The following is a 144,179-nucleotide window of genomic DNA, read 5'->3' on the forward strand; positions in this document are numbered from 1 at the left end:
CAATAAGGTAAAACTCGCTGCCCTTGAGTGATATGATCCAAACTAGCTCCAACTTTCTCCATGATTTGATCTCACCATGGATGATTTTCATTACTGTTTCTAAGGGAGTTTTTCTTAACCCTATCTTATATTATATTATTTATATATATTGTTTTATCATAAGAATGCAGTCATATGTTAATATAAATTATCATTTCAGTCATACCATCCTATGCTTAGTTTATCATGCCTTTCTTATCATTCAAATATATGCTATGATTACATACCATTTCTTAGGATATTTGACACAAACACGTTTTCAACTATAAAGGGAGTACTCTTGAACATCTTTTTAATGCATTTACTTTATAATAGCCTTATAATATATACTATTATATTACATATCATGCTAAGGATATTAGTTATGAAGTTAAATAATAACTTAGTATGAATACATCTTACACATTGTTTATTTTAATATGTTAAGCATGTTAGGATAGCTATATAATTATATTATGCATGATTATAACATATACATCAAGGCAGCTTACTTATAATGCATTTTATTAGTTCATTTGCATTCATATTAGCTCTTAGGCTTTATACCTTACCTTACACATATTAGGAGATGATATAATTAGCTCATGACATTCAAACTTAGCTCACATTACCATAATCAAACATGGCAACAAGGTAATTAGTTCATATTAACTCAATACCATGGAATTACCTTGTTTCCTTTCATATGTAGGTACATTGGAGCATAATGAATGTTGAGGTAGATTGGTGAATGATTTGGACGTCGTATGCAGCTCACAAACAGCTTACAAAGTACAAGGCATCTCATGGAACACTAAAGGAAGCTCGATTCAGCTGGAGGAGCTTAAGGCTAGCTAAACTTAGCTAGTTAGACTATTTGGAGCTGAGTTGCCAAAAGTGATGTTAAAGGTAGCTAAATGTAGCTGAATATGCTCTTATGGAGCTTATAAGGACTTATCTAGGAAGCTTGTTCACAAACAGTCCATGATTGCTAGCTAGCTCCACAACTCAAGCTAGCTTGGAGGAGACACATGCTCGCCCAAGTGAGAGAACATGACCAGCCATCATTCCATGCACAAGGATGCACCACAAGCATCCTAGATAATCCATGTGCACGCCTTGTGACTAGCCCACCATGTGATAGGCGTGTGACTTCATTTAGGTGCCGAGATGAAGAGTCCTCTCACCATTCAGCCAAGCACTCCTTTCTCTCCAATTTGGCGCCAACTTGAGGGGACACAAGAGCTATTCGGCCAAGGGTTATTTCCCTCCATCTAAGGCCAAAACATCATGTCATTTAGCATTAAAATTATGTCATTTTATAGAGAAACAAGGGCTGGCCGAATCCTTTTGTAACCATTCGGCCATGTCTCCCCATTTCCTATAAATAGGAAAGCAATCATCATTTGTAAGCAGACCATTTTTTATCAATATAAGTGAGATTATTCTCTATCTTAAGTCCTGGTGACTTTTTATCGACTTATCAAGTATAATTTATACTTGTGTCATCAACCCTCTTCTTTTATCTTGATACTTCTGGTTCCTAGTTCATATAACTAGTGGGTCAAAGTACTTAACACCACCCCTTGAAGAAATAAAATAAAGATTGGGTCTTTGCTCTCTATAGCATTGGTTCTTCTTTGATCATTCTTTAAGATACTATCCTCACAACCATCCTTTTTGTTTCATCGCCATAACCATAACCATTTTAATCATCTTCCGCTTGCATCTCTCATTTATTAAATAGCCTACCTATTAAACCATACGTTTACCACCCTTATCCATTCTGTTTTGAGCCATTCACTTGTGCATGTTGTTTTGCTTCCTTCCTAGATCCACAATCAAACAAGAAGGTCAAATTACCTTGCATCAAGCGGTAATAAGAGCTTTGGTGGAAGAAAGTAACGTGCAACAACAACAAAAAGAAAATACAAAAAAAAAAGAAGTGCAAGTGAAGTGCAAAGTCAAAGAAATCAAGAAAAATCAGAAAACAAATTTCCAGCACTCAAAACGAAGAAAATCAAAGAAAAAAAAGAAAGAAAGTTAAAGCACTCATCAATAATTCTCATCACCAAGCCATTCAAGTAAGCCTTTAAATTGATTGTGGTGATAGAAGGTTGTAAAGTGACTTGTGTAAGTAACCCTTTTATTCTTTTCTTTCTATTTCTAAGCCACCCTTTCATTATATTTGTTTTTTTTTCCATTCCTACTAACCCTTTTGCAGCCGACGCCAAACAAGTAAAAATTTACTTGATACGGTCTTGAGTAAAGTTCTCTAGAACTTGGGACAAGAGAATTGAGAGGAAAAAGGCTGGAGAGTGTGTGAGATCATAAGAGGACAAGTAAAAGCCATTAAAGTCCTAGAGTGCAAACACGTGTGGATTGAGTGACATCAAGTTTTCTTGGAGTGACTCGTGAGGCTTTGTGAGAGTATATTCTGGTAAGGTCTTACACACATTTCGTTTTTTCCTTATTTGCTAACACGTATCTTCCATCCAACATCTTTATAGTCAAAAGGACTTTCAACATCCAAAGTCAAGAAGATGAACAGAGAGAGAACATCTTCCATACAAAATGTCACGTGGGAAATAAAGTTTGTGTGGTTATCATTGATGGAGGAAGTTGCACAAACGTAGCAAGTACTCACATGGTGGAAAAGTTGGGTCTCAAGACTTCCAAGCATCCTCATCCTTACAAACTTTAGTGGATCAACGATGTGGGAGAAGCCAAGGTAACCAAACAAGTTGTTGTACCTTTTTCAATTGGAATATACAATGATGAAGTCCTTTGTGACGTAGTGCCCATTAGTACAAGCCACCTTATACTAGGACATCCTTGATAGTTTGACAAGAAGGCTACACATGATAGATTTTCTAATAAGTACTCTTTCCAGCATCAAGGGAAGAAAATCATATTGGCACCTTTGCTTCCCAATCAAGTTCATGAATGTCAAGTGACCCTTATGTCACGAATAGAGGAATGGGAGAAAACTAAAGCCATAAAGAAAGTTGAAGAAGAAGTCTTCCAAGAGCAACAAGTTGAACAAATGGAAAAGCAGATTGATATGACAAAAGTTGGAATTGATGAGTGTAGAGAAGAAAAGGAGAATGGAGAGCAAGACTCACCTAACAACTCTTTCCCACCAATTTTTTCTTTTGTTTTGCAGGATAATCCAAGAGACATGACACTCAAGTTAAAGATTCAAGAAACATGTCCTTTGAAGAACCAATAGTCATGACCTTTGGTGACCCACAACACATATCCTTTGACATTTCAAAGGATGTACGTCTTGAAATTCAAAAAGAAGTGTCACTTGAAGTGCCACAAGTTATGATCATTGAGGCTCCAAGTACATTAATACTATTGAAGATATTTCAGCAACTAATGGAGTTTTCCATCATCAAGCAACCAATGCCTATTAAACATCCACCTTGGTTTGCTATTTCCATTTATCTTGTTTATTCATTTTCTAACTTTGATTTGTTTTACAGCAATTTGTTTCATCCTTATAGTTAAATACTACCAACCTTAAAGGCAATCATTTGGAGAGGCACATTGGTGAAAGGACATGATCATTTAAATCAGCACCAAAGAGTCATTCAAAGGACATGTGATGGTTCTTAAACATTGTGTCCTCACATCAAAGGACGTGAAGTTATCAGATTTGAAGCCAAGAGGTTGAACATTTCATGTAAATCAACTATTGGAGGAAAGCATAAGGATTCAATCCTTCATATATCAAGAAGATCTTCAATGAGAAACTACTTCGATTTGAGGACAAATCGCCTAAAAGAAGGGGAGGATGATACGATCCAAAATAGCTCCAACTTTCTCCATGATTTGATCTCACCATGGATGATTTTCATTGGTGTTTCTAAGGGAGTTTTTCCTTACCCTATCTTATAGTATATTATTTATATATATTGTTTTATCATAAGCCTGCAGTCATATGTTAATATAAATTATCATTTCAGTTATACCATCCTATGCTTAGTTTATCATGCCTTTCTTATCATTCAAATATATGCTATGATTACATATCATTTCTTAGGATATTTGATACAAGTACGTTTTCAACTATAAAGGGAGTACTCTTGAACATCTTTTTAATGCATTTACTTTATAATAGCCTTATAATATATACTATTATATTACATATCATGCTAAGGATATTAGTTATTAAGTTAAAGAATAACTTAGTATGAATACATCTTACACATTGTTATTTTAATATATTATGCATGTTAGGATAGCTATATAATTATATTATGCATGATTATGACATATACATCAAGGCAACATACTTATAATGCATTTCATTAGTTCATTTGCATTCATATTAGCTCTTAGGCTTTATACCTTACCTTACAAAAATTAAGAGATGATATAATTAGCTCATGACATTCAAACTTAGCTCACATTACCATAATCAAACATGGCAACAAGGTAATTAGCTCATATTAGCTCAATACCATGGAATTACCTTGTTTCATTTGACATGTAGATACATTGGAGCATAATGAATGTTGAGGTAGCTTGGTGAATGATTTGGACGTCATATGTAGCTCACAAACATCTTACAAAGTACAAGGTAGCTCATGGAACACTAAAGGAAGCTCGATTCAGCTGGATGAGCTAAGGCTAGCTAAACTTAGCTAGTTGGACTATTTGGAGCTGAGTTGCCAAAAATGATGTCAAAGGTAGATGAATGTAGCTGAATATGGTATTATGGAGCTTTTAAGGACTTGGCTAGGAAGCTTGTTCACAAACAGCCCATGATTGCTAGCTAGCTCCACAACTCAACCTAGCTTGAAGGAGACACATGCACGCCCAAGAGAGAGCACATGACCAGCCATCATTCCATGCACAAGGATGCACCACAAGCATCCTAGAGAAGCCATGTGCACGCCTTGTGACCAGCCCACCATGTGATAGGCGTATGACTTCATTTAGGCGCCAAGATGAAGAGTCCTCTCACCATTCGGCCAAGCACTCCTTTCTCTCCAATTTGGCGCCAACTTGAGGGGACACAAGAGCTATTCGACCAAGGGTTATTTCCCTCCATCTAAGGTCGAAACATTATGTCATTTAGCATTAAAATTATGTCATTTTATAGAGACACAAGGGCTGGCCGAATCCTTTTGTAACCATTCGGCCATGTCTCCCCATTTCCTATAAATAGTAAATCAATCATCATTTGTAAGCAGACCTTTTTTTATCAATATAAGTGAGATTATTCTCTTTCTTAAGTCTTGGTGACTTTTTATTGACTTATCAAGTATAATTTATACTTGTGGCATCAACCCTCTTCTTTTGTCTTAATACTTTTGGTTCCTAGTTCATATAACTAGTGGGTCAAAGTACTTACAACCACCCCTTGAAGAAATAATATAAAGATTGGGTCTTTGCTCTCTATAGCATTGGTTCTTCTTTGTGCATTCTTCAAGATACTATCCTCACAACCATCCTTTTTGTTTCATCGCCATAACCATAACCATTTCAATCATCTTCCGCTTGCATCTCTCATTTATTAAATAGCCTACCTATTAAACCATACGTTTACCACCCTTATCCATTCTGTTTTGAGCCATTCACTTGTGCAGGTTGTTTTGCTTCCTTCCTAGATCCACAATCAAACGAGAAGGTAGAATCACCTTACATCATTGAGTTAATGGATTATGCACTAATATGGTGGGATTAATTGACATCAAGTAGGAGACGCAATGGAGAGCATCGTATCACTACATGGGATGAAATGAAAGCAGTGATACAAAGGCGATTCATTCTAATCCACTACTATCGAGAGTTATTCAACCGTCTTCAAAGCCTTTCACAAGTAATCAAAGTGCTGAAGATTATCACAATGAGATGGAGGTGGCCATGATTCGAGCTAACATCGATGAGGATCGAGAAGCAACAATGGAAAGATTCCTAGCGGGACTTAATCTAGACATTGCAAATGTGGTTGAGTTGCAACATTATGTGGAGATGGAAGACATGGTGCCTATAGCCATAAAAGTGGAAAAAACAACTCAAAAGGAAGGGTGACACACGATCTTATGGGAGTGCAACTTTAAAATAGGGGCAAAGCTCATACAAGAAGACTCCTCCATTGTCATCCCACGAAAGAGGAGGACCACCCAAAGGAAGTAAGCCTATTACTGAAACCAGCAAGGATAAGACTGCCGCCACTCCAAATCGTTCCTGTGACATACAATGTTTTAAGTTTTTGGGGCGTGGACACATTGAAAGCCAATGTCCAAATCGCAACACCATGCTTCTTCGAGATGATGGAGAAGTTGAATCGGAATAAGAAGAGAATGGGACTGAAGATGCTACCATTGATGAAGAAGAATTAGAGCATGCCATGGAATGAGAGGTTCTTGTTGTCAAAAGGAGCCTATTCGTGCAATCCAATGGAGGAGATGAACAGCATGAAAATATCTTATATACTCATTGCCACGTTGGAGGAAAGGTATGTTTTTTATTATTGATGGTGGTAGTTGCACTAATGTTGCTAGTACATTAATGGTAGATACACTTGGGTTGGAAATAAAAAAACATCCATAACGTTATAAAACTTGTTGAGTTAATCGATTGACAAATATGGCCAAGAGGGGGAGTGAATTGGCAATTAAAATTTTGATGGAAGCTTACTTTCTCAACCAAAGTCTACGTCCACTACCTTAGCTATCCACACTAAGGATTTTCCACAAATTCACTAATTTTTCTTTCATTTGAGGACAAAGAGTAACCTTACAAACCCTCAAGAATTATACCCCAAATTCTTGAGAACACTCTCTCCCAAAGAGAACAATACAAATTTGCAAACTTACAAGGAAATCCTCACAAGGTAGATTATTTGCACAATTCTAGAACAAAGAAAAAAACACTCAAGAATGAAAACAATTCAGCACAATAAGTATTCTTGAAAGCAAAATGATTATTGAATGAAAATTATGCTTGAAATGCTCAAACTTGAGGTTTGATGCTTTCTCTTTGATTCTCTCTTGATTCTAGTTGCTTGATGTTTCTTGTTATTGATCAATGGCTTCTAAGCTTGCTTAAATACACCTTGAATCACTTCTGAACGTTGGGGGATCATTAATGAAGTTTTTGGAATCGTTTAAGTGTGAAAAAAATTAATATTTCTGCTTGGAGCGTGGGGGGAATCGGTTCCCTAAGTGTAAAATTCAAATATTTTGACCGTCGAATAGTGGGGTGAATCGGTACCCCCTAGGGGGAATCGGTTCCCTCCGAGCATACTGGAATTCTAGGAGCCAAACCATTCAGGGGGAATCGGTACCCCTTAGGGAGGGGAATCGGATCCCTTTGAGCAATCTGGAATTTTTGGTTTTGAAATGGTTCGAAATATTTTGTAAAATCGTTTTGAAATTATTTTTAAGATTAAAACTTAATTATACACTTGAGTAAGGATTTAAAATAAACTTTGAAATACTGAGTAATATTTTGATATTCGATTTAATATATCAAATATGCTTAGAAAAATTATTTTCAAAATTAAAATTCTTTTAATTTAATTTGTTATATCGAAACATCAAAATGTTTTCAACAATCTCCCCCTTTTTGATATAGCAAAACATTTTAAGATTTTCTAATTTCAAAATAAATTTTTATTTTGAAAATACTACTCCCCCTTACTTTAACACTATTCCTCTTAAAAATGCTTTTAACATTTCTCCCCCTTTTTGTTAAATCAAAAAGGTTCGGAAAATATTTTAAACAAGGATTTAAAATCATTTAGCCAATTGATTATATATAGTTTAAGCTGTTAAGATCACAATCAAGAGAAACGTTAGCCATTAGTTTCATAATCAATATTCATAAACAATGTGACATGGTAAAATTCGTCATATATCTAACATGATGTAAATGATGCAATAATGAAGAAATTTAACCACACCAAATATATAAGTTAAAACATCCATAATCCATCAAATAAGTTCAAATATCCAACAACAAAAAGAAAACAATCCAAAAACATTCAAAATGTTTAAACAATAAGCTTTAAGTTCAAAGTACTAAAGCAAAACACAGAGTCAAGCATCCGTAGGAGGATCGGGATGAGGAAAATGAGCTCACATAGCGGCCATCTCATGAGTGAGTTCATTAATACAAGCGTTGGTTGCTTCATTGTTTACACGCATTTCCTGAAGAATTTCAAATTGTTGAGCTCCCATTGTGGATAAATGGGACTCTATAGAAGTGAAGCGTGAATCTATAGTAGCATATCGGAAATCGAATGTCTCCATAAAAGATTAAAAATATGGAGGCATTTGATTCGTTTGTTGTGCTTGCTCCTCGGGCTGCTCAGGCTCATCTTCGGCTTCATCGATGTCTCGCATTAATTGTTCAAGCTCGGGATCGTCGTCACCTTCTGGTGGAGCTCGTGAAGAACTAGATCCCGGAGTATTTTCAGAATATCGAACCCATTCACCGATTTCCTTATCCTTTATCCATCCCGCTCTCATTAAGGAAATAATATTAATTTGTTTCTTTAAAGGAAAGACGGCATCTAGACCTACTATAAGCTCGGCTTTAGAAAAGAGATTACTTAGAATGCAACCATAAACTAGAGAAGAACAAAGTTTCTTATTTGGCACTAAGTTTACGGTTTCAACGATTTCAGCAAAAATAATCTCAGGAAGATTTATTTTAATACTGTTTTGGAAACAATGTAACCACCAAAGATCTAAAGCACAAAGAGTAGAGTAACAACCTCCGGATGGTCGAAACCTCCAAGAAATCATTAGATGAAGAAAACGATCATGAAGGTCTAAGACACTCACACTATCGCTTCTTTTATAACGAGAACCTAAAACTTGTTTTTCATTTGATATACCATCATTATCTAATTCTAATGTTTTAGCTATATAAGCCGAGTTAATATCTAAGAATTGTCCTAGGAGGTAGGAACGAACTCCTATGGTCTCAATTTGAGCTCATTTTTTGACACAAACGGTATTAGAATAAAAGATGCGAACAAGTTGATGGTAAACTATAGGTTCAAGGTCACAAAGTTTATCAAATTTCCACTCTTGTAAAAGAGAAAGATATTTAAAATCGATATCTATCATAGCTTGACGAGAAGGGATACGTTCTTCTCTAATTTTGTATGAGTCAAAATATTGATAATACCAAAAACGATGATTTCTAGGACCAGGATGATTGAAGCACGAGTTTTGGATAGTCATATTAGGATCAATGGGATTAGGATTAGGAATTGGAATTTCAGGAATAGGAGGAGGATTTGGAGGTGGGTTGGATTGACGGTTTGAGAGACTAGATGATGACCTAACACGTTTAGGATTGGACATAGTTTAGGAAATCTGAATATAATGGATAACCTACAATTTAGAAAACACATGTACGCAATTTAATCAATCCCAAAACTCAATTGAGTCCTCAATATTTCAAGGTTCCCTAAACCAATCCTAATGGGCAAAGTTTTTGAAAACTATTGAAAAATAAGGTTTTAAAAAACAATATATGTATAGTTTTCATAACAACAACATAATTCAATTAAAACACAATAATTTGAAAAACAATTTTTTTTCGAAAATTTCAAAATTTTTGGAAAATTCTTGTGTTTTTTATGAAATTAGTTGTAATATCTAGTTTCTAATCACTAAACAATCAATGCCCGATCACTATTTCTATCTAGAACTAATTAAAACTAGTCATATGTTCAAAATCAATGAAATAGAGATTTTAGAAAATTTTACCTTAAAAGATGAGATTGAGTCGATTTTGATGTTGTTTGCACGATTTTAATTATGATAGCAAGTTTAGAAGATGATATTTGAAGAGAATTCCGATTAAAAATGTTTTTTTGAGATAAAGTGGAGATATGGAGAGAGTATAAGAGGAGAATGGCAGAAATGAGAGAAGAAGAGGGTTTGAGATTTTTAGGAGTTCTGCCCGCGTTAAAATCCAGAACCCCAGGGGGGGAATCGGTTCCGCTTCAAAGGGGGAATTGGTTCCCTCATGAGGGTATCGATTCCCTCTGCACCAAAATGCTAAAATTCGATTTTAAACACACAAAATGCTAAATTAACTTTCTCTAGTGGTATTGGCAACTCATATATTGAAAATTAATCATGTTCAAACAATCAAATTAATCTTTAAACTATATTTGAACATAAAGTTAATTTTCATCAAGAATCATAAACTCCCCCTAACTAATATCAATGAATGCAATAAAAAATTACTATTCTAAGCATTTTTTTATTTAGTCTTAAAAATGCTAAAATTATTTTAAACACTAAGTGAAGATAGGTTGGTCAAACCTAATTTTCTCCTAAGTGTCCAAAATCTTTCATTGTCTAAAGGTTTTTGTAAATATATCCGTTAATTGGTGCAAAGTATCAACAAATTCTAGAGCTACATTTTCCTTAGTGACATGGTCTCTAATGAAGTGATGTCTTATTTCAATGTGCTTAGTTCTAGAGTGTTGGATGGGATTTTTAGTGAGACAAATAGAACTAGTATTGTCACACTTGATAGGAATGGTACCAACTTCAATTCCATAATCAAAAAGTTATTGTTTCATCCATAAAACTTGTGCACAACAACTACCAGCTCAAATGTATTCTGCTTCAGTGGTAGATAATGCAACACAATTTTGTTTCTTTTAAAACCAAGAAATCAACATATTTCCAAGGAATTGGCAAGTACCGGAGGTGCTTTTCCTATCTAATTTGCATCCTCCATAATCCGCATCAGAAAAGGCATGAAAGCTAAAGCTAGAATCTCTAGGATACCAAAGTCCTAAAATAAGAGAGTCCTTAAGGTATCTAAAGATTCTCTTAACAGCTAGTAAATGTGATTCCTTAGGACATGATTGGAATCTAGCACATAAGCAAACACTAAACATAATGTCCGGTCTACTTGCAGTTAGATAAAGCAAAGAGCCAATCATTGACCTATATAATTTAACATCTACACATTTACCTCCTTCATCTAAGTCAAGCTTTGTTGAAAAGCTCATTGGAGTGTCGTGAGGTTTGCCATTTTCCAGTCCAAACTTTTTTAGCATATCTTTGACGTACTTAGCTTGATTGATGAAGATGCCATATTTTCTTTGCTTGATTTGGAGTCCCAAGAAAAATGAGAGCTCCCCTATCATGCTCATCTCAAACTCACTTTGCATTAGCTTAGAAAATTATTGGCAAAGAACATTATTAGTAGAACCAAATATCATATCATCAACATAAATTTGAACTACTAATAAATATTTACCTTTATGCTTTAAAAACAATGTAGTTTCAACCTTCCCTTTTGAAAAACCTTTTTCAATTAAAAAGTTTGACAATCTTTCATACCAAGCTCTAGGAGCTTGTTTTAAACCGTAAAGCGCTTCTGTCAATTTAAGAACATGATCCGAAAATTTTGAATCTTCAAAACCTGGAGGTTGTTCCACATACACTTATTCCTTTATAAAACCATTTAAAAATTCACTTTTAACATCCATTTGATATAATTTAAATTCATGAAAACATGCAAATGCTAATAACATTCTAATTGCTTCCATCCTAGCTACGGGAGCTTATGTTTCATCATAGTCCATGCCCTCTTCTTTAGTATACCCTTGAGCAACAAGTATAGCCTTGTTTCTCACTATATTACCACTCTCATCAAGCTTATTCCTAAATACCCATCTAGAACCTACAGTAGATTTATTACTAGGCCTTTCAACTAATGTCCATACTTTGCTTCTCTCAAATTGATTTAATTCTTCTTGCATAGCCATAATCCAATGTTCATATTTTAATGATTCTTTAATATTCTTAGGCTCTATGCATGAAATAAATGCAACATAATTACAAATATTTCTAAGAGAATATCGAGTTGTTACCCCTTTGGATGGATCACCTATAATCTCACAATCCTTGACATAGTTGTACTCTCTTGGATAAGAAACTTCCCTTTCTTCAGTGGTTGGATTCTCAAGAGGATCATGTGTTACCTCATCTTTTGTTTCTTTCTTTGATGATGATTCTTCAACGTCATGTCTAACTTCATTTGTATTTATAATACCTACATCATCATTCACACAAGAATCCTTCCTCAGAAGGGGATTATCATCGAAAACAACATGTATAGACTCTTCTACAACTAAAGTTCTTTTTATTAAAACTCGATAAGCTTTAGAATTTAAGGAATAACCCAGAAAATTTCCTTCATCACTTTTAGCTTCAAATTTGCCAAGGTTTTCTTTACTGTTATTTAAAACAAAACATTTACATCCAAAAGGATGAAAATAGCTAATGTTAGACTTTTTATTTTTGAAAATTTCATATGGAGTTTTCTTTAAAATTGGCCTAATCATTACTTGATTTACAATATAACAAGCGGCATTTATGGCTTCCGCCCAAAAATATTTTGGCAAATTATTTTTCCAAAGCATGGTTCTAGCCATTTCTTCTACAGTTTGATTTTTCCTCTCAACAACTCCATTTTGTTGAGGGGTTCTAGGTGCTGAAAAATTATGGCTAATACCATTAGAATTACAAAACTCATTAAATCCAAGATTTTCAAATTCAGTGCCATGATCACTTCTAACACTAGTGATAGAGTAACCTTTTTTGCTTTGGATTACTTTTGAAAATGTGATGAAGTTTTCTAATGCTTCATCTTTAGTACATAAGAATAGAACCCAAGTATATCTAGAATAGTCATCTACCAAGACAAATGCATATTGTTTTCCATCCAAGCTAGTAGTCCTAGTTTACCCAAAATGGTCCATATGGATCAATTGTAATACTCTACTAGTTGACACATCATTAATGGATTTAAAAGAAACTCGCTTTTGTTTTCCTTTAGCACAAGCATCACAGATTTTATCATTATCAAATTTTAGTTTAGCCAGCCCTAGAACCAATTCTCCTTGAACTAACCATTGCAAAACACTCATGCTAGCATGTCCTAGTCTCCTATGCCATAATCAACTATCATGCTCATCCTTTGCAACTAGGCATAAATTAGTGATTTCTATAGAGTCTAAATGCACCATGTATATGTTTCCTATTCTATAACCAACAAGCATAATCCTATTAGATGTAATGTCAATGACTTTATAACCATTAGTTTCAAATATGACATTGAATCCCTTATCACATAATTGACTAATACTCAAGAGATTATGCTTTAATCCATTCACATATAACACATTTTTAATTTGTATGGAAGAGGTATTACCTATTGTACCTATAAGTTCAATGTGACCTTTTGAATCATCACCAAAAGTCACTTCTCCTCCATTTTTGGCGTTAAGCTAAATGAACCGGCTTTTGTCTCCGGTCATGTGTCTTGAGCATCCACTATCAAGGTACCATGAATTTGGATTTGTTTCCCGTGCCTTGTAGCAATGCTCCTTTTCCTACAAATATAAATTAATTTCTAATTTTTGGTACCCAAATTCTTTTGGGTTCATATCCATTAGTTTCCAAAATCCTAGTCCCCTTAGGTATCCATTTGTGTAGGATATCCTTATCTTTAGTAGTAATGAGCTCTTTAGGAACACATATACTTCTAACGATTTTTCTATTAGAGGTTCTTTGGGGACCTCTATGATTGTAGTTTTTAAAACTTTTTCTAACAAAGTTGGAATTTTCTCCATTTTCAAAATGTTTTGTTCCAACTTTATCAAAAGAAGCTTTAAGATCATCAATTTTCTTTTGATGATCATTATTGACCTTTGAAAGTAAATTTTGCAAGTCCATTTTTTTTTTCAAACTCTTCTAGTTTGATTTGCAAATCTTTGATTTTACTTTCAAGATCATTGTTGGTTTTAGATATGAGTTTATTTTCATTTTTCAATTATAAAACATCATTTTTTATATTTTAAAAACAATTTCTCATAATCCGAAGCCAACCCATTATATTTCTCTAATAGCTCATCATATGATATATCATCAAAATCAGATGAGTTAGAGGTTACCTTAGAATCTTCCCCGAATGCCATCAAGCACAAGTTTTCTGCTTCTTGTTCCTCTTCATCGCTCCATGTAGCCACATGACCCTTGTGCTTAATTTTTTATTGACCCTTTCTCTTCAATTTTGGGCAATCATATTTGACATGCCCTGACTTTTTGCATTCATAGCAAATGATTGTGTCATTCTCTTTTGGTTCATTTTTTAGGCCTTCATTTCGTTTGAATTTTCTTCCTCGGTAAGGTCTCGTCATTTTTCTGAACCGTTTGGCAAACAATGCCATTTCCTCGTCATCGTCATCTTCATCCGAATCACTCTAATCTTTTGTGGATTTGAGAGCAACTCCAATGTTTTTCTTCTTCTCCTTCTCCTTTGGTGTCTCTTCAATCTTGTCGAGGTCTACCTCATCTTCAAGCATCATTTCATGAGTGAGCAGTGAACTGATTAGCTCTTCAAGAGTTAAGGACATTAGATCCTTAGACTCGATGATTGTCGTCTTCTTTGATTGCCATGATTTTGGAAGGGAGTAAACTAACTTCCTCACAAGCTTTTCATTTTAAAAGATCTCTCCATATGATTTGAGACCATTGACAATCATTGAGAATCTATCCGTCAGAGCTTTGATATCTTTATTTGGTTTCATCCTAAAATTTTCATAGCTATGCGTTAGAATACTAAATTTTAGATTTCTTTACCTCATCGGTACCTTCATGAGTGACTTGAAGTTTGTCCCATATTTCTTTGGCGGTTGGACAAGATTAAACTATTCCGTATTCATCTGGTCCAAGAGCACAAAATATAATATGGATGGCTTTGGAGTTGAGCTGGAACATTTTTGTCTATCATTCACTCCATAATCTGGGATGAGTGAGAGGCTTGAAGTATCCTTCTTCTATGACATTCCATGCTCCCATGTCAATTGCTTGAATGAAGTGCATCATTCTATTTTTCCAATAGGCATAGTTAGCCCCATTGAAGAAATGAGGCTTGTTGAGAGGCATCGAATCGAGACCAGAGTCGAAGTTTGAAGTAGAGGCCATTGATGACTTTGATTATCGATGTAACTTTTCCCGAATTGACTCAAGAGGCGATTAAACCTTCAAATGAGTTAGGCTCTGATGCCAATTGTTGAGTTAATCGATTGATGAATATGGCCAAGAAGGGGGTGAATTGGCAATTAAAATTTTGACGGAAGCTTTTGCAGAAAATTGAAAGAAATTTACACAGCGATTTAGAGTGATTCGACTTTCTCAACCAAAGTCTACGTCAACTACCTTAGCTATCCACACTAAGGATTTTCCACAAATTCACTAATTTGTCTTTCTTTTGAGGATAAAGAGTAACTTTACAAACCCTCAAGAATTATACCCCAAATTCTTGAGAACACTCTCTCCCAAAGAGAACAATACAAATTTGCAAACTTACAAGGAAATCATCACAAGGTAGATTGTTTGCACAATTCTATAAACAAAGAAAAGAACACTCAAGAATGAATACAATTGAGCACAATAAGTGTTCTTGAAAGAAAAATGAATATTGAATGAAAAATAGGCTTGAAATGCTAAAACTTGAGGTTTGATGCTTTCTCTTTGATTCTCTCTTGATTCTAGTTGCTTGATGTTTCTTGTTGTTGATCAATGGCTTCTAAGCTTGCTTAAATACACCTTGAATCACTTTTGAATGTTGGGGATCATTAATGAAGTTTTTGGAGCTGTTTAAGTGTAAAAACAATTAATATTTTTGCTTGGAGTGTGGGGGGAATCGGTACCCCTAATGGGGAATTGGTTCCCAAAGTGTAAAATTCAAATATTTCGACCGTTGAACAGTGGGGGAATCGGTACCCCCTGGGGGGAATCGGTTCCCTCAAAGCATACTTGAATTCTCGGAGCCAAACCATTCAGGGGGAATCGGTACCCCCTTGGGGGGAATCAGTTCCCTCTGAGCAATCTGGAATTTTTGGCTTTAAAATGGTTTGAAATATTTTGTAAAATCGTTTTGAAATTATTTTTAAGATTAAAACATAATTTTACACTTGAGTAAGGATTTAAAATGAACTTTGAAATACTTTGAGTAATATTTTGATATTCGATTTAATATATCGAATATGCTTAGAAAAATTATTTTCAAAATTAAAATTCTTTTAATTTAATTTGTTATATCGAGACATCAAAATGTTTTCAACAGAACTGCAATATTCAACGATGGAGGAGAACTCAAGATGACCAAGCATGTTCGAATTGCTTTCTCCATTGGGAAGTACAAAGACAAGGTGTTATGTGATGTCATTCCAATGCACGCAAGCCATTTACTACTTGGAAGGCCTTGCCAATTTGATAGGCAAGTGATCCATGACGGTTATACCAACTGGTATACATTCACCCATGGGGCAAGGAAGATCACTTTAGCTCCACTTTCACCAAAGCAAATACATGAAGACCAAATTCAATTGAGAGGAAAATTTGAAAGAGCCAAAGAGTGTGATCAAAATGAAGGAAGGAAAATCATTATTCCTTCTAAAGAGAGAGAGTTGAAAAAGTGTTTAATGATGGCAAATGAAGCACTTGTGCTCATGTACAAGGAAAATTTTTTGAACACTAACTACCTTGATCAAAATTTACTTGCTTTTGTTGTGTCTTTATTGCAGGAGTTTGATGACCTATTTCCGGTAGAAATACCAAGCAGGTTGCCACCAATTCGTGGCATAGAACATCAAATAGACTTTGTTCTTGGAGTTGTCATTCCAAACTGACCAGCATACAAAAGTAACCCTGAAGAAACTAAGAAACTACAAAGGCAAGTGTTTGAGTTGATGGCAAACGGCTACGTGAGGGAAAGCCTTAGCCCATGTGTCGTATCGGTTCTACTTGTGCCAAAGAGGGATGGATCTTAGCGTATGTGTGTGGATTGTCGAGCGGTAAACAAAATTACTGTAAGATATTATCACCATATTCCTCGCTTAGATGACATGTTAGATGAGCTTAGCGGTTCTAACCTCTTTTTCAAGATTGATCTTAAGAGTGGTTACCACCAAATACGAATGCGAGAAGGTGATGAGTGGAAAACAACATTCAAAACGAAGCAAGGTCTTTATGAGTGGTTGGTTATGCTTTTTGGCTTAACTAATGCACCAAGCACATTTATGAGGTTAATAAATCATGTTCTTAGGCGATTCTTGGGTAAGTTTTGTGTAGTTTATTTTGATGACATTCTAATATACAGTAAAACCATGGAAGAACATGTTCAACATTTGATGTAAGTTTTACTTGTTTTGAGGAACGAAAAATTATTTCCTAATTTACAAAAAATGTACATTTTATGCTGACAGGGTTGTTTTCCTAGGTTTTGTTGTGAGTTCTGAAGGTTTAGAGGTTGACAAAGAGAAGGTTAAAGCCATTAAAGAGTGTCCATAACCAGAAAGTATTTCTCAAGTTAGGAGCTTCCATGGACTTGCAAGTTTTTATCGGAGATTCATCCCAAACTTCAGCACCATAGCTGCCCCACTAACAAATGTTATTAAGAAGAATTCTAAATTCTTTTGGGGGAAGATAAAGAGAAGTCCTTTAATAGAATTAAAGATTGTTTAATACATGCCCCTTTACTTGCTCTAACTGATTTTAATTTAACTTTTGAAATTGAATGTGATGCATCAGGTGTAGGAATTTGAGCAGTCTTGTCTCAAGGTGGACATCCTATAGCCTATTTTAGTGAGAAAGTAAGTGGAGCTACGCTTAACTATCCTACATACGACAAAGAGATGTATACTCTTGTGAGGACTATGGAAACATGGCAACACTACCTTTGGCCTAAGGAGTTCATCATTCACACCAATCATGAGGCGTTGAAACATATTCGGGGGAAGCATAAACTCAACAAAAGGTATGCCAACTGGGTAGAGTTTTTTGAAACTTTTCATATGTTATGAAGTACAAGAAAGGTAAGGAGAATATAGTTACCGATGCATTGTCACGACGGTATGTTCTTTTAAACACTTTGGAATCTAAGTTGTTAGGTTTTACTTTTATTAAAGACTTATATGTTTCTGACTCTGATTTTGGGGAAATTTACAAAGCTTGTGAGAAAGGGACGATTGATAAATACTTTAAGCATGATGGTTTTCTATTCAAGGAAGGGAGACTATGCGTCCCACAAGGTTCCATGCGAGAATTGCTCACTAAGGAAGCCCATAGAGGATGATTAACGAGACATTTTATGATAGCAAAGTCTTTGGATATACTTCAAGAACATCTATATTGGCCCAAAATGAAACGAGATGTGGAAAGGTTATGTGAGCATTTCATTACTTGCAAGAAGGCCAAATCTAAAGTCATGCCACATGGACTTTACACACCACTACCATACCGGAAGCACCATGGATGGATATTTCAATGGATTTTGTGCTAGGCCTTCCACAAACAAAGAACGACAAAGACTACATCTTTGTAGTTATTGACTGATTTTCTAAAATGGCTCATTTTATTCCCTGTGACAAAACTAATGATGTCTCACATATTGCTACTTTGTTTTTTAGGGAAATTTTAAGGCTACATGGTATACCATGAACTATTGTGTCTGATCGGGATGTAAAGTTCTTAAGCCATTTTTGGAGAGCCCTATGGAGTAAGATTGGTACTAAGCTACTATTCTCCACCACTTTCCACCCTCAAACGGATGGTCAAACTGAAGTGGTGAATCAAGTACTTTCCATGTTACTTCGATCTATCATTCGAAAGAATTTGAGATCATGGGAGGAGAGTTTGCCACATGTGGAGTTTGCATACAACCGTTCAATCCATACTACTACGAGGCATACACCTTTTAAAGTGGTGTATGGGTTCAATCCATTAACACCGATAGACTTGTTACCATTACCTGCTGATCAAATTGTGAATAAAGATTGACTTAACAAAGTTGAGTTTGTTAAGAAGCTTCATCAAGAAATGAGGGAGAACATTGAAAAGCGAACTAAGCAATATGAGCAGCAAGCAAATAAGGGTCGTAATTGAGCCAGGGGATTGGGTGTGGCTTCACATGAGGAAAGAAAGGTTTCCGACACAATGAAAGTCCAAATTAATGCCTCGGGGAGATGGACCATTCGAAATAATCAAGAAGATCAATGACAATGCCTACCAATTAGATCTTCCAGGTGAGTTTAATGTCAGTGCAACCTTCAAAGTTGCTGACTTGTCTTCATATGATATAGGTGACGATTTGGGGACAAATCACTGTAAAGAGGGAGGGACTGATATGATCGCCAATAACAATGACCCGGAGAAATACCTAAGTGGCTCCATCACACGAGCAAGGGCTAAGGAATTTCAAGCAGCCATGGAGAGTATATTTACATCACATTTAGAACGTGATGAAGAAGGAATAATAAGGGAAGACCACTTTACTTTACTTATGCATGAATTTGCATGAGAATTTAAAGTTTGCATAACATTCATTGCATTTAATATGTGTGATGTTCATTCAAGCATGCATTGCATTTAAATCATCTAGTTCATTTAGGGAAGTAGTTCATTCAACTACTTCGTTTATTAAATTAACTCTGGATTGTTTCATGCATGTTTTCAATTAAATATTGAATAAAGTTCACCTTTGAGTTTAGGTGCATGAGAGAAGTTGAATGGTTTCATCATATGCAAGAATGTCAGAATGTCTGACAATTCTGGATGTAATACATATGTGTTTAGTTCTAGAAATCAACTGGAACATTATTCCTCTATCTCTTAGATTTGCAACCCCTTTTGAACCACCTTAATATGATATCTGGAGCTTGAGATATGATCGATTTATTGAAGACAGTGCAGGCTGGAATTTTGTTACGAGAATTTTATGCATGGATGATTTGGATGAGTTTGAGCCAAGGGAGAATCTTTTCAACTTCAGCCAACTGACAAGCCATTGAAGGACTCTTAATTCACCCATTAAAGGCGTTCAAAGCTGATTGTTATCATGTAAGTTCAGGGGTTGTTCATATTCTTCAAGGGAGCATGCAATGAACGGTGATTTAATTCACTTATCAAGACAATTTTCAGCATGAATAGCAAGAGTCTTCCACCTCTTGGATAAAATTAAGGCCAAATTCAGCTTCAATTTGTCTAGATTCATCTCCAAAATGATCTAGATTCATCTACAAAATGATCTAGAATATTCATCCAACTTTGAAGATAAGAAGACAAAGCATTCAAGTGCATATTATTGCTAAATTGATGATAATGTTTTCATCTTTTGAGTCTTTTCATATGCTTCTTAGAAATACTATAAATAGGCACCTTTGGGATCATTTGTAGACACATATTTGAATATATAAAACATCTTTAAGAGATTTCTTTCATTCTTGTTCTCTTGTAGAACTTTATCGACTTCAAGATAGTCTAGTAGTCATCATCCATTTCCTTTTGTTATAGCGTTGGATCCTAGCTCATCTATGGCTAGTGGGTCACGTTCCATTCCCTACCATTTCGATTCCATCTTTTTATATTGTTGGTTATTAGCTCGAAATATCTAACGGGTCACAATCCACTTTAACCTTAAAACACTTACCACGATAATACCATTTGCCACGACAACGCCATTCACATTTCACCATCTTTTTTCATTATCATTAAACCACAACAACCATCACTCTTCCATCACCTTCAAACAACTTCCTCATTATTTTCATTCCATCATTTCAATTGTTATTTCATTTCATATCATATCATTTTTATGTTTATATTTATGCAATTTTAGAGTTAAAACTATCTTTATGGGGTTTCTTACTAGAATCAGGATCGAGCAGTCACATATATGAATCGAAACATATAATCGAGATCGTATCACATGTCCTTTGAATGGGGGAGACATATCCCTTCCCGAACCAACTTGATCCTTTTTCTTTATTCTTTGAATCTTCACAATGCTTGGAAATGACTTTTATCTCTTCAATTCCTCCTTTTAATTCGTCATGCTTATTGCTGAAAAGGTTTGTCTCTTGGTTGGAGTCATCACGTTTCTTGGTGAAGATAATTGTTCTTTGAATGACTCATTGGTGCTGATTTCAATGATAATGTCTTTTCACCTTCGTGCCTCCCCAAATGATTGCCTTTATGGTTGGTAGGATTTCGCCATAAAGATAAAACAAGTTGCTATAAAACAAATCAAACTTAGTAAATGAAAAAACTATTAACAACTCGATGATAACGCCTTGTTAATAATGAAGACATCAACAACTCGATTGTTGGATCTAGGAAGGAAGTATGAAACCTGTAATGCAAGATAGACTCAAAAAGAGGGTTACAAGGTAAGTAGATGTAATAGTGATTAGGTGGGCTAAAAATATGAAAGTAGAAAAACAGAATGGAAGTATGGATGGGATGTTTTTTTTATGAAGATGATGGTTGTTGTTAAATCCCTCAAAGAAATGGCGATGGTAGTATCTTAAAGAAGGTTCAAAGAAGAACCTATATTAAATAACATAGACCCAAACTTCATATTCTTCTTTAAAGGATGGTAGAATCGAACTTGGACCCACTATCTATGATGGAGATAGGAACCACAAGTATATATGAAAAGAAATAAGGTGATGCCACAAGCAAAGCTTGATAAGTCGATAAAGTTCAATCAAGAACTTGAGGAGATATAAACTCACAAAGTTTTGATTAATGTATGAAATAAGATGCTTACAAATGCCAAATAACTTGGTTATATATAGGAAACCAAGGGGCATGGTCGAACTATCACATGTCTATTCGACTAATGCATGCACCCTTATAAAGATACATGACTCTTTAAATGAAAGTACATAATAAATTGAATTGAATAAAGATGACTTCTCATGTTTGTTGCTAAATCCATGCATATGCCATCCATGCTCTTGTGTGGATGAATGGTTAGGTTGCTTGCCTCATGTCTCTTCATGATTTAGGTACCTTTTGGCTGAAAGAACATCACTAATACACACCTCTCTTCAATGGTAACCTTTCATGGCAACACTTTTCATGAAAGGTCATTATGTTTGGATGGAACCTCTTTGTGAAAAGGTAGATTACAAGGTGAGTGGGCTGATGATGAGCTGGTTATTGATGCTCCTTAACGTGTTGGTTCATTTGGTAGCTCCTCGTGAAAAGGCATGACCCGAAAAGGCACCTCGTCGCAAAAAGGCACGATTTGAGAAAAATCACTTTTCACAAATGAAATAGGACTAGCCGATTTATAGTTTTTGAAAGGACTTGGTCGAATGGGTACATGGTGGTTCAACCAACCCTTGTGTCTCTCTATAATGACATAATTTAATTATTAAACAACATGAAAAATTAGGTGCTGGTTCGGTAGTAATAGAGGGACATGTCTCATGGCCGAATAACACTTGAAGCGCTTTAAGTTAGCATTAAATTGGAGGAGGAATGATGCTTGACCGAATGGATAGGTGGCCAGTCATCTTGGCGCCCAAATGGAGTAAAAAATATAGCACATGGCCTGGCTGGTCACAAGACGTGCACATGGCTCTCTAGGATTCTTGTGGTGCAACCTTATGCATAGGATAAAGACCAAGCATGATGTGATCCTGTTTAGCTCCAACTTTCTCCATGACTTGATCACACCATGGACGTTTTTCAATACTATTTTTAGGAGAGTTCTTCCTTACCCTATATCATATTATATCATTTATATATTTTATTTTCTCATAAGCATGCATTCATATGCTAGTATAAATTATTATATTAGTATTTCCATCCTATGCATAGTTGATCATGTTTTTCATATCATTCAAATCTATGCTATGAATACATATCATTTCTTAGGATAATATTATTACATGTTTCCATTTATCACTTATTATGAACAACATGTTAAATGATATTTAGTGCAAATTGTAAGCATGTTATAATAGTTTGCATTAATATTCAGAATGATTCATATCATTTACATATCATGTCAGCATGTATTCATTCATTCATGACACATCTTTAATTAGCTTGTTTCAGGCATATGTTACATATTCCTTATGTTATCATTACATTATTATATTAACCATGGAATCATGTGTTACATTATAATGGTACTTGTTATTTATCCTTGAATTTGAGCATTGTAACTGATATACATTTTATATTAAACTGCAAGGTACATTCCAGGTAGTCCACTAGACAATTCACGTCACTCATATTGATAGCCATTTTTTAACATGTTACAAGCATATTTGGATGATGAAGTCATCTTAACATTTAATATCCTATCTCTTATCTTTCCAACACACTTTGAATCGTATCAATACGGTAATGGTATCTCAAGATTTGTCCAGATTAATGAAGATAGTGCAGGCTGGAAATAAGTACGGGATTTACAACTAAATGAAGAACCATGTTCATACCTGTTGCATTTCAACTTCCATGAATCCATTAATGGCGTGTACAATCATACAATGAGTCTAAAGAAGCAATTAGAAAACATATACCTCTTAGTGGAGCACTTGGAAGACATATCAAGTACATAGTGGAGCATATACATCTTAGTGGAGCACTTGAAAAACATATCAAGTACATAGTGGAGCATATACATCTTAGTGGAGCACTTTTAAGACACGCACAACTCACAAACACAACAGAAAGGTTTATTGGAGTATGACACATGATTGGCAGCTTGTTGGAGCATTAAAAAGACATGAACAACTCACCAACAACTCATCAAGGATATGGCAGATCGTGGGGCACCAAGGAGTATTCAATTTGGTTGGAATTGCACAAAGCCAACTAATCACCATCAGCCCTTGTTTTCTAAATAATTATCCACTCAAATAAACTTAGATGAAGAACTCAAACAAGCCCATACTGCTGTACATGGACATCATTTTCTTTTGCACAAAAAAACACTACAACAACACTCCATGTGCGTGCCAACAAAGCCATGTACAAGATGCTTGTCTCCACTTAGCCACAACTTGAAGGATTCAGCCAAAGAGACATGTTCCTACACTTGTCCGAACCTACACCTAAAATATGCATGATAATTATGTTTAAATTATGCCTTTAAAGAAGGTGCCAAGGATGGCCACATCACCATGCACCATTCGACCAAGTCCTATAACTAGGCCTTCATATTTCATTTGTAAGATAGAATATTTTGATCAATTAAATTGAGAGTTTTCTCTTGCTTAAGTCCTTATGACTTTTATCGACTTATTAAGTAACTTGTTACTTGTGGCGTCAACAATTTTACTTTGGTACTTGTGGTTCCTATCTCTATATAGATAGTGGGTCAAAGTCCTTATTACCACCCCTTAGAACTGATTTGTAGGGCTATGCCTATGTTCTTTAACATTTGTTCTTCCTTGGTTGTTTCTAAGATATTATCCTCATCAACTTTCATCGTTTCATCATCCATACCATAACCACAACAATCATCTTCCGCTACCATCTCTAATATCATAAATTAGCCTACCATTTTCATATATTCATCTACTATCAAACCATCTATTTGAGCCATTTACTTATTCAGGTTATTTTGCTTCATTCCTAGATCCACAATCAATCAATAAGGTCACCCCTATCGCATCATATGGTATCAGAGCTTTGGTGGAAAAACAATGTGCAAAAACAACAACAAAAACACAAAAAGAATTGCAAGTGCAAGAAATACAAAAATCAGAAAAGAAAAGTTGAAAAGCATTCATCAACAAGTCTTATTACCAAGCCATTCATGTAAGCATTAAAATTGATTGTGGTGATAGAAGGTTGTGAAGTGACTTTGTCTAAGTATTCCCTTTATTCTATTCTTTCTATTTCTAATCCACCCTTTTCATTATATTTTGTTTTCCATTCATACTAACCTTTTTTGCAACCGACGTACAACAAGTAAAATTTTCTTGACACGATTTTGAGTAAAGTCATTTAGAACTTGGGATAAAGAGAACATGTGCATGAGTTTTGAGTGACATTTTTATTTTCTTTGGAGTGTATTGGTTAGAGTTTTTTATATTGGTGGGGTTATTTTCATCTTTATTAATTTTTTCTTTTCATTATGTTTCAAAAGTATACCAGATCAAATGATTACACAAGAGACAACATACGAGATTTTTCGTCAAATTCTTAATTTCAAGGATTCAGCCAAGAAATAAGGAGTTTGCTCAAAAAGTATCTCAACCCAATTTCAAAGTTGGATCGTATTATCGAAAAAGGTTATTGTTCATAAACACCTCAACCGAAGATAAAAAGCCAAGTAAAGGGGAGAGACGACACTCGCCACGTTTATAATTCTACATTCAAGTGGAGTGAAAGAACTTGCAAAGAGGATCCAAATTTTTGAATAAGAAGCAATGTCAATAGTTCAACGCAGTGTGTGCCAAGAAGATTTGCATCTTTCAGTCTAGATTGTCTTCAAGAGTGTGTTGAAAATAACGTCAAAGAAACACAATTGCAAGAACAACTAAACAAAGGAAATTGAGAACGGAGAAAAGGAAATTGTTTTTGCAAATGAGATAGTCAAATTTCAGTTTACACTAACAACCTTAACCATTCTTCTATTCTTGAATTTTCATTGTTGAAGGATGACGAGAGGAGTACTTCAAGAGCTATCATTTGGAAATCAGCGTCAAGCATAGAGGATGATTCAAAAGACACAGCTTGTCAAAGGGAGGAACCAAGAGACATGATCCATGGAAGCTTAAGAGAATTATTTTTTCAAATTCCAAAAGCCATAACTTTTCATGATTCAATGGACATGACTTTTGAAGAACCAAACAACATGTCTGTTGAGGTACCAGTAGATATGGTCATTCAAGACAATATGTCTTCAAAAAACTTGATTATCGACCATCCATCAAACATAGACAGGAAATACCTCTTTCACTTATTTATAATTAATCATTCTCTTACTTATGAATTTTTTTTCTTTTTGAGGTCATGGACATTCAAAGAAATTATTCAAAGGATATGACTTTTGATAAGAATTATTTTATAAGGATGACCTATGGAGGTAAACCAGCAATGATTGAATGGGCCTACAATTTGGAGAAATCACCATTCGATTTGAGGAAAATCGCCCAAGAGAAGGGGATGATGATGTGGTCATGTCTAGCTCCAACTTTCTCCATGACTTGATCACACCATAGACGTTTTTCACTACTATATTTATGAGAGTTCTTCCTTACCATATATTATATTATATCATTTATATATTTTATTTTCTCATAATCATGCATTAATATGTTAGTATAAATTATTATGTTAGTTTTTCCATCACATGCTTAGTTAATCATGTTTTTCATATCATTCAAATCAATGCTATGAATACATATCATTTCTTAGGATATTATTATTACATGTTTCCATTATCATTTATCATGAACACCATGCTAAATGATATTCGGTGTAATTTTTAAGCATGTTAGAATAGTTTACATTCATATTCAGCATGATTCATATCATTTACATATCATGGCAGCATGTATTCATTTATTCATGTCACATCTTTAATTAGCTTGTTTCAGGCATGTGTTACACATTCCTTCTGTTATCATTGCATTATTATATTAGCCATGGAATCATGTGTTACATTAGAATGGTACTTGTTATTTATTATTGAATTTGAGCATTGCAACTGATAGACATTTTATATTAAACTGTAAGGTACATTATAGGTAGTCCACTCGACAGTTCACGTCACTCATATTGATAGCCATTTTTGAACATGTTACAAGCATATTTGGATGATAAAGTCTTCTTAACATTTAATATCCTATCTCTTATCTTTCTAACACACTTTGAATTGTATCAATACAGTATTGGTATCTTAAGATATGTCCAGATTAATGAAGACAGTGCAGGCTGGAAATAAGTACGGGATTTACAACTAAATGAAGAACCATGTTCATACCTGTTGCATTTTCACTTCCATGAATCCATTAATGGCCTGTACAATTATACAAAGAGTCTAAAAGAGCAATTATAAAACATATACATCTTAGTGGAGTACTTGGAAGACATATCAAGTACATAGTGGAGCATATACAACATAGTGGAGCACTTAAAAAACATATCAAGTACATAATAGAACATATACATCTTAGTGGAGCACTTAGAAGACGCACACAGCTCAAAAACACGACAGAAAGGTTTATTGGAGTATGACACATTATTGACAGCTTGTTGGAGCATTAAGAAGGCATGAACAAATCACCAACAACTCATCAAGGATATGGAAGATCGTGGGGCACTAAAGAGTATTCAATTAGGCTAGAATTGCACAAATCCAACTAATCACCATCGGCCCTTGTTTGCTAATTAATTATCCACTCAAATAAACTTGGATGAAGACCCCATACATGCCCATACTTATGCACATGAATAACATTTCCTTTTGCACAAAAAAAAAACACTATAACAACACCCCATGTGCGTGCCAACAAAGCCATGTACAAGATGCTTGTCTCCACTTAGCCACAACTTGAAGTATTCAGCGAAAGAGACATGTTCTGATGTAAGGTTATCTACATGCTTTGATGGAAGATATGTAGATAACCTTATTGTGTCTCGATTTAGGATTGACAAGTACTGATGTCCTTGATTTATAAGCTTGTCTGCAACACAAATAAGAAAGGAAAATGATTAAATAAAGGAAGATTAAATGAAATGATAAAGTTAAGAAATGAAATGAAATGAAATAAGGATGGGATAGAGATGGCTGCGGAAATTGATGGTCCTGATGGATGAAGATGATGGTTTTGATGATGAAATGGAGAAGGTGGTGATGTTGTACTCAAACACGCCAAAGAAGAAACTATGCTATAAAGCACAATCTCGGTATTCACAAATTTGCATGAGGGGTGGTGTTAGTGTGTTCAACCCACTAGATATTAATCTAGGAATTTAGTAATCAAGATGGGAGGAATGACGCCACAAGTATAGGAACTATACTTGTTTAATCGATAAAGTTCACAAAGAACTTTGAAGAGAAATAACTCACAAGAGTATATTTTATATAAGAAATTAGATGACTACAAATGATGGCAAGCCACTCTATTTATAGTAAATGAGAGGGCTTGGCCGACTGGTTACATGGCTGTTCGGTTGATACATGGCTTTTGATGAAAGTACATAATGCTCAAAATGAATGATTAAGTCCTTTGGGCTTGTGATGGTTCGGTTAACCCATCATGAAGGGGCTTAATGATTCGACAATGATGAGGAAACATCTCCCTTGGCCGAATGGTGTTGTGTCTTCTCATGTTGGTGCCAAAAGCTCTCATGTGCATGGCATGTGTGTGGCCAAATAGGCATTGAGCTTTGTATCATGTTCCTTGGTGACTTAAACCTCTAATGATTACAGTGTCATCATCAACGTGCTCTTGGATGTAAAGGCATCTGCATGGGCAACATCATTCATGAAAGGTCACAATGTTTGAGAAAGGTGTCCCTTCATGTTTGAGCTACTTATGGTGTGAATGAGCTAAAGGTGAGCTGGCCATAGGTGACTTGTAGCATGGTGAACATTATTGCAGCTCCTTGTGAAAAGGTACATCTTGAGTTGACAACTATTCGTGAAAAGGTACGATTTCACAAATTTTGACTTAGGACATATTTGAAGTGTCCTAAGTGATGTTGATGATGGTGCAACTCCCCAACTGAAATGAGGTCATCTTGTAGCTCAAATATTTAGCTCAATCCTGCTATGATCTCACAACCTCAAAACAACTTTTCACCAATTTGCTCCTTATGCTCTCCTAATCGTTCCCATGTAAGTATCCTCGCTTTTGCATGCTCCATTTAGCTCCAATGTAGCTCCCAAATGTTGGTCGAATGTGCCTACATGCATAACATAAAGAAATACCTAAGTATATATAAACTTATATAATATATAATATAAGTATGTGAACTATAGTATATTATGATAACTTATATCTCGTATATTAATTGATAAGTTATCATCATAATAACTATAGATATAATATATGTAGATAAAAATAACTATATTAAAATATTTGAAATAAGCACATACACGTGTAAAGTTAGAAAGTCTCTCCCCTTGTAAGGGTGGAATATCCATGATGCTGAATTGGATCACATCATCCTCCCCTTCTTTTAATCGATTTGTCCTTAAATCAAAATATCTTCTTTTCCTTGAGTCATTCCATTCGATAAGTACCTTTATGAAAAGATTTATATCTCTTGAAAGAATGCCTTATAAGTTCTTGATCTGAAAAGAAAGAAAACTTTCATTAGTATGAATGTGATCAAACAAAATTAAAGTTAAGAAATACTTCCTGAAAAATGTAGGTTCAAAGTTCATGTCTATTGAAGACATTTGGCTTTGAACGTTGGTGGCCTTTTGTATTCCAAAAATCAAGCCCCTTTCCATAGATAGATGCATTGATTTATGAAAGGTGATGACTCTTGGAATGGTGATGTACTCATAAGTCACGCCCTTTGGATGAAAAATCATTTCTCTTTGGTTTTCAATAGGCATGACTCTTGATTCCTGATGGATCACGTCCTTTGGATGAAAAGTTACCATTCTTTGCTCTTCAATAGTCGCACCTCTTGGCTCTTGAAAAGTCATATCCTTTAGTTCACCAAATTGATGGATTGTGTTGCTTGGTTCATCCTGCAAATCAAAGGAAACTCTTTTATTGTTAAGGTTAGAAAAATCATCATCAACTTTGCGTATTGTCAATAGACATCTTTGTAACAAGCACTTTGATGTACAAGACCTTTTTTTTACTGATTTGTTCCTCTATTAACTTTGATTTTCCTTTCCTCATGGCCTGAACACTTTGTTTCATCTTGATTTGATCAATTTGGACTTATTTAGGCGTCAAGGGTGTTAGAATGATCTTCTTCCCTCCATGGTGGAATGAATACTGATTGGTAAAACAATCATGAATGGTCCTCCTATCATATTGCCATAGTCTTTCAAGGAGTAAATGGCTAGTATGGATAGGAACAACATCGCACATAACCTCATCCTTGTACTTACCAATGGAGAAAAGGAACCATCACCTATTTGTTGACATTAAGTTCTCCTCGTTCATTTAATCATTGTAATTTGTAGGGACTTGGATGCTTCAACGTTTTTAATCCTAATTTTTCCACCATAATGGTACTTGCCACATTGGTACAACTTCTACTACCTATGATCATGAAACACACCTTTTCATTCACATGGCAGCGTGTATGAAAGATGTTTTTAGATTGTGCATTGTCCTCTACCACTTGAGAACTTAGACTTCTTTTGTCCACTAGGACTTAACCTTCCCCCGGAGCACCAATTTCGGTTTCTTCCTCAACTTCTGTTGGTGGTGGTGGTGCTTCTTCTTCTTCCTAGTCAGATTCAATATCACCATTTCCAAGTAGTAGCATGGTGTTTCGGTTAGGACATTCTGTGGATACATGCCCCCTCCCAATACATTTAAAGTAACATATGTCTCTTGATCATTCAGGGATCTCTTTTCCTCGATTATCCTTGCTGAGTTGGGAAGAATTTGAGGATTTAGCCTTTTCCTTGATAAGAGTAGGAGTAGACTTCTTTAAATTGTTATGACTCCATCTCGAAGGCATGATAGTACGAGATCTTCTTCGTAGTTGCCTCTCTATTTTCATAGCCATTTGTACCATTTCATCAAGTTATATGTAATGGTACAACTCTAGTGTGTTGGAAATATCGGGATTAAGTCCAGTAAGAAATCGAGTCATGATTGCTTCACGATCCTCCTCAATATTGACTCGAATCATTGCAACTTCAATTTCCTTATAGTAATCCTCTACACTCATTTGGCCTTGCTTTAGGTTCTTTATTTTCTTAAACATATCCCTGTGATAATGAGTAGTAATGAAATGTTTACGCATGATACCTTTCATTTCGAGCCATATTGAAATTTGTCTCTCTCCATTCCTCCACCGAGTAATGGTAAGTTGGTCCCACCATATCAAAACAAAATCGATAAACTCCATGGCTTCCAATCTTACTTTCTTGAGTTCGGAATAGTTATGGTAACTGAAAACATGTTCCACCTTGCTTTCCCATTCAAGATATGCTTTTGGATCAATTTTTCCTTGAAATTAAGGAATCTTGATTTTTATGTTGCTCATGTTATCATCAACATTGGCACGCCTGGGTCCTTGTATCAATGCTGGTTCTTCTTCATCATAAGGATTTGGGACATCATCTTCTGGAATGGGTTGTTGCCTCCGAGGAGTATCATTGTTTCTAATTTGTGGTTGATCTTATCTTTGGTCTAGTTTCTCATGGAGAGCATCAAATTCTGTTCGAAACATTCTCATCATTTCTCCAATCAATACATGTATTTGAAAATTGGGTTGACCTGCATTTCTTTTAGGACTCTGAGACATGGTTAGTAAATAAAACAAAAATAAACCTTACCAACACACTCACAAAGTCTCACAAGTTCACTCCAAAGAAAAGATAAGATCACACCACTCAACACTCGTGTTTACTCTAGGGAATATAATTATGGCTTTTAACAATTCCCCTTCCGATCTTACTCTCTCAATAGCTTTTTTCCACTCAAAGTTGTCTTGCTAAGTCCTTTGAGGAACTTACTCAAGATTATAACAAGTTAATTTCTTCCTTGTGTGCATCGGCTGCAAATAAGTTAGGGTAGAAAGAATAAAAGAAATGGAAATGTAGAATAAAGGATTTAAAGGTATTAAAAGAAATATATGGTTGAAGAAAAGGAAAAATGAAAGGATAGAAAAGGAAGAGGTGACCTGCAATTCAAGAAACAACATTTACTGCGACCTTTCTCAAGAACCAATAAGGTTATCTTCTCTTAGTATAGATGGCCTCTTTGATGTTCTTGTAATGGTAGAGAACTTTTCCTTGGCTTGCTTTCTCTTTTGAATTTCTTCTTTTCTGATTTTTTTTCTTCTTTTTGTCTTTTTCTTTTCCTTTTGCACTCCAATTTTGTTGTAGGATTCTTTTATTCTGATTTTCTTTTTGCTTTGCACTCCAATGAAACTTTTGCTCTCAATCCAAATATGCTTTGATTGCCACTTGATGTAAGGTGATCTACACGCTTTGATGGAAGAGATGTAAATAGCCTTATTGTGTCCCGATCTAGGATTGACAAGTACTGATGTCATTGAATTATAAGCTTGACTGCAACATAGATAAGAAAGGAAGAATAAATGAAATGATAAGTAATGAAATGAAATACAGATGGGATAGAGATGGCTGCGGCAATTGATGGTCCTGATGGATGAAGATGATGGTTTTGATGATGAAATGGAGATGGTGGTGATGTTGTATCTCAAACACACCAAAGAGGAAACTATGCTATAAAGAACAATCCCGGTCTTCACAAACTTGCTTGAGGGGTGGTGTTAGTGTCTTCCACCCACTAGATATTAATCTAGGAATTTAGGAATCAAGATAGGAGGAATGACGCCACAAGTATAGGAACTATACTTGTTTAATCGATAAATTTCACAAAGAACTTTGAAGAGAAATAACTCACAAGAGTATATTTTATATAAGAAATGAGATGAGTATAAATGATGACAAGCCACTCTATTTATAGGAAATGAGAGGGCTTGGCCGAATGGTTACATGGTTGTTCGGTTGATATATGGCTTTTGATGAAAGTACATAATGCTTAAAAAAATGATTAAGTCCTTTGGGCTTGTGATGGTTCAGCTAACCCTTCATGAAGGGGCTTAATGATTCAGAAATGATGAGAAAACATCTCCCTTGGTCGAATGGTGTTGTGTCTTCTCATGTTGGCGCCAGAAGCTCTCATGTGCATGGCATGTGTGTGGCCGAATAGGCATGGAGCTTTATAACATGTTCCTTGGTGATTTAAGCCTCCAATGATTACAATGTCTTCATCAGCATGCTCTTGGATGTAAAGGCATGTTCATGGGCAGCATCATTCATGAAAGGTCACAATATTTGAGAAAGGTGTCCCTTCATGTTTGAGCTACTTATGGTGTGAATGAGATAAAGGTGAGCTGGCCATAGGTGACTTGTAGCATGGTGAACATTATGGCATCTCCTTATGCTCTCCTAATCGTTCCTATGTAAGTATCCTTGCTTTTGCATGCTCCATTTAGCTCCAATGTAGCTCCCAAGTATTGGTCGATAATGCCTATATGCATAACATAAAGAAATAACTAAGTATATATAAACTTATATAATATAGAATATAATTATTTGAACTATAGTATATTATGATAACTTATATCTCACATATTAATGGATAAGTTATCATCATAATGACTATAGATATAATATATGTAGATGAAAATAACTATATTAAAATATTTGAAATAAGCATATATATGTGTAAAGTTAGAAAGTCTCTCCCCTTGTACGGGTGGAATATCCATGATGTTGAATTGGATCACATCATATTCTTACACTTGGCCGAACCTACACCCAAAATATGCATGATAATTATGTTTAAATTATGTCTTTAAAGAATGTGCCAAGGCTGGCCACATCACCATGCACCATTCGGCCAAGCCCTATAACTAGGCCTTCATATTTCATTTGTAAAATAGAATATTTTGATCAATTAAATTGAGAGTTTTCTCTTGCATAAGTCATTGTGACTTTTATATACTTATCAAGTAACTTGTTACTTGTGGCGTCAACACTTTCACTTTGATACTCGTGGTTCCTAACTCCATATAGATAGTGGGTCAAAGTCCTTATTACTAGCCCTTAGAACTGATTTGTAAGGTTGGGTCTTTCTTCTTTAACATTGGTTCTTCCTTGGATTTTTCTAAGATACTATCCTCATCAACATTTCATTGTTTCATCATCCATACCATAACCACCACAATCATCTTCCGCTACCATCTGAAATATCATAAATTAGCCTACCATTTTCATCCATTCATCTACTACCAAACCATCTATTTGAGCCATTTACTTATGTAGGTTGTTTTGCTTCCTTCCTAGATCCACAATCAATCGATAAGGTCACCCCTATCGCATCATATGGTATCAGAGCTTTGGTGGAAGAAGTAATGTGCAACAACATCAACAACAAAAAAACACAAAAAGAAGTGCAAGTGCAAGAAATACGAAAATCATAAAAGAAAAGTTGAAAAGCATTCATCAACAACTCTTATCACTAAGCCATTCAAGTAAGCATTAAAATTGATTGTGGTGATAGGAGGTTGTGTAGTGACTTTGTGTATGTAACCCCTTTATTATTTTCTTTCTATTTATAATCCACCCTTTTCATTTTATTTTGTTTTCCATTCTTACTAACCTTTTCTGCAGCCGACGCACAACAAGTAAAATTTTCTTCACACAGTTTTGAGTAAGGTCATTTAGAACTTGGGATAAAGAGAACGGGTGCATGAGTGTTGAGTAATATTTTTATTTTCTTTAGAGTGTATTGGTGAGATTTTTTTTATATTTGTGGGGTTTATTTTCATCTTTATTAATTTTTTCTTTTCATTATGTCTCTAAAGTATACCAGATCAAATGATTATACAGGAGACAACGTACGAGATTTTTCGTCAAATTCTTAATTTTAAGGATTCAGTCAAGAAATAAAGAGTTTGCTCAAAAGGTATCTCAACCCAATCTCAAAGAAGTTAGATTGTATAATCGAAAAAGGTTATTATTCACAAACACCTCCACCGAAGATAAAAATCCAAGTAAATGGGAGAGAAGACACTCTACTCGTTTATAATTCTACATCCTAGTGGAGTGAAAGAACTTGCAAAGAGGATCCAAATTTTTGAATAAGAAGCAATGTCAATAGTTCAACGCAGAGTGTGACAAGAAGATTTGCATCTTTCAGTCTAGATCATCTTCAAGAGTGTGTTGACAATTTCGTCAGAAACACAATTCCAAGAACAACTAGACAAAGGAAATATCTGCAACAAAGAAAGAGAAATAAGAGTTAAAAAAGACATTGAGAACGAAGAAAAGGAAATTGTTTGTGCAAAAGAGAGAGATAGTCAAATTTCAGTTAACACTAACAACCTTAACCACTCTTCTATTCTTGAATTTTCATTGTTGAAGGATGACGAGAGGAGTACTTCAAGAGCTATCATTTGGAAATCAGCGTCAAGCATAGAGGATGATTCAAAAGACACAGCTTGTCAAAGGGAGGAACCAAGAGACATGATCCATGGAAGCTTAAGAGAATTATTTTTTCAAATTCCAAAAGCCATAACTTTTCATGATTCAATGGACATGACTTTTGAAGAACCAAACAACATGTCTGTTGAGGTACCAGTAGATATGGTAATTCAAGATAATATGTCTTCAAAAGACTTGATTCTCGACCATCCAGCAAACATAGACTAGTAATACCTCTTTCACTTATTTCTAATTAATCATTCTCTTACTTATGAAATTTTTTTCCTTTTGAGGTCATGGACATTCAAAGAACTTATTCAAAGGATATGACTTTTGATAAGAATTATTTCATAAGGATGACTTATGGAGGCAAACCAGCAATGATTGACTGGGCCTAGAATTTGGAGAAATCACCATTCGATTTGAGGAAAAATCGCCCAAGATAAGGGGAGGATGATGTGATCCTGTCTAGCTCCAACTTTCTCCATGACTTTATCACACCATAGACGTTTTTCACTACTATTTTTATGGGAGTTCTTCCTTACCATATATTATATTATATCATTTATATATTTACTTTCTCATAATCATGCATTCATATGTTAGTATAAATTATTATGTTAGTTTTTCCATCCTATGCTTAGTTGATCATGTTTTTCATATCATTCAAATCTATGCTATGAATACATATCATTTCTTAGGATATTATTATTACATGTTTCCATTATAATTTATTATGAACACCATGTTAAATGATATTCGTTGCAAATTGTAAGCATGTTAGGATACTTTGCATTCATATTCAGCATGATTCATATCATTTACATATCATGGAAGCATGTATTCATTCATTCATGTCACATCTTTAATTAGCTTGTTTCAGGCATATGTTACACATTCCTTCTGTTATCATTACATTATTATATTAGCCATGGAATCATGTGTTAGATTAGAATGGAACTTGTTATTTATTCTTGAATTTGAGCATTGTAACTGATATATATTTTATATTAATGTGCAAGGTACATTCTAGGCAGTCCACACGACAGTTCACGTCACTCATATTGATCGTCGGTTTTGAACGTGTTACAAGCATATTTGGATGATTAAGTCTTCTTAACATTTAATCATCTATCTCTTAGCTTTCAAACTCACTTTTAATCGTAGCAATCCAGTATTGGTAGCTCACGATATGTCCAGATTAATGAAGATAGTACAGGCTGGAAATAAGTACGCGATTTATAACTAAATGAAGAACCATGTTGATACATGTTGCATTTCCACTTTCAAGAATCCATTAATGGTGTCTACAATCATACAAGGAGGATAAAGGAGCAATTAGAAAACATATACATCTTAGTGGAGCGCTTGGAAGACATATCAAGTACATAGTGGAGCATATACATCTTAGTGGAGCACTTGAAAGACATATCAAGTACATAGTGTAGCATATACATCATAGTGGTGAACTTAGAAGACCTACACAGCTCACAAACATGGCAGCAAGGTTTATTGTAGTATGACACATGATTGCAAGCTTATTGGAGCATTAAGAAGATTTGAAAAGCTCACCAAAAAGTTATCAAGGATATGGCAGATCGTGGGTCACTAAGGAATATTCAATTCGATTGGAATTGCACAAAGCCAACTAATCACCACCTGCCCTTGTTTGCTAATTATTTATCCACTCAAATAAACTTGGATGAAGACCCCATACACACCCATACTGCTACACGTGGACAACATTTCGTTTTGCACAAAGAATCACTACAACAACACCCCATGTGCGTGCCAACAAAGGCATATACAAGATGCTTATCTCCACATAGCCACAACTTGAAGGATTCAGCCACAGAGACATTTTCCTACACTTGGTCGAACCTACACCTAAAATATTCATGATAATTATGTTTAAATTATGTCTTTAAAGACGGTGCCAAGGTTAGCCACATCACCATGCACCATTCAGCTAAGTCCTATAACTAGGCTTTCATATTTCATTTGTACGATAAAATTTTTTGATCAATTAAATTGAGAGTTTTCTCTTGCTTATGTCCTTGTGACTTTTATCAACTTATAAAGTAACTTGTTACCTGAGGCGTTAGCACTTTCACTTTGATACTTGTGGTTCTTATCTCCATATAGATAGTGGGTCAAAGTCCTTATTACCACCCCTTAGAACTGATTTGTACGGTTGGGTCTTTGTTCTTTAACATTGGTTCTTCCTTGGTTATTTCTAAGATACTATCCCCATCCACATTCCATCGTTTCATCTTCCATACCATAACCACAATAATCATCTTCCGCTACCATCTCTAATATCGTAAATTAGCCTATCATTTTTGTTCATTCATCTACTACCAAACCATCTATTTGATCCATTTGCTTATGCAGGTTGTTTTGCTTCATTCCTAGATCCATAATCAACCGATAAGGTCACCCCTATCGCATTAAAGCATGGACAACAACCTTGGCCGTGAGTTGAGCTACCTTAAAGCTTGCATGTGCTTAGCTAGCTAACAATGTAAAGGTTGGTGGTGAATGAACTACTTAGCCATGACCTCCCAAGCTTCATAACAGTAATTTCAGCTACATTCAACTATAATTGATGTCACCTTTAGCAACTTATCTTCAAATAGTGCAACTAGCTAAGATTAGGTAGCCTTGAGATCATCTAGCTGAGTTGAGCTTTCCTTAGTGTTCCACGAGCTGCCATGATGTTTGTGAGCTGATTATGAGCTGCATATGGCTTCCAAATACTCCACCAAGCTGTCCTAATGTGTGACATACATCAATGTACCTACATATGTGAAGAAAAAATGTAATTCAATTGTATTTAACTTGTATGAGCTAATTACCTTGTTGTCTTGCATGATCATGGTCTTGTGAGCTATTAATGCATGACACGAGCTAAGTATATCATCATATGATACATGTAAGCTAATGTATAAGGTCTAAGACCTAAAATGAATGCACATGAACTAGTAACCTTAACATGAGATGTATTATAATAGCATATATGATCAAACTATTATAAATTAAATACAACATAGAAAGGTATATAAATTAAATATAACATAGAAAGGTTCAAGAATACTCCCTTTGTAGGTGAAAATGTGCTTGCATCACTTACAAGTTGGACTTACCTGGTGAATTCAATGTAAGTGCTATATTTAACGCTTCTGATTTATCCCCTTACGATATTTATGCAGATTTGAGGTCAAATCTTTTTCAAGAAGGGGGGATGATGTGAGCACATCAACACTGGCAAAGGAAGTTGATCCAGAGGTCCTACCAATAAGACCTATCACACGTTCTAAGGTAAATCATTTCAGGCAAGCTCTTTCTCTTAAGTGTTTACAAGTTTCTGAATCATGCCATAATGTTTATGCCTTAGAAACTTAGCTTTTCAATGTGTTACATACTGATGTGTAACATCACCTTAGTTATACTAAGTAATTATATGCATTTGCATTAGTTCCATTAGATATATAAGTGTGTGCATTATATATATTAATTACTTTATGTTTTTAATGAGTTTTATAGCTCATAAGTGTGTTTGCATGGTATTTTTAGCTTATTAGTAAGTTTACAATAAGTTTGCCTTACTTTGATGGATGTTATTATGTTTTTCATACATGATCAATAATGGGTAACAACTAGCTGAATTCAGCTCACTTTAGCTCTGTTCAACTCCATTTTAGCTCCACTAGCTCAATTCAAGCTAACAAGTGCAGACGTAGCTCGAAGGTGTCCTACGTGTGGGAGAGTGTCCTACAAGTATGTGAAAAGCATGTGGGACATTATATACCTATCCAAGAGTGCATGGCAAGTGTGACATTGTGAACATGTGTGGAAATTCAACATTAGGTAGATTTAAATTCAAACTAAAAGCACATGTGAAATTTTTTGAATTTTCAACCCTTCCCTCTATGCATGGACATTTTAATCTCCATTTCCACTTATTTAACACATGCAAGATGTGTTAAATACATTCAAAATCAGCCACACAAATGGGCAACAACACAAGGGAGTTACATGGAGTTTTTTCAATTGAGTTTCAAATTCAAAACCTGATTAATTTGTAGCCACAAGTGATGGCCAACCATATCTCTCTTTTACCAATATATTTTTTTAATTTTGTAAGTGCAAAAGTTAGACATTTTGATGAATTAAAATTATTGTGAGGTTTTCTCTCAATGTTGGTTCTTCTTAGAACATTTTCTTGACATTTCAAGGTCGATCTTGTTGTGTCAAACTTGTGATACTTTGGGTTCTTAGATTGCTATCTAACAGGTCCAATTCCTTTGAACATTGAACGTATAAGGTTCGGGTTTATACTTTTTAGTATATGTTCCTCCTTGTTCTTTGTTTGTTAATCAAAATTTCTAGATTTGTTATTTCACCATTGTCATCTTCTCCGAGCATTTATCTTCAACCTTTCACCAATTTAAAATTTATAGCAGCCTTATTCATCCGTTCTTCATCATTTCTTAGCTATTTTTGTTCGTAGCCTTAACCATATAACAAACAACATCATTCTTAGTTTTAGTAAGTTTGCTATAAATAAATTACTTACTTCTACCACACTGTATATATTTTCCTTTACCCATTCCTGATTGTCCTTGGCTGGATATCTCAATGGATTTTATGTTGAGATTGCCTAGAACTAGGACATGTAGAGATAATATCTTTGTTGTGGTTGACAGGTTTTCAAAGATGGCACATTTCATTGCGTGTCATAAGACTGGTGATGCTACTAATGTTGCCAACTTATTTTTCAAGGAAATTGTTCGTTTACATGGAATTCCTAGGTATATTGTTTCTGACAATGATGTTTAGTTTTTGAGTCATTTTTTGTGGACTCTTTGGTGCAAATTGGGGACTAAATTTATGATTTTCACTACTTTTCATCCTCAAATTGATGGACAACCTGAGGTTGTAAATCGTGTTTTATCTATGTTATTATGTTTCATCATTAAAAAGAACATTAAGACATGGGAAGATTGTTTGTCGTATGTTGAGCTTGCCTATAACCATTATGTTCATTCCACTACTAAATTTTCACCATTTGAGATTGTTTATGGCTTTAATCCTTTAACTCCTATGGATTTGTTGCTATTGCCTCAAGAATAGGTTATGAACATGGACGAAAAGTCTAAAGCATACTATGTGAAAAAGTTGCATCAATAGGTTAAGGAAAATCTTGAGCGAAGGACTCAGTAGTACGAGGAGCAAGCAAATAAAAGTCCTAAGTGAGTTACCTTCAATGTTGGAGATTGGGTTTCAGTTCATTTCTAAAAGGAACGTTTTCCAGCCTAACAACGTTATAAGTTGTTACCATGAGGAGATGGTCCATTTCAAGTGTTGGAGAAAGTGAACGATAAAGCTTACAAGTTGGACTTACCGATATAATTCAATGTAAGTGCTATATTTACGTTTTTGATTTATCCCCTTATGATGTTTCTACATATTTGAGGTCAAATCTTTTTCAAGAAGGGGGATTATGTGAGGACATATACACCAACAATGAAAGTTGATCCGGAGGTCTTACCAACAAGACTTATCACACGTTATAAGGTAAAGCATTTCAGGGAAGTTCTTTCTCTTAATTGTTTACAAGTTTCTGAATCATTCCATAATGTTTATGTCTTAAAAATAAGCTTTTCAATGTATTACATACTGATGTGTAAGGTCACCTTAATTATACTAAGTAATTATATGCATTTTCATTAGTTTCATTAGGTGTATAAGTGTGTGCATTAAATATATTACTTACTTTATGTTTTTAATAAGTTTTATAGCTCATAAGTGTATTTGCATGGTATTTTCAGCTTATTAGTAAGTATATAATAAGTTTACCTTATTTTGATGGATGTTATTATATTTTTCATATAGGAACAATAAAGCACAACAACTTAAGGTCATATTTTTAGCTCGGTTGAAGCTCTAAGGAGTATATGCAACTCATCTCAGCTCAACTCGACTCACTACACTTTCATTTAGCTGAATTCAGCTTACCTTAGCTCCGTTCAGCTCCACTAGCTCAATTCCAGCTAACAAGTCCAGAAGTAGCTCAAAGGTGTCCTACGTGTGGGAGAGTGTGATGTAAGGTACTCGTACCTTGATTGATTATGGATCTAGGAAGGAAGCAAAACAACCTGCAATAAGTGAATGGCTTGAAAAAAATGGCTTGGTAGTTGATGTAAGGGTGAAATAGTAGGCTTTGATAATGATTCAGAGTTCTGGAAGATAGTGAAGGTATTTGGCTATGGTGTAGGTTTATGAAGGAAAGGATGGTGAAGATAGTATCTTAGAAAGACCAAGGAAGAACTAGTGCTTTAATGAGCAAAGACCTAGCCTTACAAATCTCTTTAAGGGGTGGTATTAAAGGACTTGGACTCTCTATCTATAACAGAGATAGGAACCAAAAGTATCAAGAAAAGGGGTTGATGCCAGAAATATAAATATACTTGATAAGTCGATAAAAGTCACCAAGGACTTGAGAAAAAAGAGAGAAATTTCACTTGATTAAAATATATGAAAGGTATGCTTACAAATGAATAGGACTAGCCTATTTATAGAAATAAATGGGCATGGCCGAATGGATACATGATGATTCGGCCAGCCATTGTGTCTCTTTAAAATGACCCAATTAATTACATGCACAAATAAAAGGTTGGGATGATTTGGCTGGATGGTGGAGACATAATCCTTGGCTGATTGATGGTTGAACCTCTTCAAGTTAGCGCCAAAGTGAAGTAACATGTGCTTTTATCGAATGGTGAGATTGGCTTTCATCTTAGCGCCTAAAAGAGATCACATGCAAGGCATATGGTTGTTCGTCATATTCCATGCACATGGGGGTTCTAGGGAGCCATGTGGTGTAACCTTATACATGGAATGAAGGCTGGTCATGTGCCTTATCTTGGGCATGCATGGGTTCTCCTCCTAGATTTCTTGAGTTTGTAGCTAGCTAGCAATGCAAGGGCTTGATGTGAATAAGCTTCCTAGCCGAGACCTCCTTGGCTCCTTAGCACCTCTCCGAGCTACCTTCAGCTGCCCAGTTGATCACTTATTCACTTATAGAGACTTGACTTCAAATGGTTCATCCAGCTAGGTTCAGCTACATGGTAGCTCCTCCAGCTGAGTTGAGCTTTCCATAAGTCTCCATGAGCTGACATAACCTTTGTGAGCTAAATGTGAGCTGTATATTTATTCCAAATACTCCCACAAGCTGACTTAATGTGTGGCGTGCATCCATGTACCTATATGTTCAAAGAAAACATGGTAAATCAAAGGAAATACGTTAAAATGAATGAAATACCTTGTTGTTGTTCATTTTTATGACCTTATGAGCTATGAATGCATGTCATGAGCTAAAAACTATATGATATAACATATGTGAGCTTATTTATATGACTTAGGAGCTGATTTAAATGAAAATGAGCAAATAAATTAATGAATGAATAAATGAACATACTGTCATTTCATGAATGAATAGAAACTTATCTAAATGAATACAAGATTAATATAAATCAATAAAATTCTTGAAATAACATCATACATCAAGTAATATAAAGATGTGGATAATTATGCATGTTTCTTTACTTAATAAATTTCATAACTAACAACCTTAGCATGATATATGTTATTAGTTCATATATGATCATAATGACGTAAAGTAAAGTATGATAAGGTTGAAGAGTACTCCCTTCAAGGCTAAGTAAACAATGTTTTCATATTGTAAGAATGTGCTTGTATCACCCCATTCTTTAGAGTGATTTATCCTCAAATCGAAGCCTTTGGTATGCTCGAATTATCTATCATTGTGTCCTTCCAATTACTTAGCTATGTGTTCTCTCAGTAAAGGATTGAATCCTTTAGATGAATGTGTACTTCCAATAGGAACCTTATCATAAGATTTCCTAATAGGACTTTCTTTAGAGTATAATCTACCTACAGATACCTTTTCAGAATGATCTTCTTCTATGGATATCCTTGTTGAAAGTGACCTTTCATTTGGCTTCTCCTGAAAAGTGCAAAGGCATGATGAAGGGGTACATAGCTTTTAAAGACATGAATTGTGACTCTGGATGAGAAATTGTATCTTTAGAACCCAACTGACACCATTATTCACTGAAATCCTTTCAAATTCTAGCAACGAATCATCACATTTCTTCATAAAAAAATTCGATTTCATGTCTTGCTCATCTTTAATTTTCAATGGTGGCTTGTCCTTTCGCAAGGTCTGTACACTCCTTCTCATATGAATCTGATCTTGTTGGACTTCTTTAGGCGTCAGTGGCACCAAAGTGACCTTGCGTCCTTCATGCTTAAATGAGTATTGGTTGTGATAACAATCTTGAATGGCCCTTTTTCCATACTGCCATGGCCTCCCAAGTATAATGTGACTAGCATGCATAGGGACTACATCACAAAGTACCTTATCCTTGTACCTACCAATTGAAAAGGGAATTAAGACTTGTTTTGTAATATTCAACTCGCCTCCTTCATTGAGCCAATTGAGTTTGTATGGAGTTGGATGCTTTAAAGTTGTCAAATTTAGTTTATCCACCATAATAGTGTTGGTTACATTTGTGCAACTTCCTCTGTCAATAATCATGGTACAAACCTTTTTCTTAACATGACACCTTGTGCGAAAAATATTGTTCCTTTGTAGTTCCTCCTTAATTGGTTGGTATTATAGGCATCTTTTCGAAAAAAGTATCTCCACACCAACAACAACCTCCCATTCATCTGGTTCCTCTTTATAGACTGTTTCTTATTACTCATCATGAATAGGTTCTTCAGAATTTAAAATAACCTCTCCATGTCTAATAATATCATAGTGTTTTAATTGGGACATTGGCTAGCAACATGTAATTTTCCAAAGTACTTGATGTCTCTGGACCTCTCGAAACTGTTTGCTTGTTCTTTTTTTACCTTTGATGGACTCCCCTACTTGTTTCATTATGGATCCTTCAAACGTATCCTTCACCTGGACTGGGGTTAGCTTTCAAAAATTATTAGGCTCTTGTTTCCATTTTGTGGTCGAATGGTTGTTAATCCTGATGAATACCTTCCTTTTTAGTTGTCGCTCAATCTTCATAGCCATGTGTACCAACACCTCAATCTCTACATAATGCTGTAATTCAACAAGGTTAGCAATTTCAAGATTTAAGCCAGATAAAAACATTGCCATAGTTATTTCTCTGTCTTTATCAACATTGGCTCGAATCATGGCTATCTCTATTTCCTTCAAATAATCTTCAATGCACTTGCTTCCTGTTTGAGATTTTGAAGCTTGTGATAGAGATCACGATGATAGTGAGTAGGTACGAACCTCTCTCTCATAATGGCCTTCATTTCTTCCAATGTGTTGATTAGGCGTTCATCATTTCTTTTTCGTGAACTTACTAATTGATCCCACCAAACGAGAGCGTAGTCCACAAATTACATAGCAACAAGTCATACTTTCTTTTGCTCTGTATAATTTTGGCATTCAAAGATATGCTCAATTTTGATTACCCAGTCAATATAGGCTTCTGGATTAGTTCGTCCTTGAAATAGAGGAATTCTTACCTTGATGTTGTTGAAGTTATCTTTTTGATACCTTCCCCCTTGATTCCTATGAAATTCTCTCCTGGATCCTTGGAAGACTTGATCTTCCTCAACCAATTCTCCCCTTTCAAGTTATTCTTTAATTCTAGGGCGTGTTGTCCTTCTGTTTTCCAAAGAAGCTTCAACTTGATCAATTCTATCATGTAAGGGCTACAATTCCAATTTTAGCAATCTTGCCATCTCATGCATAATTGCTTGAGTTTGCAAATTTGGGTATTCTCTAAGGAAAAACATGAACGACACTCAATTTACTCGTGTTTGCACTATAGTCTCACACACTCAATCCTTTTTCCTCTTAGTCTCTTTGTCTCAAGTTCTAAGTAGACTTTACTCAAATTATTTTCAAGTAATTCTTACTTGTTGTACGTCGGCTGCAAATGGTTAGTATGTATGGAAAATAAAATAAAATGTAATAGGGTGGCTTAGAAATAAGAAAGAAAATAAGAAAGGGTTCTTAACAGCAAAGTCACTTTACAACCTTTATATCACCACAATCAATTTAAAATGCTTAATTGACTTGCTTGGTGATGAAAACTTGTTCTTATGCTTTCAACTACTTTTTCTTTTTCTTTTGTTTTTCTCTTGAGTTCTTGCAATTTTCTTTGCTGATTTTTTAACTTTATTCACTACTACTTCCTTTTGAATTTTTATTTTTTGTTTTGCATGTTGTTTCTTCCAACAAAGCTCTGATAGTACTTGATGGAAGGTAATTGTACCTTAATTGATAGTAGATATAGGGAGGAAGCAAAATAACCTACAATAACTTAATGACTCAAAAAATAATGGCTTGGTAGTTGATGTAAGGGTGAAATGGTAGGCTTTGATAATGATTAAGAGTTGCGGGAGATTGTGAAGGTATTTGATGTAAGGATCTTTTGATGCCTTAACAAATTGATTGTGGATCTAGGAAGGAAGCAAAACAACCTGCAAAGTGAATGGCTCAAAACATAATGGTTAAGGGTGGTAAACGTATGAGTGAATAGGTGGGCTGTTTAAATGAGAGATGGAATCGGAAGATGGTTGATATGGCTATGGTTATGGTTTATGAAACAAAGGAATGGTTGTGAGGATAATATCTTAAAAAAGACTCAAAGAAGAACCAATGCTATACAGAGCAAAAACCCAGACTTTATATTGCTTCTTTAAGGGGTGGTATGAAGTACTTTGACCCACTAGTTATAAAGAACTAGGAACTATAAGTATCAAGATGAAAGGAAAGGGGTTGACGCCACAAGTATTAAATATACTTGATAAGTCGATAAAAGTCACCAGGACTTAAGGAAGAGAATAATCTCACTTTGATTAATAAAAATGGTCTCCTTACAAATGATGAATGTTTTTCTATTTATATGAAATGGAGAGACATGGCCGAATAATTACAAGGAGATTTGGCCAGCCTTGTGCCTTCCTAAAATAACATAATGTAATTCATAAATAACTTGAATAAATAGGTACTGGTTCGGTTGAAGTGTAGGGGTATGTCTCATGGCCGAATAGTACTTGAAATACTTCAGGTTGGCGCCAAATTGGATTAGTAATGGTGTTTGGCCGAATGGATAGATGGCCATTCATCTTGGCGCCTAAATGGAGTCGTATGCAAGGCACATGGGGGCTGATCACATGCAAAACATATGGTTTGGCCGAATAGGGAGAGAACTCTTCATCTTGGTGCCTAAATGATCCATATGCAAGGCACATGGGGGCTGGTCATGTGCAAGGCACATGGGTGTTCTAGGAAGCCTTGTGGTACAGCCTTGTGCATTGAATGATGGATGATCATGCTCTCTCTCTCTTGGGCGTGCATGTGTCTCCTTCAAGCTAGCTTGAGTTGTGGAGCTAGCTAGCAAACATGGGTTGTTCATGAACAAGCTTCCTAGCTAAGTCCTTGTGAGCTCCTCAACATTATGTTCAGCTACATTTAGCTACCTTAGACATCACTTTTGGCAACTCAGCTCCAAATAGTCCAACTAGCTAAGTTTAACTAGCCTTAAGCTCCTCCAGCTGAATGGAGCTTCCCTTAGTGTTCCATGAGCTGCCTTGTACTTTGTAAGCTATTTGTGAGCTGCATATGACGTCCAAATCATTCACCAAGCTACCTCAACGTGCATCTTGCTCCAATGTACCTACATGTGCAAGGAAACAAGGTAAGTCCATAATATTGAGCTAAGACGAGCTAAATACCTTGCTGCCATATTTGATTATGCTAATGTGAGCTAAGTTTGAAGGCCATGAGCTAATTATATCATCTCATAATATGTGTAGGATTATGAATGAGGCTTAAGAGTTAATATGAATGCATATGAACTAACGAAATGCATTATAAGTATGTTACCTTGATCTATAAATAATAATCATGCTTAATATATTTATAAAGCTATTCTAACATGCTTAACTTATTAAAATAACAATGTGCAAGATATATTCATACTAAGTTATTCTTTAGCTTCATAACTAATATCCTTAGCATGATATGTATTATAATAGTATATATTATAAGGCTAGTATAAGGTGAATGCATTAAAGATATATTCACCAACTTTATACTTCCGCATCCATCTCCTTTCTATCTCTATTTCATTTTTTTTATAATTCTATTACTTTATTATTATCCATTTCTTAAATCCATCATGAATATTATTTATTTCTTACTTTTATTTCAACGCAAACTTATATTTCAAGGACATTAGTACTTGTCAATCCTAGATCGTGACACAATAAGGCTATCTACTCACTTCCATCAAAGCGTGTAGATTTAACCTACATCAAGCGGTAATCAGAGCATAGTTGGATTGACAATAAAAGTGTCATTGGCGTGCAAAGCAAAAAGAAAAAGAAATTAAAATAAAAGACTCCTACAACAATCAAAGGAGATCAAGGACAAAAAGAAGAAAAAAAATCAGAAAAGAAGAAAAAGAGAAGAGGAATTTCAAAAAGAAAACAAAGCCAAGGAAAGTTCTCTACCATTACAATTACATCAAAGAGGCCTATCTACGCTAAGAGACGATAACCTTATTGTTTATTGAGAAAGGTTGCAGTAAGTGTTGTTTCTTGAATTGTAAGTCACCTCTTCTTTTTCTATCCTTTCATTTTTCTTGTCTTTAACCATTTCCTTCTTTTAAATACCTTGAATACATTCTTCTACCTTTCCATTTCTATTTTCTTCTCTACCCTAACCTATTTTAAATAATGAAAGGTTACCTAACACACAATGTGACCTTTCATGACAAGTTGTTGTACATTGGATGCCATGACAACTAGGTGCACGTTGGTGAGTTTGTTGTAGCTAAATGGAGCCTAACTTGTGAGGAGACATGAGGCAACCCTTACAACCATTCGACCACACCATTAGTATACGCCTAACACATGCACGGGCTTGGCGCCAAAGTGAAGAAGCACATAACCATTCGGCCAAGGGAGATGAACATTCATTTCAGCCGAATAGTCATGCTCTTACATGAAGAAGTAGCCGAAACAAAACAAGGCCAAGGGACATCTCCATTCATCCAAGCATCTTGCATCTTGATTTAAAGTTATGTACTTAGCCAAATAGGCATATAATTATTCAGCCAACCCTTCCAAAATCTATAAATAGGAATGCTTATTTCATTTGTAAACACACTCTTTGAATATATAAAACTCTTTGTGAGAATTCTCTCTTCCATGTTCTTTAAGAAATTTATCTACTAAGAAAACTTTTCTAAGTTTGTGGCGTCATTGCTTCCTTTGATACATTAAGATCCTAGTTTCCATAACTACAGGGTTCAAGTCCTAGCATACAATCCCTTACTTAAGTTTATAGAGAATGGGGATAAGTTTTCTATAGTTTTTCTTCTTCTTTGGCTTATTTAAGTTACTACCTTCATTTATTTTCATTATCCATCTTCTTGACGCCTAAACCATCACCATTCCATTATCATTTCATCACCATAGAAACATCTTTCATTCATCATCAAGGTTTTCATCCTTCATCACCATTTGGAGGCTGAACCATCTTCCATTTGAATAATAATTCTATATCACTTTCGTAACCTACTTTGATAACAACTTTATCCCATTATTTCTTTAATCGATGCATTTTTTTTCTTAATTGTTTATCCCATTTAATAATTTCTTTCATTACATTGTGTAGATTACTTTAAAATTCAAGTGTAGCATTTGGTGTCTCTCCTAGATCAGGAAACAACAAGTCTTCTATCTTCTCCATCATTGAAGAAGCTTGGATAGCCTTACATCACCTATCGACCACCACATATATTGAATATTTTCTACTCTTGGTCTTTGGTAGTTCCAAAACAAAATCCTTAGAGATATATATTCATGCCATAGTTGGAATTGGCAAAGGCATGTATAATCCATAGGGCATAACTCTTGATTTTGTCCTTTTACACACTAAGCTCCACTTACATACCCTTTCAACGTCCTTTTTCATCTTTGGCCAAAAGAGATGTTCTTTCAAGATGCTAAGTTTCTTTTCAATGCCAAAGTGTCCCATGATTCCCCCTTTGTGTGCTTTTTTGGTAAGTATTTCTCGTATGGAGCCTTGTGGAATGTAAAGTCTCCCTTCTTTGAAAAGATAGCCATCGTGCAGGTAGTATTTGTCATGAGCCCTTGTTTCACATAATTGATACTTTTCTCCAAAGTCCAAGTCAGTAGCATATTGCTCTTTGATGAATGAAAATCCAAGGAGTTTAAATTTCAAAATATTAAGTAAAATATTCCTGCATGAAAGAGCATCAGCCATAATGTTATATTTTCATTTATTATAGTGTATAACATAGGGAAAAGAATCAGGAATTCAACCCATTTGGCGTGCCTCTTGTTAAGCTTGTGTTGTCCCTTGATGTGCTTTAATGCCTCATGATCAGTGTGGATGAAAAATTCCTTTAGTAACAGATAGTGATGCGAACATGTTTTTAACTACAAAGGGAGTACTCTTGAACACTTTTATGTTGCATTTACTTCATACTAGTTTAATGATATGTGTTGTTACAATCCATCTCATGTTAAGGTTACTAGTTATGTAGTTAGTGTAAACATATCGTTCACATTGGTATTTAAGTATGTTCAGTATGTCAGAATAGTTTTACATATCATGGCATGATGTTTTCATTCATTCATCAGCTCATGTTACGTTATTTTAAGCATGTTTTTATTTCATATTAGTTTTGCATTCATCTAAGTATGTTTCAATGATAGCATACTTATCATTCTATCATGCACATTGTTATTTAAATATGTTAAGCTTGTAATTTAAACAAACTTGGATGAAGACCCATACTCAACCACGATGTTGCACATGGCCAGCTTTCATCCTATGCACAAAACAACACTACAAGGTTCTCTAGAACACCCTTGTGCGTGCCTTATAACCAGCAACCCATGTGCAAGTTATGTGAACCCACTTAAGCACCAACTTGAAGAGATACAAGTGTTATTCAGCCAAGAGACATGTTCCTACACCTTGATCCGAACTAACACCTATTATGCATGTTAATTATTTTTTAATTTATGTCCTTAGGGAGATACAAAGGTTGGCCAAATCACCATGCACCATTCGACCAAACACCTTCAATTCTCTTTAAATAGGTTTTCCTATTTCATTTTGTAACAAGACTTTTATCATCAATTAAGTGAGATTATTCTGTTATTTAAGTTTTTGTGACTTTTATCGACTTATCAAGTAATTCAATTACTTGTGGCGTCAACCCCAATTTTCCCTTGATACTTGAGGTTCCTATCTCTATATAGATAGTGGGTCCAAGTCCTTATTACCACCCCTTAAAAAAGCAATATAAAGTCTGTGATGTGATCCTATCTAGCGCCAACTTTTTCAACATTACTCACATCATTGAAATTCCATCAAGCTCAATATAAGAGAGTTATACCTTACTTTATATTATATTTACTCATTTATGCACTATATATTATTATGAGCATACATTTTCATATTAGACTATGCTTGAATTATCATAACATGTGCATTCATTCATTATGACCTATGGTTTGCATCATTGATTGATATTCATGCATATAATCTATAGTTGTAATAATAATATACATTCATTATCATATGATGCATGAATTATTATTATAACCTATAGTTCACATCTTTATAATATGCACATTCTTATAATAATTCATATACTTAGCTGATATTATGCTTTCTTTTATAGATGCATGTTCGACCACATGATGGGAGCTCACTTAAAGCTATCATTAGAGTCCAAGAGCTATGGAACTTAACTAGGATAACTCCAAGACAACTAAAGAACATTTTGGGACAAAGTTTCCAGCTGACCCCCGAGCTCATAGCTGACTTGAGCTGGACTTTTGAGCTAGCTAGATGTTTCATTTCAGCTGGAGAGTTGCACCATCATCACCACCACACAGAGTACTTCAAATATGGTCTATGTCAATTTTTGTGGATTCGTACCTTTTCGCGAATAGTTGCCATTCCAAGAGGTGCCTTTTCACAAGGAGTTGTCCTATGACTCATCTTCATGTAATTCATCTATGGCCAGCTCGTCTTCAGCTCAAATAAATGGAAAGTGGCTCAAATGATGAAAGGTTGCCTTCCACAAATGTGACCTTTCATGACAAGTTGCTGCCCATTGAAGACCATGACACCTAGATGCACGTTGGGAGCTACGTCACGCATAGTTGCTACCTATCTTCATTCCATGGACTTCAAGACATCATCCTATGGTTGCAACCTCAACAAAGCCTTGTAAGAAGACCCATGTGCGTTCAAGTAGGCTGCCATGTGCATCATTCAAGCATGTGCACTCCATGTGACATCAAATTGGCGCCAAAACACCAAGGGATGCTTCTTATTCGGCCAAAGACTCTTTCCTCTTCATTTTGGCGCCCAAATAACTTTCAAAGGCATTCAAAACATCCTTAGGCCGAACCAACACCTTATCATTCGGCCAATAGCATGTATCTTCATTAAAATCATGTATTTTCATTTAAAAATCATGTATTTTCAAAGGGGTTTCATCCATAGCCGAACCATCATGTGTCTATTCGGCCTAAACCCTTTGAAAAACTATAAATAGGCTAGTGCATTTCATTTGTAATGATCTCATCTCATAAATAAAATTACTCTTGTGAGTTATTTATCTTCAAAGTTCTTTGTGAACTTTATCGATTAAACAAGTGTAGTTCCTATACTTGTGGCGTCATTCCTTCCATTTTGATTCCTAAATTCCTAGATTATTATCTAGTGAGTTGAAGACACTATCACCACCCCTCAAGCAAGTTGTGTAAGACCGGGATTGTGCTCCTTAGCACTATTTCATCTTTGGAATGTTTAAGATACAACATCACCACCATTTCCATTTCATCTTCAACATCATCCATCGCTTCCATCAATTCCGTAGCCATCTCTATCTTTTATTTATTTCATTTCATTCTTATTATTTATTTTCATTACTTATATTATTAACCTTTATTAAATCCATTATTAAATATATTTTATTATCTTATTTTGCTGCCCAAACTTATAAATTCGAGGACATCAGTACTTGTCAATCCTAGATCGGGACATAATAAGGCTATCTACTCTTCTCACCAAAGTGTGTAGATTCTCCTTACATCAAGCGGTAATCAGAGCATAGTTGGATTGACAATAAAAGTGTCATTGGCGTGCAAAGCAAAAAGAAATTCAAAAGAGGAAAAGACTCCTTCAACAAATTGGAGTGCAAAAAGAAGAGAAAAAGAAGAAAAGAAGAAAAGAAAAGAAAAATAGAAGTTCAAAAAGAGAAAGCAAGCCAGAGAAAGTGCTCTACCATTGCAAAGTACATCAAAGAGGCCTATATACACTAAGAGAATATAACCTTATTGTTTCTTGAGAAAGGTTGCAGTAAGTGTTCAACCATTTTTATCTTTTAATACCTTTAAATCTTTTCCTCTACCTTTACATTTCTTCTATTTCTTCTACTCTAACCTATTTGCAGCCGACACACACAAGGAAAGAATTAACTTGTTATAATCTTGAGTAAGTTCCTCAAAGGACTTAGCAAGAGAAATTTAAGTGGAAAAAAGGCTAATTGAGAGAGTGAGATCAGAAGGGGAATTGTTAAAAGTCAAGTTATATTCCCGAGAGTGAACACGAGTGTTGAGTGGAGTGATCTCTTAATTTTTTTGGAGTATAGATTGTGATGCTTTGAGAGCGTGCTGGTAAGGTTTTAATTTTTTTTTCTTTCTACTAACAATGTCTTATGATCTTTCATCTTTCCAAACATTGGAGAATGAATAGCAAAGAACAAACACATTTCACACTCATTGCCATGTAAATGGTAAAGTGTGTCTTGTAGCTATTGATGGAGGAAGTTGTACAAACATTGCAAGTACATACATGGTGAACAAATTAGGGCTTATAACGATTAAACATTCCAGCCCATATGAATTGCAATGGTTGAACAACGAAGAAGAGATGAAGGTCACTGAACAAGTACTTGTGCCATTCTCAATCGGAAGATACAAAGATGAGATTCTATATGATGTGGTGCCTATGAGTACGAGTCATTTACTTTGGGGGAGGCCATGGCAACTTGACAAACGGGCTGTCCATGATGGATTCACAAATCGGTACTCAATCATCCATAATGAAAGAAAATTCATTTTGACTCCATTATCTCCTAGCTGAGTGAGTGAAGATCAAACTCATTTGAAAATGAGAATTGAAGCAATGAAAAGGCAACTTAAAAACAATGCAACTGAAGGAGAACATTTGGAGGAAGATTCAAATGAAGAAAAAAATTTTGAAGTTGAACAAAAGAGAATGGCTGTAGAAAATGTTGGAGTTGAAAATGAGAAGAATGAATTGGGAGAAAAAGAGGAGAGTGAAGAACAAATTTCATCTAACCTTTCTTCTCCTATCATTCCTTTTATTTTGCAGGACCATTCAAGGGACATATCCTTTCAAGGAGATAAATCAAGAATCATGGCTTTTGGAGGACTAAAAGATGTGAGTTTTGGTGATCCACAAAACATGTCTCTTGATATTTCAAAGGAAGTGTCACTTGAAATGCCAAGAGTAGCAGCCGTTGACATTCCAAATACACTGCACATATTGAAGGGATTTCAACAACCAATGGAGTTCTCCATCATTAAGCAACCAACTCCCATTAAACATCCACCTTGGTTTGATATTTCCATTCATTTTGTTTATAATTTCTCATATTCTAACTTAGATTTAATTTGCAGGAAATCAATTCATATACATGGGATTATCCTACCAAATGTTGATGCATCAAGCATGAAGGATGATTCAAAGGACACAACTTGTCATATAGAGGAACCAAGAGGAATGACCCATGGAAGCTTAAGAGAATTATCTTTTCAAGTGCCAAAAGCTATAAATTTTCACTCAATGGACATGGCTTTTGAAGAACCAAACAATATGTCTTTTGGGGTACCAAGAGATATGATCATTAAAGACAATATGTCTTCAAAAGACATGACTCTTGACCATCCATCAAACATAGAGAGGGAGTACTTCTTTCACTTATTTATCATTAATCATTCTCTTACTTATGAGATTCCTTTCCTTTTTCAGGTCATGGACACTCAAGGATCTTATTCAAAGGATGTGATTTTTGATAAAGATCATTCCATAAAGATGACCGATGAATGGGCGAACGATTTGGAGAAGTAACCTTTCGATTTGAGGACAAATCGCCCAAAAGAAGGGGAGGATGATGTGATCCTATCTAGTACCAACTTTTTCATCACTACTCACATCATTGAAATTCCATCAAGCTCAATATAAGGGAGTTCTACCTTACTTTATATTATATTTACTCATTTATGCACTATATATTATTATGAGCATACATTTTCATATTATACTATGCTTGAACTATCATAACATGTGCATTCATTCATTATGTCCTATGGTTTGCATCATTGATTGATATTCATGCATATAATCTATAGTTGTAATAATAATATTCATTCATTATCATATGATGCATGAATTATTATTATAACCTATAGTTCACATCTTTATAATATGCACATTCTTATAACAATTCATATACTTAGCTGATATTATGCTTTCTTTTGTAGATGCATGTCCGACCACATGATGGGAGCTCACTTAAAGCTGGCATTAGAGTCCAAGAGCTATGGAACTTAACTATGATAACTACGAGACAACTAAAGAACATTTTGGGACAAAGTTTCCAGCTGACCCCCGAGCTCATAGCTGACTTGAGCTGGACTTTTGAGCTAGCTAGATATTTCATTTCAGCTGGAGAGTTGCACCATCATCACCACCACACAGAGTACTTCAAATATGGTCTATGTCAATTTTTGTGGATTCGTACCTTTTCGCGAAAAGTTGCCATTCCAAGAGGTGCATTTTCACAAGGAGTTGTCCTATGACTCATCTTCATGTAATTCATCTATGGCCAGCTCACCTTCAGCTCAAACACATGGAAAGTGGCTCAAATGATGAAAGGTTACCTTCCACAAATGTGACCTTTCATGACAAGTTGCTACCCATTGAAGACCATGACACCTAGATGCACGTTGGGAGCTACGTCACACCTAGTTGCTACCTATCTTCATTCCATGGACTTCAAGACATCATCCTATGGTTGTAACCTCAACAAATCCTTGTAAGAAGACCCATGTGCGTTCAAGTAGGCTGCCATGTGCATCATTCAAGCATGTGCACGCCATGTGACATCAAATTGGCGCCAAAACACCAAGGGATGCTTCCTATTCGGCCAAAGACTCTTTCCTCTTCATTTTGGCGCCCAAATAACTTCCAAAGGCATTCAAAACATCCTTAGGCCGAACCAACACCTTATCATTCGGCCAAGAGCATGTATCATCATTAAAATCATGTATTTTCATTTAAAAATCATGTATTTTCAAAGGGTTTCATCCATAGCTGAACCATCATGTGTCTATTCGGCCTAAACCCTTTGAAAAACTATAAATAGGCTAGTGCATTTCATTTGTAATGATCTAATCTCATATATAAAATTACTCTTGTGAGTTATTTCTCTTCAAAGTTCTTTGTGAACTTTATCGATTAAACAAGTGTAGTTCCTATACTTGTGGCGTCATTCCTTCCATTTTGATTCCTAAATTCCTAGATTGTTATCTAGTAGGTTGAAGACACTATCGCCACCCCCTCAAGCAAGTTTTTGAAGACTGGGATTGTGCTCCTTAGCACTATTTCATCTTTGGCGTGTTTGAGATACAACATCACCACCATTGCCATTTCATCTTCAACATCATCCATCGCTTTCATCAATTCCGCAACCATCTCTATCTTTTATTTATTTCATTTCATTCTTATTATTTATTTTCATTACTTATATTATTACCCTTTATTAAATCCATTATTAAACATATTTTCTTATCTTATTTTGCAGCCCAAACTTATAAATTCGAGGACATCAGTACTTGTCAATCCTAGATCGGGACACAATAAGGCTATCTACTCTTCTCACCAAAGTGTGTAGATTCGCCTTACATTAGTCTGGGTCTTTGTTCTTTAACATTGGTTCTTTTTTTAGTCTTCTTTGATATACTATCCTCACAATCTATCAATTGTTTCAACAACAGCCCATTATTTCATTATCCAAATCATAACCACAATAATCATCTTCCGCTACCATCTCTTATAATGAAAATAACCTATCATTTCACCATTACATCAACCACCTAAACCCATCTATTTGAGTCATTCACTTATGCAGGTTGTTTTTCTTCATTCCTAGATCCACAATTAATCGATAAGGTAGATTCGCCTTACATCAAGTGGTAATCAGAGTTTTGGTGGAAGAAGCAACGTGTAACAACAACAAAAACAAAAAATTACAAAAAAAAAGAAGTTCAAGTGTAAGAAATACGAAAATCAACAAAGAAAAGTTAAAACATTCATCAACAAGTCTTATCACCAAACCATTAAAGCAATCCGTAAAATTGATTGTGGTGATAGTAGGTAGTAAAGTGACTTTGTGTAAATAACCCCTTATTCTCTTCTTTTTATTTCTATTCCATCCTTTTTTATATTTTGTTTTCTATTCCCACTAACTAGTTTGCGTCGACACACAACAAGTAAAATTTACTTGATACAGTTTGAGTAAAGTCATTTAGAACTTGGAGTAACGAAGAATTTAGAGGAAAAAGGCTTGAGCGTGTGGGACCAGAAGAGGGCTATTAAAAGCCTTGAATTCCTATAGTGCAAACACGAGCCGATTGAGTGATATTCAAATTTCCTTGGACTGAACTCGAGAGGCTTTGTGAGAGTATTATCTAGTAAGGTCTTTTACACATTTTTTTCTTATTTCACTAATCATGTATCAGAGTCCATGATGAACCCCTGAAAGAAAAGCCCCTAACTTGCAAACTAAAGCAATTATGCATGAAATGATAAGATTGCTGAAATTAGAATTAGAGCCCTTGCATGACCGTATGGATCAATTTGAAACATCTTTAGGCAACCAGAGAACAAATCATCCTAGAATAGAAGAAGAATTTGAGAAAGAGGATGCTGAAGTGACATCAGAAGCAATAAGAGATGTTCATCAAAATAAGAATGATAACTTCAACAACATTAAGGTAACCATTCCTCCATTTCAAGGAAGAACTGATCCTGAAGTTTATCTTAACTGGGTAATCAAGATCGAGTATATTTTTTAATGTCAAAACTATACGGAGTAAAAGAAAGTCAGGCTTGTTGCCATGGAATTGGTGGACTATGCCCTAGTTTAGTGGGATCAATTGGTGAGTTCGAGAAGATGAAATGGTGAATGTCCCATCACTACGTGGCACGAAATGAAGGTCATTATGAGGAAAAGGTTCGTGCCTACTGATGTAAGGTACTTCTACCTTCTCTATTGATTGTGGATCTAGAAATAAAGCAAAATAACCTGCATAAGTGAATGGCTCAAATAGATGGTTTGGTGGTAGATGTAAAGATGAATAGGTAGGCTATTTATGAAATGAGATATGGTAGCGGAAGGATGTTATGGCTATGGTTAGGTTGATGAAACATTGGAATGGTTGTGAAGGTAGTATTTTAAAAAAGACTCAAAGAAGAACCAATGCTATAGACAGAAGAGACCTAGACTTTATATTGCTTCTTTAAGGGGCGGTATTAAGGACTTGGACCAGCTATCTATATGAAGATAGGAACCACAAGTATCAAGGGAAGGGGTTGACGCCACAAGTATTAAAATACATGATGAGTCGATAAAAGTCACCATGACTTAAGAAAAGAGAATAATCTCACTTTAATTAATTAGAAGGTCTGCTTACAAATGAATTATGATAACCTATTTATAGGAAATGGAAGGGCATGGCCGAATAGATACATGGTGGTTTGGCCAACCCTTGTGTCTCCCTACAAGGTCATAATTTTAATACAAAAAGAGATGATGGTTTGGTTTAAATAAAGGGTAATAAGCCTTAGCCTAATAGTACTTGTGTCCCTTCAAGTTGGCATCAAATGGGAGAGGAAATGATGCTTGGCCGCCGAATGGTTAGATGGCTCTTCATGTGGGTGCATAAATGATACCACATGCAAGGCACATGGTGGCTGGTCATATGGCACGCACATGGGTGTTATAGGGAGCCTTGTGGTGCAGAGTTGTGCATGGGATGATGGCTGGTCATGTGCACCATCTTGGGCTTACATGTGTCTTCCTCCAAGCTTGCTTGAGTGTATAGCTAGCTAGCAAGCAAGGGCTCGTTGTGAATGAGATTTATAGCTGAGACCTTACAAGCTTCATAACAGAACATTTAGCTATATTCAGCTACCATTGATATCACTTTTGGCAACTCAGCTTCAAATAGTCCAACTAGTTGAGTTTAGCTAGCCTTGAGCTCCTCCAGCTAAGTTGAGCTTTCCTTTGTGTTTCACGAGCTCCCATGTACTTTCTGAGCTATTTGTGAGCTGCATATGATGTATAAATAATCCATCAAGCTACTCTAACATGTGTCATGCTCCAATGTACTTACATGTGCAAGGAAACAAGGTAATTTCATGGCATTGCCCTGATATGTGCTAAATACCTTACTGTCATGCATGATTATGGTATTATGAGCTATGTTTGCATGTCATGAGCTAAATATATCATCTCATAATATGTGTGAGATAATGTATAAAGTCAATGAGCTAACATGAATGCATATGAGCTAATAAAATGAATGGTAGGTATGTTGTCATGATGTATATGTGATAATCATGCTTAATATGACTGTAAAACTATTCTAACATGCTTAATATGTTAACATAACAATGTGAATGATGTGTTCATACTAAGTTATTCTTTAACTACTAAAACATTATATAACATAACATAGGAGGGTGTTAAGTTATCAAATAAATCAAAAGCTTCAAGACACTTAGTTAGAAGTACTTCCCTGAATTGTTTGGCCCTTAACCTAGTAATGGGACCTTGTGGCATTACTTCTAGATCTGGAGTGGGCGTGATCACATCACCTACTCATTATCATCAAGATCTTTATTATAAGCTACAAAATCTTAAACAAGGAAGTAGAAGCATTGAATATTATTTCAAGGAGATGGAGATAGCCATGATTCGAGCCAATGTTGATGAAAAAAGAGAAGCAAACATGGAAAGGTTTATATCTGGCCTAAATTTTGATATTGCTAACCTTGTTGAACTGCAACATTATTTAGAGATTGAGGAAATGGTACATATGACCATGAAGATTGAACGACAGATTCAAAGGAAAGCTTTTAACCGGAGTAGTCCAAATTCAGCCACCAAATGGAAACAAGAGCCTAATACCATTTGGAAGCCAACTTCAGTTCAAACGAAGGATCGTGTAGAGGTAACCAAAACTATACAACTAGGTGAATCTGACAAGGGAAAAGAAAAGAAAACTGATTATTTCGAAAGGACCAGAGACATCAAATGCTTTAAGTGTTTTGGAAAAGGACATCTGGCCAGTCAATGTCCCAACCGAAATACTATGATAGTACTTGATAATTGAGATGTTGTCTCAGATTCTGAAGAACCCATATATGATGTGGACCCTGAAGCAATCCAAGGTGAAGAATCAAAAAAAAATACAGACCATAGAGAAATGCTTGTTATAAAAAAGTGCCTACAATTACAAACATCTTAATAGGATTTTCAAAGAAACAACATTTTCCATACTAGGTGCCATGTTAAGGACAAAGTTTGCACGATGATTATAAATGGAGGGTGTTAGGTTATCAAATGAATCAAAAGCTTCAAGACACTTAGTTATGAGTACTTCTCTTAATTGTTTCACCCTTGACCTATTAATGGGACCTTGTGGCATTACTTCCGGATATGGAGTGGGCATGATCACATCATCCCCCCTCCTTTTAAGCAATTTGTCCCCCAAATCATTTCCATCCTCAGAGGTTGATAAGTCTGAAATGTTGAATGAAGTAGTAACGCCACCAAACTCACTAGGCAACTATAGTTTATATGCATTGTTGTTGATCTTTTCCATAATCTGAAATGGACCATCTCTTCGAGGTAATAGTTTGGATTTCCTTTGATTTGGGAACCTTTCCTTTCTGAAGTGTACCCAACCCCAATCTCCTACTTCAAAAGTTACATTCTTCATTCTCTTGTTTGTTTGTTGTTCATATTGTATAGTTCTCCTTTCAATAATGTCCTTGACTTGTTAATGGAGTCTTTTAACAAATTCTGCCTTGTCCTTTCTATCTTTTTTTACTATTTGATCACAAGGTAAAGGAAGTAAGTCCAAAGGAGTTAAAGGATTGAAACCATACACTACCTTAAATGGAGAATATTTGGTTGTTGAATGAATTGTTCAATTGTATGCAAACTCAACGTGTTGTAGGCATTCTTCCCAAGTCTTGATGTTTTTCTTGATGATGGATCTTAGTAATGTTGATAAAACTCTATTGACTACTTCAGTTTGTCCATCTGTTTGAGGATGACATGTAGTAGATAATAGTAGTTTTGTGCCAAATTTACTCCACAAAGTCCTCCAAAAGTGGCTTAAAATTTTAACATTTCTATCTGACACAATGGTTCGAGGAAGTCCATGTAACCTTACCACTTCTCGGAAGAATAAGTTAGCAACATGATTAACATCATCGCTCTTGTAACATTGTATAAAATGAGCCATCTTAGAGAATCGATCGACCACCATGAATATTGAGTTCTTTCCACTATTTGACTTTGGTAATCCCAAAACAAAGTCCATTGAGATATCTACCCATGGCATGGTTGGTATCGGTAAAGGCATGTACAATCCATGAGGCATGACTCTTGATTTTTCCTTTTTACACACCAATCACCTTTCTCGTACCCTTTCAACATACCTTTTCATATTTGGCCAAAAGAGGTGTTCTTTCAAAATGCTAAGTGTCTTCTCAACGCCAAAGTGTCCCATAAGTCCTCCTTTATGTGCTTCTTTGGTTAACACTTCTCTCATTGAACCTTGTGGAATTTATAATCTCCCTTCATTGAAAAGATATCCATCATGCCTATAATATTTGTCATGAGCACCTATTTCACATAACTTGTACCTTTCTCCAAAGTCCAAATCAGTAGCATAATGTTCCTTAATGAATGATAAACCAATGAGTTTGGAATTCAAAGTGTTAAGTAAAACATACCTGCATGAAAGAGCATCTGCCACAATATTATCATTTTTTTCTTATAGTGGATGACATAGGGAAAATACTCAAGGAATTCAACCCATTTGGCACATCTTTTGTTGAGTTTGTGTTGTCCATTGATATGTTTTAATGCCTCATGGTCAATGTGTATCACAAATTATTTTGGTAATAAGTAGTGCTACCAAGTCTCCAATGCTTGAATGAGTGCGTACATCTCTTTGTCATATGTTGAATAGTTCAAAGTTGCACCATTTAATTTTTCACTAAAAGAGGCGATGGGTTTTCCTTCTTGACTTAAAACAACACCAATCCTAATTCCGGAGGCATCACATTCAACTTTAAAAGTTTTCTAAAAGTTTGGCAAGGCTAATAGTGGAGCCTTTGTCAAACAACCCATGAGTTCATTGAATACTTCATCTTGTTCTTTTCCCCAAAAGAAGTTTGAATTCTTCTTAATAATCCATGTTCAGGGGACGACAATAAAACTAGAGTTTGGTACAAACCTCTTGTAAAAAATGGCTAATCCACGAAAACTCTGAACTTGACTGACATTGGCAGGCTTTGGCCATTCTTGTATTACCTTAATATTTTCTGGATCCACTGATAATCCCTGTGAACTTAAAATAAAGCCTAAAAAAGTAACTTGGTTAGTACATAAAGAACACTTCTTGAGATTAGCGTATAAGTGCTCTTCTCTCAAAGTGCTAAGAATGGACCGTAAATGTTTAACATGCTCGTTCAAAGACTTACTGTATATTAAGATATCATCAAAATAAACAACATAAAACTTACCATTGTAAGGCCAAATGACATGGTTCATCAGATGCATAAAGGTACTAGGGGCATTACTCAAGCCAAAAGGCATGGCTAACCATTCATACACACCTTGTTTAGTCTTGAATGTGGGTTTCCACTCGTCACCTTCCTTCATTCTAATCTGATGATAGCCACTTTTCAAGCCACTTTTCAAGTCAATTTTGGAGAAGATGCTTACTCCACTAAGTCCATCAAGCATGTCATCCAACTGAGGTATAGGGTGCCTATATTTGATAGTGATATGGTTCACAGCCCTACAATCTATGCAAATTCTCCAAGTTCCATCTTTCTTTGGCACAAACAAAACTGGTACAACATAAGGACTTAAACTTTCCTGAATGTAACCTTTGTCTAGGAGTTCTTTGACTTGTCTTTGTAATCCTTCATTTTTTTGGGATTGTTCCTATATGATGGTTTATTAGGAATGGTGGCTCCAGGAATGAAATCAATTTGATGTTCAATTCCACTAATTAGTGGTAATCCATCTGGAATTTCTTCAGGGAACATATCTTCAAATTCCTGTAAAATATTAGAAATAAAAGAAGGCAAGCCTTCAGGAGGGTTAGTAAGTAGAAAACTTTCCTTATACATAAGTATAAGTATAGCCTTCTTGGTTCATAAATGTTTCGGACCATCTCCTCTACTTGCGTATATATTCATCTTCTGAGTATAACTTTCTTTGGCTTTCTTTTCCTTCTCCCATTCTTCTATGCGTGACTTAATGGTCATTTGACATTCATGAACTTGACTAGGAAGCAAGGACGCCAATATGATTTTCTTTCCTTGATGTTGGAAAAAGTACTTGTTAGAAAATCCATCATGGGTACCCTTCTCGTTAAACTGCCATGAACATCCTCGTACAAGGTAGCTTGCACTCATGGGCACCACGTCACAAAGGACTTCATCATTGTATCTTCGAATTGAGAAAGGTACAACAACTTGTTTGGTTACCTTGGGTTCACCCACATCGTTGAGCCACTGAAATTTGTAAGGATAAGGATGCATGGAAGTCTTGAGACCCAACTTTTCCACCATGTGAGTACTTGTTACGTTTGTACAACTTCCTCGATCAATGATCACCACAAACTTTATTTCCCACATGACATTTTGTATGGAAGATATTCTCTGTCTGTTCATCTTCTTAACTTTGAATGTTCAAAGTCCTTTTGACTACAAAGATGTTGGATGGAAGAGTCATGTTAGCAAATAAGGAAAAAAGAAATGTGTTTAGGACCTTACAAATAATACTCTCACAAAGCCTCATGAGTCACTCCAAGAAAACTTGAATGTCACTCAATCTGCTCTTGTTTTCACTATAGGGCTTTTAAGGCTTCTACTTGTCCTCTTCTGATCTCACACACGCTCAAGCTTTTTTCCTCTCTATTCTTTTTATCCCTAGTTCTAGAGGACTTTACTCAAAACCGTATCAAGTAGATTTTACTTGTTGGGCGTCGGATGCAAAAAGGGTTAGTAGGAATGGAAAACAAAAATATAATGAAAGGGTGGCTTAGAAATAGAAATAAGAGAATAAAGGGGTTACTTACACAAAGTCACTTTACAACCTTCTATCACCACAATCAATTTAAAGGCTTACTTGAAATGCTTGGTGATGAGAATTGTTCTAGAGTACTTCAACTTTTCTTTCTTTCTTTTATTTTTCTTCCTTTTTTTTTGAGTGCTTCAATTTCTTTGTTGGTTTTCTTGATTTCTTTCACTTTGCACTTCACTTGCACTTCTTTTTGTATTTTATTTTTGTTGTTGTTACACGTTGCTTTCTTCCACCAAAGCTCTGATTACCGCTTGATGTAAGGTACTTCTACCTTCTCGATTGATTGTGGGTATAGGAAAGAAGAAAAATAACCTGCATAAGTGAATGGCTCAAATAGATGGTTTGGTGATAGATGTAAAGGTGAATAGGTAGGCTATTTATGAAATGAAAGATGGAAACGGAATGATGTTATGGCTATGGTTAGGTTTATGAAACAATGGAATGGTTGTGAAGGTAGTATCTTAAAGAAGACTCAAAGAATAACCAATGCCATAGAGAGCAAAGACCCATACTTTATATTGCTTCTTTGAGGGGTGGTATTAAGGACTTGGACCAACTATCTTTATGGAGAGAGGAACCACAAGTATCAAGGGAAAGGGTTGATTCCACAAGTATTAAAATACTTTATAAGTTGATAAAAGTCACTAGGAATTAAGAAAATTTAATAATCTCACTTTAATTAATCACAAGGTCTTATTACAAATGAATTATGATAGCCTATTTATAGGAAATAGAGGGGCATGGTTGAATAGATACATGGCGGTCCGGCTAACCCTTGTTTTTCCTATAAGGTCATAATTTTAATTCAAAAAGAGATGATGGCTCGGTTTAAATGAAGGGTAATAACCCTTGGCTAAATAGCTCTTGTGTCCCTTCAAGTTGGCTCCAAGTGGGGGAGGAAATGATGCTTGGCTGAATGGTTAGATGACTCTTCATCTTGGTGCCTAAATGATACCACATGTAAGTGATATGATCTCAGTTATGTGTTCCGAGTCATATACAATGTTGCTCAGTCGTGATTCTAGTAAGAACTTCGTAATGGTTTGAAGGTGATGGAAGAGTGATAATTGTTGTAGTTTAATGAAATGAAGAAAAGTGGGGAAAGTGTAGTGGTAATAATAATTTATAGTATGGAAATAATGGAAGTATGGTGAAGGTAAAATATGTTATGGCATGGGAGATGAATGATGAAATAAAAAGTATGGATTGTGACCCGCTAGCTATATGGAGCTAGGAACCAACAATATACAAAGATGGAATCGAAGTGATAGAGGGTGGAACGTGACCCACTAGCTATACATGATCTAGGAACCAACGTTATAAAAAAATGAAATGGAGGAAGGCTTCAAGTTTGACAAGAAACCGATAGAGTTCTAATCCAAGAACTAAAATGAAAGCAACCTTTCAAATAGTTTATTATACAAAAAGTTCTCAAGCTCCATTTTATCTTTTGAAGGCTGATCATATTCTACAAGGGAACAAGCAATAAAGTTTGATTCAGTAAGCGTATCATTTTTTCTCTCTCGAGTTAGTGAAAAAAAGAAAAAAAAAATTTAAAGAGGGCGGGAGCAATTCTTTTCATCTTTGAAAAATAATTAATAAGGTTTCGTATTTGCTTCATCGTTTCTTTCATTATCTTCAAGATTTCATTGCATGCATATTCTCGTATTCGTTCTTTCTTGTAGCCAATTTTTTTTTAGTCACATCATTTTTCCAACCAAGCCCTAATTGTTTCAGCTGAAGTCTACGAGACGCCTTGTAAACCTCGAGGGAGTTCCACAAGAACTTTAAATGAAAGCAAGAGCGGTAAAATGCAAGAGTGAACATCAAGGGTAAAAGCCATCCCTAGTGAAACACGAGTGGAGTGACATTAATTTTTTATTTGGAGTGTATTGATGAGGTTTTGTGTTGGTGAGGTTTATTTTCATTTTTTATTACTAATAATGTCTCGTACTTCTAGAGACAACTCTCATATTTCAGGAGGTGATGACCAAAATGATGGTGGTGCACGAAACTTGCAAATGCAAGCCATGACACGAGAGATAAGGAGTTTGTTTCAAAATCATATCAACCCAATCTCAAATAAATTGGAGAAAATGATAGAACGACCTTCTTGTTCACAAACACGTCCAACGAAGATCAAAACACAACTAAATAGGAGAGATGATATTCGATCCTTTTCTTGTTCTACACCAATTATACCAGAATATCTTACAAGGAGGATCCCAATTTTATAACAAGAATCAATGTCAAAAGTTCAACGCAAAGTGAGCCAAGGAATTTTCCATCTTTCAATCCAGAAATTCTAGCTTGACTTCAAGTTTGTTTTGATAATTTTGTCAAAGAAACATAATTTTATGAACAACTACAAAAAAAAAGTGTTTACAAAAAAGAAGAATAAATGAGAGTTGAAAAAGACATTGAGAGCATTGAAAAGAGAATTTAGAGTGAAAATGAGCACACTAAAAACCAAGAGTGTGGTATTGAAAAGATAGTTCAAAAGAAGCATGAAAGTGAGAGAAAATAAAGCGAAGAGTTGGAAAATTTGTTTTCTACTAACCAATCTTTTCTTCCTACTCATCCTCTTGATTTACAATATATTCCAAGAGTCATACATTTACAAAATCATGATTCAAGAAACATGTCCATTGAAGTTCCAAAAGGAGTGACACTTGAAGTTTCAAAGGTTGAATCGCTTGAAATTCCAAGGGATGTGTTCATTGACATTCCAAGTTTACTCCATCCATTCAAAGAACATCATAAAAGGGAAGTTTCAATGAATCTGATTCTTGAGAATGTCAAGGGCCAAATTTCATTCATGAATTTCATGAATTTTCTATGTTCATTAATTTTATTAATGGTGTTCCATGTTCTAACTTAAATTTATTTTTTAGAACATTGATTCATGTAATTTTTCTTCCTTGTGATGATCGATTCAAGGAGATGAAATGGACATTATTGATCTATTCAAGGTTCATAATGTGTAAGGCGATAAAGATTAAAGGAGATGGTGTAACCTACCTACTTGAAGGAGTTCAAATGTCAAAACTTTTCACCCACCCTCATGATGATTCAAAGGAACACAAAGAAGGAGTGCAAAGAATATACACCTATTTGGATGAACAACATGGAAATGAAGTGCACATGCAATGAAGTAGCTTACTAAATGATCTAAATATGCATAAATGAACTACTTCCCTAAATAAACTAGATGCTTTGAATGCAATGCATGCTTAATGAACAACACACTTATTAAATGCAATGAATGTCATGCAACTAATAAAACTCATACAAATTCATGCAATGAATGATATCATATGACAAGCATATCCTAAGAGGTAAATACAAACATATAATAAATATAGTGCATAAATGAGCAGGTATAGGATGAAGTAAGGTAGAACTCCCTTTGAATCAGCCTTGGTGAACTTCAATGATTTAATCAGATCAATAAGAAAGTTAGGGCTAATTGGGATCACATCAGCAAGGCACATGGTGGTTGGTCATTTGGCACATACATGGGTGTTCTATGGAGCCTTGTGGTGCAGCCTTGTGCATGGAATAAAGATTGGTCATGTGCACCATCTTGGGAACCAAAATTAAGGATCGTGTAGAGGTAACCAAAACTATACAAGTGGGTGAATCCAGTAAGGGAAAAGAAAAGCAAATTGATTCTTTCTAATGAACCAGAGACATCAAATGCTTTAAGTGTTTTGGAAAAGGACATCTGGCCAGTCAATGTCCCAACCGAAATACTATGATAGTACATGATAATGGAGATGTTGTCTCAGATTCTTAAGAACCCATATATGATGAGGAACCTGAAGCAATCCAATGAGAAGAGTCAGAAGAAAATACATACCATAGAGAAATGCTTGTTTTAAAAAGGTGTCTATAATTACAAATATCTCAATAGTATTTACAAAGAAACAACATTTTCCAGACCATGTGCCATGTCAAGGACAAATTTTGCACGATGATTATAGATGGAGTAAGTTGTACAAACGTAACCAACACTCTTATGGTTGAAAAACTTGGTTTGACAACATCAAAGCATCCCACTCCACATAAACTCCAATGGCTCAATGAAGGAGGTGAGTTAAACGTTAGTAAACAAGTTCTAATTTCTTTTTCAGTTGGTAGGTACACGGATGAGGTACTTTGTAACATTGTCCCTATGCGTGCTAGCCACGTCTACTTGGTATGCCATGTCAATATGACAAAAGGGCCATTCATGACTGTTATCACAATCAATACTCCTTTGATCATGAAGGACACAAGGTAACCTTGGTTTCTTTGATGCCTAACAAAGTACAGCAAGATCAGTTGCATATGCAAAAAAGTGTACAAGTTAGGCCCAAAAACAAACTACCAATAAAGGAAGAAGATGGACGAAACATGAAATCAAACTTCTTCATGAAGAAACTTGGTGGTTCATTATTGAAAAATGAAAGGTCTCCTATGAACACTGGTGATGGTTGGGATTCAAAGTCACAACTCTTCATCAAGGATCTTAATTTTCAAAGGGAACGTAAAGCTATGCAAGGAGTCGATTTGAGGACAAATCGCCCTAAAGAAGAGGGGATGATACGAGCACGTTTTTAACTACAAAGGGCATACTCTTGAACATTTTTATGTTGTATTTACTTCATACTAGTTTAATGATATGTGCTACTACAATCCATCTCATGTTAAGGTTACTAGTTATGGAGTTAGTATGAACATATCGTGCACATTGGTATTAAAGTATGTTCAGCATGTTAGAATACTTTTGCATATCATTTACATATCATGGAAGCATGTTTTCAATCATTCATCAGCTCATGTCACGTTATTTCAAGCATGTTATTATTTCATATTAGTTTTCCATTCATCTAAGTATGTTTCAATGATAGCATACTTATCATTCCATTATGCACATTGCTATTAAAAAATGTTAAGAATGTCAAGATAGTCTTGCACTCACATTCATCATGGCAGCATACATATCATTCATTTAGCTTTTATGCATTCATCTTAGCTCTTAGTTTTTTAAATAAACCCACACATGTTATTTAATGGTATTTGTAGTTAATAAACATGAAACAATAGCTCACAAGGACATTAACATACATGGAAGTAGGGTAATCAGATTATAAAGGTTTAATTCCATTAAATTACTTTGTTTTCCTTGCACATGTAGCTTATCGGAACATGAGAACATGTGGGACAGATTGGTAGAGCATTTAGGGAACATATACAGATCACCAACAACTCATCAAGGATATAGCAGATCGTGGGGCACTAAGGAGTGTACAATTCGGCTGGAAATTGCACAATTCCAACTAATCACCACTAGCCCTTGTTTGCTAACTAGATTTCCACTTAAACAAGCTTGGATGAAGACCTATACTTAACCAAGATATTGCAAATGGCCAACTTTCATCTTATGCACAAAACAACACTACAAGGTTCTCTAGAACATCCATGTGCATGCCATATAACCATGTGAACCCACTTAAGCTCCAACTTGAAGAGATACAAGTGCTATTCGGCCAAGAGACATGTTCCTACACCTTGAACCGAACTAACACCTATTATTCATGTTAATTATGTGTTAATTTATGTTTTTAGGGAGATACAAAGGTTAGCCAACTCACCATGCACCATTCGGCCAAACACCTTCAATTCTCTATAAATAGGTTTTCCTATTTCATTTTGTAACAAGACTTTTATCATCAATTAAGAGAGATTATTCTCTTGTTTAAGTCCATGTGACTTTTATCGACTTATCAAGTAATTCAATTATTTGTGGCGTCAACCCCTATTTTCCCTTGATACTTGAGGTTCCTATCTCTATATAGATAGCGGGTCCAAGTCCTTAATACTACCCCTTAAAGAAGCAATATAAAGTCTGGGTGTTTGTTCTTTAACATTGGTTCTTCTTTTAGTCTTCTTTGAGATACTATCCTCACAATCTATCCATTGTTTCAACAACTTTCCATTATTTCATTATCCAAATCATAACCACAACAATCATCTTTCGCTACCATCTCTTATAATTAAAATAACCTACCATTTCACCATTACATCAACCTTAACCCATCTATTTAAGCCATTCACTTATGCAGGTTGTTTTGCTTCCTTCCTAGATCCACAATCAATCGATAAGGTATATTCACCTTACATCAGATATTGTTGCGAAGTTTCTAGCTCTCGAATGAGTGCATGCATCTCTTGGTCATAAGTTGGATAATTCATAATTGCACCATTCAGTTTCTCACTAAAATAAGCAATTGGCTTTCCTTCTTGACTCAAGACAACACCTAAATCCAATTCCAGAGGCGTCACATTCAACTTCAAAAGTTTTATTAAAATTTGTCAAATATAGTAAATGGGAATTTGTTAAGCATTCTTTGAGTTCGTTGAAGGCCACTTCTTGTTCTTTTCCCAAGAGAATGTGAATTCTTCTTAATAATCCCTGTTAAGGGATCCGCAATAGAACTAAAGTTTGGTACAAACCTTCGGTAAAAACTAGCCAAACCATGGAAACTCTGACTTGACTGACGTTAGTAGGTCTTGGCCACTCCTGAATTGCTTTGATCTTCTCTGGATCAACCTCTAAACCCTCTAAACTTCCGATGAAGACTAAGAACGTAATTTTTTTAGTACGAAAAGAACACTTCTTGAGATTAGCATATAAGTTCTCTCCTCTCAAAGTGCCAATAATAGACCTTAAATGATCAGTATGTTCATTTAGGGACTTACTGTATATCAAAATGCCATCAAAGTAAACAACATAAAACTTACCTATATAAGGCCGAATGACATGATTCATCAAACGCATAAAAGTGTTAGGTGCGTTAGTTAGGCCAAAAGGAATGACTAACCATTCATACAAACCTTGCTTGGTCTTAAAAGCAGTTTTCCACTCGTCACCTTTCTTCATTCTAATATGATAGTAGCCACTTTTCAAATCAAATTTGGAGAAGATGCTGGCACCACTGATTTGATCAAGCATATCATCCAACTAAGGTATAGGAAGTCTATACTTGATGGTGATTTGATTCAAAGCTCTACAATCCACACACATTCTCCAAGTCCCATCTTTGTTTGGTACTAACAAAACTGGAACATCGCAAGGACTTAAACTATCATGAATGTATCCTTTATATAGTAGTTCTTTGAGTTATTTTTGTAATTCCTTGGTTTCTTCAGGATTGCTTTTGTAAGCTAATCTATCAGGAATGGTGGCTCCGGGAATGAAATCAATTTGATGTTCAATTCCCCTAATTGGTGGTAAACCATTTGGGATTTCTTCAGGGAATATGTCTTCAAATTCCTGTAAAAGAGTGGATATGGAAGAAGAAAAGCATTCAAGAGGATTAGTAAGTAGAAAATTTTCCTTTTATATAAGTACAAGTATTGCTTTCTTTGTGGATGAATGCTTCCGAACATCTCCTTTGTTTGCATATATGTTCATCTTTTGAGTATTACTTTCTCCGTCCTTCTTCGCTTTCTTCTATTCTTCTATACGTGCTTTAAAGGTCAATTGGCATTCATGGACTTGACTTGGAAGCATAGGTGCCAACGTGATCTTCCTCCCTTGGTGTTGGAATGAATACTCATTGGAGAATCCATCATTAGTAGCCTTCTTATCAAATTGCCAAGGACATCCTAGGATAATGTGGCTTGCACTCATTGGCACCACATCATAAAGAACTTCATCCTTGTATCTTCTAATGGTGAAAGAAATAACTACTTGTTTTATAAACTTGGCTTCTCCCACATCATTGAGCCACTACAATTTGTAGAAGTGAGGATGCTTTAAAGTCTTTAGGCCCAACTTCTCCACCATGTGAGTGCTCGTTACATTTGTACAACTTCCTTCATTTATGGTCATTATGCAAACTTTTTCTTCCACATAAGATTTGGTATTGAATATGTTCTCTCGTTGTTCATCGTCTTGACTTTGAATGTTCAAAGTCCTTTTAACTACAAACATGTTAGATAGAATAGACATATTACCAATTTAAGAAAAGTAAATGTGTAAAAGACTTTACCAAATATTGTTCTCACAAATCCTCACGAGTACACTCCAAGAAAACTTGAATGACACTCAATCCAATCCTTTTAACTACAAACATGTTAGATAGAATAGACATATTACGTGTACATACGTTTTAGATTCATTTATTATGTTTTCATATCATTTACATATCATGACAGCATGTATTCATTCATTCATTAACTCATGTCATGTTATTCTAGCTCATGTTATGTTTACATTAGCTCACTAGCTTTAAATCCATGTTTCTTTAGCTCATTTTCATGCATGCATCTCTTTTCTAGCTTATATATGTTTTCTTAAAACTCATGAACGTCCTGTGCCTTTTATCTAGCTTATATACAAGTTATCTTAGCTTATAGATGATAATTCATAGCTTATATCACTCAAACACCTCACGACAGCATGCATTTTACCTTAAATGAGCTCACACATTGCTTACATGGTTTGTTTGTTAATTCCTATAGGTGAAACACAAAGCAAGGCATATTATGGTAGCTTGGTTAGCTAAAAGGATAAGCATAGCAGCTCACACTAGCTCTTGAACGTTATGGCAGCTCATTTCATCACTTAAGGAGCTTCAACTTAGCTGGAGGAGCTAGCATGTAGCTGAACCTAGTTGGAGGAGAGCTTTGGACCAAATTATTGAAAAGTGGACTAAAGGTAGCTGGAAGTAGCTGGGAGAGTAGCTGAGGAGCTAAGAAGACCAAAGCTAACTAGCTTGAGTTCATAAAGCTATAACTCACCTAGTTAGCTACCAAGACACTCACCTAACTTACCTTGAAGCTAGTTCATCTCTAGGCTACCCATGGACTTGAAGACATCATCCTATGGTTGCAACCTCACTAAAGCCTTGCTAGAAGACCCATGTGCATTCAAGTAGGATGCCATGTCCATCATTCAAGCATGTGCACTCCATGTGACATCAAATTGGCGCCAAAACACCAAGGGATGCTTCCTATTCGGCCAAAGACTCCTTCCTCTCCATTTTGGCGCCCAAATAACTTCCGAATGTATTCAAAACATCCTTAAGGCCGAACCAACACATAACCATTCGGCCAAGAGCATTTATCTTCATTAAAATTATGTATTTTCATTAAAAATCATGTGTTTTCAAAGGGGTTTCAACCTTGGCCGAACCATCATGTGTCTATTCGGCCTAAACCCTTTGAAAAACTATAAATAGGCTATTGCAATTCATTTGTACTCATCTCATCTCTTATATAAAACATACTCTTGTGAGTTATTTCTCTTCAAAGTTCTTTGCGAACTTTATCGATTAAATAAGTATAGTTCCAATACTTGTGGCGTCATTCCTTCCATATTTGATTCCAAAATTCCTAGATTAATATCTAGTGGGTTGAAGACACTATCACCACCCCTCAAGAAAGTTTGTGAAGACCGAGATTGTGCTTCATAGCATAGTTTCCTCCTTGGCGTGTTTGAGATACAACATCACCACCATTTCCATTTCATCATCATCCATCTCTTCCATCAATTTCGCAGACATCTCTATATTTTCTTTATTTTATTTCATTCTTATTATTTATTTTCATTACTTATATTATTATTCCCTTTATTAAGTCCATTATTAATCATATTTCCTATCTTATTTTGCAGCCCAAACTTATAAATTTAAGGATATTTGTACTTGTTAATCCTAGATCGGGACACAATAAGGCTATCTACTCTTCTCACCAAAGTGTGTAGATACGCCTTACATCACTAATCCTCTTATAATCTATCATGCTTAAGCCTTTTTACTCTCAGTCTCTTTGTATCGAGTTCTAAGTAGACTTTAGTCAAAACTTTTTCAAGTAATTCTTACATGCTGTGCGTCGGCTGTAAATTGTTAGTACATATGAAAAATCAAATATAATGTAACAGGGTGGCTTATAAATAAGAAAGAAAAGAATAAAAGGTTACTTACAACAAGATCACTTTACAATCTTTCTATCACCACAATCAATTTTAAATGCTTACTTGACTTGCTTGTTTTTTGTGCTTTCAACTTCTTTTTCTTTGCAATTTTCTTTTTTCTTTTCCTTTTGTTTTCTTCTTGAGTGCTTCCAATTTCTTTGCTGATTTTTAAACTTTATTTACTTGCACTTCTTTTTTGTATTTTGATTTGTTGTTGTTGTTGCACGTTTCTTCTTCCACCAAAGCTCTGAATACCACTTATGTAAGGTACTCGTACCTTAATTGATTGTGGATCTAGGAAGAAAGCAAAATAACTTACAATAACTAAATGGCTCAAATAGAGGGCTTGGTAGTTTATGTAAGTGTGAAATGGAGGTATATTTATAATGAATCAAAGATGCAGAAGATGGTTAAAGTTTTTGGCTATGGTTAGGCTTATGAAACAAAATAATAATGAAGGTAGTATCTTAGACAGACCAAGGAAGTACTAGTGCTATATTGACCAAAGACCAAACCTTACAAATATCTCTAAGGGGTGGTATTAAAGGACTTGGACCCTCTATCTATAAAGAGATAAGAACCATAAGTATCAAGGAAAGGGATTGATGCCGCAAGTAAAGAGATATTTCATAAGTTGATAAAGTCACCAAGGACTTGAGAAAAAAAGAGAGAATAATCTCACTTGATTTAATTATCTGAAATATGTGTCTTACAATGGAAATAGCCTAGCCTATTTATAGGAAATGAAAATTAAATATAATGTAAGGAAATTCTACCTTCTCGATTGATTATTGGATTGAGGAAGGAAGCAAATCAAATTGTATAAGTGAATGGCTCAAAAAGATGGTTTGGTGGTAGATGAAATGGTGAAAAGGTAGGCTATTTATGAAATGAGAGATGGTAGCATAAGGATGTTATGGCTATGGTTAGGTTGATGAAACAATGGAATGGTTGTGAAGGTACTATCTTAAAGAAGACTCAAAGAAGAACCAATGCTATAAAGAGCAGAGACCCATACTTTATATTGCTTCTTTATGAGGTGAGGTGGTATTAAGGACTTGGACCTGCTATCTATATGGAGATAGGAACCATAAATATTAAGGGAAGGGGTTGATGCCACAATATTAAAATACTTGACAAGTCGATAAAAGTCACAAGGACTTAAGAAAAGAAATTATCTCACTTTATTTAATCAAAAAGGTCTCCTTACAGATGAATTATGATAACCTATTTATAGGAAATATAGGGCATGGCTGAATAGATACATGGTGGTTTGACCAACCCTTGTGTCTCCCTATAAGGTTATAATTTTAATACAAAATGATATGATGGCTCGATTTAAATGAAGGGTAATAACCCTTGGCCGAATAGCTCTTGTGTCCCTTCAAGTTGGTGCCAAATGGGAGAGGAAATGATGCTTGGCCGAATGGTTAGATGATTCTTCATCTTGGTTCCTAAACGATGCCACATCCAAGGCACATGGTGGCTGGTCATATGGCACACACATGGGTGTTCTAGGGAGCCTTGTGGTGTAGCCTTGTGCATGGGATGTAGGCTGGTCATGTGCACAATCTTGGGTGTGCCTGTTTCCTCCTCCAAGCTTTCTTGAGTGTGTAGCTAGCTAGCAAGCAATAGGTTGGTTGTGAATTAGCTTCCTAGATGAGACCTTGCAAGCTTCATAAGAGAACATTCAGCTACATTCAGCTACCATTGATATCACTTTTGGCAACTCAGCTTCAAATAGTCCAACTAGCCGAGTTTAGCTAGCCTTGAGCTCCTCCAGCTGAGTTGAGCTTTCCTTAGTGTTCCACGACTTGCCATGTACTTTGTTAGCTGCATATGATATCCAAATAATCCACCAAGCTACCCCAACGTGTGTCATGCTCCAATGTACCTACATGTGCAAGGAAACTAGGTAATTCCATGGCATTGAGCTGATATGAGCTAAATACCTAGCTGTCATGCATGATTATGGTATTGTGAGCTATGTTTGCATGTCATAAGCTAAATATATCATATCATAATATGTGTGAGCTAATGTATAAAGTCTAGGAGCTAATATGAATGCATGTGAGCTAATAAAATGAATGATAGGTATGTTGTCATGATGTATAAGTTATAATCATGGTTAATATGATTGTATGAATATTCTAACATGCTTAACATATTAAAATAACAATGTGCATGATGTGTTCATACTAAGTTATTTATTAACTAAATAACTTGTATTCTTAACATGAGATGTATCATAATAGCATATATTATTAAACTAGTATAAAGTAAATTCAATATAAAAATGTTCAAGAGTACTCCCTTTGTAGATGAAAACGTGCTTGCATTATCCCCCTTCTTTAGGGTGATTTCTCCTCAAATTGAAATCATTATGTCCTTGCATGGCTTCACGTTTCTTTTCTAAAAGAAAGCATCCCTTGAATGTTTATGTTCTTCCAATAGGTTCCCTTTCATAAGATCTCCTTTTAGGCCTTTCTTTGGAATATAATTTACCAACAGGTACCTTTTGGCAATGATCTTCTTTTAGGGATATCCCTTTTGGAAGTGACCTTTGGCATGGTTGGTCCTAAAAAGTGAGGAGAAAAGAGGTTTCAAATGAAAGGGTACTTACCTTTTGAAGATTAAGACCCTTGGTAAAGAGTTTGTCTTTAAATCCCAACCATCGCCATTTTTCGTAGGAGACCCTTCATTTTCCAACAATGAATTGTCATGTTTCTTCATAAAGAAGTTTGATTTCATGTTTTGTCCTTCTTTATCTTTATTGGTGTTTTGTCTTCGCGCCATGCTTGTACACTCTTTCCCATATGCAATTGATCTTGTTATACTTTTTTAGGCGTCAAAGACACCAAGGTTACCTTACGTCCTTCATGATTAAAGGTGTATTGATTGTGATAACAATCATTAATGACCCTTTTGTCATACTGCCATGGTCTACCAAGTAGAATATGGCTAGCATGTATAGGGACAATGTCACAAAGCACATCATCCTTGTACCTACCAACTGAAAAAGGAATTAGAATCTGTTAGGCAATGATTAACTCACCTCTTTCATTGAGCCATTGAAGTTTATATGGAGTGGGGTGCTTTGATGTTGTCAAACCAAGTTTTTCAACCATAAGAGTGCTGGCTACATTTTTGCAATGCCCTCAATCGATAATCATGGTGCAAACCTTGTCCTTGACATGGCACCTTGTATGGAAAATGTTGTTTCTTTGAAGATCCTCTTGAGATGTTTGTGATTGTAGGCACCTTTTCAAAACAAGCATTTCTCCATGGTTTGTATTCTCTTCAGATTCTTTGTCTTGGATTGCTTTGGTTCCTTATCATAAATAGGTTCTTCAGAATCCGAGACAACATCTCCATTGTTAAGTATCATCATGACATTTCGGTTGGGATATTGACTGACAACATGTCCTTTCCCAAAACACTTGAAATATTTGATATCTATAGACCTCTCGAAAGCACTGGTTTGCTTCTCTTTACCCTTACTAGATTCGCAAACTTGTTTAGTCTTTGTTACTTCTATAAGATCCTTTGCTTGGACTGACGTTAGCTTTCGAAAGGTATTAGGCTCTTACTTCCATTTGGTGGCCAAATTTGGACTACTCCGATTGTAAGCTTTCCTTTTAATTTGTCGTTCAATCTTCATGGGCATATGAACCATCTCTTCAATCTCTACATATTGCTATAGTTCAACAAGGTTAGTAATATCCGGATTTAGGCCAGATAAAAACCTTACCATTGTTGATTCTTTGTCTTCATCAACATTGGCTCGAATCATGGTTATTTCCACCTCTTTGAAATAATCTTCAACGCTCTTGCTTCCTTGTTTAAGATTTTGTAGCTTATGCTAAAGATCTCGATAATAATGAGTAGGCCTAAACCTTTTCCTCATAATGGCCTTCATTTCTTCCCACATAGTGATGGGGCGTTCACCATTTCGTCTTCTTGAACTCACCAATTTATCCCACCAAACTAAGGAATAGTCCATGAATTCCATAGCAGCAAGCCTTACCTTCTTTTGCTCTGTATAGTTTTGACATTCAAAAATGTGTTTGATATTGATTACCCAGTTAAGATAGGCTTCAGGATCAGTTCGTTCTTGAAATAGAGGAATGATTACCTTGATGTTACTGAAGTTATCATTCTGATTTCGATAAATGTCTCTTCTTGCTACTGATGTTACTTTAACCTCTTCTTCCTCAAATTCTTCTTCCATTATAGGGAGATTTAATCTCTGGTTGCCCAAAGATGCTTCAAATTGATCCATACGATCATGCAAAGGATCCAATTCTAATTTCAGCAATCCTGCCATTTCATGCATAATGGCTTGGGTTTGTAAGTTAGGGGCTTCTCTTTTTGGGGTTTGTCCTGGACTTTGAGACATTATTAGTTAAATAAGAAAAGAAAAAGATGTTTAAAAGACCTTACCAGATAATACTATCACAAATCCTGACAAGTGACTCCAAGAAAATTTGAATGTCACTCAATCTTTTCGTGTTTGCACTCTAAGACTTTTAAGGCTTTTACTTTTCCTCTTCTGATCTCACACACGCACAAGCCTTTTTTCTCTCAATTCTCTTTATCCCAAGTTCTAGGGGACTTTACTCAAAACCATGTCAAGTAGATTTTACATGTTGTACATCGGCTACAAAAGGGTTAGTAGGAATGGAAACAAAATATAATGAAAAAGTGGCTTAGAAATCGAAAGAAGAGAACAAAAGGGTTACCTACACAATGTCACTTCACAACCTTCTATCACCACAATCAATTTAAAGTCTTACTTGAATGACTTGGTGATGAGAATTATTGATAAGTGCTTCAACTTTTCTTTCTTTCTTTTCCTTTCTTTTCTTTTTTGAGTGCTTTCAATTTCTTCTTTTGAGTGGTTCAATTTCTTTGTTGATTTTCATGATTTCTTTCACTTTGCACTTAATTGCACTTCTTTTTGTATTTTTTTGTTGTTATTGCACGTTGCTTTCTTCCACCAAAGCTCTGATTATCAATTGATGCAAGGCAATTCTACCTTCTCGACTGATTGTGGATCTAGGAAGGAAAAAAAATAACATGTATAAGTGAATGGCTCAAATATATGGTTTGGTGGTAGATGTAAAGGTGAATAGGTAGGCTATTTATGAAATGAGAGATGGAAGCGGAAGGATGTTATGGTTATGGTTAGGTTGATGAAGCAATGGAATGGTTGTGAAGGTAGTATCTTAAAGAAGACTCAAAGAAGAACCAATGCTATAGAGAGAAGAGCCCAGACTTTATATTACTTCTTTAAGGGGTGGTATAAAGGTTGGACCCGCTATCTATATGGAGATAGGAACCACAAGTATCAAGGAAAGAGGTTGACACCACAAGCATTAAAATACTTGATAAGTCGATAAAAGTCTCCAAGACTTAAGAAAATAGAATAATCTCATTTTAATTAATAAAAAAGGTCTCTTTACAAATGAATTATGATAGCCTATTTATAGGAAATGGAGGGGCATGGCCGAATATATACATGGTGGTTCGGCTAACCCTTGTGTCTCCCTATAAGGTCAATACAAAAAGAGATGATGGTTCGGTTTAAATGAAGGGTAATAACCCTTGGCCGAATAGCTCTTGTGTCCCTTCAAGTTTGACCCAAATGGGAGAGGAAATGATGCTTGGCCGAATGGTTAGATGGCTCTTCATCTTGGTGCCTAAATGATACCACAGACAAGGCACATGGTGGCTGGTCATATGGCAGACACATTGGTGTTCTAGGGAGCCTTGTGGAGTAGCCTTGTGCTTGGGATGAAGGCTGGTCATGTGCACCATCTTGGGCGTGCATGTGTCTTCCTCTAAGCATGCTTAAGTGTGTTGCTAGCTAGCAAGCAAGGGGCTGTTTTTGAATGAGCTTCCTAATTGAGACCTTGCAAGCTTCATAACAACACATTCAGCTACATTCAGCTACCATTGATATCACTTTTGGTAAATCAGCTTCAAATAGTCCAACTAGCTGAGTTTAGCTAGCCTTTAGCTCCTCTAGTTGAGTTGAGCTTTCCTTAGTGTTCCACAAATTGCCATTTATTTTGTGAGCTATTTGTGAGCTATATATGATCTCCAAATAATCAACCAAGCTACCCCAGTGTGTGTCATGCTCCAATGTACCTACATGTGCAAGGAAACAAGGTAATTCCATGGCATTGAGCTGATATGAGCTAAATACCTTGTTGTCATGCATGATTATGGTATTGTGAGCTATGTTTGCATGTCATAAGCTAAATATATCATCTCATAATATGTGTGAGCTAATGTATAAAGTCTAGGAGCTAATATGAATACATATGAGCTAATAAAATGAATGATAGGTATGTTGCCATGATGTATATGTGATAATCATGCTTAATATGATTGTATGAATATTCTAACATGCTTAACCTATTAAAATAACAATGTGCATGATGTATTCATACTGAGTTATTTATTAACTACATAACTTGTATTCTTAACATGATATGTATCATAATAGTATATATTATTAAACTAGTAAATTCAATATAAAAATGTTCAAGAGTACTTCCTTTGTAGATGAAAACGTGCTTGAATCAAAATAGCCAAGAGATAGGTGGTTATTCGGCTGGGTAGATTCCTTTTAATTAAAAGACATAATTTAATTAAGCAAATGTAGATGAATGGACTTAATTATTCGGCCAAAATGAATGAATATGCCCCTTGGACAAATAGTCTTCTTGATGCTTCATCTTGGTGCCATTTTGAAGAATTAAGTTGCTTTGGTCGAATGGTTGTGTAGCCTTCCATTTTGGTGCCTAAAAGAGACCACATGCAAGGAATATGGTTACTGGTCGTATGGCTTGACATGGGAGTTCTAGGGAGCCTTGTGTTGTAGCCTTGTGCACGGGATGAAGTCTGGTCATGTGTATCTCCTTGGGTGTGTATTAGTTCTCCTCCAAGCTCGCTTTAGTATGCAGCTAGCTAGGAATGCAAGGGCTGGTGGTGAATGAGCTTCCAATATGAGACCTCCTAGGTTCTTTAGAAAATCTCTAGATACCTTCAGCAACCCACTTAGTCACTTTCAGCAACTTAGCTTCAAGTAGTCCACCTAGCTGAGTTTAACTAGCCTTTAGCTCCTCCAGCTGAATTAAGCTTTCCATTGTCTTCTATGAGCTTCCTTGAAGCTTGTGATCTAATTGTGAGCTGCCATAGAGTGCAAAATACTCCCTCAACCTACCCTAATGTATGCCTTGCTTTCATGTACGTATATGTGCAAAGACAACAACAACGACAAAACCCTATTCCCATATGCAATGGGGGTAAGGGGAGGTAGGGTAGTATGTTGCCCCCAACGCCAGGATTGTGAGCAGCTTTCGTGGAATACCTCCGACAACCAAAAAATTAAAAATAAAGATAAAATGCAAAATGTATGTATAAATAAATATATAGTTGAACAGTCTTCATATGCAGTCTTCATATGCACGTCTGTAATAGGTAGTAATCCTTGCAAATAAATCCTTGCGTAAAAATCTCTGCATATAGACAGAAACATAAGACCCAACTAAATTTAAAAATAGAAACATGAAGAGAATGATATGCACAAGTCAATGATAGCAAGCTACGAGAATGAATAAAGTCAAATGGGTTAAAACCTAAACTAAGGCAACACTACTCTGTTACCATAGTTCTAAGCCTTCATAAATTCTAATGAAATAAACGTATATAAAGTATAAGTCATGGAAATTATTACAAAGGTATTAAAAGGAAGACAGAGATGTTACACCGTATGTCTGTGAGTCGCACTACTCGGCTACCCTGGTCTTAAGTCTCTATAATTTCCTATCAGAGGTCATGTACTTGGTAAGGTCTAAATCCTTCAAATCATATCTCAAGCAGTCTTCCCACTTCCGCATTGGTCATCCTCTCCTTCTGGAATCGTCGATTGTAATCGACTCTACCCTCCTGACCACATCCGACGGTTGTCGCCTAAATACATGCCCAAACCCCGTAGTTTTCCCTCCCTCAATTTTTTGGATACATGAACCACCCCCAAGGACATCTTAATAGAAAGTTTGGTGTCATGTCCCATATATTCCTACCACATGCCCATCAAAGCATTCTTATTTCTACGACCTCCATCATCCTTACGTGATTCTTCTTGATTGCCCAACATTCTGATCCATATAGCAGCGCTGGTCTTATTGCCATTCTATAAAATTTTCCCTTAAGTTTTAAGGGAACCTTCTTGTCACACAAAACTCCAGTAGCAGCCCTCCACTTTAGCTATCACGCCTTTACATGGTAAATCAAAGGAAATGAGCTGGAATAAATCAAATACCTTGTTGCCATGCATGTTTATGACCTTATGAGCTATGAATGCATGTCATGAGCTAAGAACTATATAATATAACATATGTGAGCTAATCTATATGACTAAGGAGCTGATTTGAAAGAGAATGAGATAAGAAATGAATGATTAAGCATGATGTCATTTAATGAATGAATTGAAACATAATTAAATGAATGAAAGACTAATATGAAATAAGAACATGCTTGAAATAAGATTATACAACAAGTAATATAAAGATGTTGATGTAAGGTAATCTACACTCTTCAATGGAAGTGAATAGATAGCCTTATTGTTTTCCCGATCTAGGAATGGCAAGTAGTAATGCCCTTGAATTATATGTATGGCTGCAACAAAGAAGATAAGGAAATAGTATTAGTAATGGTATAAAAATGGATAAGTAAATAAGTAATGGAACAAAATTAGAAAAGAGATGGCCGTGGAATTATATATAATAATGTTGGTGGCCTTCAAAGGTATATGGTTGATGGTGTTGATGTTGAATGGTTGATGGAGATGACAATGTATCTCAAACACGCCAAAGAATAAGATATGCTAGAGAGCATAACCCCAGTCTTCACAAACTTGTTTGACGGATGGTAATGGTGTCGTCAACCCACTAGTTATAAAATCTAGGAATTTAAGAATCAAGGTGAAGGAATGGCGCCACAAGTATAGAAATATACTTGGTTAATCGATAAAGTTCTCAAAGAACTTTGAAAAAAGATTTAACTCACTAAAGGTTGTTTATATGAAATGAGATGAGAATAAATAAAAGCAATCCTCTCAATTTATAGGAAATGAGAGGGCTTGGCCGAATAGACATCTTATGTTTCGGCTAGGTACATGACTCTAATGAAAGTACATAATTAATTAAGTGAATGAATATGTCCTTAGGCTTGGTGATGGTTCAACTAATCCTTCATAAAGGAGCATGATGTTTCGGCCATGCATGAATCAACCTTCCCTTGGCCAAATGGTGATGTGCTTGTTTATCTTGGAGCCAAAGTCATCATGTGTCACTGGCCGAATAGGTATGGTTTTTGCCTCATGTCTCTTCATTATTTAGACCTCCATTTGACGTAATCTCTTCACCAACATGCACCTTGATGAAAGGGCATCTTCATGGGCAGCAAAATTCATGAAAGATCACAATTATTGGAAGGTAACCTTTCATGTTTAAGCTAGTTCTAGGGTGAATGTGATTGAGGTGAGCTAGCCATAGGTGAATGGCAACATGATGAACATTATGGCAGCTCCTTGAGGAAAGGTACCTTTTAGAATGTCAACTATTCACAAAAGGTACGATTTCACAAAATTTGACTTAGGATATATTTGAACTGTCTTGAGTGGTGATGATGGTGGTATAACTCCCCAGCTGAATTGAAGTGATCTTGTAGCTCAAATATTCAGCTCAATCCAGCTACGAGCTCAATGGTCTCCGGATAACTTTTCACCAAAAGTTCTTTATCTCTCCTAAACGCCCCCATGTAAGTTTCCTCACTTTTGCTTTCACCATTTAGCTCCAAAATAACTCCCAAGTTGTGGCCGAATGTACCTATACTCAAAAGCATAAAGATTAAGTACATGAACTATATTAATGTGTATATGATAAAGATGTGTACTATAGTATATACTAATAACTTATGCCTCACATAGTAATGAATAAGTTATTATCATTATAGCTATAGACGTAGTATATATATATATATGAATATAACTATGTTATAGCAAACGAAATAAGCATCATTATGTAGAAAAATAGAAAATTTATCCCCTTGAAAGGTTGGAAATGCAAAGTTAAACCTGATGATGAATCGTATCACATCAGATGTGGATATGTTATGTTACATTTCAACTAGTAAAACATTATATAACTTAATATTGGATGGTGTTAACTTGTGACATGAATTAAATGCATCAAGACACTTAGTTAACAGTACTTTCCTGAATTATTTGGCTTTTGATCAAGTAATAGGACCCTAAGGCATCACTTCTAGATCTAATGTAGGCTTGACCACATCATGCTAGCTCCTCCAGCTGAGTTGAGCTTTCCATAAGTCTCCATGAGTTGACATAAGCTTTGTGAGCTAATTGTGAGTTGCATATGAATTCCAAATACTCCCACAAGCTACCTTAATGTGTGTCGTGCATCCATGTACCTATATGTGCAAATAAAACAAGGTAAATCAAAGGAAATAAGATGAAATGAATGAAATACATTGCTAATGTGCATGTTTATGGCCTTATGAGCTATGAATGCATGTCATGAGCTAAGAACTATATGATATAACATATGTGAGCTAATGCATATGACTTAGGAGCCTATTTGAATGAAAATGAGCTAAAAAATGAATGAATGTACATACTGCCATTTCATGAATGAATTGAAACTTTTCTAAATGAATGCAAGATTAATATAAATCAATAACATACTTGAAATAACATCATACAATAAGTAATATAAAGATGTGGATAATTATGCATGTTTATTTACTCAATAAATTTCATAACTAACAACCTTAGCAATATATATGTTGTTATTAGTTCATATATGATCAGAATGATGTAAAGTATGATAAGGTTTAAGAGTGCTCTCTTGAAGGCTAAGTAAACAATGCTTTCATATGGTAAGAACGTACTTGCATCAGAGTGTCCTACAAGCATGTGAGCAGCATGTGGACTGTTGTATACCTATCCAAGAGTGCACAACATGAGTGATATTGTGCACATGTGTGGAAATTCAACAATGCGTAGATTTGAATTCAAACTAAAAGAACATGTGTAATTGTTTGAATTCTAAACTATTCCCTCCATGCATGGCCAGTTATAACCTCCTTATCTACTCATTTAACACATGCAAAATGTGTTAAAATCATGCAACTTCAGCCACACAAATGGGAGGCAACACAAGGAAGATATATGGTGCTTTTTCATTTGAGTTTTAAATTCAAACATGATTATTTTGTAGCCACAAGTGATGATTGACCATATCTCTTCTTTCTCCATATATTTTGTAATTTTGTAAGTACAAAGGTTAGACATTTTATGAATAAAAATTATTGTGAGGTTTTTCGGTCAATGTTGGTTTTTCTTAGAACTATTTATTGACATTTCATTTCTATTCTTTTCGTGTCAAACTTGTGATACTTCAGGTTCTTAGATTGCTAACTAACGAGTCCAAGTCTGTTGAATATTGAACGCATATGGTTCGGGTTTATACTTTTTTGTATAGGTTCTTATTTGTTATTTGTTTATTAACCAAACTTTCAGATTTCTTCTTTTTTCACCACTTGCATCTTCACCAAGCATTCATGATGTAAGGCTATCCATCTTCTTTAATGATGGAGAAGATGGAAGACTTGTTGTTTCCCGATCTAAGAGACACACCAAATGCTACACTTAAACTTATAAGCAATCTGCACAAATTAAAGAAATAAATTATTAATGGAATAAGAAACTAAGAAAAGGAAATGAAATAATCGAGAAATGAAGGTATAGAATTGTTATCAAAGTTGGTTGCGGAAGTGATGTAGAAGTATCCTTTAATGGAAAATGAATTTGGCCTCCAATGGTGTTGATGAAAGTTTGCCTTAATGATGAATGAATGAATGCTTCAATGGTGATGAAATGATAATGGAAATGGTAATGGTGTTGGCATGAAAATGATGGAAGATATAAAAGATGAAGGTAGTATCTTAAATAAGTTAAAGAAGAAGAAAAGCTATAGAAAGCTTAATTCGGTTCTCTATAAACTTAAGTAAGGGATAGTATGATAGGACTTGAACCCTCTAGTTATGGAAACTAAGAACTCAAAGTATTAAAGGAAATGAATGACGTCACAAACTTAGAAAAGTTTGTTTAATCGATAAATTTCTTAAAGAACTTGCAAGAGAGAATTCTCACAAAATTTTTTTATATAATCAAAGAGTGTGTTTACAAATGAAATAAGCCTTCCTATTTGTAGATTTAGGATGGTTTGGCCGAATAATCATATGCATATTTGAATAAGTACATAACTTTATTTGAAAATGCATGATGCTTGGATGAATGTAGATGTCCCTTGGCCTTGTGTTGGTTCGGCTACCTCTTCATGTAAATGCATGTCAATTCAGTTTGAATTGAAAATGTATCTCCCTTAGCCGAATGGTTATATGCTTCTTCACTTTTGCACCAAGTCTTATGCATGTGCTAGGCGTGTGCTAAGGGTTTGGCCGAATGGTTACAAAAGCTACTTCATGTCTTCCCATAATTTAAGCTCCATTTAGCTACAATAAGCTCACCAACAAGCATCTAGGTATCATGGCATCCAATGGGCAGCAACTTGTCATGAAAGGTCACGTTGTGTATAAGGTAACCTTTCATTATTTAAGCTACTTCCCATGTGTATGAACTGAAGATAAGTTGGTCATAGGTGAGTTACATTTATATGAGTCATTGAACAATTCCTTGTGTAAAGACACCTCTTGGAATGGCAACTATTCGTAAAAAGGCACGATTTCACAAAAATTGACCTAGGTAATATTTGAAGTACCACTAGTAGAAAAAACCGCTTTAATGACGTGCATTGCGCGTCATCTATGGGTACGCATGACACACATTTGCCTGTCGTTGAAGCCACCGACATGAATTTAAGATGAAGCGCAACTGTGTGTCATAAATTTATGACGCGCATTTATGACACACATTTATGACACACATTTATGACACACATTTATGATGCACATTTATGACACGCATTGCGTGTCATTGAAGCCCCCGTCATAAATGAAGATGACACACATTTGTGTGTCATAAATTTATGACACGCATGTATGACTTACATTGTGTGTCGTTGAAGCCCTCGCCATAAATGAAGATGACACATATTGTGTGTCAGAGAGTATATGCACTCAGTTGCTTTCCCATAATTATCAGTATAAATAAAAGAAATTAAGCACATTTTAGTTAAACAAAATCAACATAACAAAAGAAACATGATAATTGTGGGAACTTACAATGTACAAGGGACAATCAAACCAACTGGTAGTTGCAAATCAAAGAAAGCCATACGACTTCAAATTAGATCGTCATTGTTCGTAGACTTTTGGAACATAGAAACATGGTCCAATATTTTACAATAAGAATATGATGACTAAATAGAACAGAACATGGTACCGTTTAGCTTGAAGGATTTTGTTACTACATTAATTCTCATGTTTATGGGAGTGAAGAAACCTAGAATCTTTCTTATCGTCTCCTCATAGACATATTCTCCAAAGATAACATGTTCTGGTGGATAAACAAGCAAATTTTTTGCAACAAAGAAACAAAAGGAATAGTTAATGTAAAGCAGCAGCAAATACAATAAATTAGAAATAAATATAGCTTCATAGTTTTATTTATCAAAAAGAACATTAAATATCCATTCTTGAGGGGAAAGTTGACGCAATAATTTTAGATATTGATAAATATAACCAATGCTGTCAAATATCTGCAAGGAAAAAGTGAAGCACAATTAACAATTGTGGATAAAAACACAAAATTCGCGAAGCAACCTTAAAAAAATATAAGCACATACAATATAGAAACACAAATATAGAAATAATCACAATAGCAGTAACTGACTAGGTACATTTTATTATAAAATTGAGCTGCCAATTACAGAAACACAATGAGAAACATTGTTATTGTGATCATATTAATTGTAGGGTATTAAAATCTGATATCAGCATAATTGTATTACAAGTAGTAGTTAAGCATACTGAATAAACTTGAGGGGTTAAGCAATGGAAATTGAAGCAAATAAAAAACATTATCTACATTCCACAGACTAATTAAGAATCACTTATCATTTATAAGGCATTAAAACTATACAAGACTGGGATGAAGATTAATGCTTACGAACATGTGTGTTGATGCGTGCCACTTTGTACACATTAAGAAAGCCAACCATATCTTGGTAACCAATGAGGAGTAGTGCCAACTTCTTGTCTTCATCTGAAGGAAGAATCCAAAATATTAACAAGTCGGTACAAACTTGGAACCAATAAGTGAAAATGATGAGCATGAGGTAGACTGACAATAAACCTTGAATTGCTTTGACTGAAAACAACGTGTCTTCCATGTGCTGCCATGTTTTACAGAAGGATGGTGAAAGAAGGGAATGAGGAAAGGTTATTATGGCTACCGAATTCAAAGATTGTACCATGCTTTTGAGAGATCTAATAGTAGTTAAGCATATCCCACTCATGCAATAGTTCATATTACGACCCTTTAAAAATGGAATGCCATCAAAGTGAGTTCCAAAACTACGACTTCTACAACTTCAATGGTCCAAAAACATCTTATATTTAAGCACTCGTAAGGAAAAGAAACAAGAATTTATAATAGCTCAATAAATCTAAAAAAATATTCCACTAACCATGTTGGAATACACACACTGTGGAGCACAAAATGATTGGATAGCGATACGACCAGCACAAGAAATGCTGCCATCATTTCTACAATATTGTCGAAAAAGAGGAATAACCGACAAGTATACTAAATGGAAAGAAGGAAAATAAATGTAATGGCAAGTTAGTCAAATACACTAAAATTAAGATTTTGGAGCTTCATACAGGATTCTTCATGCAGCTATAAGGGATATAACATAAAAAGTAATAATAAAATCAAATAATTTCGCAGGATCTGAAATATACTACCAAATATGCCAGCATGATCAAATAATTCCAACATCGTTAATATATGAACAAGAAGGCAAACAATGATACTGTGGGAACTGAGATAAAAATGTTGCACATCGATCCTGAAGAGTGGAAAGGTCAGAAAAATCTTGAATGCTAACACAATCTATGCGCTGGCCATTGATTAAGTGCCTCTCCAGGGGCTTCCGCAAGTCAAATTCATTAGAGTATTTACGTTTTCCATCTGCACCATGTTTACATAAAGAGACACCACTTGTACTTTGGAAAAGAAAATAGCATGAACACTAATTAAGAACAAGGTATTTTTCAGATAAGTAACTGAAGAGTGATAGCATGGACATTGGTTAAGAACATGGCACTTTCAAACAAACAACATAAAAGTAATGGTAGCTTGAGCATTGGTTAAGAATAGTGCACTTTCAAACAACAACTGAAAAGTGAGGAATGTAATGAGGGATAAACTACGTCTTTGGCCATCAAAAGTGAGCTGATTTTCACTAAAATATTTCTTATACTGCCAAGCAATTCTCAAACCTTTCTCCTTCAATTTTTTTTAATACAACATTCACAATCTGAGCATTTAAATACAATATAATTCAAACAAACTTGAGAAACTAAAGAAAACAAGTGTCAAAGATAAAGGGACCTAAGTTAGATCAAGTTCCCGGGATCTGTCATTTTTGGATACAGCAGGACTGGGCAAAGTACCCAAAAATTCCCTTAGATCTCTGGCTGGACTAGCATAGAGAAGAGGTTGACCCTGAACAAGTCCCTAAGCCATGAAATTCCTCAACAAAAGCATGTGATGTGGTGCTTCTGCATCTTCCATCACCATAACCAGGCTTCCCAAAGGGAACCCACCACCAGTACCTTTGCATAACAAGTAAAAACTATAGAATAAGAGAACACATCACTCAAGTCAGTGATAAGATAATGTTAGGTAATTATGTGTATGAATTACTGTAAAGGTCGTGTATCCCAGAAGATAGAAATACCGTGCCATTAGGCCAACACATAAGTCCAGGGCCTAGAGATGGGGCTGCAGTGGAAAGGTTTCGAGAGAAGCTTCACCTCTGAATCTTGGCCGTAGACATAGCAGTAGAAACAGTCAAAAAACAAAACGCCAAGCAATGCAATGATCTAATACTTTCCCGGTTTTACTCTAGCAAGATTGTTCAGACTTCAGACAATACCCTGTTGCACACATAGTCAAAATAAAATCTAAAAACTAATAGTTATCACTAAGAATATCAAAAGCAGCAATGAAATCATATAAAACAAAAGGCATACTTTCCATAATGACGTGATTAGAATAAAAAATTATTAAACTTATTACAAATTTTAGCTCTTTCCATACCGCCCATCTTTGCCAAAACTAATAAACACGAAAAAGTCTCAAGTTTTCTTTAAGAACCCATATTTTGTTTTTCTGCCTCTTTACATTTATCCTTATATCAAATAAAGGTACGCATCTTTTTTAGTAAACTTTACCAAACATGAAAAAGGCTCCAAAGGTCTATTTTTCTATCTAGGTAATGAAACAGAGATGAATCAAATTTTCACCTTAAACTCTGGCTTCCCTTGAGAACCTTGCAAATGGACTTTTAAAACTCACGAATATTAAGCAGAGCAGAAATTAGTGTAGTTGAGCATAATGAATAGAGCTGAAAGTAACGAAACATAGAAAATGAGCGAGACCTTGCGTTTCAGGAGTGTCAAAAAAGCTCCCAAATTCTACGCACAATGCTGCCCCTGCCTGCAACCAATTCACAATCGATGAATCAATCTAATGACAGGACTTCAATCAATATAAGAAAGGGCAAAGAAAAACCTTTTTAGGCTGAATGACCTTCTCTTCAATCTGTTTCTCATCGTCAGTTCCTCTTCTTCTTCGTCATCTCCATCTCCATCCTCATCTTCATTTCCATCATCATCTTCATATTCATCTTCATCTTCACCATCGTCTTCAGTTCCACCTTTAGTCTTAGCCTTATCTAGCAAATGAGAACCTTCAAGAAGTCTTTCAGGGTAAATATGGGGATCGTGGACCATCAAAATGACGAGGCCATTGTCGAACTCGATTACCCTGTAGAGTCGGTGGTCGTGAACAGAGAATGAGGAATACATGTGGAAACCAGTGAACTGATACAAAGAGAAAAAAAGGGAAAAAGAGAAAAATGAGGGGAAACATACGGCGTGAACTGGTTATCGAGGGGGAAGAAGCAGGAAATGATGAAAATAATGGTGGAAAAATTAAAATACGACTTTTATAGATGACATACAATTAAAATTGTACTTCATGTTTTTTCAAAATTTTTGGATTATGACTATTAAATATGACACACATTATTGTAAGTCATAAATCTTTCAGATTTTAAAAAATATGACATTTTTTATGACACACATTATTTGTAAGTCATAAATTAGCGTGTGTCATCGTTCATGTGTCATTAAAGGTATATTTTCTTGTAGTACTATGTGTGGTGGTGATGATGGTGCAACTCTCCAGGTGAAATGAGATGTCTAGCTAGCTCAAAATATTTGCTCAAGTCAACTATGAGCTTGGAGTGATATTGACAACTTTGTTCCAAAATGATATTGAGCTGTCCCATAGTTGTCCTAGTCATGTTGCAGTAGCTCTTGGACTCCAATGCTATCTTAAGTTAGCTCCGATCATGTGGCCGCCTATGAACCTATAAAAGAAAACATATCATAAGCTAAGTATTTAGAAAAATAGATATATAAAGTACGTAGATTATATTATATGTTATTATGAAATATAATATATAATCTATTATTTGGGGATGCATTTTTAAAGGATTTAATGCATTTAATGCATTTTAATGTAATAGCTTCCTTGAATAATTTACCTATTGATCGAGTAATTGGCCCTTGTGGCATCACTTCCATGCCCCTTGAAGTAAGCGTTGGTGTGCTCACATCAATTCATCTTTCACCTTTCATCATTCTAAATTTCCAGCAATCTAATTCAATCTAATTCTTCTTTTCTTCATCCTTAGTTTTAGTAAGTTTTCTGTAAAGGAATTGCTTACTTCGTTCTAGATCCATTACAATCGAAGAGGTCCTCATTCAACACGTTGCCTCATATCAACTATGCTGTTAATACTGCTTGATGTAAGCATATCCACAACCTTCAATGGAGAAGATAATAAATAGCCTTATTGTGTTATCCCAATCTAGGAAATGATAGCAAGTATTGCTCCCGAATTAATAAGTATGGTTTCAAATAAGAAAGAAAGAAATATGATTAGTATATGGTAGATAATGATAGAATGGAAATGGAAATTGATACAAGCATGCCCTACTCCACTTGGTGAGGTAAGACTTGCACTTTGATTGTAGGACCTAGGAAGGCAACAAGTGTTCCTGAAATAAGAAGACTTAAAAGAAAATGGTTAAGCATGGATGAATAAGTTGGTAAGATAAAAAAATGGCAACGGAATTAATGAAGATGATGATATGTTTGAAAGGTAATGTAATCCGATTCAGCGTCAAAAATGGACTTGCATCTCCAACCTTTCTCAATAATTAAAGGGGGATTTTCATTAACTTAATCTTTCTTTATACCATAGTTATGATAATAGCTTACATACATTATATTTATAGTTATGATGATGATATTATGAATGTATGAAGTTATTGTTATGAACCGCATATTTATATATTTATATCTTATATTACTTAGCTTATAAATGCTTTCTTTTGTAGATACATGTTCGGCCACATGATGGGAGCTGACTTAAAGCTAGCATTGGAGTCAACGAGCTAAGGAAAAGTTACTAGGACAACTCTGGGATAGCTCAAGAACATTTTTTGACAAAGTTGCCAGCTGACCCCGAGCTTATAGCTCACTTGAGCTAGAATTTTGAGCTAGCTATTGACTTCATTTCAGCTGGAGAATTGCACCATCATGTTCACCACACAGATCACTATAAATATGGTCTAGATCAATTTTTGTGGATTCGTATCTTTTCGTGAAGAGTTGCCATTCCGAGAAGTGCCTTTTCACAAGTAGTTGTCCTATGACTTATACACATGTCCTTCATCTATGGCCAACTCAACTTCAGCTCAAACTCATTGGAAGTAGCTCAAATGATTAAAGGTTGTCTCACACAAATGTGACCTTTCATAATTAGTTGCTACCCAATTGATTCCATGTCACCTAGATGCAAGTTTGATGCCAAGTCACGCCTAAGTTGCTGCTCAAATTCACGCCAAGAAGAAGCCACACCTTAAGCCCCTATGTTGCCCATATGAGTGCCTCATAAATAGCCCACACATGTGCCATGCATATAGATGAAATGGGTGCCAAAATGAAGAGGCTTCTAACCATTCGGCCAAAGCATCATCTTGTTTCAAATTGGCGCCAAGATGAAGAGACAAGAAAACCATTCGGCCAAAGACATCTCCCCTCATCCAAGCATCATTTATTTTCGTTTTAAGACATGTACTTTGCCAAAAAGCCATATATCTATTCGGCCAAGCCTTTACGAACCTATAAATAGGCTTTGGCATTCATTTGTAAACACAACCCTTTGATAATATAAAAACTCTTTGTGAGAATTATTATCTCTTCAAGTTCTTTTTAGAACTATATCGATTAAGCAAGCTTAATTCTTAAGTTTGTGGCGTCATCCATTCCATTGATACTTCTGGTTCCTAGTTCCTATAACTAGTGGGTCAAGGTCCTTTCATACCATCCCTTATAAGACTTATAAGAAACGGGTCTTTGCTCCTTTATAGCATTGATTCCTTCTTAGTTTTATAAGATACTATCTGTTCATCACCATCTTCCATCACCATTTTCATGCCTATAACATCGCCATAGTCCACCACCTTCACGCCAATTCCATTACCATTCCATTTCCATCTTAATTCTTTTCACCTATAAATTATCCTTCAATCATCATTAAGGCATTCATCTATCAACATTATTTGGAGGCCGAATTCATCAATTCTTGAAGGATTCTTCTATAATACTTCCGCATCCATCTTTGATTACATTTCTATCCATTTCCTTTTCTTATCATTTTATTTTTTCTTTCATATTCTATTTTTAATCATTTCTTTCTTTAATTTTTGTAGATTACTTCCAATTCAACGTGTAGCATTTGGTGTCTCTCCTAGATCGGGAAATAACAATGTTGTCAACTTCACCATTATTGAAGAAGCCTGGTTAGCCTTACATCAAGAGGTAATCAGAGCTTTGGTGGATTGACAATCAAGTTCTGCAACAAAAGCAACAAAAAGAGAAAAAAAGAAAGAAGAAAAAGAAAAAGAAAAGAAAAAGACTCATATATCAAATTTGGAGTGCAAAAGAAAAGAAAAGAAGAAAATTCAAAGCAAAAGAAAGAAAAAAAAAAGTGAAGAAAAGTTGCAAAGTATATTCAAAGAGAAGCACAATACAATCTGCCCCAACATCAAACTTGAAAAGGTATCCTTGTTGTTTCTTGTGAAGGAAGATAGTAAGTGTTGCAACTTGAATTGTAAGTTATCTACCCTTTCTAATTATATCATTTCCTTTTCTTTCATCTTTTCTTATTTCATTATCATATCCTTTTCTTACCATTCTTTTTTCTTACCCTATATCATAACCATTTCTATTCCTAACCATTCTAAACCAACGCACAAACTAAAGAGACTTGCTCAATCTTGAGTTAGTTCTTAAAAAGTACCCACAAGAGAGAATCGAGTGGAAAAAGGCAAACGAGAGGGTGAGATCAGAAAGGGGATCGAAAAAGCCAAGAATATATCCCCGACTACAAACTTGAGTGTGAGTGGAGTGCAATATGAAATTTTCTTTGGAGTGATCAACTGAGGTTTTGTCAGTGTGCTGCTAAGGTTATAATTTACTTTTATTTCACCAAACTTATAAATGCAGGCACTCATTGGCAAAATGATGAGAATGTTCCGTGAAGAGTTTGATGCTCTTCATGAAAAGATAGATCAATGCCAAGATCTACCACCAGACCGTAATAATGGAGTCCCTAGAAGACAACAACCACCATCACCTCCAGAAGAATATGTTCAAGAAAATTTTGAAGAGGGAGAACAAGTAGCATTCCAAGGCCCTAGACGTGCCATTGTTGATGACAATCTGAGTAATATCAAGATCAAAATTCCTCAATTTCAAGGAAAACTGATCCTGAAGCTTATCTCTAATGGGAAAGCAAAGTGGAACATGTTTTTAGTTGCCACAACTATTCCAAAATGAAGAAAGTGAGATTGGCAGCCATTGAGTTCATAGACTATGCTTTAATATGGTGGGATCAACTTACCTTGAACCGAAGGAGGAATGGAGAACGACCGGTCCCAACTTGGCTTGAAATGAAAGGTATTATGCGGAAACGATTCATTCCTGTTCACTATCACCGTGACTTGTTTCAAAGGTTACAGAATCTTAAACAAGGCCATAGGAGTGTGGAGGACTACTACAAAGACATAGAAGTGGCAATGATCCGAGTTAACATTTAGGAGGATCGTGAAGCAACTATGGCGAGATTCCTTGCTGGACTTAATCCCGAAATTGCCAATACCTTAGAATTGTACCTTAGAATTATATCATTACATCGAATTAGATGAAATGGTGCAAATGGTAATGAAGATTGAAAGACAACTAAAGAGGAGACATACATCTCGTAATATTGCACCCACACCATCAAAATGGAGTCCAAACATAAAGAAGCCTACTCCTCCTCCTGTTAAAGAACAAGCTGAATCTTCAAAGACTCAACAAGTAAGTAAAGACCCCAACCGAGGAAAGCAAATCACTGAACATACAAGAGACATTAGATGATTTAAATGTCTTGGGATGGGCCACGTAGCTACACAATGTCCTAACAGGAACACCATGCTCTTACATGGAAAAGGTGAAATAGAATCTGAATCTGAAGAAGAAGAAGAGGTACCTACTCAAGTCAATAAATAAATAACTCTTGCAAATCCCATTTATGGAGGAGAAGCCTTGGTAATTAGAAGAAGTTTGAATCTTAAAGTTGCAGAAGATAATGCACAGCGAGAAAACATATTCCATACCCGATGCCATGTGAACGAAAAGGTATGCTTTGTTATTATAGATGGTGGAAGTTGTACTAATGTGACCACTACAATAATGGTGGAAAAGCTTAGTTTGAAAACAATGAAGCACCCGAATCCATATAAGTTGCAGTGGCTCAATGAACGAGGAGAACTCAACGTTAGCAAACAGGTGATAATTCCTTTTTCCATTGGCAAATAAAAAGATGAGGTTATGTGTGATGTTGTCCCTATGCACGCTAGCCATCTAGTTCTTGAGAGGCCATGGCAATACGACAAAAGGACTATTCATGATTGTTTTACCAATCAATACTCGTTCAACTATAAAGGAAAAAAGATTATCCTTACTTCTCTAACGCCTAAACAAGTCCAGAATGATCAAACCAAAATGAAGCAAAGTGTTGAGGCTATGAGGAAAGGAAAGGCAACAACTATGGAGGAAACTGATCCGAGAACAAGTGCTTATTCCTCAAAGTGCTTGATTCGAGAATGCCTATTGACAGAATGCAAGGTTGAAGATGATTATTCTAACTTTGAAAATGTAGATTATTTCTTTGACTTGCATGTTGTACCAAGAGACACCATTTGCCAAAAGGAATGTTTAGGAGAAGTGACCTTTGGGAATACAAAAGATTTATCCATTGAGCAGTAAAAGAACACCATTTTTCATTCAAAGGACGTCTCTTTAGAAGAACCAATGGACGTGACCTATGAGGATTCAATGATCATGCCTATTGGAGTATTAAGAGACACCACTTTTGGAATATCAAGGGACCTAAACATTCAAAGCAAAATTACATGGGCATATATCATTCAAGAGCCTAAAGAAGGGATCCCAATTTTTGACGAAATAATAACTATGGTATGAAGGAACGTTGAAAAGAAACCACCTTTCGATTTGAGGACAAATCATTTTAAAGAAGGGGGGATGATGTGATCCGATTCAGCGTAAAAAATGGACTTGCATCTTCAACCTTTCTTAAAAATGGACATACATTATATTTATAGTTATGATGATGATATTATGAATGTATGAAGTTATTGTTATGAACCGCTTATTTATATATTTATATCTTATATTACTTAGCTTATAAATGCTTTCTTTTGTAGATACATGTTCGACCACATGATGAGAGCTGACTTAAAGCTAGCATTGGAGTCAACGAGCTAAGGAAAAGTGACTAGGACAACTCTGGGACAGCTCAAGAACATTTTTTGACAAAGTTGCCAGCTGACCCCGAGCTTATAGCTCACTTGAGCTAGACTTTTGAGCTAGCTAGTGACTTCATTTCAGCTGGAGAATTGCACCATCATCTTCACCACACAGAGCACTATAAATATGGCCTAGATCAATTTTTGTGGATTCGTATCTTTTCGTGAAGAGTTGCCATTTTGAGAAGTGCATTTTCACAAGGAGTTGTCCTATGACTTATACACATGTCCTTTATCTATGGCCAGCTCAACTTCAGCTCAAACTCATTGGAAGTAGCTCAAATGATGAAAGGTTGTCTCACACAAATGTGACCTTTCATAATTAGTTATTGCCCCATTGATGCCATGTCACCTAGATGCAAGTTTGATGCCAAGTCACGCCTAAGTTGCTTATCAAATTCACGCCAAGAAGAAGCCACACCATAAGCCCCTATGCCACCCATATAAGTGCCTCATAAACAGCCCACACATGTGCCATGCATATGGATGAAATGGGCGCCAAAATGATGAGGCTTCTAACCATTCGGCCAAAGCATCGTCTTGTTTCAAATTGGCGCCAAGATGAAGAGACAAGAGAACCATTCGGCCAAAGACATCTCCCCTCATCCAAGCATCATTTATTTTCGTTTTAAGACATGTACTTTGCCGAAAAGGCATATATCTATTCGGTCAAGCCTTTACAAACCTATAAATAGGCTTTGGCATTCATTTGTAAACACAACCCTTTGATAATATAAAAAATCTTTGTGAGAATTATTCTCTCTTCAAGTTGTTTTTAGAACTATATCGATTAAGCAAGCTTAATTCTTAAGTTTGTGGCGTCATCCATTCCATTGATACTTCTGGTTCCTAGTTCCTATACCTAGTGGATCAAAGTCCTTTCATACCACCCCTTATAAGACTTATGTTTTATAAGATACTATATGTTCATCACCATGTTCACGCCTATAACATCACCATAGTCCACCACCTTTACGCCAATTCCATTACCATTCCATTGCCATCTTCATTCTTTTCACCTATAAATTATCCTTCAATCATCATTAAGGCATTCGTCTATCAACATTATTTGGAGGCCGAATTCATCAATTCTTGAAGGATTCTTCTATAATACTTCCACAACCATCTTTGATAACATTTCTATCCATTTTATTTTCTTATCATTTCCTTTCTTCTTTCATATTCTATTTTTAATCATTTCTATCTTTAATTTTTGCATATTACTTCCAATTCAACGTGTAACATTTGGTGTCTCTCCTAGATCGGGAAACAACAAGGTTGCCAACTTCTCCATTATTGAAGAAGCCTGGTTAGCGTTACATCAAAAGGATTTAGAGAAGTATTTGTATGGTGGAATGATGGTACGATTATGGTTGAGTTTATGAAAGAAAATGGAAAATGATGGATATTATCTTAGAAAGAACAAGGAAGAACCAGTGCTACAATGAGCAAAAACCCAACCTTACAAATCTCTCTAACGGGTGGTAGAAAAGTAAATGGAACCACTATCTATAAAGAGATAGAAACCACAAGTATCAATGTGGATAGAAGATAGGTGACGCCACAAGCACAAGAGCACTTGATAAGTCGATATAGTACTTAAATAAGTAGAAAGAGAGAAAATCTCACAAGTTTTGATTAAACAAAGTTGGTTTATTTACAAAATAAAAGTTAAACTATTTATAGACCTAAGGATTCATAGGATACACATAACAAGCTTTAATGAGTGAACATTCATGGATGAATGTTCATACTTTAAGTAGATACAAAGAATGGCTTAGGTGAATGAATTTGAGGAATGGATGTTCATCTTTTAATGGAATGCATCCTTTGGCCCAATTCATCCCACCTTGTGTGAACTTGTTGATTTGTCTTATATGGATGAATGTTCATGAATGTATCTTGGCTGAAATTCTTCCCCCTTGTGTGAACGTGACTATTTGGCTTTTTGTATGAATATGCATGAATGGATGAACTTAAAGGCCTTTGAATGAATTCTTGCACCTCCTCACAAATGTGCTAATTCATTTAATATTCTTTTCTCATCCATGCATGTCTTCATTATTTCCTCCCATGCATAAGTCCTTTGAAGGAGATGAATGGTTGCAAATCCCGTATTTATTTCCAGCCTGCACTGTCTTCAGTAATCTGGGAATATCTTGAGCTCCCAATATTGGATTGATAAAATTCAAAGTGCGTTGGAAAGATAAGAGATAGGGGATTAAATGTTAATAAGACTTCATCACCCAAATATGCTTTTAACATGTTCGAAAGTTGCAATCAATATGAATGACGTACACTGTCCATTGGATTACCTTGTATGTACCTTGCACTAAATACAAAATGTATATAAGTTACAATGCTCAAGGTAATGAATAAGTAATAAGTAACATTCTAATATAACACATTATTCCATGGCTAATATAATAATGCAATGGATATTATAACATAAGTAAGGATTGTGTACTATATGCATGAAACAAGCTACTTAAAGATGTCACATGCATGAATATCATATAGGATGCAAACATAGAACACTATATGAATATTCAATCATAGTTTAGAATTTCAAAGCATGCTTATAACACATATAAAGCATAAATGAGTAAAGAAGTAAAAAAATAAGGCAAGACTCCCTTAGAATTAGCAAGGTAGAATGTCCATGAAGTGATTATGTGTTGAGGAAGTTTGGTCCTTGGTATCGAAGGCCTCATGACCAGCTACCCATGTGCCATGCATGTGGATGAAATGGGCACCAAAGTGAAAAGAGTTCTCTTTATTCTGCCAAGGCTTCATCTTGCTTCAAAGTTGGTGCCAATATGAACAACAAGGGAACCATTCGGACAAGGACATTTCCCCTCATCCAAGAATCATCTATTTTCGTTTTAAGACATATATTTCCATTAAAAAGACATGTATCTAACCAAATGGACACATAACTATTCGGCCAAACCTATGCAAGCCTATAAATAGGGCTTTGGCATATGATTTGTATTTAACCCTTTGATAAATTAAATCCTTGTGAGATTATTCTCTCTTCAAGTTCTTTTTAGAACTATATCGATTAAGCAGGCTTGATTCTTAAGTTTGGGGCGTCATTCCTTCCCCTTGATACTTCTGGTTCCTATCTCTTTATATATAGTGGGTCAAAGTCCTTACTATCATCCCTTATAATGACTTATAAGAAACAGATCTTTTCTCCTTTATAGCATTGGTTCCTTCTTAGTCTTATAAGATAATATCTTTCAATCACCATATTCCATCACTTTTACGCCAACTCTACCACCATCTTCATCACCATTGAAGCATCCTTCCTTCATCATTGAGGTAACGTATAGTAACAAAATTGGAGGCCAATTCAAGTTCCATTGAAGGATACTTCTATAACACTTCCGCAGCATTTCTTTGATAACATTTTTGTCCATTTCCATTATTTCAATTTCCATTTCCTTTTTCATTTCTTAATTATCAGGTTACTTAATAAATTCTTTTTATTTTGTGCAAATTACTTTCAATTCGAAGTGTAGCATTTGGTGTCTCTCCTAGATCGGGAAACAGTAAGACTGCTAACTTCTCCATTATTGAAGAAGCTTGAATAGCCTTACGTCAAGTGGTACAGAGCTTTGTTGTATTAACATTCAAAGTGCTGCAACAAAAACAAAAAGAAAGAAGAAAAATAAAAAGAAAAGAAAAGACTCCTACAACAAATTTGGAGTACAATAGAAAGAAAAGAAAAAGAAGAAATTCAAAAGACAAAGAAAAGAGAAGTAAGTTGAAAAGTACACTCAAAGAGAAGCACATTACAATCTGCCTAACAACAAACTATAAGGAGGTATCCTTGTTGTTTATTGTGAAGGAAGATAGTAAGTGTTACAACTTGAGTTATAAGTTATCTTCACTTTCTTACTATTTCATTTTCTTATTATTTCATCATTTCCTATTTCATTTCTTTATCCTTTTCCTAAACTTATCTATCCTTCCCCTATCATAACCATTTCTATACCGTAACCATATTTCTTTTAAGCCAGTGCACAAACTAAGAAACTTGCTCAATCTTTAGTTAGTTCTTAAAAATGACCCACAAGAGAGAATCGAGTGAAAAAGGCAAACGAGAGGGTGAGATCATAAGGGGGATCAAGAAAAAGCCAAGAATATATCCCCGAGTGTAAACACGAGTGTGAGTGGAGTGTAATCTTAAATTTTCTTTGGAGTGATCAAGTGAGGTTTTTGTGAGTGTCCTAGTAAGGTTTTTAATTTATTTTTATTGCACTAACCTTGTCTCAAAGCGCCACAGAAAACACAGAATACCAAACTTAAAAATGCAAGCACTCATTGGTGAAATGATGAGAATGTTTCATGAAGAGTTCGATGCTCTTCATGAAAAGATAGATCAACGTCAGGATCTACCACCAACCTGTAATAATGGAGCCCCTAGAAGAAAACAACAACCACCAGCTCCAGAAGAAGATGTTCAAGAAAATTTTGACGAGGGAGAACAAACAACATTCCAAGGCCCTAGACGTGATATTATTGATGACAATCTGAGCAATATCATAATCAAAATTCCTTAATTCCAAGGAAAGACTCATACTGAAGCCTATCTCGAATGGGAAATCAAGGTGGAACACATTTTTAGTTGCCACAACTATTCCGAGATGAAGAAAGTGAGATTGGCAGCCATGGAGTTCATAGACTATGCTTTAATATGGTAGGATCAACTTACCCTTAACCAAAAGAGGAATGGAGAAAGACTAGTCTTAACTTGGCATGAAATGAAAGGTATTATGCGGAAACGATTCATTCATGTTCACTGTAATCGAGACTTGTTTCAAAAGTTACAGAATCTCAAACAAGGCCAGAGGAGTTGGAGGACTACTATAAAGAAATAGAAGTAGCAATGATCCGAGTCAACATTGAGGAGGATCGTGAAGCAACTATGGTGAGATTCCTTGCTGGACTTAATCCCAAAATCGCCAACACCTTGGAGTTGTATCATTAAATCGAAATAGATGAGATGGTACAAATGGCAATGAATATTGAAAGGCAACCGAAGAGGAGACATACATCTCGCAATGTTACGCCCACACCATCAAAATAGAGTCCAAACAACATAAAGAAGTCTACTCATCCTCCTATCAAAGAACAATTCGAATATTCAAAGATGCAGCAACTAAGTAAAGACCCCAACCGAGGAAAGTAAACCACTGAATGATATGATCCTACCGACCACCAAGTTCAAATAAAACATGCTCACAACTTTGAAGTTCTTCCAAGATGATTATAAGGGTGTCTTGCATTATTTTATTATTTATTTACTTATTTATGCATTACATGTCATGTGAATATTTTTATCTTATTCTTAATTATGCTTGAATGTTATATGTTGTCATTTATATGTATAATATATGATATTCATGCATGACTTATTAATTCACATCTTTATATAACTCATTCAATGCATATGCATTCATAGTTAGCTCGTTTGCATTATTAACATATGTGGAAGCATGCATCCATAATTATCATAGCTCAATTCCTATCTAATTATTTGTTTACATACTTTGTCTAGGGTCATTTGATGCTAAGAAGACTAAAGGCAAGGAGTCCCATGGTGGGAAACGGGAAGAGAGTCCGTTGGGCTCAAGAGCATCATCGGTGTCCAAGCATGAGGATGCCGTGACGAGTTCGTAAAGAATGCTCGAGGCAATAATAGCACACCAAGGGGAGCCGGTTCTCGAGGTAGAGAGGCTCAAGGGTGACGCCGAAGGCATATCCGAGCGAGGCGAAAGGTTCTCTCATGATGACGGGGAAAGTCTTCATGAGGAACCAGACGAGGAGCTAACGATGAACGAGAAGTGGGCTTATTGGATGGAAGTTATTGCTGACCATACCGAGAAGCTCATTAATCTAGAGCATATCTCAACTGCGTGGGAACAAAGGGTCGGGAGACTTGAACAAGCCGAAGATGAGGCCAAGCAGACCCAAGGTGTTGTGGAATTCCGCCTTGATCGATTAGAGTCCATGGAGGGCAGATTCAAGGTCGAGACGCAACGAGTTCTTGACGAGTTGGAGATGGTTCGAGGGAGAAATGCCCAAGAAGTCGAGGTAGCGGCTTTGAGAAGCGAGGTGGATGAGCTCAAGAGGGAGCTACTCATATGCAAGGGAGCAATGAGTGAATGGGGTGTGCTCAAGACCTTCTTGGAAGGACTTAGACCAGGGGCGATGCTCGGGGGAGAGCAAGGTGATGCCCAAAGATTTTCGGGAGCAATAGCTGTAGCCGGAACGCCGGCTGAGCTTGCAGATGTCAAGCCAAAGAGCGATGTGTCGTCCAGGCCCATGCCCAGGGATAGTGGCAGCAATGGGGGAGACCGGGAAAAGGTGCAGCGGGGAGATGGTATAGAAAGCTCTTCGAGTGGCCAAGTTGAGCCAACGACTGTTCGCGGCCAAGGAAAACCATCGGGTAAGAATGGCAAGGCCAAGTCCGGGGAGAAGAAGAAGGCGAGCAAGGAAAAGCTCAAGTGCTACTTCTGTGATGGTCCTCATTTGATTAGAGGATGTCCCAAGAAACGTCGCCTTACAACCATCATGGAGAGGATGGGAGAAGGAGGAGTAGCAAGCATTGGTGGAGGCAGAAGAGTTCAAGCTGCCAAGTCAAGGGAAAGACTTGGTCCAATTGATGGGATCAACGTGGCCAAGCAAGGAGACAGACAAGGCAAGGCTATTGATGTTGAGACAGCCAAGCCTAGATGAAAGCCCGATGCGATTGCGAATGATCGAGCAATCAAGTCAGGGGTAAGACTTGACGAGGCTACATGTTCCAAAGTAGTCGAATCAAGGGGAAAGCGTGGAGCGACTACAAGCTTTCAAGTAGTTCGCCCAGGATCGAGATGTGTCGAGACTGCGAGTGTCAAAGCAGTCGAGCACAAGGAAAGACCCGGTGCGATAGCAAACAATAAAGCCGTCAAGCCGAGGGTTCAAAGTGAGCAGGTTCGCTCACAATATTCCAGGATGGAGGCGTGGTCCAAGCTGAGGTGCCTTAGGCATAAAGGGACACTCAAGGAGTATGTGAGCCGATTCAGAAGACTCATGCTCAAAGTCCCAAGTTTGACTGATGAAGAGGGATTCTTCACCTTCATGTTCGGATTGAAGCCGTGGGCAAAGAGGGCGTTGGAGCGAAGGGAAGTCAAGGAGCTATCTGAAGCCTTGACAACCGCGGAGTCCATCAAAGAGTTTGGAGTCAAGAAGAACAAGACTTCCAAACCAAAGCCGAGAGCCGAAGGTAGCGGCAAGCGATCCCACAATGAAGGCAAGTCGAAGGATGAGGAATGTTGTTCCTCGAGTGGTAGGGAAAGTCCACTCAACAATGAACCGGACGGTGGATCTGGTGATGATGTGTGCACTAGTTCAAGTGACACAGATGCTAAGCCGAGGGTAAGAGTCGAGCAACCGAAGGGGCGTAAACTTGAGGTGCCAACAGTGTTGCAATATTACCCGAGGGGAGTCGAGTCATCCAAGGTAACGGATGAGCCCAGGATCGTGTTGTCCAATGAAGAGGACGAACCAAGGATCGAAGGGGCGTTGCGACTTGGCTCAATACGGTTCATTTCTTCCAAAGCAAGTAGAGGCCAAGGGCAGACCAAGTTGTCCATGTCCAAGGAGTCGAAGCAAGGGCTTGCCGAGGATGTTCAAGAAAGGAACAATCCTTCAAAGACTCGTAGACAAGAGTCAAAGGAGGCCAAGACGTTGAGGGACAAGGCAACCATGGAGACACCACCCATTTCAAAGGTGGGAAGCGAGCTCCAACCTTCTTGTTAGAAGGGATGAAGCAAGGAGGGGCATCGGACTTTGCCGCGAGAAAGTGCCGATGCAGGATGGCGCAAAGAACTCCAATGACAAGGGTTCAATGCGGGGAGTGTCATACTTCATTGAGAAAGAAGGGCTGACGCAAAAATTTGAGCAAATGCCAACTAAATCAGAGGGGAAGGTACATCTCAACACTATTCTTGTGTTCTTGTGAGCTTGATTTGCAACTTTAAGTGAGTTTAGGTCGAGCAAGACCTAACTCTTAACGCGGATGGAACAAAGTTTGGATGGGATCCAAGACTTTGCCGCAAGGGACATGGAGGTCCAAGTCGAGGCAAATCAAGACTTGTAGGAAGGAGTTCATACGGAAGAGATGCACTTGTGGGCGTGTTAGCCCGTTTCATCACTTGGCGGCAAGAGCCGAAACGAGCACAGCCATTATGGAAGGTTGAGTCCTTATGATGGGACGTGAGCAAGTGGAGGCGTCGAAAAGCAACCAAGATTGATGTGAAGTATGGCGTGAGGGATCGTGAAGTTACATGCGGCAGAAGCCAAGGCAAGCAGTTTGTATGGGAGGACCGCAACAAGCCAAGGCAAGGAAAAGTATCCAGAGTGGTGTTACCCAGGATCGTTGAGTGCAGCGACGAGGGCGTCGCTAAGTTCAGTGGGGGAGAGTGTCACGGGCTAGGAACTTGGGTCCGAGACACTGGTGCAAGTGTCCGACAGAGAGGTTCAAGACAGAGGATCGGGCTTGCTAAGACATTGGTGCAAGAGTCCGAAAGGGAATCTCAAGATAGTTATCGGGCTTGCCAAAGCCACCAGACTTGGCCCATCGCTTGGAGAATGCTATAGAGCCCGTTCACATTGGCCGTGCAGAAAAGGAAAGTGGCATCATATCTGAAGATGATCACAGAAGCTCGGTAAATATGGCAAGAGGCAACAAAATCAGGAAGATATTGTGGGAAAATCTTACCATATCCAGTGTGAACACCTATCCAAGGAAATAATCCTACTAATGGATGTAATTAGGAAGGATTTGATTGTAATTCCTTGATTTAGGGGATTTGTCATTAATTGGGCCAATCTTAGCCGTTGATGTAAAATGATCTAGGCCATTGATTGAGAGGGAGCTCAACTATAAATAGAGAGCTCTCCTCCTCATTTGTAAGCACCCAATTCCATTCTTCTCTTTGAGAGAGTAATATAAGCTCTGAGGCATTTGCTCTATTCTTTCTGAGTTCTTAGTTTCTTTGTTCTTGTTGCCAATCTCGGTGGCCAGGAGTAGCCACCTTCGTGTTAGCACTTCCACACGATAGTCCGACCTTGTGGCTCTGAGTAGCCACGTTGGTGTTTTAAAGCTTCCGCAATCCGAAGCCTTGAGGGCTTGGTTCCAACCTTTGTGAGTTTGCACACTCACTTAGCTTGGGTAAGGCTTACTTAGTCGCCGAGAAGACCGAGGAGCGTCTAAAGCGTCTAAGGTCGCACGACCCGTCAGACCTTGACTCTGATATTCCGACGGTGTGAGGCGTCGAAGTTCTGGGGGCGTGTGAATAGGATGAAGGCCAAGCATGGCAGCAGCCTTGGGCGTGAGTTGAGCTACCTTTAAACTTGCATGTGCTTAGCTAGCTATCGATGTTAATGCTGGTGGTGAATGAACTCCTTAGCCATGACCTTCCAACCTTCATAGCATCTCAATTAGCTACACTTGTTGTCATCTTTAGCAACTTATCTTCAAATAATCCAACTAGTTAAGATTAGCTAGCCTTAAGCTCCTCCAGCTGAGTTGAGCTTTCTTTAGTGTTCCACGAGCTGCCAGGATATTTGTTAGTTGATTGTGAGCTGCATATGGCTTACAAATACTCCACCAAGCTATCCAAACGTGTGCCATGCTCCAATGCATCTACATGTGCAAAGAAAATAATGTATTTCAATGGCATTGAGCTTGTATGAGCTAATTACCTTGTTGTCGTGCATGATTATGGTATTTGTGAGCTATAATTGCATCACATGAGCTAAGTATTTCATCATATACTATATGTGAGCTAATGTATAAGGTCTAAGAACTAAAATGAATGCATATGAGCTAATCAAATGAATGATAAGTATGCATCCATTTCATAAATGTAATGGAACATGAATGTAAGACTATTCTAACATGCTTAACATATTTAAATAACAATGTGCAACTATTGTAAAGATATGTTCATGCTAAGTTATTTATTAGCTACATAACTTAACATGATATGTATTATTATAGCATATATGATCCAATTAATATAAAGTAAGTATAACATAGAAATGTTTAAGAGTACTCCATTTGTATGTGAAAACGTGCTTGCATTAGGTTACTTTCCAAACATTGTGACCTTTTGTGAAAGTTGTTGTCCATAAAGATGCCTTATCACTTAGGTGCATGTTGGTGAAGGTTTGATACATGCATGATCATGCCCAACATTCTCTATAAGTTGATTATTCCATGGACGTTTTTCATTCCTGTTTCTAAGGGAGTTCTTCCTTACCTTATCTTATATTATATCATTTATACATTCTATTATATCATAAGCATGCATTCATATGTTAGTTATCATATTATTATTTCCATCATATGCTTAGTTGATCATGTTTTTCATATCATTCAAATATATGCTATTATTACATATCATTTCTTAGGATATTATTATTATATGTTTCCATTTATTATTTATTATGAATACCATGTTAATTGATATTCATGCATACAACATATCCATATCTTTATGATTGATGCACAATGTTATGTTTAGTATGTTATAATAGTCTTGCATTCATTTAAGCATGATTAATTACATTTATGAAATGGCAACATGCTTAATTATTCATTTGTTAGCTCATGTGCATTCATTTTAGCTCCTAGGTTTTATAAATTAGCTTACTTATGTTATATCATTATGTACTTAGATCTTGACATGTATTCATAGCTCATATCTCTCATACACCTCACGGCAACATGCATTTTACCTTAAATGAGCTCACACATTGCTTATTTTATTTGTTTGTTGATTCCTATAGGTGAAACACAAAGCAAGAGCTTCAACTTAGTTGGAGGAGCTATCATGTAGCTGAACTTAACTAGAGGAGAGCTTTGGATCAAATTATTGAAAAGTGGACTAAAGGTAGCTCGAAGTAGTTATGAGAGTAGTTGAGGAGACCAAAGCTAACTAGCTTGAGCTCATCAAGCTATAGCTAACCTAGTTAGCTACCAAGACACTCACCTAGCTTACCTTGAAGCTGGTTCATCTCTAGGCTGCCCAAGTACTTCAAGACACCATCCTATGGTTGTAACCTCACCAAAGCATTGCAAGAAGACCTATGTACATTCAAGTAGGCTTCCATGTGCATCATTCAAGTATGTGCAGTCCATGTGACATCATAAAGGTACCAAAACACCAAGGGATGCTTCCTATTCGGCCAAAGACTCATTCCTCTTCATTTTGGTGCCAAATAACTTCCAAATGCATTCAAAACATCCTTAGGGCCGAACTAACACCTTACCATTTGGCCAAGAGCACGTATCTTCATTAAAAACATGTATTTTCATTAAAAATCTTGTATTTTCAAAGGGGTTTTAACCTTAGCCGAACCATCATGTGTCTATTCGGCCTAAACCCTTTGAAAACTATAAATATGCTAGTCCTATTCATTTTGAAAACACACCTTTCTTATCAATTAAAGTGAGATTTTGCTTAAGTCCTTGTGACTTTTATTGACTTATCAATTAATTTATTTACTTGTGGCATCAACCCCTTCCTCCCTTGATACTTGTGGTTCCTATCTCCATATAGATAGTGGGTCCATAATGTGATCCTTTCTAGCTCCAATTTTCTCCATAACTTAATCGCATCATGGACGTTTTTCAAAGTTGTTTCTAAGGGAGTTCATTCTTACCTTACCTTTTATTATATCGTTTTTACTTGTATTCTATCATAATCATGCATTCATATGTTATTGTAAATTATCATATCATTCATTCCATCATGTGCTTAGTTTATCATGTTTTCTATATCATTCAAATCTATGCTATGAATACATATCATTTATTAGGATATTATTATTACATGTTACCATTTATCATTTATTATGAACACCATGTTAAATGATATTCGGTGCACATTGTAAGCATGTTAGAATAGTTTTGAATATCATTTACAAGTCATATTAAGCATGTTTTCATTCACTCATTAGCTCATGTCACGTTATTTCAAGCATGTTACTATTTCATATTAGTTTTGTATTCATCTCAGTATGTTTCAATGATAGAATACTTATCATTCCATCATACACATTGCTATTTAAATATGTTCAACATGTTAAGATAGCCTTCCATTCACATTCATCATGGTAGCATACATATCATTCGTGTAGCTCATTGTATTCATCTTAGCTCTTAGGTTTTAAATAAGTTCACACGTGATATTTGATGGCATTTGTAGTTAATAAACATGCAACCATAATTCACAAACAGAAGAACATACACGGTAGCAAAGTAATTAGATTATAAAGGTTCAATATCATTAAATTACTTTGTTTTCCTTGCACTTGTAGGAACATTAGAACATGATGCATGTTGAGACAGTTTAGTGGAGAACTTAGAAGACACACACAACTAAAAAAACATGACAGCAAGGTTTATAGGAGCATGGCACAAGATTGGCATCTTGTTGGAGCATTAAGAAAGCATGAACAGTCCACCAACAAATCATTAAGGACATGGTAGAACGTGGGGCACTAAGAAATGTTTAATTCGGCTGGAAGTGCACAAGGCCAGATAAATCACCAGCAGCCCTTATTTGTTAATTAATTATTCACTCAAATAAGCTTGGATGAAGACCCCATACACGCCCATACTGCTTCACATGGACATCAATTCCTTTTGCACAAAACAAAACTACATCAACACCCCATACGCGTGCCAACAATGGAATGTACAAGATGCTTGTCTCCACTTAGCCACAACTTGAAGAAATTTGGCCAAAGAGACTTGTTCCTACACTTGACCGAACCTATACCTAAAATATGCATGATAATTATGTTTAAATTATGAATTTAAATTATGCCTTTAGGAAAGTGTAAAGAATGGCTACATCACAATGCATTATTTGTCCAAAACATTTTCAAGTCCTATAAGTAGGATTTCATGTTGCATTGTAAGGAAACTTTGATGAATGGATTAAATTGAGAGTTATTCTCTTTGTTAAGTCCTTATGACTTTTATCAACTTATCAAGTAACTTGTTATTTGTGGCATCATTCCTTTTCACCTTGATACTTGTGGTTCCTATCTCCATATAGATAGCGTGTCCAAGTCCTTATTACCACCCCTTAAAGAAGCAATATAAAGTTTGGGTCTTTGATCTCTATAGCATTGGTTATTCTTTGAGTCTTCTTAAGATACTATCATCACAACAATTATTTTCCACTACCATCACTCTTATCATAAAAATAACCTACCATTTCACCTTTACATTCACCACCTAACCATCTATTCTAGCCATTTATTTATGCAGGTTGTTTTGCTTCCTTCTTAGATCCACAATCAATCCATAAGGTAGAATCATTTTACATAAAGTGATATCGTCCCCAACGACCTTACATCAAGCGGTAATCAGAGCTTTGGGGGAAGAAGTAACGTGCAACAACAACAAAAATAAAAAAATACAAAAACTGCAAGTGCAAGAAATACAAAAATCAACAAAAAAAAGGTTAAAGCACACAACAATAAGTCTTATCACCGAGCCATTCAAGTAAGCCTTTAATTGATTGTGGTGATAGAAAAGGTATGAACTGACTTTGTGTAAGTAACCCTTTTATTCTCTTCTTTCTATTTCTAGGCCATCATTTCATTATATTATGTTTTCCATCCCTACTAACTATTTTGCAACCGACGTAGAACAAGTAAACTTTACTTGAAAGATTTTTGAGTAAAGTCATTTAGAACTTGGGATAAAAATAACGAGTGGAAAAGGAACAAAGAGCGAGTGAGTTCAGAAGAGGACTAGTAAAAGCCTTGAAGTCCTAGAGTGCAAACACGAACAGATTGAGTAACATCGAAATTTTCTTGGAGTGAACTCGTGAGGCTTTGTGAGAGTATTCTTGGTAAGGTCCTTTTACACATTTCCATTCTTTATTTCACTGATAATTTTTTTCATCTTTTCAATGGAGTATGAACAGTAAATAATGAATGCATTTCATACTCGTTGCCATGTAAATGATAAAGATGGTAAAGTATGTCTTGTAGCCATTTATAGTGGAAGTTGTACCAACCTTGCTAGCACATATATGGTAGAGAAGTTGAGACTTACAACATTCAAACATCTCAGTCCAAATGTTTTGCAATGATTAAATGAAGATGAAGATATATAAGTCATAGAGCAAGTACTTGTGCCCTTTTCAATTGGAAGGTACAAAGATGAAGTATTGTGTGATGTTGTTTCCATGAATTCAAGTCATCTTCTTTTTGGACAACCATGGCAATTCGAAAAGAAGGCCATCCATGATGGGCTTTCCAACGAGAATTCTTTTCAATATCAAGGAAAGAAAATCATATTTACACCTATGCTTCCAAATCAAGTCCATGAATGACAATTTATCATCAAATATGTTGTAAGGCGTTTCTACCTTATCGATTGATTGCGGATCTAGGAAGGAATAAAAACAACATGCATAAGATATAAGCCCAAATGGAAGGGTTAAGGTAGTAAACGTTAGGTGAAATGGCAGGTTTAATTATGAGAGATGGTAGCGGAAGATATTTGGTTGTGGTTACGAAATGGTTAATGAAATAATGGGATGGAGAATATGATAGTATATTAGAATAACCAAGGAAGAACCAGTGCTATAAAGAGCAAAGACTCAGCCTTACAAATTGTTCTAAGGGTTGGTAATTAGGACTTTGACCCACTATTTATAAAGAGATAGGAACCTTAAGTATCAAGGTGAAAAGTAATGACGCCACAAGTAACAAGTTACTTGATAAGTCGATAAAAGTCGCAAAGGACTTAATAAGAGAAAACTCTCAATTTTAATTCAAATTCAATGTTGTTTTTAAAATGCAATATGAAAGCCCATTTTATAAGACTTGAACATGCATGGCAGTATGTTACATTGTGCATCGCTGAAGGTTCCATTGTGATTGGTCGAATAGTGCTTGTTGATGTGGAAATCTTTCGCACATAATTTAAACATATTTAGAGCACAATTATCATGCATATATTCGGTCAAATGTAGGTGAAATGTGCTCTGGCCGAATCCTTCTAGTGATGGCTAGTGGAGACAAGCTTCTTGGCATGCACATGGGCTGTTTTTAGTGCAATGCTTTGTATGTAGCAAATCTAGTTGGTGTGGTGTAATTCCAGCTGAATCCACTCTCCTCAAGATGCCCACGTTCTGCCATGAATTGTTGAATTGTTGGTGAGTTATTCTTTGCTTGTTTATTCAAATGACATGAACAACACGTGAAATCCTAAGTGCAAAGATGAATGCAATGAACTACACACTGATATGTTGTCGTGTGAATGCAAAACGTAAACAACACGTGAAAAGGATAAATGTTAAAATGAATGCCACAAGTTACATAAATGCATGCATGCTTATTATTAAAATATGCTTAGATGAATGCAAATGTAAATATATCTAATTATGCTTACAAATAACAAGATGCATGAAGTGCTCATACTAAGTGATGTGATCCTACCAACCACCATGTTCAAACAAAACATGCTCACAACTTTAAAGTTATTCCATGATAATTCTAAGGGAGTTCTTCCTTGTTTTATTACTTATTTACTCATTTATGCTCTATATGTGTTATAACCATGCTTTGACATTCTAAACTATGCTTGAATATTCATATATTGGCCTATGTTTGCATCCTATATGATATTCATGCATGTCACATCTTTAATTAGCTTGTTTCATGCATATGTTACACATTCCTTACTTATGTTATCATATCAATTGCATTATTATATTAGCCATGGAATCATATGTTACATTTGAATGTTACTTATTATTTATTCATGAACTTGAGCATTATAACTTATATACATTTTGTATTTAGTAGAAGGTACATTCAAGGCAATCCAATGGATAGTTCACGTCACTCATATTGATCGCCACTTTTGAACATGTTACAAGCATCTTTGGGTGATGAAGTCTCTTAACATTTAATCCCCTATCTCTTATATTTCTAATGCACTTTGAATCGTATCAATCCGATATTGGGAGCTCGAGATATGCCCAGATTACTGAAGACAATGTAGACTGGAAATAAGTACGGGATTTGCAACCATTCATCTCCTTCAAAGGATTTATGCATGAGAGGCATTAATGGAGACATGCATGGATGAAAAATTAGTGTTAAAATGAATCAAAACATTTTTTAGAAGGTGCAAGGTTTCATTCAAAGGCTTTTAAGTTCATCTATTCATGCATATTCATGCAAGAAGCCAAATAGTCATGTTCACACAAGGGGGAAGAATTTAAGCCAAGATACATTCATGAACATTCATCCATAGAAGACAAATCAAACATGTTCACACATGGGAGGAAGGATTTATCCATGAAGATACATTCATGAAGATTTATTCATTAATTCATCATAAATTCACCATTGACCGTACATTGTATTTCCTAAGGGATGAACTTTATCGACTTATATATATTTTCCGCTGCCATATTTATCTTTCCATTTCATTACTTCCATTTAACTATTTTTTTAGCTTTCTTGTTCGTGCAAGATCCTTGTTGCTTTTCTAGATCGAAACAATCAAAGGTACAATCTTGACTTCACCATCCATCTAAGTGAGGCTAGGTTGAACTATATCATATGGTATCAGAGCTAAGGTGGATTGCAACAAGAACAAGCAAAAGCAACATCCTTGATGCAAGCACGTTTTCATCTATAAAGGGAGTACTCTTGAACATCTTTATATCGCATTTACTTTATACTAGTCTTATAATATATGTTATTATAATACATATCATGCTAAAGATATTAGTTATGTAGTTAAAGAATAACTAAGTATGAACACAACATGCTCATCGATATTTAAGCATGTTAGAATAGTGATACAAGTACGTTTTCTACTATAAAGGGAGTATTCTTGAACATCTTTATAATGCATTCACTTTATACTAGCCTTATAATATATACTATTATAATACATATCATGCTAAGGATATTAGTTATGAAGCTAAAGAATAACTTAGTATGAATACATCTTGCACATTGTTATTTTAATATGTTAAGCATGTTAGGATAACTTTATAAACATATTAAGCATTATTATTATTTATACATCAAGGCATCATACTTATAATGCATTTCGTTAGTTCATATGCATTCATATTAACTCTTAAGACTCATTCATAATCCTACACATATTATGAGATGATATAATTAGCTCATGGCCTTCAAACTTAGCTCACATTACCATAATCAAACATGGCAGCAAGGTATTTAGCTCGTCTTAGCTCAATATCATGGACTTACCTTGTTTCCTTGCATATGTAGGTACATTGGAGCATGATGCATTTTGAGGTAGCTTGGTGAATGATTTACACGTCATATGCAGCTCACAAACAGTTTACAAAGTACAATGCAGCTCATGAAACACTAAGGGAAGCTCAATTCAGCTGGAGGAGCTTAAGGCTAGCTAAACTTAGCTAGTTGGACTATTTGGAGCTGAGTTGCCAAAAGTGATGTCAAAGGTAGCTGAATGTAGATGAACATATTGTTAAGGAGCTCACAAGGACTTAGCTAGGAAGCTTGTTCACGAACAGCCCATGTTTGCTAGCTAGCTCCACAACTCAAGCTAGCTTGAAGGAGACACATGCACGCCCAAGAGAGAGAGAGCATGACAAGCCATCATTCCATGCACAAGGCTGCACCACAAGGCTTCTTAGAACACCCATGTGCCTTGCATATGACCAGCCCCCATATGCCTTGCATGTGGATCATTTAGGTGCCAAGATGAAGAGTTCTCTCCCTATTCAGCCAATCCATATGTTTTGCATGTGATCAGATGTGCCTTGCATATGACTCCATTTAGGCGCCAAGATGAATGGAAATCTATCCATTCGGCCAAACACCATTACTCCTCCAATTTGGCGCCAACTTGAAGGGTTTCAAGTGCTATTCGGCCGTGAGACATACCCCTACACTTCAACCGAACCAACACCTATTTATTCAAGTTATTTATGAATTAAATTATGTCATTTTAGGAAGGCACAAGGTTGGCCGAATCTCCTTGTAATTATTTGGCCATGTGATATAGTTCAACCTAGCCTCACTTGGATGGATGGTGAAGTTAAGGTTGTACATTTGATTGTTTTGATCTAGGAAAGCAACAAGTATCCTGCACAAACAAGAAAGCTAAAAAAATGGTTAAATGGAAGTAATGAAATGGAAAGATAAATATGGCAGCAGAAAATATATATAAGTTGGTGATATGTTTAAAGGAAATGATGAAGTATGGTAATGGAAGTAGAATGAAGGTGATGTATATGAATATGAAAGGTAGTATCTCAAAGAAGACTCAAAGAAGAACCAATGTTAAAGAACAAAGACCCATACTTTATATTGCTTCTTTAACGGATGGTAAACAAGGACTTTGACCCACTCTCTATAAAGAGATAGGAACCAAAAGTATCAGGGTGAAATAGATAGGGTGACGCCACAAGCATAAGCTTGATAAGTCGATAAAGTTCACTTAAGAACTAAAGAGAGAAACTCTCACAAATATTTGATTAAACAACGTGAATTGCCTTTTACAAATGAAATGGAAAGCTATTTATAGGCCTAAGAGATATCTAGGATGCACATACAATATTTAATGATTGAACATTCATGGATGAATGTTCATCCTTAAGTAGATACAATGTACGTCCCCTATGCAAGTTCATGGACTAATAAAATAAATAAATGTTCATCCATTTAAGTGAATACATCTTCATAGCCGAATTCATCCTCTCTTGATGTGAACATGTTGGTTCATTTCCTTGCGTGAATTTGGAGGAATGTTTCATTGTATGTTCGGCCCCCTTTGGAATGCATGCACCAAGTGTGAACGTGATTCATAGGCTCCCTTCATGCACTTGGATTTGATGAATGAGTTTGAAAATAATGCATCCATCTCCCTTGAATGTGAACAAGTCCTTTAGCTCAATTGTATGATTGTACACACCATAAATTGATTCATGAAGGTGGAAATGCATCAGGTGTGAACATGGCTCTTCATTTGGTTGTAAATCCCGTACTTATTTCTAGCCTGCATTGTCTTAATTAATCTGGGCATATCATGGGTTCCCAATATTATATTGATACGATTCAAAGTGCGTTGGAAATATAAAAGATATAGGATTAAATGTTAAGAAGACTTCATCACCCAAAGATTCTTGCAACATGTTCAAAAATGACGATCAATCTGACTGACGTGAACTGTCCATCCAACTCTTCAATTGCCTTTAGTCTACTTAGCATCCAATGTACCTAGACAAAGTATGTAAACAAATAATTAGATAAGAATTGAGCTATTATAAATATGAGTGCATTCTGCCACCTATTTTTGAATGCAAATATGTTAGAATGCAAATGAGCTAACTATGAATGCATATGCATTGAATGAGTTATATAAAGATGTGAATTAATAAGTCATACATGAATATCATATATTATACATATAAATGACAGAATATAACATTCAAGCATAATTAAGAATAATATAAACATATTGACTTTACATGTAATGCATAAATAAGTAAATAAATAATAAAATAAGGAAAGACTCCCTTAGAATCACATTGGAAGAACTTCAAAGTTGTGAGCATGTTTTTGTTGAACATGATGGTCGGTAGGATCACATCACCATGTCTCCCCATTTCCTATAAATAGGAAAACATTCATCATTTGTAAGGAGACCATTTTTATTAATCAAAGTGAGATTATTCTCTTCCTTAAGTCCTGGTGACTTTTATCGACTTATCAAGTATATTTTATACTTGTGGCGTCAACCCCTTTCCTATCATCTTGATACTTCTGGTTCCTAGTTCTTTATAACTAGTGGGTTAAAGTACTTCATACCCCCCTTAAAGAAGCAATATAAAGTCTGGGTCTTTTCTCTATATAGCATTGGTTCTTCTTTGAGTCTTCTTTAAGATACTATCCTCACAACCATTCCTTTGTTTCACAAACCATAACCATAGCCATATCAACCATCTTCCGCTTCCATCTCTCATTTAAACAACCCAGCTATTCACCCATACGTTTACCACCCTTAACCATTATGTTTTGAGCCATTCACTTTGCAGGTTGTTTTGCTTCCTTCCTAGATCCACAATCAATTTGTTAAGGCATCAGAAGAGCCTTACATCAAGTGGTAATCAAAGATTTGGTGGAAGAAGCAACGTGCAACAACAAAAAGAAAAATACAAAAAAAGAAGTGCAAGTGAAGTACAAAATCAAAGAAAAAGAAAATCAGAAAATAAATTAAAGCATTCCAAAAGAAATAAAGAAATTCAGCATTCAAAAAGAAGAAAAGAAAATAAAAGAAAAGAAAGAAAGTTGAAGCACTCATTAACAATTCTCATCACCAAGCAAGTCAAGTAAGCCGTTTAAATTGATTGTGGTGATAGAAGGTTGTGAATTGACTTGTGTAAGTAACCCTTTTGTTTCTCTTCTTTCTATTTCTAAGCCACCCTTTCATTATATTTGTTTTTCCCTTCCTACTAACCCTTTTGCAGCCGAAGCCAAACAAGTAAAATTTAATCCTTTGCAAGATCGTATGGATCAATTAAAAGCATCCTTAGGAAACCGGAGAGTAAACCGCCCTAGAATGAAAGAAGAATTAGAAGAGGAGGAGGCTGAAGTAACATCAGTAGCAAGAAGAGATGTTCATAGAAATCATAATAACAACTTCAACAACATCAAAGGGACCATTCCTCCATTTCAAGGACGAACAGATCGTGAAGCCTATCTGGACTGGGTAATCAAAATCGAACACATTTTCGAATGTCAAAATTATACGGAACAAAAGAAGGTCAGGCATGCTGCTATGCAATTCAAGGATTATGCCTTAGTTTGGTGGGATCAATTTGTAAGTTCAAGAAGACGAAATGGCGAACACCCCATCACTACATGGGAAGAAATGAAAGCCATTATGAGGAAAAGGTTTGTGCCTACTCACTATCATCGAGATCTTTATCATAAACTATAAAACCTGAAACAAGGAAGAAAGAGCGTTGAAGATTCTATCAAAGAAATGGAGATAGCCACGATCTGAGCCAATGTATATGAAGATAGAGAAGCAACAATGGCAAGCTTCTTATCGGGCCTAAATCTTGATATTGCTAACCTTGTTGAACTTCAGAATTATGTAGAGATTGAAGAGATGGTGCATATAGCCATGAAAATTGAACGATAACTTAAGAGGAAAACCTACAATCGGAGCAGTCCAAATTCGACCACCATATAGAAGCAAGAGCCTATTACCTTCCGAAAACAAACTCCAGTCCAATCAAAGGATCGAACAGAGGTACCCAAAATTATACAAATGGGCGAATCTAGCAAGGGTAAAGAAAACCAAACCAGCACTTTTGAGAGATCAAGAGATATCAAATGTTTCAAGTGTCTTGGAAAACGACATGTTGCTAGTCAATGCCCCAACCGAAATGCCATGATGTTGCTCACATTACCATATTCTTACATGACAGCAAGGTATTTAGCTCGTCTTAGCTCAATATCATGGACTTACCTTATTTCCTTGCACATATAGGTACAATGGAGTGTGATGAACGTTGAGATAGCTTGGTTAATGATTTGGACGTCCTATGCAACTCACAAACAGCTTACAAAGGACAAGGCAGTTCATGGAACATTAAGGAAAGCTCAATTCAGCTGGAGGAACTCAAGGCTAGCTAAACTCAATTAGTTGGACTATTTGGAGCTGAGTTGCCAAAAATGATACCAATGGTAGCTGAATGTAGCTGAACATGCTGTTATGAAGCTCATAAGGATTCGGCTAGGAAGCTTGTTCACAAAATAGCCCATGCTTTCTAGCTAGTTCCACACTCAAGCTAGCTTGGAGGAGACACATGCACGCCTAAGAAAGGAACACATGACCAACCATCATCCCATGCAAAGGGCTGCAGCACAAGGCTTCCTAGAACACCCATGTGCTTTGTATATTATCAGCCCTCATGTGCCTTGCATGTGGTTCATTTAGGCACCAAGATGAAGAGCTCTCTCCCTATTCGGCAAAGCATCATTTCCCATCCATTTTGGCGCCAACTTGAGGGGACACAAGAATTATTCGGCCAAGGATTATTTCCCTCCATATAGGACCGAAACATTATGTCATTTAGCATTAAATTATGTCATTTTATAGAGGTACAAGGGCTGGCTGAACCACCATGTATCCATTCGGCCATGCCCCTCAATTTCCTATAAATAGGAAAACATTCATCATTTGTAAGGAGACTATTTTTATTAATCAAAGTGAGATTATTTTCTTCCTTAAGTCCTGGTGACTTTTATCGACTTATCAACTATATTTTATACTTGTGGCGTCAACCCCTTCTCTTTTCATCTTGATACTTCTGGTTCCTAGTTCTTTATAACTAGTGGGTCAAAGTACATCATATCACCCCTTAAAGTAGCAATATAAAGTCTGGGTCTTTGCTCTTTATAGCATTGGTTCTTCTTTGAGTCTTCTTTAAGATATTATCCTCACAACCATACCTTTTATTTCATTGACATAACCATAGCCATTTCAATCATCTTCAGCTTCCATCACTCATTTCAAACAGCCCTCTTATTCACCCATACGTTTACCACCCTTAACCCTCTCTTTTGAGCCATTCATTTGTGCATATTGTTGCTTCCTTCCTATATCCACAATCAATTGTTAAGGCATCAGAAGCCTTACATCAAGCGGTAATCAGAGCTTTGGTGGAAGAACCAACGTGCAATAACAACAAAAAGAAAAATACAAAAAGAAGTGCAAGTGAAGTGCAAAGTCAAAGAAAAAGAAAATCATAAAAGAATTTGAAGCACTCCAAAAGAAAGAAAGAAATTCAGCATTCAAAAAGAAGAAAAGCAAAGCAAAGAAAATAAATAAAGTTGAAGCACTCATCAAAAATTCTTATCCCCAAGCAAGTCAAGTAATCCGTTTAAATTGATTGTGGTAATAGAAAGTTATGAAGTGACTTGTGTAAGTAACCCCTTTTGTTCTTTTTTTTTCTATTTATAAGCCACCCTTTTCATTATATTTTACTTTCCATTCCTACTAGCCCTTTTGCAGCCGACGCTAAACAAGTAAATTTTACTTGATATAGTCTTGAGTAAAGTTATCTCGAACTTGAGATAAGAGAATCGAGTGGAAAAAAGCCTAGAGAGTGTGTGAGATCAGAAGAGGACAAGAAAAAGCCATTATGTCTTAGAGTTGCAAACACGAGTGAATTGAGTGACATTTAAGTTTTTCCTTGGAGTGACTCGTGAGGCTTTGTGAGAGTACATTATGGTAAGGTCTTTTACCAATCTTACTCTTTTCTTATTTTACTAACCATGTCTCAAAGTCCAGGACGAACCCCTGAAAGAGATGCCCCTGATTTGCAAACTCAAGCAATCATGCATGAAATGGCCAGATTGCTGAAAATAGAATTGGAGCCTTTGTATGATCAGATGGACCAATTTGAAGCATCCTTACACAATCGAAGAGTAAATCGCCCTAAAATGGAAGAAGAAATCGAAGAAGAGGAGGCTAAAGTAACATCAGTAGTAAAAAGAGATGTTCATCGAAATCATATTGACAACTTCAACAACATTAAAGTGACCATTCCTCAATTTCAAGGATGAACTGATCCAGAAGCCTATCTTGATTGGGTAATCAAAATTGAACACATTTTTGAATGGCAAAATTATACAGAGCAAAAGAAGGTCAGGCTTGCTGCTATGGAATTCGTGGATTACGCCTTAGTTTGGTGGGATCAATTGGTAAGTTCAAGAAGACGAAATAGTGAAAACCCCATTACTACATGGAAAGAAATGAAAGCCATTATGAGGAAAAGGTTCATGCCTACTCACTATCACCAATATCTTTATCATAAACTACAAAACTTGAAACAAGAAAGCAAGAGCGTTGAAGATTATTTCAAAGAAATGGAGATAGCCATGATCCGAGCCAATATGGATGAAGATAGAAAAGCAACAATGGCAAGGTTCTTATATGGCCTAAATCTTGATATTGCTAACCTTGTTGAACTTCAGCATTATGTAGAGATTTAAGAGATGGTACATGTAGCCATGAAAATTGAACGACAACTTAAGAGGAAATCCTACACTAGGAGTAGTCCAAATTCGGCCACCAAGTGGAAGCAGGAACCCATCACCTTCAGGAAACCAATTCCAGCACAAGAAAAGGATCAAATAGAAGTTTCCAAAGCAAAATAAGTGGAAGAATCTAGTAAGGGTAAAGAAAAGCAAACTGGTACTTTCAAAAGATCCAGAGACATCAAATGTTTCAAATATTTTGGGAAAGGACATGTTGCTAGTCAATGTCCCAACCGAAATGCCATGATGGTACTTGAGAATGGAGATATTGTATCAAATTCTGATGAGCCTATTTTTGATGAGGAACCTGAAACAGTGCAAGACGAAGAAACTAAAGAAAATACAGATCATGGTGAGATGCTTGTTTCGAAAAGGTGCCTATAATCATAAACATCCCAAGAGGATATTTAAAGAAACAATATTTTCCATACAAGATGCCATGTCAAGGACAAGGTTTGCACAATGATTATCGATGGAGGAAGTTGCACAAACGTAGCCAGCACTCTTATGGTTGAAAACTTGGATTGGCAACGTCAAAGCATCCTACTCCATATAAACTCCAATGGCTCAATGAAGGAGGTGAGTTAAATGTTACCAAACAGGTTCTAATTCCTTTTTTATTTGGCAGGTACAAGGATTGAGGTGCTTTGTGACATTGTCCCTATGAATGCTAGCCATATCTTACTTCGAAGACCATGGAGTATGATAAAAGGGCCATACATGATTATTATCACAATCAATACACTTTTAAGCATGGTGGATGCAAGGTAACCTTGGTACCTTTAACGCATAAAGAAGTACCACATCAATTGCATATGAAAAAGGGTGTACAAACATGGCGCAAAGATAAAACCCCAACGAAGAATTAAGAGGAATGAAACAAGAAATCAAACTTCTTCATAGAGAAACATGATGGTTCAATGCTGGAAAATGAAGGATCTCCTACGAAAAATGGTGATGTTTGGGACTTAAAGTCACAACTCTTTGCCAATGGTCTTAATCTTCAAAAGCTAAGTACCCCTTCATTTGAACCAATCCTCTCCTCACTTTTCAGGACCAACCATGTGAAAGGTCACTTCAAAAAGGGATATACTTAAAAAAAGATCACTCCCAAAAGGTACCTGTTGGTAAATCATATTCCAAAGAAAGACCTAAAGGGAAATCTTACGAAAGGGATAGAAGAACACAAACGTTCAAAGGATACTTTCTTTTAACAAAGAGACGTAAAGCTATGCAAGAACAGAATGAACTCGATTTAAGGACAAATCACCCTAAAGAAGGGGGATGATACATGCACGTTTTCATCTATAAAAGGAGTACTCTTGAACATCTTTATATCACATTTACTTTATACTAGTCTTATAATATATGTTATTATAATACATTTACTTTCTCATAATTATATTAAGCATGATTATCACATATACATCAAGGCATCATCATTATAATTCGTTTTATTAGATCATATGAATTCATGTTAGCTCTTAAGCTTCATGCACTATCTTACACATCTTATGAGATGATATATTTAGCTCATGACCTTCAATCATAGCTCACATTACCATATTCTTACATGACAGCAGGGTATTTAGCTCGTATTAGCTCAATATCATGGACTTAACTTATTTCCTTGCACATATAGGTACAATGGAGTGTGATGAACGTCGAGATAGCTTGGTGAATGATTTGGACGTCCTATACAGCTCACAAACAGCTTATAAAGGACAAGGTAGCTCATGGAACATTAAGAAAAGCTCAATTCAGCTGGAGGAACTCAAGGCTAGCTAAACTCATCTAGTTGGACTATTTGGAGCTGAGTTGCCAAAAGTGATACCAATGGTAGCTGAATGTAGCTGAACATGCTGTTATGAAGCTCATAAGGATTCGGCTAGGAAGCTTGTTCATAAAATAGCCCATGCTTGCTAGCTAGCTCCACACTCAAGCTAGCTTGGAGGAGACACATGCACACCTAAGAAGGGAACACATGACCAGCCATCATCCCATGCAAAGGGTTGCACCACAAGGCTCCTTAGAACACCCATGTACTTTGCATATGATCAACCCCCTTATGCCTTGCATGTGGTTCATTTAGTGACCATGATGAAGAGCTCTCTCCCTATTCGGCCAAGCATCATTTCACATCCAATTTGGCGCCAACTTGACGGGACACAAGAACTATTCGGCCAAGGATTATTTCCATCCATATAGGACTGAAACATTATGTCATTTAGCATTAAATTATGTCATTTTATATAGGCACAAGGGCTGGCCGAACCACCATGTATCAATTCGACCATGCCCCTCCATTTCCTATAAATAGGAAAGCACAATTCATTTCTAAGCAGATCTTTTTGTTTAATTAAAGTGAGATTATTTTCTTCCTTAAGTCCTGGTGACTTTTATCGACTTATCAAGTATAATTTATACTTGTGGCGTCAACCCCTTCTTTTTTCACCTTGATACTTCTGGTTCCTAGTTCTTTATAACTAGTGGGTTAAAGTACTTCACACCACCCCTTAAAGAAGCAATATAAAGTCTGGGTCTTTGCTCTATATAGCATTGGTTCTTCTTTGAGTCTTCTTTAAGATACTATCCTCACAACCTTCCCTTTTGTTTCATTGCCATAACCGTATCCATTTCAATCATCTTCCGCTTCCATCACTCATTTCAAGCAACCCTCTTATTCACCCATACATTTACCACCCTTAACCCTCTCTTTTGAGCTATTCATTTGTGCAGGTTGTTGCTTTCTTCCTATATCCACAATCAATTGTTAATGCTTCAAAAGCCTTACATCAAGCGGTAATCAGAGCTTTGGCGGAAGAAGCAACGTGCAACAACAACAAAAAGAAAAATACAAAAAGAAGTGCAAAGTCAATGAAAAAGAAAATCAGAAAAGAATTTGAAGCACTCCAAAAGAAAGAAAAAAATTCAGCATTCAAAAAAAAGAAAAGCAAAGAAAAGAAAAGAAAGAAAGTTGAAGCACTCATTAACAATTCTCATCACCAAGCAAGTCAAGTAAGCCGTTTAAATTGATTGTGGTGATAGAAGGTTGTGAAGTGACTTGTGTAAGTAACCCTTTTGTTTCTCTTCTTTCTATTTCTAAGCCACCCTTTCATTATATTTGGTTTTCCCTTCCTACTAACCCTTTTGCAGCCGACGTCAAACAAGTCAAATTTACTTGATATAGTATTGAGTAAAGTTCTCTAGAACTTGAGACAAGAGAATCGAGAGGAAAAAAGATGGAAAGTGTGTGAGATCATAAGAGGACAAGTAAAAGCCATTAAAGTCCTAGAGTGCAAACACTAGTGGATTGAGTGACATCAAGTTTTCTCGGAGTGACTCGTGAGGCTTTGTGAGAGTATATTCTGGTAAGGTCTTTAACACATCTTATTCTTTTCTTATTTGCTAACCATGTCTCGGAGTTCATGACAATCACCAGAAAGAGAAGACCCTAACTTGCAAACCCAAGCCATTATGCATGAAATGGCAAGATTGCTAAAATTATAATTGGATCCTTTGCAAGATCGTATGGATCAATTAAAAGCATCCTTAGGCAACCGGAGAGTAAACCGCCCTAGAATGGAAGAAGAATTAGAAGAGGAGGAGGTTGAAGTAACATCAGTAGCAAGAAGAGATGTTCATAGAAATCATAATAACAAGTTCAGCAACATCAAAGGGACCATTCCTCCATTTCAAGGACGAACAGATCGTGAAGCCTATATGGACTGGGTAATCAAAATCGAACACATTTTCGAATGTCAGCATTATACGGAACAAAAGAAGGTCAGGCTTGCTGCTATGGAATTCATGGATTATGCCTTAGTTTGGTGCGTTCAATTGGTAAGTTCAAGAAGACGAAATGATGAACACCCCATCACTACATGGGAAGAAATGAAAGCCATTATGAGGAAAAGGTTCGTGCCTACTCAATATCATCGAGATCTTTATCATAAACTATAAAACTTGAAACAAGAAAGCAAGAGCGTTGAATATTATTTCAAAGAAATGGAGATAGCCACGATCTGAGCCAATGTGGATGAAGATAGAGAAGCAACAATGGCAAGGTTCTTATCTGGCCTAAATCTTGATATTGCTAACCTTGTTGAACTTCAGCATTATGTAGAGATTGAAGAGATGGTGCATGTAGCCATGAAAATTGAACGACAACATAAGAGGAAAACCTACAATCGGAGCAGTCCAAATTCTACCACTAAATGGAAGCAAGAGCCTATTACCTTCCAGAACAAACTCCAGTCCAATCAAATGATCGTACAGAGGTACCGAAAATTATACAAATGGGCGAATCTAGCAAGGGTAAAGAAAACCAAACCAACACTTTCGAGAGATCAAGAGATATCAAATGTTTCAAGTGTTTTGGAAAACGACATGTTGCTAGTTAATGCCCCAACCGAAATACCATGATGTTTCTCATATTACCATATTCTTACATGGCAACAAGGTATTTAGCTCGTCTTAGCTCAATATCATGGACTTACCTTATTTCCTTGCACATATAGGTACAATGCAGTGTGATGAACGTTGAGATAGCTTGGTTAATGATTTGGATATCCTATGCATCTCACAAACAACTTACAAAGGACAAGGCAGCTCATGGAACAATAAGGAAAGCTCAATTCAGCTGGAGGAACTCAAGGCTAGCTAAACTCAGTTGGACTATTTGGAGCTGAGTTACCAAAAGTGATACCAATGGTAGCTGAATGTAGCTGAACATGCTGTTATGAAGCTCATAAGGATTCGATAAGGAAGCTTGTTCACAAAATAGCCCATGCTTGATAGTTAGCTCCACACTCAAGCTAGTTTGGAGGAGACACATGCACGCCAAAGAAAGGAATACATGACCAACCATCATCCCATGCAAAGGGCTGCACCACAAGGCTCCCTAGAACACCCATGTGCTTTGCATATGATCAGCCCCCATGTGCCTTGCATGTGGTTCATTTCGGTGCCAAGATGAAGAGCTCTCTCCCTATTCAGCCAAGCGTCATTTCCCATCCAATTTAGCGCCAACTTGAGGGGACACAAGAATTATTCGGCCAATGATTATTTCCATCCATATAAGACCGAAACATTATGTCATTTAGCATTAAATTATGTCATTTTATAGAGGTACAACGGCTGGCTGAACCACCATGTATCCATTCGGCCATGCCCATCCATTTCCTATAAATAGGAAAACATTCATCTTTTGTAAGGAGACTATTTGTATTAATCAAAGTGAGATTATTCTCTTCCTTAAGTCCTAGTGACTATTATCGACTTATTAAGTATATTTTATACTTGTGGCGTCAACCCCTTTCCTTTCATCCTGAAACTTCTGGTTCCTAGTTCTCTATAACTAGTGGGTCAAAGTACTTCATATCACCCATTAAAGAAGCAATATAAAGGCTGGGTCTTTGCTCTATATATCATTGGTTCTTCTTTGATTCTTCTTTAAGATACTATCCTCACAACCATCCCTTTTGTTTCATTGCCATAACCATAGCCATTTCAATCATCTTCCGCTTCCATCACTCATTTCAAATAGCCCTCCTATTCACCCATACGTTTACCACCCTTAACCCTCTCTTTTGAGCCATTCATTTGTGCATGTTGTTGCTTTCTTCCTATATCCACAATAAATTGTTAAGGCATCAGAAGCCTTACATCAAGCAGTAATTAGAGCTTTGGTGGAAGAAGTAACGTGCAACAACAACAAAAAGAAAAATACAAAAATAAGTGCAAGTGAAGTGCAAAGTAAAAGAAAAAGAAAATTAGAAAAGAATTTGAAGCACTCCAAAAGAAATAAAGAAATTCAGCATTCAAAAAGAATAAATGCAAAGAAAAGAAAAGAAATAAAGTTGAAGCACTCATCAATAATTCTTATCCCCAAGCAAGTCAAGTAATCCGTTTAAATTGATTGTGGTAATAGAAAATTGTGAAGTGACTTGTGTAAGTAACCCCTTTTGTTCTTTTCTTTCTATTTCTAAGCCACCCTTTTCATAATATTTTTCTTTCCATTCCTACTAACCCTTTTGCAGCCGACGCTAAACAAGTAAAATTTACTTGATATAGTCTTGAGTAAAGTTCTCTAGAACTTGAGATAAATGAATCGAGAGGAAAAAAGGATGGAGAGTGTGTGAGATCAGAAGTGGACAAGTAAAAGCCATTAAGTCCTAGAGTTGCAAACACGAGTGGATTTAGTGACATTCAAGTTTTTCCTTGGAGTGACTCGTGAGGCTTTGTGAGAGTACATTCTGGTAAGGTCTTTTACCAATCTTACTCTTTTCTTATTTTACTAACCATGTCTCAAAGTCCAGGACGAACCCCTGAAAGAGATGCCCCTGATTTGCAAACTCAAGCAATCATGCATGAAATGGCCAGATTGATGAAAATAGAATTGGAGCCTTTGCATGATAGGATGGACCAATTTAAAGCATCCTTACGCAACCGAAGAGTAAATCACCCTAAAATAGAAGAAGAAATCGAAGAAGAGGAGGCTGAAGTAACATCAGTAGCAAGAAGAGATGTTCATCGATATTAGATTGACAACTTCAGGAACAATAAAGTGACCATTCCTCAATTTCAAGGATGAACTGATCTAGAAGCCTATCTTGATTGGGTAATAAAAATTGAACACATTTTTTAATGCCAAAATTATACGGAGCAAAAGAAGGTCAGGCTTGCTGCTATGGAATTCGTGGATTATGCCTTAGTTTGGTGGGATCAATTATTAAGTTCAAGAAGACGAAATAGTGAACACCCCATTACTACATGGAAAGAAATGAAAGCCATTATGAGGAAAAGGTTCATGCCTACTCACTATCACCGAGATCTTTATCTTAAACTACAGAACCTGAAACAAAGAAGCAAGAGCGTTGAATATTATTTCAAAGAAATGGAGATAGCCATGATCCGAGCCAATATGGATGAAGATAGAAAAGAAACAATGGCAAGGTTCTTATCTGGCCTAAATCTTGATATTGCTAACCTTTTTGAACTTCAGTATTATGTATAGATTGAAGAGATGGTACATGTAGCCATGAAAATTGAACGACAACTTAAGAGGAAATCCTACACTAGGAGTAGTCCAAATTAGGCCACCAAGTGGAAGCAAGAACCCATTACCTTCAGGAAACCAATTCCAGCACAAGCAAATGATCAAATAGAAGTTTCCAAAGCAAAACAAGTGGAAGAATCTAGTAAGGGTAAAGAAAAGCAAACCGGTACTTTCGAAAGATCCAGAGACATCAAATGTTTCAAATGTTTTGGGAAAGGACATGTTGCTAGCCAATGTCCCAACCGGAATGCCATGATGGTACTTGACAATGGAGATATTGTATCAAATTCTGATGAGCCCATTTTTGATGAGGAACCTGAAACAGTGCAAGACGAAGAAACTGAAGAATATACAGATCATGGTGAGATGCTTGTTTCGAAAAGGTTCCTATAATCACAAACATCCCAAGAGGATATTTAAAGAAACAATATTTTCCATACAAGATGCCATGTAAAGGACAAGGTTTGCACAATGATTATCGATGGAGGAAGTTGCACAAACGTAGCCAGTACTCTTATGGTTGAAAACTTGGATTGACAATGTCAAAGCATCCTACTCCATATAAAATCCAATGGCTCAAAGAAGGAGGTGAGTTAAATGTTACCAAACAGGTTCTAATTCTTTTTTTATTTGGCAGGTACAAGGAATGAGGTGCTTTGTGACATTGTCCCTATGCTTGCTAGCCACATCTTATTTGGAAGACCATGGCAGTATGACAAAAGGGCCATACATGATTGTTATCACAATCAATACACTTTTAAGCATGATGGATGCAAGGTAACCTTGGTGCCTTTAACGCATAAAGAAGTACAGCAAGATCAATTGTATATGGGAAAGAGTGTACAAACATGGCGCAAAGATAAAACCCCAACGAAGAATGAAGAGGAATGAAACAAGAAACCAAACTTCTTCATAGAGAAACATGATGGTTCAATGCTAGAAAATGAAGGATCTCCTACGAAAAAAGGTGATGTTTAGGACTTAAAGTCACAACTCTTCGCCAATGGTCTTAATCTTCAAAAGGTAAGTACCCCTTCATTTGAAGCAATCCTCTCCTCACTTTTCAGGACCAACCATGTGAAAGGTCACTTCCAAAAGGGATATCCTTTAGAAAAGATCACTCCCAATAGGTACCTGTTGGTAAATCATATTCTAAATAAATACCTAAAGGGAAATCTTACGAAATGGTACCTAATGGAAGAACACAAATGTTCAAAGGATATTTTCTTTTAGCAAATAGACATAAAGCTATGCAAGAACAGAATGAACTCGATTTGAGGACAAATCGCCCTAAAGAAGAGGGGATGATGCATGCACGTTTTCATTTATAAAGGGAGTACTCTTGAACATCTTTATATCGCATTTACTTTATACTAGTCTTATAATATATGTTATTATAATACATATCATGCTAAAGATATTAGTTATGTAGTTAAAGAATAACTAAGTATGAACACGGCATGCGCATTGATATTTAAGCATGTTATAATAGTCTCATAATTATATTAAGCATGATTATCACATATACATCAAGGCAGCATCATTATAATTCGTTTTATTAGATCATATGCATTCATGTTAGCTCTTAAGCTTCATGCATTATCTTACACATGTTATGAGATGATATATTTAGCTTAAGACCTTCAATCATAGCTCACATTACCATATTCTTACATGGCAGCAGGGTATTTAGCTCGTCTTAGCTCAATATCATGGACTTACCTTATTTCCTTACACATATAGGTACAATGGAGTGTGTTGAACGTTGAGATAGCTTGGTGAATGATTTAGATGTCCTATATAGCTCACAAACAGCTTATAAAGGATAAGGCAGCTCATGGAACATTAAGGAAAGCTCAATTCAGCTGGAGTAACTCAAGGCTATCTAAACTTAGTTAGTTGGACTATTTGGAGCTGAGTTGCCAAAAGTGATACCAATGGTAGCTGAATGTAGCTGAACATGCTGTTATGAAGCTCAATAAGGATTCGGCTAGGAAGCTTGTTCACAAAACAGCCCATGCCTGCTAGCTAGCTCCACACTCAAGCTAGCATGGAGGAGACACATGCACGCCTAAGAAAGGAACACATGACCAACCATCATCCCATGCAAAGGGCTGCACCACAAGGCTCCCTAGAACACCCATGTGCTTTGCATATGATCAACCCCCATGTGCCTTGCATGTGGTTCATTTAGGCACCAAGATGAAGAACTCTCTCCCTATTCAGCCAAGCATCATTTCCCATCCAATTTAGCGCCAACTTGAGGGGACACAAGAATTATTCAGCCAAGGATTATTTCCATCCATATAGGACCGAAACATTATGTCATTTAGCATTAAATTTTGTCATTTTATAGAGGTACAAGGGCTGGCTAAACCACCATGTATCCATTCGGCCATGCCCCTCCATTTCCTATAAATAGGAAAACATTCATCTTTTGTAAGGAGACTATTTTTATTAATCAAAGTGAGATTATTCTCTTCCTTAAGTCCTGGTGACTTTTATCGACTTATCAACTATATTTTATACTTGTGGCATCAACCCCTTTCCTTTCATCTTGATACTTCTGGTTCTTAGTTCTTTATAACTAGTGGGTCAAAGTACTTTATATCACCCCTTAAAGAAGCAATATAAAGACTGGGTCTTTGCTCTATATAGAATTGTTTCTTCTTTGAGTCTTCTTTAAGATAATATCATCACAACCATCCCTTTTGTTTCTTTGCCATAACCATAGCCATTTCAATCATCTTCCGCTTCCATCACTCATTTCAAACAACCCTCATATTCACCCATACGTTTACCACCCTTAACCCTCTCTTTTGAGCCATTCATTTGTGCATGTTGTTGCTTCCTTCCTATATCCACAATCAATTGTTAAGGCATCAGAAGCCATACATCAAGCAATAATCAGAGCTTTGGTGGAAGAAGCAACGTGCAACAACAACAAAAAGAAAAATACAAAAAGAAGTGCAAGAGAAGTGCAAAGTCAGAGAAAAAGAAAATCAGAAAAGAATTTGAAGCACTCCAAAAGAAAGAAAGAAATTCAGCATTCAAAAAGAAGAAAAGCAAAAAAAAGAAAAGAAATAAAGTTGTAGCACTCATCAACAATTCTTATCCCCAATCAAGTCAAGTAATCCATTTAAATTGATTGTGGTAATAGAAAGTTATGAAGTGACTTGTGTAAGTAACCCATTTTGTTATTTTCTTTCTATTTCTAAGCCACCCTTTTCATTATATTTTGCATTCCATTCCTACTAACCCTTTTGCAGCCGATGCTAAACAAGTAAAATTTACTTGATATAGTATTGAGTAAAGCTCTCTAGAACTTGAGATAAGAGAATCCAGACAAAAAAGGCTGGAGAGTGTGTGAGATCATAAGAGGGAAAGAGATGCCCCTGATTTGCAAACTCAAGCAATCATGCATGAAATAACCAGATTGCTGAAAATAGAATTGGAGCCTTTGCATGATTGGATGGACCAATTTGAAGCATCCTTACGCAACCGAAGAGTAAATCGCCCTAAAATGGAAGAAGAAATCGAAGAAGAGGAGGCTGAAGTAACATCAGTAGCAAGAAGAGATGTTCATCGAATTCAGATTGACAACTTCAGCAACATTAAAGTGACCATTCCTCAATTTCAAGGACGAACTGATCCAGAAGCCTATCTTTATTGGGTAATCAAAATTGAACACATTTTTGAATGCCAAAATTATACGGAGCAAAAGAAGGTCAGGCTTGCTGCTATGGAATTCGTGGATTATGCCTTAGTTTGGTGGGATCAATTGGTTAGTTCAAGAAGACGAAATAGTGAACACCCCATTAGTACATGGAAATAAATGAAAGCCATTATGTGGAAAAGGTTCGTGCCTACTCACTATCACCGAGATCTTTATCATGAACTACAAAACTTGAAACAAGGGAGCAAGAGCATTAAAGATTATTTCAAAGAAATGCAGATAGCCATGATCCGAGCCAATATGGATGAAGATAGAAAAGCAACAATGGCAAGGTTCTTATCTGGCCTAAATCTTGATATTGCTAACCTTGTTGAACTTCAGCATTATGTAGAGATTTAAGAGATGGCACATGTAACCATGAAAATTGAACGACAACTTAATAGGAAATCCTACACTAGGAGCAGTCCAAATTCGGCCACCAAGTGCAAGCAGGAACCCATCACCTTCAGGAAATCAATTCCAGCACAAGCAAAGGATCAAATAGAAGTTTCCAAAGCAAAACAAGTGGAAGAATCTAGTAAGGGTAAAGAAAAGCAAACCGGTACTTTCAAAAGATCCAGAGACATCAAATGTTTCAAATGTTTTGGGAAAGGACATGTTGCTAGTCAATGTCCCAACCGAAATGCCATGATGGTACTTGACAATGGAGATATTGTATCAAATTCTGATAAGCCTATTTTTGATGAGGAACCTGAAACAGTGCAAGACGAAGAAACTGAAGAAAATACAGATCATGGTAAGATGGTTGTTTCGAAAAGGTGCATATAATCACAAACATCCCAAGAGGATATTTAAAGAAACAATATTTTCCATACAAGATGCCATGTCATGGACAAGGTTTGCACAATGATTATCGATGGAGGAAGTTGCACAAACATAGCCAGCACTCTTATGGTTGAAAACTTGGATTGACAACGTCAAAGCATCCTACTCCATATAAACTCCAATGGCTCAATGAAGGAGGTGAGTTAAATGTTACCAAACAGGTTCTAATTCTTTTTTTATTTGGCAGGTACAAGGAATGAGGTTCTTTGTGAAATTGTCCCTATGCATGCTAGCCACATCTTACTTGGAAGACCATGGCAGTATGACAAAAAGGCCATACATGATTGTTATCACAATCAATACACTTTTAAGCATGATGGATGCAAGGTAACCTTGGTGCCTTTAACGTATAAAGAAGTACAACAAGATCAATTGCATATGCGAAAGAGTGTACAAACATGGCGTAAAGATAAAACCCCAACAAAGAATGAAGATGAATGCAACAAGAAACCAAACTTCTTTATAGAGAAACATGATGGTTCAATGTTGGAAAATGAAGGATCTCCTACGAAAAATGGTGATGTTTAGGACTTAAAGTCACAACTCTTCGCAAATGGTCTTAATCTTCAAAAGGTAAGTACCCCTTCATTTGAACCAATCCTCTCCTCACTTTTCAGGACCAACCATGTGAAAGGTAACTTCCAAAAGGGATATCCTTAAAAAAAGATCACTCCCAAAAGGTACCTGTTGGTAAATCATATTCTAAAGAAAGACCTAAAGGGAAATCTTACGAAATGGTACCTAATGGAAGAACACAAACGTTCAAAGGATACTTTCTTTTAGCAAAGAGACGTAAAGTTATGGAAGAACAGAATGAACTCGATTTGAGGACAAATCGCCCTAAAGAAGGGGGGATAATGCATGCACGTTTTCATCTATAAAGGGAGTACTCTTGAACATCTTTATATCGCATTTACAATATACTAGTCTTATAATATATGTTATTATAATACATATCATGCTAAAGATATTAGTTATGTAGTTAGAGAATAACTAAGTATGAACACGGCAGGCGCATTGATATTTAAGCATGTTAGAATAGTCTCATAATTATATTAAGCATGATTATCACATATACATCAAGGCAGCATCATTATAATTCGTTTTATTAAATCATATGCATTCATGTTAGCTCTTAAGCTTCATGCATTATCTTACACATCTTATGAGATGATGTATTTAGCTCATGACCTTCAATCATAGCTCACATTACCATATTCTTACATGGCAGCAGGGTATTTAGCTCGTCTTAGCTCAATATCATGGACTTACCTTATTTCCTTGCACATATAGGTACAATGGAGTGTGATGAACGTCGAGATAGCTTGGTGAATAATTTGGACGTCCTATGCAGCTCACAAACAGCTTATAAAGGACAAGGCAGCTCATGGAACATTAAGAAAAGCTCAATTCAGCTGGAGGAACTCAAGGCTAGCTAAACTCAGCTAGTTGGACTATTTGGAGCTGAGTTACCAAAAGTGATACCAATGGTAGCTGAATGTAGCTGAACATGCTGTTATGAAGCTCGTAAGGATTCGGCTATGAAGCTTGTTCACAAAATAGCCCATGCTTGCTAGCTAGCTCCACACTCAAGCTAGCTTGGAGGAGACATATGCACACCTAAGAAGGGAACACATGACCAGTCATCATCCCATGCAAAGGGTTGCACCACAAGGCTCCTTAGAACACCCATGTGCTTTGCATATGATCAACCCCCATGTGCCTTGCATGTGGTTCATTTAGTGACCAAGATGAAGAGCTCTCTCCCTATTCGGCCAAGCATCATTTCCCATCCAATTTGGCGCCAACTTGAAGGGACACAAGAACTATTCGGCCAAGGATTATTTCCATCCATATAGGACCGAAACATTATGTCATTTAGCATTAAATTATGTCATTTTATATAGGCACAAGGGCTGGCCGAACCACCATGTATCCATTCGGCCATGCCCCTCCATTTCCTATAAATAGGAAAGCACAATTCATTTGTAAGCAGATCTTTTTATTTAATTAAAGTGAGATTATTTTCTTCCTTAAGTCCTGGTGACTTTTATCGACTTATCAAGTATAATTTATACTTGTGGCGTCAACCCCTTTTCTTTTCACATTGATACTTCTGGTTCCTAGTTCTTTATAACTAGTGGGTCAAAGTACTTCATACCTCCCCTTACATAATCAATATAATGTCTGGGTCTTTTCTCTATATAGCATTGGTTCTTCTTTGAGTCTTCTTTAAGATACTATCCTCACAACCTTCCCTTTTGTTTCATTGCCATAACCATAGCCATTTCAATAATCTTCTGCTTCCATCACTCATTTCAAATTGCCCTCTTATTCACTCATACGTTTACCACCCTTAACCCTCTCTTTTAAGCTATTCATTTGTGCAGGTTGTTACTTCCTTCCTATATCCACAATCAATTGTTAATGCTTTAGAAGCCTTACATCAAGCGGTAATCAGAGCTTTGGCGGAAGAAGCAATGTGCAACAACAACAAAAAGAAAAATACAAAAAGAAGTGCAAAGTCAATGAAAAAGAAAATCAGAAAAGAATTTGAAGCACTCCAAAAGAAAGAAAAATATTTAGCATTAAAAAAGAAGAAAAACAAATAAAAGAAAAGAAAGAAAGTTGAAACACTCATTAACAATTCTCATCACCAAGCAATTCAAGTAAGCCGTTTAAATTGATTGTGGTGATAGAAGGTTGTGAAGTGACTTGTGTAAGTAACCCTTTTGTTTCTCTTCTTTCTATTTCTAAGCCACCCTTTCATTATATTTGTTTTTCCCTTCCTACTAACCCTTTTGCAGCCGATGCCAAACAAGTAAAATTTACTTGATATAGTCTTGAGTAAAGTTCTCTAGAACTTGAGACAAAAGAATCGAGAGGAAAAAGGCTGGAAAGTGTGTGAGATCAGAAGAGGACAAGTAAAAGCCATTAAAGTCCTAGAGTTCAAACACAAGTGGATTGAGTGACATCAAGTTTTCTTGGAGTGACTCGTGAGGCTTTGTGAGAGTATATTCTGGTAAGGTCTTTTACACATCTTATTCTTTTCTTATTTGCTAACCATGTCTCGGAGTTCAGGACGATCACCACAAAGAGAAGCCCCTAACTTGCAAACCCAAGCCATTATGCATGAAATGGTAAGATTGCTAAAATTAGAATTGGATCATTTGCAAGATCGTATGGATCAATTAAAAGCATCCTTAGGCAACCGGAGAGTAAACCGCCCTATAATGGAAGAAGAATTAGAAGAGGGGGAGGCTGAAGTAACATCAGTAGCAAGAAGAGATGTTCATAGAAATCATAATAACAAGTTCAGCAACATCAAAGGGACCATTCCTCCATTTCAAGGATGAACAGATCGTGAAGCCTATCTGGAATGGGTAATCAAAATCGAACACATTTTCGAATGTCAAAATTATACGGAACAAAAGAAGGTCAGGCTTGCTGCTATGGAATTCATGGATTATGCCTTAGTTTGGTGGGATCAATTGGTAAGTTCAAGAAGACGAAATGGTGAACGCCCCATCACTACATGGGAAGAAATGAAAGCCATTATGAGGAAAAGGTTCGTGCCAACTGACTATCATCGAGATCTTTATCATAAACTATAAAACTTGAAACAAGGAAGTAAGAGCGTTGAAGATTATTTCAAAGAAATGGAGATAGCCACGATCCGAGCCAATGTGGATGAAGATAGAGAAGCAACAATGGCAAGGTTCTTATCTGGCCTAAATCTTGATATTGCTAACCTTGTTGAAATTCAACATTATGTAGAGATTGAAGAGATGGTGCATGTAGCCATGAAAATTGAACGAAAACTTAAGAGGAAAACCTACAATCGGAGCAGTCCAAATTCGACCACCAAATGATCGTACAGAGGTACCGAAAATTATTCAAATGGGCGAATCTAGCAAGGGTAAAGAAAACCAAACCAACACTTTCGAGAGATCAAGAGATATCAAATGTTTCAAGTGTTTTGGAAAACGGCATGTTGCTAGTCAATGCCCCAACCGAAATGCCATGATGTTGCTCACATTACCATATTCTTACATGGCAGCAAGGTATTTACCTCGTCTTAGCTCAATATCATGGACTTACCTCATTTCCTTGCACATATAGGTACAATGGAGTGTGATGAATGTTGAGATAGCTTGGTTAATGATTTGGACGTCCTATGCAGCTCACAAACAACTTACAAAGGACAAGGCAGCTCATGGAACATTAAGGAAAGCTCAATTCAGCTGGCGGAACTCAAGGCTATCTAAACTCAGTTAGTTGGACTATTTGGAGCTTAGTTACCAAAAGTGATACCAATGGTAGCTGAATGTAGCTGAACATGTTGTTATGAAGCTCATAATGATTCAGCTAGGAAGCTTGTTCACAAAACAGCCCATGCTTGCTAGCTAGCTCCACACTCAAGCTAGCTTGGAGGAGAGACATGCACGCCTAAGAAAGGAACACATGACCAACCATCATCCCATGCAAAGGGCTGCACCACAAGGCTCCCTAGAACACCCATTTGCTTTGCATATGATCAGCCCCCATGTGCCTTGCATGTGGTTCATTTAGGCGCCAAGATAAAGAGCTTTCTCCCTATTCGGCCAAGCATTATTTCCCATCCAATTTGGCGCCAACTTGAGGGGACACAAGAATTATTCGGCCAAGGATTATTTCCCTCCATATAGGACCGAAACATTATGTCATTTAGCATTAAATTATGTCATTTTATAGAGGTACAAGGGTTGGCTGAACCACCATGTATCCATTCGGCCATGCCCCTCCATTTCCTATAAATAGGAAAACATTCATCATTTGTAAGGAGACTATTTTTATTAATCAAAGTGAGATTATTCTCTTCCTTAAGTCCTTGTGACTTTTATCGACTTATCAAGTATATTTTATACTTGTGGCGTCAACCCCTTTCCTATCATCTTGATACTTCTGGTTCCTAGTTCTTTATAACTAGCGGGTTAAAGTACTTCATACCACCCCTTAAAGAAGCAATATAAAGTCTGGGTCTTTGCTCTATATAGCATTGTTTCTTCTTTGAGTCTTCTTTAAGATGCTATCCTCACAACCATCCCTTTTGTTTCATTTCCATAACCATAGCCATTTCAATCATCTTCTGTTTCCATCACTCATTTCAAACATCCCTCTTATTCACCCATACGTTTACCACCCTTAACCCTCTCTTTTAAGCCATTCATTTGTGCATGTTGTTGATTCCTTCCTATATCCACAATCAATTGTTAAGGCATTAGAAGCCTTACATCAAGCGGTAATCAGAGCTTTGGTGTAAGAAGCAACGTGCAACAACAACAAAAAGAAAAATACAGAAAGAAGTGCAAAGTCAAAGAAAAAGAAAATTAGAAAAGAATTTGAAGCACTCCAAAAGAAAGAAAAAAAAATCAGCATTCAAAAAGAAGAAAAGCAAAGAAAAGAAAAGAAAGAAAGTTGAAGCACTCATCAACAATTCTTATCACCAAGCAAGTCAAGTAATCTGTTTAAATTGAATGTGGTAATAGAAAGTTGTGAAGTGACTTGTGTAAGTAACCCCTTTTGTTCTTTTCTTTCTATTTCTAAGCCACCCTTTTCATTATATTTTACTTTCCATTCCTACTAACCCTTTTGCAGCCGACGCTAAACAAGTAAAATTTACTTGATATAGTCTTGAGTAAAGTTCTCTAGAACTTGAGATAAGAGAATTGAGAGGAAAAAAGGCTGGAGAGTGTGTGAGATCAGAAGAGGACAAGTAAAAGCCATTAAGTCCTAGAGTTGCAAACATGAGTGGATTGAGTGACATTAAAGTTTTTCCTTGGAGTGACTCGTGAGGCTTTGTGATAGTACATTCTGGTAAGGTCTTTTACCAATCTTACTCTTTTCTTATTTTACTAACCATGTCTCGAAGTCCAGGACGAATCCCTGAAAGAGATGCCCCTGATTTGCAAACTCAAGCAATCATGCGTGAAATGGCCAGATTGCTGAAAATAGAATTGGAGCCTTTGCATGATCGTATGGACCAATTTGAAGCATCCTTACGCAATCGAAGAGTAAATCGCCCTAAAACGGAAGAAGAAATCGAAGAAGAGTAGGCTGAAGTAACATCAGTAGTAAGAAGAGATGTTCATCGAAATCAGATTGACAACTTCAGCAACATTAAAGTGACCATTCCTCAATTTCAAGGACGAACTGATCCAGAAGCCTATCTTGATTGGGTAATCAAAATTGAACATATTTTTTAATGCCAAAATTATACGGAGAAAAAGAAGGTTAGGCTTGCTACTATGGAATTCGTGGATTATGCTTTAGATTGGTGGGATCAATTGGTAAGTTCAAGAAGACGAAATAGTGAACACCCCATTACTACATGGAACGAAATGAAAGCCATTATGAGGAAAATATTCGTGCCTACTCACTATCACCGAGATCTTTATCATGAACTACAAAACTTGAAACAAGGAAGAAAGAGCGTTGAAGATTATTTCAAAGAAATGGAGATAGCCATGATCCGAGCCAATATGGATGAAGATAGAAAAGCAACAATGGCAAGGTTCTTATCTGGCCTAAATCTTGATATTGCTAACCTTGTTGAACTTCAGCATTATGTAGAGATTGAAGAGATGGTACATGTAGACATGAAAATTGAACGACAACTTAAGAGGAAATCCTACAATAGGAGCAGTCCAAATTCGGCCACCAAGTGGAAGCAGGAACCCATCACCTTCAGAAAACCAATTCCAGCACAAGCAAAGGATCAAATAGAAGTTTCCAAAGCAAAACAAGTGGGAGAATCTAGTAATGGTAAAGAAAAGTAAGCCGGTACTTTCGAAAGATCCAGAGACATCAAATGTTTCAAATGTTTTGGGAAAGGACATGTTGCTAGTCAAAGTCCCAACTGAAATGCCATGATGGTACTTGACAATGGAGATATTGTATCAGATTCTGATGAGCCTATTTTTGATGAGGAACCTGAAACAGTGCAAGATGAAGAAACTGAAGAAAATATAGATCATGGTGAGATGCTTGTTTCGAAAAGGTGCCTATAATCACAAACATTCCAAGAGGATATTCAAAGAAACAATATTTTCCATACAAGATGCCATGTCAAGGACAATTTTTGCCCAATGATTATCGATGGAGGAAGTTGCACAAACGTAGCCAACAGTCTTTTTTTTCTATTTCTATGCCACCCTTTTCATTATATTTTGCTTTCCATTCCTACTAACCCTTTTGAAGCCGACGCTAAACAAGTAAAATTTACTTGATATAGTCCTGAGTAAAGTTCTCTAGAACTTGAGAGAAGATAATCGAGAGGAAAAAGGTTGGAGAGTGTGTGAGATCAAAAGAGGACAAGTAAAAGCCATTAAGTCCTAGAGTTGCAAACACGAGTGGATTGAGTGACATTAAAGTTTTTCCTTGGAGTGACTCGTTAGGCTTTATGAGAGTACATTATGGTAAGGTCTTTTTACCAATATTACTCTTTTCTTATTTCACTAACCATATCTCGAAGTCCAGTACGAACCCCTGAAAGAGATGCCCCTAATTTCCAAACTCAAGCAATCATGCATGAAATGCCTAGATTGATTAAAATATAATTGGAGCCTTTGCATGATCGTATGGACTAATTTGAAGCATCCTTAGGCAACCGAAGAGTAAATCGCCCTATAATGGAAGAAGAAATCGAAGAAGAAGAGGCTAAAGTAACATTAGTAGCAAGAAGAGATGTTCATCGAAATCAGAATGACAACTTCAACAACATTAAAGTGACCATTCCTCCATTTAAAGGACGAACTGATCTAGAAGCCTATCTTTGGGTAATCAAAATTGAACACATTTTTGAATGCCAAAATTATACGGAGCAAAAGAAGGTCAGGCTTGCTGCTATGGAATTCGTGGATTATGCCTTAGTTTGGTGGGATCAATTGGTAAGTTCAATAAGGCGAAATGGTGAAAGCCCCATTACTATATGGGAAGAAATGAAAGCCATTATGAGGAAAAGGTTCGTGCCTACTCACTATCACCGAGATGTTTATCATAAACTACAAAACTTGAACAAGGAAGCAAGAGCGTTGAAGATTATTTCAATGAAAAGGAGATAGCCATGATCCGAGCCAATATAGATGAAGATAAAGAAGAAACAATGGCAAGGTTATTATCTGGCCTAAATCTTGATATTGCTAACCTTGTTGAACTTCAACATTATGTAGAGATTGAAGAGATGGTGCATGTAGCCATGAAAATTGAATGACAACTTAAGATGAAATCCTACACTAGGAGCAGTCCAAATTCGGCCACCAAGTGGAAGCAGGAACCCATCACCTTCAGGAAACCAATTCCAGCACAAGAAAAGGATCAAATAGAAGTTTCCAAAGAAAAACAAGTGGGAGAATCTAGTAAGGGTAAAGAAAAGCAAACCGGTACTTTCGAAAGATCCAGAGACATCAAATGTTTCAAATGTTTTGGGAAAGGACATGTTGCTAGTCAATGTCCCAACCAAAATGCCATGTTGGTACTTGACAATGGAGATATTGTATCGGATTCTGATGAGCCTATTTTTCATAAGGAACCTGAAACAATGCAAGATGAATTAATTGATGAAAATACAGGTCATGGTGAGATGCTTGTTTCGAAAAGGTGCCTATAATCACAAACATCCCAAGAAGATATTCAAAGAAACAATATTTTCCATACAAGATGCCATGTCAAGGACAAGGTTTGCACAATGATTATCGATGGAGGAAGTTGCACAAACGTAGTCAGCACTCTTATGGTTGAAAAACTTGGATTGGCAACGTCAAAGCATCCTACTCCATATAAACTCCAATGGCTCAATGAAAGAGGTGAGTTAAGCGTTACCAAACAGGTTCTAATTCCTTTTTTATTTGGTAGGTACAAGGATGAGGTGCTTTGTGACATTGTCCCTATGCATGCTAGCCACATCTTACTTGGAAGACCATGGCAGTATGACAAAAGGGCCATACATGATTGTTATCACATTCAATACACTTTTAAGCATGATGGAGACAAGGTAACCTTGGTGCCTTTAACGCCTAAAGAAGTACAACAATATCAATTGCATATGTGAAAGAGTGTACAAGCATGGTGTAAAGATAAAACCCCAACGAAGAATGAAGAGGAAAGAAACAAGAAACCAAACTTCTTAATCGATAAACATGATGGTTCAATGCTGGAAAATGAAGGATCTCCTACAACAAATGGTGATGTTTGGGACTTAAAGTCACAACTCTTTGCCAATAGTCCTAATCTTCAAAAGGTAAGTACCCCTTTATTTAAAACCTATTCTCTCCTCACTTTTCAGGACCAACTACGTGAAAGGCCACTTCCAAAAGGGATATCCTTAGAAAAAGATCACTCCCAAAAGGTACCTGTTGGTAAATCATATTCCAAAGAAAGACCTAAAGGGAAATCTTACGAAAGGGTACCTAATGGAAGAACACAAACGTTAAAAGGATACATTCTTTTAGCAAAGATACGTAAAGCTATGCAAGAACAGAATGAACTCAATTTGAGGAAAAATCGCCCTAAAGAAGGGGGGATGATGCAAGCACGTTTTGATATATAAAGGGAGTACTCTTGAACATCTCTGTATCGCATTTACTTTATACTAGTCTTATAATATATGTTATTAATACATATCATGCTAAAGATATTAGTTATGTAGTTAAAGAATAACTAAGTATAAACACAACATGTGCATGGATATTTAAGCATGTTAGAATAGTCTCATAATTATATTAAGCATGATTATCACATATACATCAAGGCAACATCATTATAATTTGTTTTATTAGATCATATGCATTCATATTAGCTCTTAAGCTTCATGCATTATCTTACAGATCTTATGAGATGATATATTTAGCTCATGACCTTCAATCATAGCTAACATTACCATATTCTTACATGGCAGCAAGGTATTTAGCTCGTCTTAGCTCAATATCATGGACTTACCTTATTTCCTTGAACATATAGGTACAATGGAGTGTGATGAACGTTGAGATAGCTTGGTGAATGATTTGGACGTCCTATGCAGCTCACAAACAGCTTACAAAGGACAAGGCAACTCATGGAACATTAAGGAAAGCTCAATTCAGCTGGAGGAACTCAAGGCTTGCTAAACTCAGCTAGTTGGACTATTTGGAGCTGAGTTGCCAAAAGTGATATTAATGGTAGCTGAATGTAGCTGAACATGCTGGTGTGATCCGATTCAGCGTCAAAAAATGGACTTGCATCTCCAACCTTTCTCAATAATCAAAGGGGGATTTTCTTTAACTTAATCTTTCTTTATACCGTAGTTATGATAGTAGCTTACATACATTATATTTATAGTTATGATGATGATATTATGAATGTATGAAGTTATTGCTATGAACCACATTTTTATATATTTATATCTTATATTACTTAGCTTATAAATGTATTCTTTTGTAGATACATGTTCGGCCACATGATGGGAGCTGACTTCAAGCAAGCATTGGAGTCAACGAGCTAAGGAAAAGTGACTAGGATAACTCCGAGACAGCTCAAGAACATTTTGGAACCAAGTTGCCAGCTGACCCCCGAGCTCATAGCTCACTTGAGCTGGACTTTTGTGCTAGCTAGAGACCTCTTTTCAGCCAAAGAGTAGAACCATCATCTTTACCACACAGAGCACTAGAAATATGGTCTAGGTCGAATTTTGTGAATTCGTACCTTTTCGTGAAGAGTTGCCATTTTGAGAAGTGTCATTTCATAAGGAGCTGTCCTATGACTTATGCACATGTCCTTCATCTATGGCCAGCTCAACTTTAGCTCAAACTCATGGGAAGTAGCTCAAATGATGAAAGGTTATCTCACACAAATGTGACCTTTCATAATTAGTTGATGCCCCATTGATGCCATGTCACCTAGATGCAAGTTTGATGCCAAGTCACACCTAAGTTGCTGCTCAAATTCACTCCAAGAAGAAGCCACACCATAAGCCCCTATACCGCCCTTGTGAGTGCCTCATGAACAGCCCACACATGTGCCATGCACGTGGATGAAATGGGTGCCGAAATGAAAATGCTTCTAAACATTCGGCCAAAGCATCATCTTATTTTAAATTGGTGCCAAGATGAATAGACAAGGAAACCATTCGGCCAAAGACATCTCCCCTCATCCAAGCATCATTTATTTTCATTTTAAGACATGTACTTTTCCGAAAAGTCATATATCTATTCGGCTAAGCCTTTATAAATCTATAAATAGGCTTTGGCATTCTTTTGTAAAACAACCCTTTTGATAAATTAAACTCTTGTGAGATTATTCTCTCTTCAAGTTCTTTTTAGAACTATATCGATTAAGCAAGCTTTCATAGTTTGTGGCGTCAAACCTCTTTCATTGATACTTCTGGTTCCTAGTTTATATAACTAGTGGGTCAAAGTCCTTTCATACCATCCCTTATAAGACTTATAAGAAATGGGTCTTTGCTCCTTTATAGCATTGGTTCCT

General features: G+C 36.1%; 1 long non-coding RNA gene and 1 pseudogene across 1 annotated transcript; one reads left to right on the forward strand and one right to left on the reverse strand.

Moving 5' to 3' along the window:
- Window positions 1–38,672: 38,672 nt before the first annotated feature.
- On the forward strand, window positions 38,673–84,628 carry LOC120196778. Its single transcript, XR_005523213.1, has 3 exons — window positions 38,673–38,747; window positions 41,081–41,117; window positions 84,595–84,628. It is a non-coding gene; the product is annotated as an uncharacterized LOC120196778 (long non-coding RNA).
- Window positions 84,629–87,815: 3,187 nt separating this feature from the next.
- Window positions 87,816–89,723, reverse strand: LOC120196578 (annotated as a pseudogene).
- Between the last annotated feature and the right edge of the window lie 54,456 nt (window positions 89,724–144,179).

Source organism: Hibiscus syriacus, unplaced genomic scaffold (genome assembly GCF_006381635.1).
Source record: "Hibiscus syriacus cultivar Baekdansim isolate YM2019G1 unplaced genomic scaffold, ASM638163v2 tig00117034_pilon, whole genome shotgun sequence".
Classification (NCBI taxonomy): Eukaryota; Viridiplantae; Streptophyta; class Magnoliopsida; order Malvales; family Malvaceae; genus Hibiscus; species Hibiscus syriacus.